Raw genomic sequence first — 144,179 nt, 5'->3', positions numbered from 1 at the left:
ACAAAACCCTAAAACAAATGTTAAAGAAGGTGGTGGATAGAGATGGAAAGAATTGGGATTGTCTAATACCCTATCTGATGTTTGCCATTAGGGAGGTACCCCAATCCTCTACGGGTTTCTCACCCTTGAGTTGCTCTATGGGAGACACCCAAGAGGGCTGCTGGATATCGCCAAGGAAACTTGGGAAAATGAGAGTTCTCCTCACAGGAGTGTGATTGAGCATGTCGCCCTGATGCAAGATAGAATTGCACAGGTAATGCCAATTGTAAAGGAACATTTAACCCAAGCGCAGTTAGCACAGCAGAGAGTGTACAACCGTGGGGCCAAGACACGTACTTTTTCCCCGGGGGATAGGGTCTTGATGCTAGTCCCTACGGTTGAAAGCAAATTTCTGGCCAAATGGCAAGGTCCATATGAAGTAATTGAAAAAATTAGTGAGGTGAACTACAGGGTTAGACAGCCAGGAAGGCGAAAGCCGGAGCAGATCTATCACGTCAATCTGCTGAAAGCCTGGAGGGATAGGGAATCCCTAGTCGCAGAGACTTTGTCACAAGTACAGCCTGATTGCTTAGTTCCTGAGGTTGGAATAGCAGACACCTTATCGAAACCCCAACAACAGGAGTTTAAAGAGTTTGTACTTCGTAACAAAGAGATTTTCTCTGAGCTTCCGGGACAAACATCTGGCGTAGAGCATGACATTATCACCCCGCCAGGAGAAAGGGTAAAACTAAAACCTTATAGAATACCAGAGGCCCGACGGGAGGCAATACGTGGGGAGGTTCAAAGGATGCTGGAATTGGGTGTGATAGAGGAGTCCCAGAGTGACTGGTCCAGTCCTATTGTACTAGTGCCCAAACCTGATGGGAGCTGGTGGTTTTGTAACGATTTTAGACAATTAAATAAAGTTACAAAATTTGACACCTACCCCATGCCACGTATAGATGAGTTGGTTGACCGGCTGGGAACAGCCCGATATATGACAACTCTTGATCTCACCAAAGGGTATTGGCAAATTCCCCTGGCCGAGTCGGCCAAGGAGAAAACTGCGTTTGTAACCCCAGATGGGGCATTCCAATATAAGAGAATGCCGTTTGGGTTACAGAATGCACCGGCAACATTCCAGCGGAAAATGGATAAGATTCTGAGGCCCCATCATAAATATGCTGCAGCTTACCTGGATGATGTGATTATCCATAGCACAGACTGGGTCTCACATTTGCCAAAAGTACAAGCAGTCCTAGACTCTATCCGGGAAGCTGGGTTTACGGCCAATCCAAAGAAGTGTACCATTGGACAGGAGGAGGCCAAATATCTTGGGTACACTATTGGGAGGGGGGTGATAAAACCCCAAGTCAATAAAGTCGAGGCCATACAGAGTTGGCCACGTCCCAACAGCAAGAAACAGGTACGAGCCTTTCTGGGAATCGCTAGCTATTATCGACGATTCATTCCCCATTTTGCTTCTCAGGCTGTGCCCCTCACCAACCTGACAAAAGGGAAAGAGTCGGTTATGGTTAAATGGTCCCCAGAGGCTGAGGAAGCATTTCAGTCCTTAAAAACAGCCTTATGTAGCCAGCCAGTGGTGTACTCACCAGACTTCTCTAAGGACTTTGTTGTACAAACTGATGCATCAGACGTTGGGTTAGGAGCAGTGTTATCCCAGGTCTGGAACGGGGAAGAGCACCCAGTCATTTACCTCAGCAGGAAGTTAAAGTCCCATGAGGTAAATTACTCCACGATTGAGAAGGAATGTTTAGCAGTGAAGTGGGCTCTAGATTCCCTTCGGTACTATCTGCTAGGCAGGCACTTTGACCTGGTGACTGATCACGCTCCTTTAAAGTGGATGGCTCAAAACAAGGAGACCAATAGAAGGGTAAATAGGTGGTTCCTGGCCCTACAGGAATTTAACTTTACAGTTAAGCATCGCCCTGGTGTTAAAATGGGGAATGTGGATGCTTTGTCTCGGATACATGCGTGTCTGGCTGCTTATGTTACAACCCCAAGGTTGAAACAAGAGGGGGGGGTATGTGGCAGCACGCAGGTAAAATCACCTGGTTGTATTCAGGATGGGAAATATGTGTGTCCTAGATTCAGGCTTTATGCAGACTTTTACAATTAGAGGGGAAGAGTTAATGAGCCCAGCTGTAGTAAGTGGGCTCATTAAGACCTCTACAAAAAACCCCAGCATGCATAGGGAGATGCTCCATCCTGGAACCAGTTTTGTGTGTATAGACTGGGGAGTCTGAGATCTGTTCTGTGCGGTGAGTTAACGCCTGTGTGGCAAACCCCTACAATAGAGACAGGGACTGGGGCAGCACAAGGCTGCACCCAGTTGTTAGACAGGGAGTCTACGTGTGTAGTTAGAGGTCAAGCTGACCAGGATTTATTTTCTTGTTTTATTTTGTTTGGCTGTTATATGTATCACTGCATGTAGCCTAAATAAACCGGATCTTTTGTTTTTTGCACCTACACCGCTGTCTGCTGTGCCTGACTTTGTGTTGTGAACCCATCCAGGGGGTCACACACACCCGCTACCGAGCAAACCCCCTCACAATATATATACACACATACATACATATACATATATACACACACATATTTTTAAAATTACACACACATACACAAATATATACATGTATATTCCTGGACAAGAAAAACAGTCGGTGCATAATGTGTACCGACGAAGATTGAAAACATTGGACATGTCTAATATATGAAAACCAGGGCAAAACTTCCCACAGAGATGATCAATTGATAAGATGCGGTAGATGAATACCATTTCTAGATGGGGAACCAATCCTATGTCTGACTATATACTACTTTACACTATTTTATGTATCTTGGGGTCTTCATTGAGCTCTCCAGGGGTGAGACTACCAAGAGTGAAGATCGAGAAGGCTTCTCGCTTACATAACTTCTGGTGTCTCCTCCCTGCGTCTAGATCACCACCGATAGACTATATCCTGAACTCTCGTAAACGTTGGGTCACCCTGATGGGCTTCATGAAAGTGCAGAGGAACTGGGTATTTATCTCTTAAATTGATAATGCTGCATTTGTGTTCACCTATCCTGACTCTCATAGGGAGGGATGTCCGACCCACATAAAAGCTACCACAAGGACAGATGATGCCATACACGACATACTCTGTTCTGCAGTTCATACATTTTTTTTAGCCAGTGGCGTGTGAAAAAATAATTTTTTTGTGAGATCTTCCTTCAGTAAGGTTTGATCTAAGAGTGTTTTTAGTTCTTTCGTGTACTTTGCGGTAGGATCTTTTCTCAGTTTTGAGTATCAGTGTTACCCAGGAGTCTTCTTGCCTCAGCTATGTAATCATCTTTATTTTAAATAACCAGACCTTTTTTGGCTCTTCTAATAGTGTCCTGATTCTGCTTTAGGCTGTCCAAAGAGATACAAAAAGGGTCTAGATGTTTGATACTGTTTTTCTTATTATCATAATGGAACTTTGTTTTAACCAGTTGCCGACCGCCGCACGCCGATGTACGTCGGTAGAATGGCACGGGCAGGCATAAGGACATACATGTACGTCCCTTGCCTCCCGCGGGTCGGGGGCCCGATCGGGCCCCCGCCCGGTGCCTGCGGCGGTCGGTTTTCGTCCGGGAGCGATCCGGGACGAGGGGGCGGCCATTCATTCATGGCCACCCCCTCGCGATCGCTCCCGACGAATAGAAATCCCCGGTGACATCACTTCCTCTCCTGTAATGTAAACACAGGAGAGGAAGTGATGTATTCTCTCCTCTGTGTCGGTATTTTTCGTTCCGACACGGAGGAGAGCGGATCGGTGAGTTGCACCAACACTCTACACACACAGTAGAACATGCCAGGCACACTCACACCCCCCCTTTACCCCCCGATCACCCCCCCAATTACCCCTGCCCCCCAGTCACAGTGACACCAATGTAATTTTTTTTTTGCATTGGTGTCATTTGTGACTGTAATAACTGTTAGGGCAGTTAGGGTTAGCCCCCTTTAGTTCTAATGTACCCCCCTAACCCCCCCAATAAAGGTTTAACCCCGTGATCACCCCCCGTCGCCAGTGTCACTAAGGCTGGGTTCACATTGCAGCGGTTTATGAGAACGGATGTGATTCGCACCGCACTGCAGTGCAAATCACATCCGATCTCTGTGCGATTCGAGTTCAGCCATTCGCTGCACCCGCCGCAAATTCGCACGGGACCCTTTTTTTGGCCCGCAGCAGAATCGGATCGCATGGGTGTTCACACCATGCGATCCGAGTTTGCAGATCGCACTGCGATATGCGAACTGATCTGGGGGTGTCAGTAACATTTCACTGACACTCCCAGCAGTTCGCATAGGGCAGTGTGAACTGCCGCCAGGAGGCATGCGATGCGGGAACCCGCCGCGCATTCGTGGCGTTCCCGCATCGCTCCAGTGTGAACCCAGCCTAATAAGCGATCGTTTTTTTGATCGCTGTATTAGTGTCACAGGTGACGCTAGTTAGGCAGGTAGGTATTTAGGTTCGCTGCAGCTTTTTATAGCGCCAGGGACCCCCATATACTACCGCATAAAGCCCCCTAATTGCCCCCTAGTTAACCCTTTCACCAGTGATCACCATATAACTGTTACAGGTGACGCTGGTTGGTTAGTTATTTTTTTATAGTTTCAGGGCACCCGCCATTTATTACCTAGTCTCACTAGTGTACCCCTAAATTTAGGGGTGTCTACTTTCCAAAATGGGGTCATTTGGGGGGGGTTTGTGCCATCTTGGCATTTTATGGCCTTCAAAACTGTAACGCCCTTAGAAAGCCTGAAGGCGGTGCTTGGTTTTCGGGGCCCCGTACGCGGCTAGGCTCCCAAAAAGTCCCACATATGTGGTATCCCCGTACTCAGGAGAAGCAGCAGAATTTATTTTGGGGTGTCATTTCACATATGCCCATGGCATGCGTGAGCAATATATCATTTAGTGACAACTTTGTGAAAAAAAAAAAAAAAAAAAAAAAAAAAGTTTGTAATTTTCCCGCAACTTGTGGCAAAATATAAAATATTCCATGGACTCAACATGCCTCTCAGCAAATAGCTTGGGGTGTCTACTTTCTAAAATGGGGTCATTTGTGGGGGTTTTGTGCCATCTTGGCATTTTATGGCCTTCAAAACTGTAATAGGTAGTGAGAAGTGAACTCAAAAATTTACGCCCTTAGAAAGCCTGAAGGCGGTGCTTGGTTTTCGGGGGCCCCGTACGCGGCTAGGCTCCCAAAAAGTCCCACATATGTGGTATCCCCGTACTCAGGAGAAGCAGCAGAATTTATTTTGGGGTGTCATTTCACATACGCCCATAGCATGTGTGAGCAATATATCATTTAGTGACAACTTTGTGTAAAAAAAAAAAAAAAATTTTTTTTTTGTCATTATTCAATCGCTTGAGGCAAAAAAATAAAATATTCAATGGGCTCAACATGCCTCTTATCAATTTCCTTAGGGGGTCTACTTTCCAAAATGGGGTCATTTGGGGGGGTTTTGTACTGCCCTGCCATTTTAGCACCTCAAGAAATGAGATAGGCAGTCGTAAACTAAAAGCTGCGTAAATTCCAGAAAACGTACCTTAGTTTGTAGATGTGACAACTTTTGCGCAAACCAATAAATATACAATTATTGACTTTTTTTTTTACCAAAGACATGTGGCTGAATACATTTTGGCCTAAATGTATGACTAAAATTGAGTTTATTGGATTTTTCTAATAACAAAAAGTAGAAAATATCATTTTTTTTCAAAATTTGCGGTCTTTTTACGTTTATATCGCAAAAAATAAAAATCGCAGAGGCAATCAAATACCATCAAAAGAAAGCTCTATTTGTGGGAAGAAAAGGACGCAAATTTTGTTTGGGTACAACATTGCATGACCGCGCAATTACCAGTTAAAGCAGCGCAGTGCCAAAGTGTAAAAAGACCTCTGGTCATTTACCAGCAAAATGGTCCGGTCTGAAAGTGGTTAAATGTGTTAAAAACCATATCGTAAAAGGATGAGATAAATTTACCTTTGGCCCAATGAGGAAAGAAGGAAGATTTGGGTTTAAATGAAGTGTGGATTATTGCACTCACACGGGGGACCAGAATTCAATTGGGACAATGTCTGTTTCATCTTGTAGAGCTGCTAAATAAAGCTCTTCTTCTAGGACATTTAGAATGAAATCCTCCTCTAAGCTAGTTTCAGAAGATGGGGGTGCTGCTGTCTCTGCTCCATTGTTAGTACCAGTATCATTACCAGCTTTTTTGGAGTATATAGTACCTTTGGATAGTAAGTTTACGTATGTATTTGTTAAGATCTATGAATAACTCAAATAGATTAGGTGTGGGGCAAAATTGAGACCCTTTCTGAGGAGGTCCAGCTCTGTATCTGAAAAGACAGAACTGAATAGATTAAATTTAATATCACAGACACATCTTACTACGAGTATTCCCGTTTGTATATAGAGTAACGGCAGACCTGTCTGCTTCATTCTCTATGGGAAGTCTACATCAAAATGGCAGGCACTATCTACAGCAGCTGACCTCAATCATGCACAACAGCTGGCGAGCAGGAAGTGATATCTGGACCACACCAGTCTGACCGCTACGATTAGGTAATAACACCCTTAGTGTGGCAGACATCACACACAGTGACTGTACATTTTAGATGTGAATCAATACCTATATGGTAAGACCCAGGATCCTCATAGCACTATACTTACTTAGATGGCTGTCAAACGTCTCTATTTTTCTAGCACTCAATTGGCTCTTTCACTGGCTATAGGGACCTGCGATGTCAAACTATGGGCATGTGTGTAATATCACCTGTACTACATGGTGGGAATCTAGTACTAATTTTTAAATACTATGTGTGTATGTTTGCGTGTGTCTATACAGTGGGGAGAACAAGTATTTGATACACTGCCGATTTTGAAGGTTTTCCTACTTACAAAGCATATAGAGGTCTGTAATTTTTTTAGCATAGGTACTCTTCAACTGCGATAGACGGCATCTAAAACAAAAATCCTGAAAATCACATTGTATGATTTTTAAGTAAATTAGCATTTTATTGCATGACATAAGTAGTTGATACATTAGATAAGCAGAACTTAAAGAGGAAGTAAACCCTGATGGGTTTACTTCCTCTTTTTTTCCCTGCAAAGGTAAAGCATAATGGACTACTATGCATCGCATAGTAGCTCATTATGTGTCACTTACCTGACACAGGAGCCAGCGAAGTCGCCGCTGTCACCTGTAGTCCGCCGCATCCATCTTGGTTGTGGCGTCTCTCGCAGCTCCGACGAATGACAGCGGAGAAGCCGCGATGACGTCACTCCCGCGCATGCGCACGGGAGTCGCGTCTCGGAGCTCCGACGCTGCCATTCGCCGGAGCCGCGATGACGTCACTCCCGCGCATGCGCACGGGAGTAGACAAATTTGGCAAATCCATTCTTGGACTTGCCGCATTTAGTGCGCCTGCGCGCCGCTGTCTACGGCGCATGCGCCGTAGACAGCGGTGCCCATTTTCGGGCAAATATCTCCTAAACCATATAGGTTTAGGAGATATTACTTGGACCTACAGGTAAGCCTTAATCTAGGCTTACCTGTAGGTCAAAGTTGTTTGGAAGGGTTTACTTCCATTTTAATATTTGGTACAGAAACCTCACCTTCCTCAGGAGATGAGATCTTGCATGGAGTCCCAGATCGAGGGAGATTGACCGCCATCTTGAACTTCTTCCAATTTCTAATAGTTCCAACATTTGTTGCCTTCTCAGCAAGCTGCTTGCCTATTGGCCTGTAGCCCATCCCAGCCTTGTGCAGGTCTACAATTTTATCCCTGAGGGAGAGAGGGAGAGAGGGAGAGGGAGAGAGGGAGAGGGAGAGAGGGAGAGGGAGAGGGAGAGAGGGAGAGGGAGAGGGAGAGGGAGAGAGAGAGATATGGGTGGGGCCCCATGGCCTCTCTGGGACGTGTCCTATGGATGTGCATATGTATTTAAGAAGCTGGAGGTAGCACTGCCAAACGCTGGAGGAAGAAGGTATCCCTTCAAAACACATCAGCCAGCAGTGGTCCTCATGATAACTCCATCACCTGGAGACTGTTAGACCGATTATCACCAGTTAAAGGATTTTCTGGATTGGTGTGTGCAGTTGCCAAAGCATGGGGGCGCTATTAAGAATTAACGGGACCCTCATACGTCTGCTAAAGTGCAGAGTGTTTCTCAGCGTGAGGAAAATCATGCAATTTTGCATGCATTTCCAGCACACAGCTGTAAAGCTAGCCTAATGACCAATACCTTCTTGGCTGCATTTCTGTATTTTTTTTTTTATTACACCAGATACCTTGTCCCTGGTTTGTTACTGCTCCAATCCCCCTACTGGTCAGCTATAATAGAATCAATATCTGCCCCATTGTGTTACACATATCTTTTATATAGTTGATCTTTACACAATTGTTGTGTGTTTTTGTGCTATTCCCTAGTTTTAAAACATTCTATTTGCTGGTGACCTGGTTTTTGAGTACTATATATTTGATATACACTATATTGTTAAAAGTATTGGGACACCTGCCTTTACACACATGGACTTTAACCACTACAGCCCCGGACCAATAAACACCTTAAGGACCAGAGGTCTTTTTCCAATTTCGCACTGCGCTGCTTTAACTGGTAATTGCGCGGTCATGCAATATTGCACCCAAACTAAATTTGCGTCCTTTTCTTCCCACAAATAGAGCTTTCTTTTGATGGTATTTGATTGCCTCTGCGATTTTTATTTTTTGCGATATAAATGGAAAAAGAGCGAAAATTTTGAACAAAAAAGATCTTTTCTCCTTTTTGTTATAAGAAAAATCGAATAAACGAAATTTTAGTCATACATCGAGGGCAAAATTTATTCAGCCACATGTCTTTAGTAAAAAAAATGTCAATAAGCGTATATTTTTTGGTTTGCGCAAAAGTTACAGCGTCTACAAACTAGAGTACATTTTCTGGAATTTACACAGCTTTTAATTTATGACTGCCTATCTAATTTCTTGAGGTGCTAAAATGGCAGGGCAGTGAAACCCCCCCCCCCCCCAAATGACCCCATTTTGGAAAGTAGACACTCCAAGGAAATTGCTGATGGGTATGTTGAGCCCATTGAATATTTATTTTTTTCGTCCTAAGGGATTGAATAATGAAAAAAAAAAAAAAAAAAAAAATTTGCTCACACATGCCATGGTTATATGTGGAATTGCACCCCAAAATATATTCCGCTACTTCTCCCGAGTATGGGGATACCACATATGTGGGACTTTTTGGGAGTCTAGTCGTGCACGGCACCCCGAAAACCAATCACCACCTTCAGGATTTTTAAGGGTGCAAATTTTTGATTTCACTCCTCACTACCTATCACAGTTTCGAAGGCCATAAAATGCCAAAATAGCACAAAACCCCCCCAAATAACCCCATTTTGGAAAGTAGACACCCCAAGCTATTTGCTGAGGGCCATGTTGAGACCATTGAATATTTTTTTTTTTGTCCCAAGGGATTAAATAATGACAAAAAATTTAAAAAAAAATATTTTTTTTTACAAAAAGTTGTCACTAAATGATGAATTGCTCACACATGCCATGGTTATATGTGGAATTGCACCCCAAAATATATTCCGCTACTTCTCCCGAGTATGGGGATACCACATGTGTGGGACTTTTTGGGAGTCTAGTCGCGCACGGCACCCCGAAAACCAATCACCACCTTCAGGATTTCTAAAGGGTGCAAATTTTTGATTTCACTCCTCACTACCTATCACAGTTTCGAACCCCCCAAAATGACCCCATTTTGGAAAGTAGACACCCCAAGCTATTTACTGAGAGGCATGTTGAGTCCATGGAATATTTTATATTTTGCCACAAGTTGCGGGAATATTACAAACTTTTTTTTTTTTTTGCACAAAGTTGTCACTAAATGATATATTGCTCACACATGCTATGGGCATAAGTCAAATTACACCCCAAAATAAATTCTGCTGCTTCTCCCGAGTACGGGGATACCACGTGTGGGGGACTTTTTGGGAGCCTAGCCACGTACGGGACCCCAAAAACCAAGCACTGCCTTCCGGATTTCAATATAAAATGCTACCAAAAAAACTGTTAGCGATCGCAGGGATCAGGCCTGACTCTGCGATCGCTGCAGTTATGTGTTTAGTGTTTTGTAAGTGACAGTGATCGATCGATACTGCACTTTGGTGGGCTGGGCAGAGGGGCAAAACGCAGGTGCTAGCAGGTATCTGGGCTGATCCCCCTAACAATGCGTTTTTTTGGAACCCTGAACTGATGGGGACGCTAGTATAGATCTGATCAGATATTGATCTGTTCAGATTCTATACCACTACAGGAGGATTTCTGTTTTGTGTGTGGGTGTTAGCAGTACTGGCACTAACCTAGCGCTGCCTGGGGCGACGCAGACCCTGACCCTAAAATCTAATTGATATCACCCGCCGGGTGATCAGGGGGTTAAACCTTTATTGGGTAATAAATGGTGGGTGCCCTGATGCTATAAAAAGCAAACTAACCAGAGTCACCCGTAACACTTATACGGTGATCACTGGTGAAAGGGTTAACTAGGGGCAATCAGGGGGTTCAAATTTTTATTAGGTAGTATATGGGGGTCCCTGGCGCTATATAAAAACCTGACGGGGAACCTAAATAACTAACTGGCTAACCAGCGTCACCAGTGACACTTATACTGTGATCGCTGGTGAAAGGGTTAACTAGGGGCAATCAGGGGGTTAAAACCATTATTGGGTAGTATATGGGGGTACCTAACGCTATAAAAACCTGGCGGTGAACCTAAAAAAATAACTAGCTACCTAACGACACTAGTGACACTAATGCAGCGATCAGAAAAACTATCACTTAGTGACACTGGCAAAAGGGGGTGAAAGGGTTAACTAGGGGCAATCAGGGGGTTAAAACCATTATTGGGTAGTATATCGGGGTACCAAGCGCTATAAAAACCTGGCGGTGAACCTAAAAAAATAACTAGCTACCTAGCGGCACTAGTGACACTAATGCAGCGATCAGAAAAACGATCGCTTAGTGACACTGGCAAAAGAGGGTGAAAGGGTTAACTAGGGGCAATCAGGGGGTTAAAACCATTATTGGGTAGTATATCAGGGTACCTAGCACTATAAAAACCTGGCGGTGAACCTAAAAAAATAACTAGCTACCTAGCGACAGTAGCGACACTAATGCAGCGATCAGAAAAATGATCGCTTAGTGACACTGGCAAAAGGGGGTGAAAGGGTTAACTAGGGGCAATCAGGGGGTTAAAACCATTATTGGGTGGTATATCGGGGTACCTAGCGCTATAAAAACCTGGCGGTGAACCTAAAAAAATAACTAGCTACCTAGCGACAGTAGCGACACTAATGCAGCGATCAGAAAAATGATCGCTTAGTGACACTGGCAAAAGGGGGTGAAAGGGTTAACTCTAGGGACAATCAGGGGGTTAAATCTTTATTGGGGGGTGATAGGGGGCTACCCTGGACCTAACACTAACTGCCCTGACAGTTTTAACTGTTACAAATGACACTGAATGCAGTGATCAGAAATGATCAATGCAATCAGTGACACTGTGACTGGGGGGGGGGAATCGGGGGGCGATCGGGGGGGGGGGGTTTGTGTACCTATGTGTACCTATGTGTCAGTGTAGTGTTTTGGTGCACTTACTTTTAGTCTTCTCCTTGTAGTCCGGTCAAAAAGACCGCCCCGAGGAGAATGACATCACTTCCTCCTTCCTGTGTAAACAATACACAGTGGGAGGAAGCTTGTCATTGGCCAGGAGCGATCCAGAGGGGGTGGCCAGAAACCAACGGCCATCCCCTCATCACGGATCGCTCCTTGAGCCATTGTGATGACGTACAATGGCAATACGGCGGTCCTTAAATGGTTAATGGCATACCCTTTGCAGCTATAACCGCTTCAACACTTCTGGGAAGGCTGTGCACAAGGTTTAAGCTGGATGTACACTATACAACTTTTGTTGTTTGATTTCCTTTAGATTTACCTCCAAATATATAGTGCAAGGGCTGCCTGATTGCACACAAATTGAACATGTTTAGGTTTGAACTCGCATTATATGGTTTCAGTAAATATAAAAGGGGGAGAAAAAAAAAAAAAAAAAAGCTAAACAATAGTGTAGTGTGTGTCCAGCTTTAGAAGTAGGTCTATGGGAATCTTTTACCATTCTTCCAGAAGCAGATTTGTGCTTGCTCATACATTGAGCTTTGCAGCATTTATACCCTAGTGAGTTACTGGCAATATTTTTGTTTTTTACAGGCAGATTTGTGAGACGAGGCACTGATGTCAGACAAGAAGGCCTGGCTCGCAGTCTCCGCTTTAATTCAACGCAAAAGCATTCTATCGGGTGGAAGTCAGGACTCTGTGCAGGCCACTCAAGTTCCTCCATGTCTTTATGGACCTTGGTTTATGCACTAGTGTGTGCAGTCATGTTGGAACAGGAAGGGGCCATCCCCAAACTGTTCCCACAAAGTTGGGAGTATGAAAGCATCTAAGATGTCTTGGTATGCCGACGTCTTAAGAGTTCCCTTCACTGGAGCTAAGGGGCCAACCCCTGAAATGTAACCCCACACCATAATCCCCCTCCTCCACACAATTTGGACTAGTGCACAAAGCAAGGTCCATAAAGACATGGATGAGCGAGTTTGGAGTGGAGGAACTTGACTGGCCTGCACAGAATCCCAACCTCAACCCAATAGAACACCTTTGGGATGAATTAGAGCAGAGACTGCAAGCCAGACCTCATCCACATCAGTGCCTGACCTCACAAATGCGCTTCTGGAAGAATGGTCAAACAGTCTTATAGACACACTCCTAAACCTTGTGGACAGCCTTCCCACAAGAGTTGAGGGTACACCAACTTAATATGGAACCCTACGGACTAATAGCGCATGCACACGATCACGCATTCCAACAAAAAAAGCAATGTTTTTTTCCAACGGATATTGGCTCAAACTTGTCTTGCATACACACTGTCACACAAATCCCTGGGATCTTGCTGTTTTTTGCATCCAATATCAATTATAGATTCCCAATAGAGTATATCCATAGGGTCCATTGTATCTTCCCATTACCAGTTTAGCATTTGTATTGTGGTTGGACGGGTTCCTTTGGTCCACCAGTCCAGTCCATATGAAATGCCTTAAAATGCATGGTCCTACCAGCTTTTCCATATGTGTGTTCCCTGGGAGGCTTATGAGTGTGCAAGCACCTCCTTTTTGCATTTTCTGACAACTGGCCCTAAGATCTGGGCTGTCAGCCTTATTCAATCCTCAGGGACTCGCTTGGAGTTATGGACCTGTAGATCACTGTAAAAAAAAAAAAAAAAAAAAAAAAAAAAAAACCCTCATGCAAGTGGAAATCGCTTACTCTTTCTACTGAAGTTTTCTTTACTACTACTAGTACTGCTGCTGATTTCTTGAGGTCCTGAAGTGCCAGGACATTGCAAAATGTGGCCATTTTGTGGGCGTTTCCAATGTAGAACCGCCACTGTATTGAACGGAAGGCATGGTGGGACAAAATCTTTTTCCATAATTTTTTGGAATTATTATTTTTCCCCTCCTTTTTCCGCACAGCTACCAATTACGAGGATATCTCTTGGACATAGCATGGGCCCCCAAAACACACCCCATAACTCTCTGCTATTCCCCACAAAAAGATTGCAGAGAGCACACAGGAGACTTTTTGCAGCCTAGCTGCACAGAACTTCAAAATCTAAGGAATACTTTCTAGAGGCATAAATTAGGCATTTTATTTCCAGACTACCTATCACATAGCTGGAGGCCCTGGTGTGCTAGAACAATAGAAACACCCATACATTCACTACATTTTGGAGGAGCGTGAAAGTTGGCAATTTTTTTTTTTCCCTACCACAAGCATTTGGAAAATGCAGAAAGAATATAAAAAAAATTATTTTGCAGCACAAAGTTGTAAACGAATGGAAGCTTTCTACAAAGAAGCATGGGCAGTATAATTACACCCCAAAACACATTCTGGTCTTTTTTTTTACTCTAAAATAATAGATTACAAAGTGCAAACCTGGTCCTATAGCCAACTTCTTCTTTTCAACGCAGTTTAAGCGGAGTAGGCTTGACAAACCGCAAGGTACAGGCCAGTATATGTATTGTGAAGATGCATTCAAAAATCAAGAAGTGATCCATAAACGTTTCTCCAAGAATATTGGATTAAAATCATTGTAAACCCTTATATGTATCCAGTGAAGTGAAGTGATTAACCTCAGGACACAAATCCCCCCAACCCAAGTTGCAACTGTTTATCTGCAGCCCTCTCTTCCCTACAGTAGTTCAAAGTGCAGAATTTATACAGCTTGTCTTAGATTTTAGACAGCAGGGAGCCGAGGTTACACTCTACAAGTCCCAGTGAGAAGATCTCAGCAAGCTGATTGGAGGGAAAGGACATGCACCTTTCACACAGCAAAAGAGCCAATGCTGTCAATCATGGGCCGTGGAGCGCCCTAGCTTATCACCTTTTTATCTCAGTGTCAGGAAAATTTGTCAAAAGTGACTCATGCTGATAGCAGAGAAACAAGGCAGCATAGAGAAATGGCACATAGGGATTGAGACATGTATAGACGAATACACTTAATTTTTCCAAGTCAGAGGTCTACTGCTATTTAGTTAATTGTAATAACAGTCAATAATAAATCAAATGAATATTAATTCTCGTTGGTTTTAGAACTGCACAGAAAGGAGTGCTAGAGAGGGTGAATGGATGACACCTTAAAACGGATAGTAAAGCCTTCCTGCAAACTAAATTTGAATTTCCATAGCTATAAATTATATTCTGTGAAAGAAATGCTTATATAGCAGCAATACCCAGCTTAAGGATACTTTACCTATGAGCACTTTTACACACCTATGCGAATTGGATAAAGCCTACAACCCATCCAATTTGCAGAACATTTGAAAATATGTTCTTTTCAATGGTTCTGGTTCACATATATGTGCATTACATCTGCATTGCACAAAAAAACGTGCAAGTTTTCTAAGCAGTGGCAGTGCAAATTGCAGCCGATTTGCAATGGGTTCCGTTCTGAACACAAATTCTCTACCCCTCCCCCACTCCCTGGTCAGCTGATCCACAGCTTAAACACTGAGGAACCATTGAACAGATGCTTATCTTCACAGGGAAACCAGAGCCACAATTCACACCGCACGTATGAACCCAGCCTAAAGGGACTGGAAAGTTTGGAAATATAATATTTTTTTTATTTTTTGAAATACGAGTCTGCAGTCGTGATCAATTGGTAGCCACAGAGTAGGCGATCTAGGCTAGTGGTCATCAACCCTAACCTCAGGGCCCACTAATAGGCCAGGTTTGCAAGATAACTGAAATACATCGCAGGTGATATAATTTGCTGCTCAGTGATTGCAGTATTCTAGTCTGCATCTCCCCAAGGTAATACATAAAACCTGGCCTGTTAATGGGCCCTGAGGACAGGGTTGATGACCACTGATCTAGGCTACGTTGGCTGAGAGCTCACAAACAGTAATCAAAGATGTATCACTTTACTCAAAACAGGTTTTGACTTTTAGTAAAAATATTTTGGCGTATGTTTCAGGACAAAGGAAGATTATGTAGAAAAACTGGGTTATGCTGATGCCACCTTTAGGATTTTGGACAGTTTTTGGGCCAAACACTGAATAGACAGTCCACTATAACCCCTCCAACTTCCAGCATTCCTCGGTTTTGCCATCAGGCAATAGAGTACATCATAAGAAAAGAAGGGTGGGAACTTAGTCTTATAATAAACTTAGAAAATGATTTTATGCTAGGTCAATGATCCTATTTTATTTATGGAACACAGGAAGTGTATTCACATTAACTACAAAGATCCATAAAATCCAACAAGGTCACCAGAGGTGGCTCATCAGTCACCTGAAGAACCTTGTGACCAAAGCTAAATCATTTGCTTGGTAGAACTTAAACATGTAAACAAAGTTTAAAGAAAATCCGGGGCGGGCCTTCTGAAGCTAGGAAACAGAGGACTGATCCTGGAAGCACTAAAATGATCGAGTGGTGTGTGCATTTACTGGGAAAAGGGGGACCTTGCCCTTAGGGTCATATACTTGAATGATGGGGAGTCAAATCCAACTAGAAATAGTGGTATGATAAACAGGCTGCCCCATTCAGGGAGGCTCAGGGACAATAGATCACTTTGGAAATGATGCTGAAGCGGAGCATTTGGAGTAAATTTACAAAATCCTTGTGAGCATGAATAAACCGAAGAATATCCCTGATGAGTTCAAACAAGGGTGAGATCCACCGGAGGAATGAGAAGAACACCCTGCACAAAGGCTCTCACTAAAGGAGTGAGACAAGGTCTATAAAAAAAAAAAGCAAAAGCCAAGGATTTGACTTATGATGGTACTCAATGCTAAAACAAAATATGCTGTCCCAGTGGACTGCTAGACTTTGTGAGAAGTTTATTTCCTAGCTTTCATGAGAGTAGATATGACTGAATCCTATAGACCCCTGTAACTTAAGACATGGGATTCAGCAGCCAAGGCCTTGAAGCCTGTGGCCAAGAAGCAGGATGGTGCAAGCTGGCCCCTGAGACAGAAAATCTGCCAGCAGCCTGACAAGGTCTGAGTACCATATTCTCCTGGGCCAGTTAGGGGCAACAAAAGTCACAAGAGGCACTTCACCTTAAACCTGCATAAGTAGGCCATAAAGGAGGTTAGAGGAGGAGAGGCATTAAACTTGAGGTTAAACTAATGCCACAGTTTCCCCAGAACATGCATTGTTAAGGCTAAAGAATCTGGAGATAAACCTACTCAGCTGGTGGTTAAACCAGGAGGCCAAGAGATTCACATCCAGCATTCCACACCTGCAGCACAGGTCTTGAAACGTCAAAGTCAACACATAGATGACTGAGGAAGTCGACCTGCCAATTTCCCACACCTGGGATGTGCACAGGGGTCAGTGCTAGAACCTGTGACAAAAATCCTAATAAAAAAAGTCTCCTGGAGAAGGGACCACTCCTTGATCCAGAAGCTGTGGAAGCTGGACTGCTAAAATTCTATGCCTGAAACATGTACTTTGGTCACGGGAAGAACATAGCACTCTGCCAAGGTCATAAGCCTACTTCCTTAACCACTTCCCGACCGGCGCACGACGATGTACGTTAGATCCGGTTCGAACTGAGGCAGCACGACTGCCTCAGGCGACCCAGACGTGACCGCTGCGGCGACTTACAAAACGACTTCTGTATAGAAGTCAATGTAAGTCGCCCCCAAAGTCGTACAGGAACCTTTTTCTAAGTCGGAGCAACTTAGAACGGTTCCATTGTACAGAACGGGAAGCTACTTGTCAAGCGGCTAAGTCACCTGACAAGTCGTCCTAGTGTGAACCGACCCTTAGCAGAATGGCACAGACAGGCATATGGGCGTACAGGTAGGTCCCTTTAAGAGTGCCATCGCAGGCGGCGCACTCAAGCGCTGGCCGGGGGTCCCACAGACTTGATCGCCGCAGGGTAGAGTTGCCACCTCATCCCTTTAAACCCGAACACATAAATTACACATGTTCTGAGGCTAATTAAATGCAGGCAAGGCACTAAGTGAGTTTAATTACCACCTTAATCAGCCACAGAACCTGTGTAATTAATATGTTTTTCGGGTTTAAAGGGATGAGGTGGCAACTCTACCGCAGGGATACCTGCGATCATCTCACAGGGAGGCTGAACGGGGAGATGCGGAAGTAAACAGCATCTCCCCATTCTGCCTAGCAACAAGTGACACTGATCTCTGCTCCCTATGATTGGAGCAGAGATCAGTGTTCACTAACACAGCCCAGCCCCCCGCCCTCCAGTTAGTAACACACCCCTAGGACACACTTAACCCCTTCACTGCCAGTGTCATTTACACAGGAATCAGTGCATTTGTATAGCACTGATTGCTGCATAAATGTGAATGGTGTCAAAAATGTCCAAATGTGTCCGCCGTAATGCCGATCGCCGCCATTACTAGTAACAAAAAAAAAAAAAAAAAAAAAAAAAAAAAAAAAAAAAAAAAGCACCTTAAAACTATCCCCTATATCGTAAAAACACTATAAATTTTGCGCAAACCAATCAATCAATCGCTTATTGTGATTTTTTTTTTTTTACCAAAAATATGCAGAAGAATACGTATTGGCCTAAAATATTTTTGGGGGATATTTATTATAGCAAAATGTAAAAAAAAAGCTTTTTTTTCAAAATTGTCACTTTTGTTTATGGCGCAAAAAAAACACCGCAGGGGTGATCAAATACCACAAAAAGAACGCTCTATTTGTTGGGGGGGAGGGGGTCAATTTTATTTGGGAGCCACGTCGCACAACCGCGCAATTGTCAGTTAAAGCGACAGTGCCGAATCGCAAAAATTGGTCTGGTCTTAAGCCAACAAAATGGTCCGGTCTGAAAGTTATTAAGCTGCAGGATTCCTGGTGCCACACGGATGCTTGATGTAAGTCACTGCTGTGGTATCATCTGAATGACCTGGTTGAAGGGGCAACCAACTTGCCCTGAGTTCAAGAACATTGATCAGGAGCCTTGCTTTCCCCAATGACCAAGTCCCTTGTACCGAGAGGGTACCTAGGACCTCTTCATAGACCAATAGACTGGTATCTGGTGGGAGCACTTTCCAAACTGGGAATAGGGATTTTCCTGATTCAAGCACAGGATTTGTGTCCACACCACACCTGGGCAAACCTGGTTCTGCTTCTCAGGCTGTCAGAATGTTGAGTTGCAACAGTCTGGGGTATAACTGGGCAGAGAAAACGATCTTTGAGTATACCATCAAGCTTAATACTCATGCAAAAACAAAGGGTTGGAAGGCTACTGGACTGTAGCGTGTGGACATGGTAATGGAGACAAAAAAAAAAAAAAAAAACAAACAATCTTGAACAGGGTCATGCCTATGATCAGGCCCATATACATCAAGCAATGAAACTGCACTCTTGGTAAATCTCCAGAAATTAGGATCCACTTGAATCTTTGAAGAGTCTAGCATGGCCCCCACTGAACATTGACCAAGCCTAAGCCAACTGTTGAAAGGAAAAAAGAGGAATAGATATGGCGCTGTACCTATAATTATTGCGGACCTCTAGGTGAGGGTTCTATTGTATATAATTCACAGTGTGCTGGCAATTGGATGGGGATAGCAAGATACAAACATCAAATGTGCAACCACATACGCTATGCTATTTACTAATGAACACCTGTGAGTGGAGGCGCTTATTGCATATAATTCTCAGCGTGCTGGTTAATTAAACACAAAAATAGTAAAAAATAGAGACCATAATATATGGAATGCTTATCCCTATACCATAAACAGCTATGACAATATGTTGTTATTGATAAAGTGCAAGTGCAAATAAATCCACATGTGCCATAAAAAGTAAAGGTGTACGATAAAATAAGATAAATTAAAAAATAAAAAAGACTAGATGTGATATCGGTGAATTACCCGTGGGTGTGATATTAATGATTGATCAATATTAGTGCTCTAAAAATATATTTAAGGTGAATATCACGATAGTAGCACAATGTAATAGCTAACACAGTATAATAAATAGCGCAATATACTGCATATACTATACTGTGTTAGCTATTACATTGTGCTACTATCGTGATATTCACCTTAAATATATTTTTAGAGCACTAATATTGATCAATCATTAATATCACACCCACGGGTAATTCACCGATATCACATCTAGTCTTTTTTATTTTTTTATTTATCTTATTTTACCGTACACCTTTACTTTTTATGGCACATGTGGATTTATTTGCACTTGCACTTTATCAATAACAACATATTGTCATAGCTGTTTATGGTATAGGGATAAGCATTCCATATATTATGGTCTCTATTTTTTACTATTTTTGTGTTTAATTAACCAGCACGCTGAGAATTATATGCAATAAGCGCCTCCACTCACAGGTGTTCATTAGTAAATAGCATAGCGTATGTGGTTGCACATTTGATGTTTGTATCTTGCTATCCCCATCCAATTGCCAGCACACTGTGAATTATATACAATAGAGCCCTCACCTAGAGGTCCGCAATAATAATAGGTACAGCGCCATATCTATTCCTCTTTTTTCCTTTCAGCATCTTTCCACCCATTTGGGTGGAAATAAATAGAGGCTGCTCTTACCTAACTTTTTATTTGTTAGTATTCAAGTTTAAGGCTCCATAGCGCAACCTACACCCCACCCAATCTAAGCCAACTGTTCCCTCAAAACTTGGTCATCCAAATATCCCTGTTAAGGTTCCCATAAGAGCAAGGCAATGATGTACAGGAGATAGCACACTTGTGAAAAGCCTGGGTACGCCAGACAGCCCAAAAGGAAGGGTAACAAAGTGGTAATGATGCATGCCCACAGCAAAAAGTATGCAGCATTGATGCACCCGGAAGATAGGAACATGTAAACAGACGTCTGAGGCCTGAAGTTTTCTCAGACAGAGGAAGCTACTAGTTCGGTTTGCTTCTCTCGCAGAAGAGAGAAAATGTCAGTTTTAGAATAGCAAAAAACTGAGGCATGCTTTGAGTTGTTCAGGGCTGTCCTTTCATCTTTCTATTCTGCCCAATCTCTGAAAAGCAAAAGCACAGCCCAATGTTCCTGAATACTCTTCCGGTGTCCTGTAATGTAGAATTAAAATGTTTTATTTTCACAGATATGTGCCTACTGGCTCATGGTAAAATGGTTTAATTATACAGTTGTGCTCATAAGTTTACATACCCTGGCAGAATTTATGAATTCTTGGCCATTTTTCAGAGAATAAACTTTCAACTCAAGCCATTTATTATCAATCGTGTTTATTCTTTTTAAAATCATAATGAAAATCCGTCAAAACCCCTCCATTCTTGGTATTCAAACTCCATCTGCCCATCACAAACTTTGCCTGTATGCCGACGACCTCCTAGTGTATATCCAGAATCCACACACCTCATTGCCATCCCTGATTAGGGAATTCCAACGTTTTGGCACCCATAGTAACTTTAAGATTAATATAACTAAGACGGAAGCCCTTAACATATCCCTCACCCCCTACACCCTGTCCCTTCTGAAATCTAATTTCTCATTCAGATGGCAAACCAAGGGGATCTCTTACTTGGGGATCATTATACCCTCAAACCTAGCTAACTTGTTCTCCCTAAACTACATTCCCCTACTCTCCCGATTATGGAAAGACCTTGAGGAGTGGGGTGGGTCTTCCCTGCCGTGGTTCGGAAGGATCAATACCCTAAAGATGGACACCTTACCCAAATTCCTGTATTTATTCCAAACGGTTCCCATCCACGTCCCCAAATCATTTTTTGCCTCCTTGCGCTCACTAGCCATCAGATTCATGTGGAACGGGGGACGTCCCAGAGTTAAATTTAAATTGCTTACGCTTCTGAAGACAATGGGAGGAACTGGTCTCCCTGATTTTGAGACCTACCATACAGCTGCTCATATGGCTCGCATCCTAGAATGGTTCCCCCGCCCCTTCTGCAAGGCTTCGGTGACCGTTGAACAATACCTCTCTCCTGTAGACCTCCGGGCTCTTTAATGGGGTTACAAATACGACTACACTCGCTTGACATCCTTATCCCCACTCTGGCCTCCTTGAGGCTATGGTATAGGAAAGGACTTAACATCACCCTCTCCTCTGACCCAGGACCCCTGAAGTCCCTTTTTGACCATCCCGCTCTCCCACAAGGTATAGGGGCAGCCTCTCTGGGGTCCTTTAAACGCACGGAGTGGCCACAAGCTTACACATTTGTACACTCATCGCAGGGGACTCCGGTCCCTCCGGCAGGTCCTGGAGACTGGCTCACAGCCTTACATTTGTCCACATTTACCAAACACCTACACTCCTCAAATACATCGCAAGCATACCAGCTTTGAGGAACTATGTTGACTTCCAGAAACTCCCAAACACCTCCTTTCCTCCTTATATAACCTACTACAGACTTTAGCACGAGATCCACTCCCGCACTACACTAGGATGTGGACTGCGGACCTGGGTGAAGACATCTCTGTGCCGGAATGGCAAAACTCTTTCTATGTCACGCATAGGTCAACCATCTCTTGCTACTCTCAAGAAAAGAACTACAAGCTCCTGTCAAGATGGTACAGGGACCCTGCAACTTTGCAAAAAATCTTGCCGTCTGCTCCAGCCACTTGCTGGCTTTGTGAAACTTTAGAACATATATGCATGTCTGGTGGGACTGTGAGAGGATCCGCCCCTTCTGGACGCAGGTTTTCAAATGTTATAATCTTATAGCCGATAGACCGGTTTCTATCTCTGAAAATTGTACTACTCTCCATACTGCCCGGGTCTATCAAGTCGCAGAGACAAAGATTGCTTCGTTTCTTCATGTCCTCTGCTAGGCAACTGATACCCGCTCATTGGAAGACAAAGAATACTCCCCCATTGTCACGGTGGGTATCAATTATGAATGACACCATGAGAATGGAGGAGATGCTGGCATTGGACAATGACACATACACCAAATTTATAACCCTATGGTCGATCTGGCTCCGCTTCTCCTCCTGCGACACTTTGTTGAACAAACTCTCGGGCACATAGTGACACTCTGGGCTCCCTTATACCCTACCCCCTTGTGCATAACCCTCACCCCCTCTTCCCCTCCCGATACTCTCCTTCCTCTATACAGTTCTGTTCACCCTCCCTACCACCTTGTTCCTTCTTTGTTTTGTTCCCTTTCCTCTCCTCTCTCTTTTTCTGTCTTCTTTATGTTATTTATTACAACTTACCTCATGTAGTATCCCATGAGCGTCTCTCATTTGGTATGACCTCGTGGATCAGAGAACAGGTTCTCCTCCCAAATCTGCCAGCTTACTGACAGGGACCAGCTGTGGACGATAGTCATTGGCTGGCCTCCCGTAAATGTATTTCTGTTACTGTTCTTTGCATACATTTATCTCATGATGTTTTACTGTTTTTCTTGAAAGAAAAAAAAGCACCAATAAAAATACTTTCAACACTAATATCATAATGAAAACTACCTACCCAAATGACCCTGATCAAAAGTTTACCCTGGTTATTTTGACACAAAGGGGATTTAATGGCTATTAAAAAGGTAACCATCCTCACTTGTTATCCGTTTGCTTGTAATGAGTGTGCGTGTATAAAAGGTCATTGAGTTTCTGGACTCCTGAACTTGCATCTTTCATTCAGTGCAGCACTAATATTTCTGGATTCGGAGTCATGGGGAAAGCAAAAGAATTAAAGGATCTGCGGGAAAAGGTAGTTGAAATGTATAAAACAGGAAAAGGATATAAAAAAAGATATCCAAGGAATAGAGAATGACAGTGAGCAGTGTGCAAACTCTAATCAAGAACTGGGAAAAATAGGATTTTTGTACTCACCGTAAAATACTTTTCTCTAATTCACCGACCGACACAGCTCCTCTCTGTAAATAAATGGTTTGTTAGCCTGCCACTAGGAGAACTAGACAGAATTGTCAGTACCGCCCAGGGGGGTGGACCCTGTGCTAACAACCCTCCCCCTGCTGCCCAACCAGCCTCAGTACGTCAACAAGCAGTATAACGTAAAGGGAAAGAGGGGTGGGTGCGGTGTCGGTCGGTGAATTGCAGAGAAAAGGATTTAACGGCGAGTAAAAAAAAATCCAGTTTTCTCTTATATTCACCGACCGACACAGCTCCTCCCTAACTAAATAAGACGTCCCCAAGCAGTGCCAAATGAGGGGTGGGAAAACCGCATTAAAACTTTATCCACCATGGCAAGTGGGAACTAGTGAAACTAAACCCACAAAAAAATAAAAATAAAAAACAGCAGTGTACGGGGAAAAAAAACAAAAAAAAAAAACACAAACAAAACACTGCCACATAACCGGGTAATCTCAACAGGAGATATCCCCAACGCTGCAACCTTTTTGCGGAAGTAATGCAACCGTGCATTAACAGACAGAACTGCGTTATCGAAAAAACAGGAAAAAAATGCAATCGCAACTACAAAGCGGCCTGCAAAACTCTGTGGCCAAAACAGGCATCAGCCGATGCACTGACGTCTACCCTGTAAAACTTGGTAAACGTATGGACAGATGACCAGGTCGCCGCCTTACACACCTGAGCGACCGACGCTTGGTGTCAGAAGGCCTAAGATGTTACGATTTCCCTTGTAGAGTGGGTCGTGGCTGGAAAGGGGGGCACCTGCCTCTTCAAGGCATAGGCTTGTACTACAATCTGTCTGATCCACCTGGAAATGGTGGCGGACGAAACCGCCATACCCTTCTTTGGACCAGCCCCCGAAACAAACAGCGAGTCTGACTTCCGAAAGGGAGCCGTGGCAGACAAATACACCTTCAGAGCCCTAACCACGTCGAGAGCGTGAAGGACCACCTCTTTGGGGTGCTTCGGCTTAGGACACAACGATGGTAATACAATGTCCTCATTGATATGAAAAGCCAAGCCCACCTTCGGTAGAAAGGACGGTTGCAGACACACCACCTTATCCCTGTGGATGACCAGATAAGGCAACTTGCAGGACAAGGCTGCCAATTCCAAAACCCTCCTGGCCAAAGTGATGGCCACTAGAAAGACCACTTTCTGTGAAAGGGTCAACAGGGGAATCTCCCTGATATTCCCAAACGGCGGCTTCTGAACCGCCGGCAACACCAGGTTCAAATCCCACGGAGGTAACGGTGGATGCACCGGAGGGACTACATGTCGTACCCCCTGAACAAAGGTACTCACTAATGAAAGACGCCAGGGGTCGCTGAGGAAAAAAAAAAATAAAAAAAAATAAAAGACAACCAGGGCTCAAATTTGCCCCTTAATGGTGCTCAACGTCAATTTCTGGTCTACACCTTGCTGAAGAAACAGCAGGATCCTGCATATAGAAAAGGAGCATGGACTTTCTCCTCGCACATGGAGATGTAGGCCTCCCAGGTACGATGGTATATCTTCCGTGAAGATTTCCACACACTCAACATAGTTGGAATCACCGAATCCAACAGACCCCGGTTCCTTAGCACCTGGCTCTCAAAAGCCATGCCGCTAAAGCCAGCGATGGTAAAGCAGGGTGAAATATTGGACCTCGAGACAGGAGGTCCTCTCGCAGTGGCAGTCGCCAGGGAGCGTCTGCCACCAGACGCACCAGGGCCGCTGAGGCCACCAAGATTACGGGAATCCTCTTGACTTCCACTCTGCGAAGCAGACGTGGCAACAGTTTTGTTTTTTGTCTGACTCGTCTGCCCACGGATCTCTTGTCCTGGACACAAATCTCGGCACCTTCCGATTGAGACGGGAGGCCAATAGATCCAGATCTGGTGTGCCCCATTTTAGGCACAGCAGCCCGAATATCTCCAGATGCAATGCCCATTCTCCTGGGTCCAGCATGTCGACTCAGATAGTCCGCCTGCCAATCTTCCATCCCCGGGATGTAAATGGCCGACAGGGCCAGAACATGTCACTCTGCCCACCAAAGCATGTGAGCGACCTCCTGAGCAGTGGCTGAGCTTCTTGTTCCCCCTTGGTGATTTATGTACGCCACAGCCGTGGCGTTGTCCGACTATCCTGATCAGACGTCCTTGAAGACTCACCGACCATGTGTGGAGGCACAGCCTGATCGCTCTCAATTCGAGAAAATTGATCGGCAACTTGGATTCTCCCGTCAACCAGAGGCCCTGAGCCGACTGAACACCCATCACTCCACCCCAGCCGGATAGGCTGGCGTCCGTCGTGATTACCGTCCATTGGAGAGGTAGGAACGACTTTCCTGACCGAATCACCTGGGATCTCAGCCACCATAGCAGGGAGTCTGACTGACTGGCTCACCTGGATCGAGCGATCCAAGGACAAATGGAGATTTGTCCCATTTTGACAAAATCTTTCTGCAAGACCCTGGTGTGGAACTGGGCATATGGCACGGCCTCGAAGGCGGTCACCATGAGTCCCAGAACTCGCATGCAAAAGCAAAGTGACGATCGCTAGCTATTCTAGAGTAGTTTGATTGTGGCTCTGAGGGTCTGCACTTTGTCTGAAGGGAGAAAGACTCTCGCTTCCCTGGAGTCCAGCAGCAAGCCTAGGTACTCCAGACACTGGGTCAGTACAACCACAGAATTCTTTAGGTTCAACAGCCACCCAAATTCTTGCAGAGTCTGCATGGTGATCGCAACATCCTCCCTCAACTCTGAGGCGAAAGATGCTCTCAGGAGAAGATCGTCTAGGTATGCCACGATCCCGCGTTGTCGCATCAACGCCAAAACTGGAGCCAAAACCTTGGTAAAGACTCGGGGGCTGATGCCAGGCCGAATGGTAGAGCCACAAACTGATAGTGGGCTTCCCCAACTGCAAAACACAGAAACTTTTGATGCCGCAAACATATGGGTATGTGCAGGTATGCATCCTGGATGTCCAAGGACGCCAGGGAGTCCCCTTGATGGAGTGCAGCGAATACTGAACGAACGGATTCCATTCTTAACCTCTGCATTTTTACAAAGTGATTGAGGGATTTCAGGCCCAAGATCGGACGTACCCCTTCCTTCTTGGGAACCACAAACAGATTTGAGTAGAATCCCTGGAAGCGCTCCGATTCCGGAACAGGTACAATCACCCCTCAACTCAGCAAGTCCCCTACTGCCCCCAATAGGGCCTCCCGGCGAACCAGGGACACTGGTAAGCTGGAGGGGAAGAATCTGTTTGGCGGCCAAGAGAGAAATTCTATCTTGTAGCCCATCGAAATCAGATCGCAGACCCATTGGTCGGATCCGCAGGTGACCCAGTTGCAATAGCCTGGATTTTGGGGGAAAACACCAGTTTCTGAAGCCATGCTGACCCTACCCTGTGCCACCTGAAGGGGACTTAGGACAGTGAAGGTCCCACCCTCCTGCTGCCGCTGGCTGGGGGGGGGGGCTCCTAGCACCAGAATCACCACCCTGGGGCATTCTGTGATGGTTACTAGCCGTGCCTGTAGCCCCCAGGAGGTTACCCAAGTGCAGAGTGAAGAAGCTGTGTCGGCAGCAGCTGTAGAAAAGAGCGGTGAAACGATCTGCAGAGCTTGCACCAGCGTTTAGGGAATGGCCATCCAGCGTCCTGTATACACAGGGAACACAGGAAACAGCATGTGATAGCACAAGGCATGCTGTCACAAGAGAGCTGTGGTGAAAAGAGCGCTCGGGCCTCAAAAAAATGGCCGCCAATGATCTTAATAGGAAAATCTCACAGAGAATGGCCACTGAAGCTCATGAGTGGAACCTGCTCTGACCTCATCCAAAATGGCCGCCAGACAGCACCATGCGGTGACAAGAGAAAGCCACAGAATAGTGCTGCCTCCAACCAGCAAAAAACCCACAGGCACCTTTTTGGGACTCCCCCACACCGGGATCATCGCTAGCCGCACAGACCCCCTACAGGTGAGAGACCCAGTGATCCCTGTACACACCGCCAGCAGCACATGCAGCCGGGGGGAAGGAGGGAAGATAGGGACGTGGGAGGGAAGAGAAGGTGGTGAGGTGGCCCCAGAATCGACCTCCCAGGGAATTGCCCAGCTGCTCAACTCCCCGAAGCAGGGAGAGCCATACTTACCAGCCCTGAAGGGCTGGGAGACATTCCATCACAGACCCACTCCTGCACAGGGTGGCTGCTGGCCTCGGTATACTGTGATCCAGACATCAATAGCCCGGCAGTTGAAAGAAGATCACAGGATCATTCATCTTGCGCAAAAGTATAAATCCTTCATCAAAAAAAAAATAAAATGGACTGAAGAGCCCACAGGGTTCCTAGGTCATTCTCCTTCACTAGGCAAAATAAAACTGAGGCTACTTCTGCAAAAAGGTTGCAGCGTTGGGGATATCTCCTGTTGCGATTACCCGGTTATGTGGCAGTGTTTTTTTCTTCCGGTACACTGCTGTTTTTTTTTTTTGTGGGTTTAGTTTCACTAGTTCCCACTTGCCATGGTGGATGAAGTTTTAATGCCGTTTACCCACCCCCTCATTTGGCACTGCTTGGGGACATCCCATTTAGTTACAGAGGAGCCATGTCGGTCGGTGAATATAACAGAAAACTGGATTTTTGTTCTCGCCGTTAATCCTTTTCTCTGTAATTCACCAACTGACACAGCACCCACCCCTCTTTTTCTCTACGTTATACTGCTTGTTGATGTACTTAGGCTTCTGGGGCAGCGGGGAGGGCTGTTAGCACAGGTTCCGCCCCCCTGGGCGGTACTGACAATTATGTGTCTTGTGTTACAATTTTGCCTAGTTCTCCTAGTGGCAGGCTAACAAACCATTTAGTTACAGAGAGGAGCTGTGACGGTCTGTGAATATAAGAGAAAATAGGATTTTTTGTACTCCGTAAAATCATTTTCTCTGTAATTCACCGACCGACACAGCTCCTCTTAGCCATTGGGTTGTTACACCCACCTTTATTAGAACAGCATTAATGTTATGTAACACACAGAACTTTCTAGTTCCACCCAGGAACTTAGGTAACAACCCTCCAGCCTGCCGTGCAGTCATCAGTACGTCAACAAGCAGTATAACGTAAAGAGAAAAAGGAGGGGCGGGTGCTGTGTCGGTCAGTGTATTACAGCGAAAAGGATTCTCTCATATTCCTCTTAGCCAATGGGACGTCCCCAAGAAGTGCCAAACGAGGGGTGGGAAAACAGCATAAAAACTTCATCCACCATGGCAAGTGGGAACTAGTGAAACTTTACCCATTAAAAAAAAAAAGTGCGTGGAAGAATCCACCACAATATCAGGGTACCCTCAACAGGAGTGACTACCCACAAACGCACCAAAAACTGCGGAATGCAATGCAACAGTGCATTAACTTAACTGTACTGCGTTTCTGCGAAAAATATTGCATACTCAATAGCAACCATACAGCCGCCTGCAAAACTTTGCAGCCAAAACAGGCATCAGCTGATGCATTGACTTCTACCTTGTAGAACTTGGTAAATTGTGGACGACCAGGTCACTGCTTTACACACTGGAGCGACAGACGCTTGGTGTTGGAAGGCCCAAGACGTTCCGATTGCCCTTGTGGAGTGGGCCGTGACCGGAAAGGGGGGCACCTGCCCCTTCAAGGCATAGGCTTGTACCACAATCTGTCTGATCCACCTGGAAATGGTGGCCAACTAGACCGCCATGCCTTTCTTAGGACCAGCTACCGAAACAAACAGCGAGTCTGACTGATGACTGCATGGCAGGCTGGAGGGTTGTTACCCAAGGGACCGCCGCCTGGGCAGAACTGGAAAGTTCTGTGTGTTACATAACATGTAATGCCTAGTATTCTCCTAAAGGTGGGCATAACAACCCAATGGCTAAGAGGAGCTGTCGGTCGGTGAATATAAGAGAAATGAGGGGTTCTGTTATAACTAAACCATGGCCAGGTAGACCAACTAAAATTGTAGCTAACAATCAGGAAAATTGTTCAGGATGCAAAGAAAAACCCATAAACTTAAGGTGAAATACAGGACTCTGAAAACATGTGGTGTGGCTGTTTCAAGATGCACAATAAGGAGGCAGTTAAAAAAAAGATGGGCTGCCTGGTCGAGTCGCCAAAAGAAAGCCATTACTACGCAAATGCTGCAAAGTATCCCGCTTACAATATGCCAAACCACACAAGCCTCAAACCTGGCAGTCATTTGGAGTGATGAGACTGAAATTGAGCTTTATGTCCACAACCACAAACGCTTCATTTGGCGAGCAGTCAATAAGGCCCATGATGAAAATTACACCATTACTAACATGAATGTGGATCACTGACGTTTTGGGGATGTGTGAGCTACAAAAAGGCAAAAGAAATTTGGTCAAAATTGATGGAAAGATGAATGCAGTAGATCAAAAAATACTGGAGGAATATTTGCATTCATTAGCCAGGAAGCTGTGCATGGGTCAAGCTGACCTGTCATTAGCTACAGCAGAATAAAGTGAGGGTTCTGGAATGGCCATCTCAGTCTCCTGACCTCAATATCATTGAGCCACTCTGGGGAGATCTCAAAAAACGTGCAGTTCATGCAAGACAGTCCAAGAATTTTCAAGAACTGGAGTTTTTTTTTTTTTTGCCAAGAGGAATGGGAAGGTTTACCATCTAAGATAAAGAGCCTCATCCACACATACCACAAAAGCCTTCAAGCTGTCGATGTTATAGGGGGCAACACAGGGTAAGAACTGGTGTATGTAAACTTTTGATCAGGGTAGTTTGTGTTTTCATTTAAAAAGAATCAAACACAGTTGATTGATAATAAAAGGTTTCAGCCAAACACTAACCGTGAGTGAAAGAAAAGTTTGTCATTCATATTCTCTGAAAAATGGCCAAGAAATCAAATTCTGCCAGGGTAAACTTATGAGCACAACTGTATGCCCACATTAAAAGGAAACCTGTACTAAGAAATAAAGAGGCTGCTATTCCTAATGTGCTCCAGAGAAGAAATAACCTAGCTTTAAATATTTTGATCTGGAGCAAACATACAGATGAGAAAAGTCAGACTGAATAAGGCCTCTTTCACATGACCGATCCATTAAAGTCCGCCTGTCAGTTTTTTTTTTTTTTTTTTTTTAGGAGGACCTGAATGGATGCTCCATAGAGGTCTATGGAGCGCCAGATGTCAGCGGTGACATGTCTGCCGACATCCGGCCCGCTCCGAAAAAGCGTGATGGAGGAAGAACCTACTTTTCCATCTGTCTGCGGATCGGACGACAACGACTCTGCGGTCCGTCGTCATCCGATCTTCCATAGGGGAGAGTGGCGCTCTGACAGGTCTGTCCCTGCACAGTGTGCAGAGATGGACCTGTCATCTTCCTGCTCAATGCGGATTGACGGAGCGATCCCTGCAAGAGCAAGCGTATGTCCACGGGGCAGATCATCAAGGATCCGTCCTTTGTGAAAGAGCCCTTAAGCACTCCCAATCTGAATACTTGTTTCATGTGTAACTTAGAAACGACTGCAGATGCTGGATAACCATAACAGCTTAAGTAATGCTTTCAAAAACGAAAGGTCTGCAAAGACAGCCTTGCCTAAAAGTGTCCATTAAATAAGCCAATTCAAATGCAGATAGCATTAACTCACAGAAAAAAAAATAATCCAAAAAAGAAAGCACAAAATTCTCTGCAGCAATGGTGTTTCAGTACATTTTAATTTAACAAATATTTGGTTGAAAAGCATATCAAAACTTTGGAACAGGCAGACCTTAATGCAATAATAGGTGATGAACCGGTGAATATTTAACCATTTTTTTTTTAATTTTAATGAACAATGAAATTCTGACAAGTCCTTTTGTAGAAGATGTTAGTGTACATTTGCTGCATTCCAAGAGAAACAAGGGCCTTGCACGGTATACAACACGCCCCAGAAACCAAGATAAAAAAAGGTAAAGATGGGTAAATACAACAGAAAACAAAACATACACTGAAGAAAGAGCTTAACTAATTTCAACAGACTCATTGAGCTGATAATTAATATCACACTCACAGAACAGTCATGTTGGATTAAAGAACCTGGCAAACAGTTCTCAAAGATCATGTGTGTATAATTTTGAAAATATGAGGTCTGTGCTTTACATCTTCTTATATTTGCAGCAAGAAGCAAATTTACTAAGGAAAAATTACGTATACAATCTTTAGAAACTGGTATGTACACATAGGTGCTGCATGACAAAAGACATTCAACACCTGTGTGTAAAAATGTCCATGCGTGCCATGTGTGCTCATCCATGCAAGCAACACCAGGCTTTTCAAATACAACCCAGCACAGTCTCTAAAAATGTCTAAAATGGTATCAGGCTGGCCATATGCAGTAAAAATTTGTCCTGCACCCTCGGGTTGCAGGAAAGAAATTTGCACGATCCCCCTATCAACACAGGTAGCGCTGACAGGGGAAGCAGCAATTGTCTTCTCACGGTAGGGGGCAGGGAAAGCCATCCTCACTGAAAGAAGATTAGTAGCGGCTATAGCCGCCACTAGTGATAAATCGCAAGAGAATCCAGTAGGCTGGTTGTACCAAAGTTGAGCATTCGAGTAACTTGGGACACATTCAGTCTGTCCATTAACGGTTCAAATCGTGGCCGGTTCTTGCTGAACTGGCCAAGATTCAAACTGTGTCCAACCGGCCTTACAGTGCAAAAGGCAATGATTACAAAAAGCATCCAAAGAGATTAGTATCCAGCTGTTTAATGTAATCAGACTGTTTGCCGTTAGCTATACAGTGCTGCTTGCCAAATAAACTACCGTTTTTCACTGGCCGCAAAGATTCCAAATTGGGTAATGTAGTCAAGATGATCACAAGTTTAAAGTACGATAAGTTAGCCAAGTTTCACGACAAAAAAGGCACCAATATTACACAAAACATATTGAAACTGAACTCCAAAAAACACCTTGATACATAAAACACATAAGCACTTTTATTTTTTTATTTTTTAACGTTCAAAAGGATCTGTAATTCTGTTTAGCCCATCTTGCAATTCACAAGCCTTTGTCACATTGTACTGCCTGGCAGAAGACATCGCTATTTCCTATTTTAACTTTGTAGCTTTTGGCATCACCTTTCTACTCCTACAGGACAATGAATCAGCAATAGCAAGCCAGATAATAGAAAGCCTCAAAACAGACAATAAAATGCATCTGCCTAACTATGAAATGTGAAAGTAGTGCGTTTATCAAAAGGTAGGCTGAACAGAGTAACAAATCCCTTGGGATTTAAACATTTCACATAGGTATTTCAATTTTTTGCAAGGAGTTCCGCTTAATCTGCAAGACGGACAGTTTTTCCACGCATGTCTGTCTTCTAGCAAAGGTGAGCCGTTTCAATGAATGTTTCCTACAGCAACATTATATGAATGAAGCCATAAACTACCAATATAGATTTAAAATCAAGCAATGATCATGGGTGTGTTCCCAACTAGGTGACTCTTGCAGCCTAAATGACAGCCAGATTTAAAAATCAAGTCATTCTTTTAAATAGAAATGCATAGCTAGTTATATATAGTGACAAAAAACAAACAAATAGCAGCACCCTCCCCCCCCCCCCAAAAAAAGCCATTCTGTAGGATACAGCCATTTTCAGTAGAAAGTCTGGTATGGAGGCATCATGTGTTTCCTGTCTAAATGAGACAAAAATAAGAAGGCAGTGTGGAGAAATTTGACACATCAAGGGCAAAAAAATTGTAAAACCTAAATTAAATGGCATGTGCCGATATTTAAAAAAGGAGAGAAGAAAAGCCATCTTAAGTTTGGTTATCTTCTTGTTTCAAAACATCATTAAGTTCTTTAAACACATTTACTATTTCAACCGGTACTGTGTTTTTGCTCTGTTTTAACAGGCATAGACACTTATGTGATAAAATCCCACATCTCCTTCAGGTACCTTGCATGTAAAAATGCCATTTATATATCAACTAGCAAAGACATTAGGTGTATGCTAAGACATAAAATAAGGACGTCCATTGTCTTCCAATCTCCTTGTAAGTATCTCGCAACCGGTCTCTGTGACTAAAAGGGTATGCTCGAACTGTGCTGACCGTTTTCCATCTCTCGTCACTGCAGTCCAACCATCAGGCCAGGTCTCATCTTGCCATCCACCTATCAAATGCATGAAAACAGGCATTTCAGAAAGGCTGTATAAAATGCTTTTAGTATTAGGCTCCATTCACACCTAAGGCTTCATGTACACTGCTGCTGGTAAATGCAGTCAGGCACTTTTTTTCAGCTGCCCCTGAACTCTCCTCTGTTATCTTATTACACGCACACAGGGTTGTTTATAGTCGTTTCTAGGCAGTTTGGAAGCATTTTTTTGGAAAGCAAAAAAAAAAATAAAAAAATAAAATAAAAAAGCATTCAAAAAGCGACCGATGTTCAGAGGCATTTGTAGCGCCAAATGCCTGAAACAGCTTGGAAATGCTGCTAAACTCAGTAACTCGCGAGTAGCAGCATTTCATTTTGATTTTTTTGCAAAGATCATGTACCAAAATTATGGCAGAGCCAGGCACGTTTGACGTTGCGATTTTTTGCTACAATTTTAGCGTGATTTATGCTAAAAAATAAAAATCGCGCAGTGTTTGGGGTGCCATTAAATGTATGGATAATGCTTGCTTCGCTACTGTATCTATAGAAGAATCTTTTATTGTAACACAGGCTGGAGTTCAAAGGTGTCTTTACATCATGGATTAATGCGATTCGTAGTTTACAATAAAAAGATAAGGTGCTGTTTTTCTCGGCCCACGTCGCGTCGTGACCTCGTGGCGCGAAAGATGTACGCCTCCTTTAGATCCTCCCCTCACGGCGACGCAGTGTGCGAACCTGTGATTGGTGGAGGTAGGATAAGCGTCCCAAGGGTCAGGACGTAATTACGTCACATGACCGGGACGTAGTCAATACACATCCCACACAGCATGGGCTGCTATGGCAACCCATATACATCTTGTTTTAGCTGCACATCGCCAGCAGGTTATGATCACTATGATCCATCTAATTACATATAAAGGCAGATCACTATCAGCCACTGCTACCATGACATATATAGATCCATCTTGATACAACACAACTGTGAGTAAATAATTCTAAGTGGCAGATTCACAGCACATATGGTGATAATGTTGCATGTTTGGTGGCCATGTTCTATGTGTTAGATATAATGCTGCATTTGTACCGGTTATGTATTGGTTTCCTCTGGCTACAGAGGTATAAGTGAAATACAGACGGGACAAATGCACGTGATATGCTTATTGATATTTGTGCTTTTGTGTAATTTAATTCGAGTAGCCAGGCCGTTGTATGAGAGGTTATTATTTCATATGGATAATGGATTGGTTATATGTATTTGTATACTATGACTGAATAAGCTCTTTTATAGTCTGCTATGATCGTTTAGTCCATTTGTAAGGGGTTGTCTCAGATCAGAGTCTCCGCCCCTTTTTTAGGCGGAGCTGTCTTAGAAACTCCATAAATTTGTCAGCAATGTGGTGGGTTCCATCATGCCCCTGTTGAAGACATTTATGTCGAAACGCGTCGGGCTAGCTGTTGGCACCCCACATTGCTTTTATTTTTATTCTTTTATTTAGCCTTTATGTGATCACTAAGTCTTAATTTTTACTGAATTATTTGACTTCCAAATAAATTTGCCGGTTAAGACCGTCTGACCCGCACCATGTGGAGCTTTCTTTTTCTTTTCCCTTTTTTGGTTTAAAACCCACACCATAGTCTACTCCATATTTGGGGGTACCTGTGCCGATCGAGTCACGTCTGAGTTGGACAAGAAACTACCCTGGTGTTCCATTCGTGAGCTACATCGTATGGTCTACAGCTGTTTGGAGTTTCCTCATCAACTTGACGGACCTTCACTGATCCACCCTTTGGTCCTAGGTCAGGACCGCAAGCTCTTCTGACTCAACCGTCGTAAGACCGTGCGAGTCCAACACAGTTGGTAAGAGTATTCATCTATTTTACTAATGTCTGCAGACAAGCTGATATATTCGAGTGTACCTGACTAGCAAGATCCCCATCTCACTTGAAGCGGTTTAATTATTTCTGCACCAGTCACATCACGGAGTTTTTTCTCCATTTCAATTGGACTTCTCCCATATGATCATGGACTTTCCTATGTGACCACTTTCTATAAATTTTTTGTTTATGTGTGTGTTTATCGCATTCACTATTGTAGAAGCGCTACACTATCTTTACCCCTAAATTGTTGAACTTTGTTTGTTTTAAGTGTTGGCAGCTGTTTTTTTGTTCAGTTAAGTCACAGCGCAGTGTTTTCCCCCCTTTTTTCTAATAATGCAAAACTGCATTGGTGAAACCTCCATATATTCAGTGCACTTAATAAGTAAACTTTTCACTATAAGGAATGAATGACTCTTGTTCCTGTCCCTCTACATAACCAGAGAACGTGTTGTATACGGCCCCTCCAATAGTGGTAAATAAGGTCAGTACAGTTCTGGTTTGAGGCATTCTGCACACAAAGCATATATCAGAGAAGAGGAAAAACGTTATACAATCTTGACAGGATTTCTGGCTTACCTTCACAGATCATTGGTTCAATTGTAAATACATGACCTGGTTTTATCACACCAACTGCTTTGTTTTCTACATTAAGAAAAAAAAAAAAAAAAAAAAAAAAAAAAATCATAAATTTGCTTCCAAACTCTAAGCCACAACACAGAATAGCAAGTTATTACAAAGAAAGGTAAAATATCTATGACTGAATGAGACCAATTTCCTCCCAGACGAGAGGCTTTAACCACTTCACCTCCAGGCCTTTTATGGCACTTTGTTTACATGTAACAATCAGTATTTTTTGCTAGAAAATGTCTTAGAACCATCTACTTTTTTTTTTTAAAGCAGAGGCCCAAGAGAATTGTTAGGTTTTATTTTTTGTCAAACAGTATTCGTGCAGAGGTTGTTCAAACGCAACTTTTTGGAGGAAAAAAAAAAAATACACAATTTGAATGAAAACCAACAATACATAATCCAATATTTGGGTAAAAGAAAAAAAAGGAGGTTAGGCCAAAGAAAATAGATACCGAACATGTCACGCTTTAAAATTGCGCACACCCGTGCTACAGCGACAAACTATGTTAATTTTACTATCCATAGACGATGATTTAAAAGCCTTTATAGGTTACCATTTTAGATACAGGAAGTCTGGTCCTAGAATTACTGCTCATGATCCGACATTCGCGGTGATGCCTCACACATGTGGGACCGACGCGTGTTAGACTTTGTGTCGGGGGACAGGGGCACTTCAACCACTTAAGGACCAAGTCTCTTTCTGAGATATATTGTTTACAAGTTAACAGGCTTTTTTGCTAGAAAATTACTTAGAACCCCCAAACATTACACTTTTTTCTTTTCTAATACCCTAGTGAATAAAATGGCGGTTGTTGCAATACTCTGTCACATTGCATTTGCGTAGTGGTTTTACAATCGCACTTTTTTTAATTTAAAAAATAAAACAGTAAAGTTAGCCCAATTTGTTTTTATAAATTGTGAAAGATAATGTTAAGCCGCGTAAATTGATAGCCAACATGCCACACTTTAAAGTTGCGCTTGCTCGTGGAATAGCGACAAACTTTTACCCTTAAAAACCTCCTTAGGCAACATTTAAAAAAAAAAAAAACTCTACAGGTTGCATGTTTTAAGTTACAGAGAAGGTCTAGGGCTAGAATTATTGCTCTTGTTCTACCAATCACAGCAATACCTCATGTGTGGTTTGAACACCGGTTTCATACGCGGGCGGTAGTCACGTATGCGTTCGCTTCTGCACGCGAGGTAAAATCGGGACAGGGCGCGTCTGCCTTCTGCCCTGCAATGATATGGGGATGGGTGGGGGCCATTTTCCTGTCGTCTCCACATCAGGCCACAGGGAGGACCCGATCGCCTCTGTCGCTGGCTACGGTAAGTGTGATCTTATGGCGTATCCGCCGCAGAGACCACTTATCTTAAACCAGACTGTAGAGGATACTGGGGTTACAGCAGCTAGCTGCTGCCATAACGATATTCCTCTTCAAACAGCTGACGTATAACGACGACGGGCAGTCCGGGCCTGTTAAAAAAAAAAAAAAAAAAAAAGTATTTTTATACTGCATTTTATTTTTTAACCCCTTACCGCCGAGCGTACGCAGATGTGCATACTCGGCTTGCGGGGGTTATACCGGGATGATGCCGCACCTGCAGGCATCATCCCGGTACCGTTTTTTTCAGCGGGTGATTGGCTTTCCAGCCATAACAACCGAAGTGGCTAAAAGCCGCTCGGCTGTTATGCCGGAGGAGCGGGGGGGGGGGGGGGGACGTCCCCTCCTCCCGCTCGATCGGGAGCACCGATTCAAGATCCGGTGCCTCCGGCTGCTGGGGAGGAACTGAAACGAAGCCATAATCGGCTTCGTTCCAGTATCCTAATCGTAAACACAGAATCAACGTCATGACGTCACTTCCCGTTTACTCGGCTGCCAATGGCGACGGTTTTAAAAATATATACAGTATTCAGAATCGCCGTTTTCGGCGATCTGAATACATTGAAGTGTAAAGGAGGGATGGGGGGTCTTTTAGACCCCCCATCCCTCCATAAAGAGTACCTGTCACCAGGGATGTTTACATTCCTTGTGACAGCAATAAAAGTGATCAAATTTTTTAATTTTTTTTTAAACAATTTATTCATTTTCAAATAAATAAAAATTTTTTTTAAAGCGCCCGCCGTCCCCGCAAGCTCGCAAAGCAGAGAAAACGCATACGGAAATCGCGCCCACATATGTAAACGGTGTTCAAATCACATGTGAGGTATCACCGCGATCGTCAGAGCAATAATTCTAGTACTAGACCTCCTCTGCAACGCTAACCTGGTAACCTTAAAAAAAAAAAAATTAAAGCGTTGCCTATTGAGATTTTTTAGGTACTGTACTTTGTCGTCAATCCACGAGTGCGTGCAATTATAAAGCGTGACATGTTTGGTATCTATTTACTCGGCGTAACATTATCTTTTACATTATGCAAAAAAATTGGGCTAATTTTACTGTTTCGTTTTTTTTTCTTTATTCATGAAAGTGTCCCTTTTCCCAAAAAGTTGCGTTTAAAAACACTGCTGCGCAAATACCGTGTGACATAAAATATTGCAACAATCGCCGTTTTATTCTCTAGAGTCTCTGCTATATACATATACATATATATATATATATATAATGTTTGGGGGTTCCAAGTAATTTTCTAGCAAAAAATATGGATTTTAACTTGTAAACACCAAATTCCAAAAATAGGCTTATGAAAGGGTTAAACACTTATTGCTGTCAGATACTCTTTATAGAGAGACCCCAGATCAGTCCTCTTCCCTTAAAAGCATTTGATCACACCAAGATCAGGAAATAGAAGGCAGACGCTAGGATTGCTTTTACAAGAAAGCGGACCATCGGCAAAAAAAAATAAATAACAGTACTGGGATGATGCCTACAGCTGCAGCCATTATTCTGGTATAACCACTTAAAGTCCAGCGACGTAAGATTGGCAAGTGGTTTAAACAGTCGGTGCTAGTCTGATAAAACAGAACATTTGTCACTTTTTAAGTATTACAACTTTGCTAGGAGGCTGCATCCACACACCCTTAGGATTCCACAAGATTTATTGTAGCTCATACAATCTACTTCTGAACATTTAAAGTGAAAATATTTTCTCTGGTAAATGTTCCATTTATAATCTAAAATGTGCACTCCCTGAAAAGTCACTGTAGCCACCAACTATATAAATACTCTAGTATTCAACAGAAAAAAAAAAAAAAAAGTTGGGACGATGAGTAGACTACATAAAAACAGAATACTAGGATTAACAAATCTGAAACCCATATTTTAATCAAATAGAAAACACATCAAATGTTTAAACTGAGAAAAAAAGTACCATCTTAAGGGAGGGGGAAAAAAAAGCAATTTTAAAAACTGATGGTGAAAACAGGTCATCAAAAAAGGTGGGACAGGGCAACAAAAAGCTGGCAAAATAACTGGCACCAACAAGAGCTGGAAGAACATTTTTCAAATTATTAAGTTAATAGGCACCAGGTCAGTAACCCGATGGGGAATAAAAAGGTCATCTTAGAAAGTCTGCTTTGGAAGTAAAGAGAAGTACATGTTAATCAACCATCTGAAAAACTGAGTCTAAAAATTGTTGAAGAATTCCAGAATAATGTTCCTTAATGCAAAAATTGGGCTAAAATGGTAATAAACCCAAAAGCAAACATTTATTATGATTGCAGAATACTAAACCTTAGCTGAGATAGCTATATGGGTGGCATAGTGGTGTAGTGGGTAGCACTCTCGCCTAGCAGTAAAAAGGGTCGCTGGTTTGAACCCCACCCACGACACTGCCTGCCTGGAGTTTGCATGTTCTCCCTGTCTGCGTGGATTTCCTCCGGGTACTCCGGTTTCCTCCTACATGCCAAACATATGCTGGTAGGTTAATTGGCTTCTGTCTAAATTGGCCCTACTTTATGAATGCGAGTTAGGAACCTTGGATTGTAAGCTCCTTGAGGGTAGGGACTGATGTGAATTTACAATGTATATGTAAAGTGATGCATAAATTGACGGCGCTATATAAGTACCTTAAATAAATATTAGTCTTTATGCTCTCTTATTTTCCCTTGGTGATATGGTCAGTAAACCAGTTGCTTTTCAACAGAACAAGTTCTCCTGCAAAACGTATCAGTTACGAATGCTGAGACAAACCATTTATGTAAAACCTTTCATAAAAAAAATAAAAAAAAACACACACACACACACACACACACACACACACACCACCTGTTGTAACGGATTAAGTATGAGTGGTTTTCAATTTGTTAAATGTATCTATATCTGCTACTACAGCCAACACCTCCCTCCAGACAGAGCTGCTGCCTACTATGCCTCCTGTTCTCCTCCATCCAGAGTGGGGTACTTGTCCAATACAGAAGTTGTGTCACTGGGCAGATCACCAGGTGGAAACAGAGAAACAAGGTAATGCAGCCACCACATCAAATAGTTGGTAAGCTGCAATATATTACATTTTTGGCTGTGGGTTTAATATACTGTAACCTCCCTGGCGGTATGATTATTTCAGATTTTAGGTGCTGAAAGCGGTACCATTATTTTGCTTGGAAATTTGGCATTTTATATTGTAGGCCTGTAATTCTTTGAAATAATTCACTTAAATCTGTCCAAAACAAGAGTCTAATAGACATCCCGGGTATGATAAAATTTGAAATATGAAATCAAATATATATTATAACAAATAATATAATAAAAATTAATCAATAATGTAATCAAATAAAAAAAACACTGAAATTTGTTGAGTTGCAGAATTGTCGCTGTCATTACTTTTAGTGTTTGATGACGAATTTCCCCACAAATTACCATCGCTCAATTCTGCAAGTGATTCTAATTTATTACCGCCGTTTTCTAGCTGGTCTAAAACCATTTTTGATGTAAACTGACATTTTTTGGTTGCTATGGACAATCTCCAGTTTCCAGGCATAAAGAACAGTATTTATAATATAAAACTGCATGCAAGACACTGGAGAAACCACTAGGGACAAAGGGGATGTGTAATTATTTGATACAGTACTGAAATATGTAATATTACAGTATACTGTATCTATACCGTGTTTTTTACTTTTTGAATTTGGGGCCGAACTGCGTCCACGTGCGTCGCAATGCTCGCAGGGAACAGAGCTCGGCACTGTCACAGATCGAGCAAGACGAGCGGCTCGCTGATCACAGCAGGGAGACATCGCTGGATTCAGGGGACAAGGCAAGTAAACCTTTACATGGATCTTGCGATGGGATCCTGAGTCTGGCTCGGGAATACCGCTTATGGTAATGAAATCTCACCCCGAGCCAGACTCGGAAATGCCGCCAGGGAGGCTACAATACAGAATATTGAATATTAAATCTGTGTGCAAGGAACAAGGTCAAAATGCAATACTGGATTCCTGTGATCTTTGGGTCTTCATACGGCACTGCATAATAAAAAAAATAAATAAATAAATAAACCCCTACACGATTCTGAGAAGACCTCACACTACATGGGTTTAGGAATACTTCCAAAAATCAGTCTGAACACAGTTCACCATACCATACAAAAATTAAAAAAGGTAAAGCTATATCATGCAAAGAAGAAGCCATATCTGGACATGACCCAGAAATGCCATTGGCTTCTGTGGGCCAAAGCTCATTTAAAATTGTCTGTTGCAAAGTGGAAAACAGTTTGGTAGTCAGTTAAATCAAAATTATTTTTGGTAATGGAGCACCGCATCCTGCGGACTAAAGAGAAGAGGGATCTTCTGGCTTGTTATCCTTTCAAAACCCTGCATCTGGATAGTATGGGGGTGCAATTGTGCATAGAATAGACAGCTTGCACATCTGGAAAGGCAACATCAATGCTGAAAGATAGATCCATGGTTTAGAGCAGCATATGCTTCTAACCAGACATTTTTCAGGAAGACCTTGCATATTTCCGCAGGACAATGCTAAACCGCATACTGCAACTCTGACAACAGCATGGCTTATAGTAGTCTGGGTGCTTAATTGGCCTGCCTGCCGTCGACACCTTTCACCAAATGAAAAAAATTTGGCACATTTTGGAACAAAATATATGATCATGACCACCCAGGACTGTTGAGCAGTTAGAATCCTATATCAGACAAGAATGAGACAACATTCCTCTTTCAAAACTTCAGACATTTATAGGAGTGCCATAAAAAAAAAAAAAAAAAAAAAAGGAGGGAGGGTGATGCTACACTGTGGTAAACATAGCTGCCTCAACTTTTTTTTTTTAGATGTGTTGCCGATATCAATTTCAAAATTACCTTATTTCCTAAAATTGTAAATTTTCTCAGTTTAAACATTCAATATGTTTTATTTTATTCACAATAGCTTATAGAAAACCCAAGTTTGAGATTTGCAAATTATTGCAATCTGTTTTATGTAGATTTTACACATCACCCCAACTTTTCTGAACTGGGGTTCGTAAAATCATTGTAAATACATTTTCTATTTTATAAGTGATCACATAATCCATTTTCAGCTGCTTAAGGGCTTGGAGAAGTGCTATTTTGGAAATTACCATATGTGGTGTAAAATAAGATTTCATACATATGGGCCACACAGTCTTCTGCAGGAGTCAAGGAAAGGGCAGGAGATTGCAAACCTGAATGACACCGCTTTATTCCAAGTCATGTTTTAGGTATGGTAGAAACTTACTAGCATAATGTGGCACATTGGGTGCTGTATGAAATAGCTTGTGAATGCCATGTCCACAGTAGCTTCGAACAACCGAAAATCCATTGGCTTGAGCATGTTTCTGTATTATATTGCCCAATTCTCTGTACCGAACACCAGGTTTCACTGTGAAGAACAAATATAGGATTATTCGCTGGCTTGTGACCTCCCACATCTCATCTCTCAGTGGAATTTTAGTTTGTAAGGTTATGGCTATACATAAAAAGGCTCTACTGCAGGATACAAACCCCTTGCACTGGTGCTCTATTCCTTTACTGCATATACACAGACTGATTTTACGGTTGTGGGTTTAGTAACACTTATATGTCATGCTAACCATTTTTTCCTACCGCATGCATCGCAATATAACATCTCTGTAGTTTCTCTAATGGGAATATTAGGTAATTCTTCTAGAAGCACATTTATGGGGTCAGGCACTGATGTGGACTAGAAAGGCCTGGCTTGCAGTCTCCACTCTAATTCATTCCAAAGGAGTCCTGGCCTCAACCAAATGTTTGATGTCAGAACTCTGTGCAGGCCAGTCAAGTTCCTCCACCCAAAACTCGCTCATCTGTGTCTTTACAGACCTTGTTTGTGCATCGGTATATAGTCATGTTGGAACAAGAAGAGGCCAGCCCTAAACTCTTCCCACAGCTGACGTCTTAAGAGTTCCCTTCACTGGAATAAAGGGGCCCAAAGCCCTAAACCCTGCAAAAAATAAAAAATAAAACCCACACCATAATGCCCCCTCCACCAAATGCTGTGGACCAGTACGGAAAGTAAGGTCCATAAAGTCATGAGCAAGTTTGGGGTGGAGGAATTGATGGGCCTGACCTCAACCCGATAGAACATCTTTGGGATGAATTAGAGCAGAGACCGGGAGCCAGGCTTCAACATCAGTGCCTGAACTCACAAATACGCTTCTGAAAGAACGGTCAAGCATTACCATAAACACTCCTAAACTTGTGGACCGCCTTCCCAGAGGAGCTGAAGCGGTTAGAGCTCCACAGGGTGGGCCAACTCAACATTCAAACAAAATAAAAGTACAGCACTAAATGTACAATATTAGAACTAAAATTGAATATTGTGTAATAAACAATGAAGAGAAAGTGAATAATAAAGACAATGCTTATGAAAAAAACACATGAAGCAACAGTGCAAATATATTGTGTACAAAAAAGTGATCGTGATATCAACAGGAAAAAAAAGTCAAACGTGTGAATGAATCCAAGTCCATAAATGAATTGTCATGGCATCATTGCGACTTCAAGCGGAGATATATAGAGAGGTTGCAAGTAGATAGTCCACCACCAATTATGTGAAGGCTTACCGGAAGGCTTGGACACAGACAGGCATACGCCTAATGAGTCAATCAAGCTTATGGTGTGACACACCAAGGATTGCAGGCATCCATATAAAAGACCTCTGGCTGGAAGTCAGATATTCCTATGGTCTTTCCAGTGGCTCTCCGAGTTAGTGACCCCCAAAATGGTTAGACGAGGTGTTAAAAGAAAAAAGGAGGGCCACACAGTGTAATTCCATTAAGAAAAATTTGTATTTTATTAAAGCGGGAGTCCGCCGTTTTTTTTTTAAAAGCCAGCAGCTACAAATACTGCAGCTGCTGACTTTTAAAATAATGACACTTACCCGCCCAGCGCGCCCGCGATGTCAGCACCCGAAGCCGATCTCTCGATCGTCTCTCGGTTGCTGCCGCCGCCATCTTGGGTATGGGAATCAGGAAGTGGAGCCTTGGGGTTTCATTTCCCGGTTCACTACTGCGCATGCGCGAGTCGCACTGCGCAATAAGGATGGTCCCCACTGTCTCTGGGATCCGTGTGTTTTCCAGCAGACAGCGGGGGACATTCGGAAAGGGGCGTAGATATCTGCAGAAGCTACGCCCCTTTACGCAGATATCTATGCCGGAAGTGGGTGCAGATACCTGTACTGTACAGGTACCTGCACCCCCCTCCCCCCTGAAAGGTGCCAATTGTGTCGCTGGAGGGGGGGGGGGTTCCAATGAGCGGAAGCTCCACTTTAGGGTGGAGCTCTGCTTTAAGTAAAAAGTAACACTCACATTTGTGAAGATAAAAAGCACTTTGATAAAATGTGAGGCAATGGCATCAGCAGAGCCTGTTCCGACGTGTTTCATCTAATGAGATATCTGGGGTGAATGTGTCGGGATGGGCTCTGCTGATGCCATTGCGTCACATTTTATCAAATCGCTTTTTTTTTCCCCTTCACAAATGTGAGTGTTCCTTTTACTTCATAAAATACTCCTTTCTTTTGCTCTTTTAATCACACCATACGGGAGAGCATATTCATCTTGCGCCTCGTCTAACCATTTTGGGGGTCACTAACCCAGAAGGCCATTGGAAAGACCATAGGAATATCTGACTTCCAGCCAGGGGTAGTTTATATGGTGCCCGCAATTCTGTGTGTGTCTCACACCATAAGCTTGATTGGCCTTCACATAATTGGTGGTGGACTATCTTCTTTTTAAGTCACAATGATGCCATGACAATTCATTTGTGGACTTGGATTCATTCACGTTTGACTTTTTCCAGTGGCTATCACGTTCACTTTTTTGTACACATATTTGAAACTGTTGCTTTATGTACTGTGTGTTATGTCCCTTTCAGTGTTTTTCATAAGCATTGTCTTTATTATTCAAGTTATTCATTGTTTATTACACACTATTCAATTTAGTTGACTCTAATATTGTACATTAGTGCTACACTTATTTCACGTTGTTCACAATTGTCTTATTGTTGCAAAACACTGATGGCATTGGTTACAGAAGGATTTTAAAATTTCTGAATGCTCCAGTGAGCACTGTTGGGACCATAATCCGGAAGTGGAAAGAATAATTTCACCATAAACTGGCCACAACCAGGTTGTGATTGCTGACAGAGCGAATTAAGAATTATCAGAAGAGTTGCCCAAGAGCCAAGGACCACTTATAGAGGGCTTCAGAAAGACTTGGAATTTGCAGACACAATTGTTTCAAACAAAAAAAAAAATCTGTAATGCAAGCAACCGCCATGGCCAGTATGCACGCCCACCACGCAAGTCACCATCACTGAAGTAAAAGCATGATGAAGCTTTTTAAAGTTAGCTGCACAACAACATTTAGACAAGCCTATGAAAATACTGGGAGAATATAGTCTGGTCAGATGAGACCTAAATTTAACTCCTTGGATGTCATAATACACACCATGTTTGGAGGTCAAATGGCATTGCACAGCACCCCAAAAACACCATAACAATGAAGTTAGAGGTGGGAACATCATGGTGTGGGGTTGTTTTTCAGCACACTGTACTGGTAAACTTCATGTCATTGAAGGAAGGATGAACGGAAAAATGTACAAAGACATTCTTGATAAACAGCTGCTGCCATCTACCAGGATGAAGATTAAATGAGGGCGGACATTTCAGCAAGACAATGATCCCAAACACAAAGCCAAGGAAACTCCCCAACAATCATCTGACTTGAAGCCAATTAACTTTTTTTTTTTTTTTTTTTTTTTTTAAGAATTTATAGAAGAGGCCCACTGAACCGTCAAGATTTGAAGACTGTGTGAGAAAGAATGGGCCACACCTGAGCAATGCATGCGACTAGTTTCTCCATACAGAAGACATCTTGAAGCTGTCATTAGCAGCAAAATGATTTTGTACCAAGTATTAAATACATTTCTTGCCCAGAAATTTTATTGAAGGAAAGAATAGGTTTTTGACAGGATGCATCAAAAGTAAACAATCCCCCAGGATAAGGGGAAGCATTAGCAGTGTAATGACACATTGCAGAGATAGGGACGCAGCCCTTTGTAACAGAATATGCATAGCAAGCAAAAAAAAAAAACAGAAAACAAGGCATGAAATAACATTGTAAGGCTTACGTGGTGCGAGTTGGTTTGGGGACACTTGGTAAAATGTTGGTAGGTGAAATCCAGGAACCAATATGATTCCTATGTACCAAGATTGATTACCGGGGACTCCAGTCAGAGCTGTTGCATAGTTAGCAAAGTAGTGTCTAAGTCAGGGGTCTCAAACTGGCAGCCCTCCAGCTGTTGCGAAACTAAAAGTCCCATGAGGCATTGCAAGGCTGACAGTTACAGGCATGACGGGACTTGTAGTTTTGCAACAGCTGGAGGGCCACCAGTTTGAGACCTCTGGTCTAAGTCCTTGAAACTGAGAATGATTGAGTTGTAGGATAAGCATTTGAGAGCATTTATAGGTCTGACCTTAGGAGGATTGTAGAGTCAATGGCTGGGTCTGGGGCTATGGTGTTGCCAATAAGTGTGGAAATGATACGGAAAATGTTGGCCCAGTAAGACTGGACTTGCGGGCAACTCCATACATGAAAATGCATGCTGTTGTCTGGGCAACCTCGGAAACAAGCAGGAAAGTAGGCAGGAAGATATTTGGCTATCCCGGAAGAGACCAGGTACCAGCGCATTAATACTTTGTAATTTGCTTCATAGGCCACAACATTCTGCACAGCCGAGTTTGTGGCAGCCCCCAGAGTTGGATCACTCCATTGCGTCCAGTTGTAGGCCCAGGTGAGATTCCCATTTGTTTAGGTAGTGTAGAGGTCTACCAGTTTTAAGTATTAAGAAGAGATCAAGCCCTGTTCATGGGGATTTTTCTTGAAAATACGTTTAAAGTTTATCATGTCTGGTAGGGAGGAGTCATGAAGGGGGGGGGGGAATGTTTAAGTTAGAGAAAAGAAAAATTTCGGAATTAGGAATTCCGTACATTATACAAAGAATGAGGAATGTCTTAAAGGTGTCAGGGGTTGTGACTTTATGGGCTCGGATTAGGTTGGCCGCAGACCATCGATTAAAGGAGGGGGACATCCATGTTGGATAGAAAGCAGGATTGCGTAGATAGGATAAAAAAGGGTTATGAGGGGATTGGAATCTGAATTTCGTTTTTAAGATTGCCCCACAACCGTAAGCAGTGGCAAGTGACAGGTTATCCACAGAGAGGGGGGTTCACACTACCGATTCCAGTGCTACTCAGAGAGGAGTTTTGTGGGAAGTGTGATATTTTGCTAATTGGGCCACCTGAAAGTAATTGGCAAAGTGGGGGAGACGAAGTCCGCCTTGCAATTTAGGTTAAATATAAGATTGATTTTGCTACCCAAGGTCTAGGCTTGCCCCAGGCACAAACCCACTTTCAGCAATGGTGATTTGTCCAGGAACGGATAGAGAACTAGGTTAGAGTCGCCGCAAATCTCTACGGTACCATGTTTATGTGCGTCTAAACTTTTAAAAGGTGTGAGAGAAAGAAGTGGGGTTACAATTGGGGTATATGACACAGACCTCAATGTCAAGGAGACCCACTAGATTCACTTCCTGGTTCCCTACTGCTGTAGACGGCGGCGCGGGGGGGGGGGGGGGGGGGGGGGCGACGGCAGGCGGGGCGTATGTCACCACGATCACCGCAGTGATCTATGCCCAGAAACGGGTGCTGTTATACCTATTATACAGGTATCTGCACCCCCCTCCCCCCTGAAAGGTGCCAAATGCGATACCCTGGGGGGAGGGGGGGGGGGGGGGAGTGGTGGGTGGGGTTGTTCCGAAAAAGCAGAAGTTCCATTTTTGTGTGGACCTCCGCTTTAATGCAAAGAATGCATGAAGGTGAAAAACCAAGGGTTCACAACCCCTTTAAAAAGGTTAAAATGGCAAAAGTCCTTTCAAAATCACACCAGAAAAAGCTAACGGTGTCACAAAAGAAAGTCATTCGAAATTTTTTGTATGTCAATAGATTGCACTGAACCTCCAGCCAGTAATGCTTCCTTATTTTTAAGCAACGCAACAGAAAAACATTACTACAGTTTGTAGTTAATCATACGTTCTTCTAAGGACAAGCCACATGTGAAGAATATAGTCTCTCAAACTTATCAACAGAGCACTCACCCTCATCAATAGCCTGCATTAGGCACTCATAGGTTGTCTGGACAAGCTTTCTGGCTCCCTCCTCAACTTCTCCAATAAAAAATGTCTCATTGAGATCACCGTGATAACCATTGCAATAAACCGTAATGTCCACTGGAAAACACCACAAAGGTAAGTTAAAATGACATGCCTGCACTTGCATATACTCAAAAATATCCATGGCAATCTTCCTTCTCTATTTTGTGTAGTTAGTATTGCTTAGAAATACCGTTTACAATGTCTCCATCCTGCAAAGGCCTCCTGTCTGGAATACCATGGCAGATCACTTCATTTACTGATGTGCAGGATGACTTCGGAAAGTTATAATAATTCAGTGGAGAAGGGTAACAATTTCTTGAAATGCATGCCTATAGTGAATATGCAAGAAGCACATTAAGATGATATTGTCCCAATTAAGTATTATGTGCATACTGAAATATACAGTACATACATGTAAATTATGCAACAATGACTATACAATCTGCCACCCCCTTAATGCCTTTCTCTACTCCCAGCTTTCCAATGGCAAAATTAGTCTCGCTAGACCAAGACATGTTGTGCTAACAGATGCACTATGAAACATTTGAGTTTTCTGTATGCACAAACAGATAAAAATTTTCAATCCTATGTGCATGTGTGGCAGATTAAAGCAAACCTTAAGGGCAACTCTGCTTTTGCATAAAAAATAAATAAATAGGAGACAGAGATAGAGATATAGATATCTATATCTCACACAATTGCTATGCAATCCATGTTGTATCAAAAACTAAAAAATTACCTTTCCTTTTCACATTTCAGCCAATGTACTTTTCAGTAAAATTGCAAACTTAAGATGTCCTGTACACAGTTACTATTCATGCAAAGTCTACTAGGCTGGGTTCACATATATGTGAATTGGATGCATTTTTTAAACCGCATTCTATTCGCATAACATGCAGGTGTGACTGGCTTTTAACAGAGCCGATTCACACATGCCCAGGGAAGGCTGTGATGTTGTTTTGAAAAGGGTTCTGTGCATTTTTGGTTACGGTTCAGGTGCGAATTCAGGGAAAAATGTGCACCTTTACCGGTGAACAGAAGTGCACAGGACAGACTGCAAACCGCAGCCGCACAAAAGTAACCCCAGCTTTAAAAAACATGACTAAACAGTTGGTGAGAATTTTCAGACTCTGCCATAAAGCATTTTAGTCCAATTTAATTTTAGTTTTGTAAATGGAATTCAATGATGAAGTAACCAGGCAGTGCCTTCTAAACAAGCCAAATAAGAACAGAGTATAATAGACTAAGTCTTAAAAGAGAATAGGAAACCTGTGCATTTAAAAAAAAAAAAAAAAAAAAAAAAAAAAAGAAAGAGGGAAGGACAGATCAGGTTTTTTTTTTAGGCTCCAACTACACAACTTTTTTCCCAGCACCTGAAGTTCAGTATTTAAAACCATCTCGCCCCCCCAGACCAAGGTGGCTCACCCATTTTTCATTATTTGTGGAACACTTACTATATTACTGTAAATTGAAAGTCCACAGATGCGATATAGAAGCCATGACATAAACCCATTGGTGACAGGCATAAACAAATATGCAGCATCTCGGCAGGTGGGCCTTGGCACTGAGCAGCCGCATATTTGCGTGAATTGGTTGCATACTGCTGTGCCGAGAGCATGCACCCCTGGCAGTTAACGCGGCTAATGGAAAGCTCACAATCGGTGCTTGTGATCGGTAGCTTTCTGATGATGAGATCACAGTGACAGCCAATCAAGGCTGTCACAAGATTATAAACCTCAGCATTCTAAACCCCTTAAAGGGCCGAGAGGCTCTAAAGGGTTAAAAAGCCATTTCCAAGCATGCTGCTGTTTAATTCCAAGTGAAATTAGCTCTTACCAAATGGACAGCATGGTCTATCTCCTCAGTAGTGACTCCAGCTCTAACCATCATGGCTGCGACTCCAAGTACTTCTCTCGCCAGCTAAGTTAAAAACAAAATCATTTTTTATAATAGAACGCTGTTATTTTAGTGTTCTACACAACTAAATGCTGGAATCTTAAATAGAATTAGGATTTGTCCATCATTGGGCTGAGAAAGATAGAGAAGGAAAAAATAAATAAATTTTATGTTGAATCAGTAGTTGAGACTCAAGACCACTAACATTATGCCAAGACACACCCACACCTACCTTACACACTATACGCATGCCTTCTATATCTTCTGCACAAAGAACTTTGATTTGCGAGGTTCCTTTTAAGGCTTGCTCAGACTCTGACACTCCTAGGGAAAAAAGCAAATATATAAATGACCATAAGTCTAACCAAAACCGATACAACAGTGCTGGATAGATCTCAACTAGCAGATTTAACTGCCAACAAGTCTCCTGTGTCTAAAAAAAAATGCACCATTAACTATACATCTCTATTTATAGGTCTTTGACATGAGTGTGTTTCTATATGTACCTCTGTAGTGGATGGTAGAGCATAGGTTACAGTATCAGCGCATCTCACTGTACACATCATACAAAATTTGCAGCTAGTCAGCCAGTAGCCAAATATACACTATATTAACAAAAGTATTGTGACTCCTGTCCTTACATGTAGGTGAACTTTAATGGCATCCCAGTCTTAGTCCGTAGGGTTACGATGACCCCTCAGGTTTGTTCCCCCCCCCCCAATTTGTGGTTCATTGAGATGGTCATTCACTTCCCGTCCCATAGCCTTTATTAGGATTCAGATGTCAAACCAAAAGCTGGGATTTTTTTTACTTTCACGTTCAATGATATGGTAAAACAAGTCAACCTGAGAGGGTGAATCTCCCTAAAGGGGGCACAAATGGCAATAAAAACTGAAAGGTGTTGTAGTCCCTCTCCACTCCATCCAAAAAAAAATTAATAAAATTGCCTTTAGCTATTAACTGTAGCCCTATTACTTTTGTACAGTTCCCAGGGGAAAGTACAAACCGAAAGAACTCCGCATACTGCTAAGGATAAATCTTATTGCGCAAAGGACAAGCGGTCATACACTTATATTTGGATCCCCTTTAGCATCTACACAAAATAGACGTTAAGTATATATTAAAAGACATATAAAAATTACCTAAAGGATGATCTGCATAATCTGGTCTCTGTATATAACTTGGGACAGGTCGCATGGGCGTCTGTAAATCAAACAGTGAAAAACAGAAGTGATAGTGCAGACTTATGCACAAGAATTCTGCATTCCTTATAAAATATTTACAATAGTTCAGTTCCATTAGTGCAATAAAAACGATCGTTTTTTTGTTGAACTTGGTTTCCCTAAACTTAAACCTGGTACACACTTTTTTTTCCCGTTCAACCCAATGGGTTGAACAAGAACAAAAAAGGGCAGCTCCGATCGGAACTGCTGTACTCACGATCCAATATTAGTACAGTGATCTCCCCCACTGAGCTGTTTTGTTCTAACAGGGGGATAGCCCACCGCCAGAACATTCCCATCGGCCACTTGCGCTGATCCGGAGCCTGTCGGCTGCTGGTTTTCCAGCTTTCTTATCCGACAGAAGCCAGCCAAAAATGCTGTTTGTCAGACCAGCTGGCATATGCAATGTAATGTAATGAAACTGGCCGACGTTGACCGGCATTCGGCCTGTGTGTATAGGGCTTTACTGTTTAAAACCAAATCAAATTCTAAACAATAAATGTGACAGTGAACCAAAAAAAAAAAAAAAAAAAAAAAAAAACAATCCACCATGCGTGTAAGATGAGCCAAATAAACTGTGTTCATGCTCACCTCTCAATTTGTCCCCTGTTTCACCAGTGGGTCAAATAAAGCAGCTCCCCTCTGGGGATATCACAAGGGACGGACGTAAAGCGGATACCTGAAGTCCTCAATTCCACACACTTCCTCTAAGTGGTTGACAAGCTCTCCAAGTGTGCAACGATCAGCATATGTCTAAAAACAGAATGGTGAGATCTAGTGCTCTCTGTTTAAAATCAATTTATTCCTCTTTTATGGGAGTCTAACCTTCTCACAAGCAAGGCACTATAAGCTGTGCTAGCTGTACAAGCATAGATACAAATCAAACTCGATAGCCATGGTGTGATGTCAGCACGTGGGCTCCACCACCTATACGCATATCGTCAAGGTGTAGACTTCTTCAGCAAGACGTCACTCCACTGTTTAAATAGAGTTTAAAGCCCCATGCACACCATTAGATTTTCTGCAGATTTTTGTTTTCAGATTTACCAAAACCATGTAATATGAGGTCATAAACCTAAGAGTTTCAATTTGTATTCCATCAGACAGGCACGTGCACTACATGGTTTTGGTAAATCTGAAGACAAAAATCTGCATAAAATCTAAGTGTGTATGGGGCCTTAGGCTGATATAACAGCAGCAGACGCAGCCAAGTAAAATCGATTAGCGGCTGATTAGCTGCTGCTGTGTTATATCAGCTTTAGACTATTTAAACAGCGGAGGGACGTCTTTAGCTTCACATTTACTTAAGAAGTTTACGCCTTGCAGATACAACTTTAGGGTATGGGGCCCACGTGCCGACGTCACACCGCAGCTATCCAGTTCGATTTGTATCTATGCTTGTACAGCTAGCACAGCTTATACTGCCTTACTTGCGAGTATGTTTGACTCATGTTTTATGGGAATAAATAGATTTTAAAAAAGGAGAGCACTAGATCTCACCATTCTGATCGTTGCACACTTGGAGAGCTTGTCAACCACTTAGAGGAAGTGTATGGAATTGAGGACTTCCCGTGTCAGCTTTACATCAGTCACTTGTAATATCCCCAGAAGGGAACTGCTTTATTTGACCCACTGGTGTAGCAGGGGTCAAATAGTGAGGTGAGCAGCCTAATACACAGGAGGAGAGCACGAGCAGTTTATTTGGATCTTCTTATACGAATGGTGGCTTGTTTTCTGTCACCTGCTGAACTCCCATGATACACAGATTATTTGTATACACAACAGGTGTAGATGTGAGTGGGACTGAGCATTTTTGTGGCTGAGCCAGAAGTGCACCACTAAATAGCAGCATACACTGTAGGACATGGTCTTTTTAGCTACATGTATTAATACATAAAATAGGGCATATTAAAGAGGAAGTAAACCCTAATGGGTTTACTTCCTCTTTTTTTCCCTGCAAAGGTAAAGCATAATGGACTACTATGCATCGCATAGTAGCCCATTATGTGTCACTTACCTGACACAGGAGCCAGCGAAGTCGCCGCTGTCCCCTGTAGTCTGCCGCATCCATCTTGCTGGTGGCGTCTCGCAGCTCCGCCGAATGACAGCGGCGAAGCCGCGATGACGTCACTCCCGCGCATGCGCACGGGAGTCGACAAATGTGGCAACTACATTCTTGGAACTGACGCGTTTAGTGCGCCTGCGCGCCTCTGTCTACGGCGCATGCGCCGTAGACAGCGGTGACCATTTTCGGGCAAATATCTCCTAAACCATATAGGTTTAGGAGATATTGCTTGGACCTACAGGTAAGCCTTAATCTAGGCTTACCTGTAGGTCAAAGTGGTTTGTAAGGGTTTACAACCACTTTAAATGTTGTACATCACATGCATATTTTGCAAAATAGGTGCCAAGTGCATATAGTATAAACTGAGTAATGAGTGAAGTATAATAGGAGGGGCTTTTAGAGCGAAACAGTACTCTTTTGCATAGCCTTTCAATTGCAGGTGTGGGCGACCAGGACAGACCAGGTGTCTCCTGGTCTGTCACCCAAATGAAGAAAGGTGAGCGGGTAGTTCATAATGGGGATTCCAAGACGCCTAGGTCCACCCACCACAGCAAATTACATTGCTGCTCACTGTTAAACTACAGGAGGGTAAGTTACAAGACCAGAGGCCGTTGGAAGGAAAGTGTGCATAGTGGCCACCATTCTTGTGATAGGTACACACAAGCCGAAAATCATCTGAAAACTGTCAGTTCGGCAGTTACTATCCTCAACCGGCTTTTGTTGAGCGAGCATGCTGGAAACCAGCAGCTGATCAGTGCGCACAGCCAGTGGCTGCGAGTGCTGCCTACTTTGTCCTGGCGAGGAGGCGGTGCCCAGGGAGATCGCCGTACTAGCATTGCATAGTTAGTTGGTACAGCAAGCTTCATTTTCTTTTTTCGTTCAGCCCGCTGGGTTGAATGAAAAAAAAAAAAACTGCCCATGTGTACCAGGCTTTAGAAAACACATGAAGAAAACAGAATCTTTTCGGAGCAACTCCAGTATTGATCTGTAAACGAAAAGACCACTGCGAAAATATAAGGAAATCATCTAGCCAGAAGATAAAACACCCAAAAAGTCATTTGCTTACTTTGCAACGGTATTCACACACCTATGTAACACATTAGAGACCAAGAAATTTAAATTTACCAGTGGATAGTATGGCCTAAGTTTTCCAGTATATCTATAGCCTGGCCAAGGATCTGTGTTGGCTTCACCTTCCATTGTCCATGGTGAAACCTCACGCTTGCCTTTGTCATCTTCTATATAACAAAATTACAAAATAGACATTAGTACTGTACAATTAAATGCTCATTTTATTTTAGAACTAGTATTTACTTCATCTGCCAGTGGTCATAATATATTCTGGCTGATCAGTGTAAACATGGATGATCTCGTTTCAATGGCATCTAAAAGTGGACAGGCTATATGATGCAGCATGTAAAAATGTTACTGAAGTTGACATGTTGAAAGCAGAAAAAAAAAAAAATGGGAAGGGTCAAGGATTTGAGTGACAGATTGGCTAGATGACTGGGTCAAAGCAACTCCAAAACTGCTCTTGTGGGATGTCTGCAGTGGTTAGGGCCTACCAAAAGTGGTCCAATGAAGGAAAACCGGTAAACCAGCAACAGTGTGGGCGGACAAGGCTCACCGATGTACATAGGGAGCAAAAGTAGCTCAAACTGCTGGAAAAGCTAATGCTGGTTCTTAATTAAAAAGGTGTCAGCGTGCACACAGTGCATCGCTGTTTGTTTTGTACAGCGCTGCTAGCTGCAGAAAGTGTCAGTGGCACAAAAAACTTGATTTAGCTGCGGACAAAACTCTGCGATGCTTGCCCTGGGCACACTCTTTCCCCCTTATGCAGTGTCTAAATGCAGCCTTACCCATGCCCAGATCTGTGCGGTGATCTCCGTGTGTCATGGAGCTGTGCATTGAATTTCCCGGGCGGCTGCAGTAACAATGTCCCGCCTCCTGTAATCACGTCACGCTTATTCAATGTCCCGCCATTGGATCAGTGTACCGTCTGTCACAGGAGGCGGGACATTGTTACTGCAGCCGCCCGGGAAATTCAATGCACAGCTCCGTGACACACGGAGATCACCGCACTGTCGGGGGCGGGAGGAAAGGAGGAGGGAGGACGGAGGACAGAGGACTGGGGACAAGCCAGGAAAACACCCGTGCAATGGGCGGCACCAGGGGGGCGGAGCCCTGCACAGGCCCCGCCCCCATTTTCGGCAAGATTTTCCTTTCGGCATCTTGCCGAAAACACCATTTTCGGCCGATATGTTTCGGCGGCCGAAATTTCGGTGCATCCCTACTGATAAGTCATGTTTTCATCATGTGGATGGCCAGATGCATGTGCGTCACTGACCAGGGAAAGAGATGGCACCAGGATGCACAATGTGAAGAAGGCAAGCCGGCGAAGGCAGTGATCTACTACTGACGGTGTGGTACCACATACCACAGCATACCTTCAGAGGTCTAGTGGAGTCTGCACCTAAATGGGTCAGGGCTGTTCTGAGGGGGGGGGGGGGAATCATGTTATTGGGGGAGGTCATAATATTTAGCTGATTGTTGTATGTTAATCTGCTGTAACATAACTCTTCATACCTAGTACAAAGAAAATAAAATGTTCAGATCTAGGACAAAGTTTGAGCAGAATATAAATAAAAGCTAATAATTCTCTTTCTGGGTTAAGAAGTGCTAAAGTGAAACACTGCCTTTTGGCGAGTAAGCTAGTAAATTGCGGTAGTCTTCAGATTGATGCCATGTATCTGGGGAGCACTTGAGAGCCTAGGCCAAGGCTATACACCGGGACTCAAGTTTCACTCCAAGTCTATATTAAGCACTGCTAGCTCCTTCTGCTCCTCAGTCCCATCATTATTAATCAACACTCAAAAGCCATATCAGTGGACAGTGGAGGTGCTGGCATTTGACAGCTGAATGACAGATGGTAGGCTTAGTGTCACAAGGGGCTGGGCTTAAGTTCAATTTGGAGTGCAGTCAATGTCCTGTACAGCCTGGGCCTAACACCCAAATGGATCAAAGACATGGGTATCGGTTGGAATAGTAGTAGAGGTGCTTGCACTTCAGCATCGTTTTTACATTAGATTTATTTAAGATGAGGTCCATTTGATCATTTGTACCGATTTTATGTTGCCTGCATTTTTTTGTATGAATCACAAAATATGTCAACATAGTATTTTGTTACTATTTCAGAGAAAATTTTCACTGTGGCTAGAGTCCATGCATTCTTTTGCACTGAATATGACAGAGTGGGTGGGGGCCTGCCCTGTATTATCTGCTGTACTTGTCAAGCTATTTCTCTTAGCATGCATTTTATTTCAGCTGACACAGCACCGATCTTGTGTCACCAGAGACCCTTGCAAACTTTTTTTTTTTTTTTTAAGCATTGAACTTTGACAGTGACCAAGCAAGAGGAAACAAAATCAACTAAAATTAAAATTGTTCATAGGTAGAATTTTAATTCTGCTCAAAACTATGACAATTTTTTGTCTTGTACATAATCTACCATGCTCGTATTCAATCAGATGAATATAAACAATGTTGTATTAAGCCAAACTACTTACTTGCTTTTTTGTGCAGCAATTTGTGTGTTGCCCAGCTTCCTCTGAAACACTCCTGCAAAAGAAAAACAAAAAAAATTAAAGCAAAAAACTAAAAAAAATAAATAATAATAATAATAATAATAATAATAATAATTCATACAGATTTTATCAGAATAAAAGATGTTAACCACTCCAATCCTGGGAACTTTTTCCCCCTTCCTGGCCAGGCCAATTTTCAGCCCAAAAAAGGCAGAACAGTACAAAAATCCCCCAAATTACCCTTTTTGGAAATAGACCGTCCAAGGCATACTGTCACCAGTGCAGTGCCATCATATGACTGATGTGGCGGTGATCAGAGAGATAAAGAGCTAGATCTCTCTCCCTTCAATTCTTTAATCTTCCTCTGTGTAAAAAATTTTTTAAAAAAGGGAGCGGGAAAGATGGCAAAGGATTACGATATATAGACACCCCTCAATGAAACCTTATTAGATCATATCTTAGATTCTATTCTAGTTCCATTTACCGATGAGTCCCTAAACATCCTCCAGGGGGCCCATATCTGACATTATTTTTCATATGTGTCCAATTCATGTGAGAGGAGGGTCTCCATCTTCTCAATTAGGTCCATTTCCCCTATCCATTCATTCACAGAGTTTGTATTGATCGCCAAGGTCGCAGGATAGCCAGTCTCGCCGATATTAACCAATGTCTGAGCAAACCCTTTTTGATATTTTTGCATGAGCCTGGTAAAATGGATAGCAGAGTAATTTGAGGTGTTGGGGATTAACGTCCCTGTAACTATGGTATACAGTTGTATGATCCCGTCTCAGAATTGGCAGATTTGGGGACATTTCCACCATATGTGTATCAACAAGCCCTTGGCAGAATGACATCGCCAACATTTGTCCGAGTCACCTGAATATATTCGTTGCATGGTTGTTGGGCATCAGTATTAATGAGAGACAAGCTTATAGCTTGTCTCTTGGGCTTTAGTTGCCAATATGCAATTTGTGAGGGTAAAATACTTTTCTCACTCTTCTGCTCCAATTTGATGATTAAAGAGGAAGTAAAAACTCCCACTCTGATGCTTTTTTTCATTTAGTCCATTATAATAAATTATCAAACTATAGCCACTGTAATCCAGCCCAAATTGCATATTACTTACTGTTTAAAGAAACTTTAAAAAAAAAAAAACTTGTTTCCAGGGGTTAGGCAGCGCCATCTTAAAGGGGCTGTAAAGGTTCATTTTTTATTTTCTAAATAGGTTCCTTTAAGCTACTGCATTGTTGGTTCACTTACCTTTTCCTTAGATTTCCCTTCTAAATGTTTTTTTTCTTTGTTTGAATTTCTCACTTCCTGTTCCTCCCCAGTAAGCTGTTCTGGCTGACTAAACACCGCTCGGATGATGGTGTGAAGTTTACTGAGGAGAAACAGGAAGAGAGAAATTCAGACAAAGAAAAAAACATTTAGAAGGGAAATCGAAGGAAAGGGTAAGTGAACCAACAATGCACTAGCTTAAAGGAACCTATTTAGAAAATAAAAAACAAATCGTTAAAACCCCTTTAAGTACTGTTTTCTGAGTCCACAGTGGAGTGCATTTCCACCCTTACACTGAGCACTTCCTGTACTGTTAACCAAGCCTCCTTCTCAATCCAACGTTTCTATGGCAACCCTGCTTCCCTGTTCATAGCTGACTTGTTTTATTTCATAGTATTTACTTGTGCCGATTACCTAGTGTTTGCCTGAAAGAGTCCTATCAGCTTCAGCTGATAAGACTGCAGTACTGCAGTCCCATTCCCTGCTTTACACTGTATATGAGGTCACATGGTGTGTAGAAGGAAGCTCTGAGTGATTAGCAGCCTGCTGGGAGTTCAGTGCTGTACCGTAGGAAATCCTGATAACAGATAAGACAGGGTGTGCCGTAAATCAGGGGAGATCTGGGCATGCTTAGTGACATTCTAAAGAACAAAAAGGATTACACTTTAGACCAAATGCTCAATAAATGAGACGCAATTAAAAAAAAAAAAAAGGTAGAGAAAAGGACGTGTCTCGAATACCATGGGGCTGGGGAATAGGTCAAACCAAGGAAGTGCCTGAAGGTCAAACTGACTTAGCCTCTGTTCTATTGATACCCATTGTTTAGTATACGAATGATGGAACCAGTTCATTAATCTAGTCCAAATCTTTCCAATTTAAGCTAGATCTCTTGTTGCCCCAGATAAACTTAAAAGCAGATTGTAAAGTAGAGAAAAAGGATCTAGGAACAGGGATAGTTTGAAAAAGATAGAGAAAACGCGGTATTATGTCCATTTTCACTATGTTACTCTTCCCGAACCATGAATATAGATTTGAGTCTTTTTTTAGATCTTGTAAAGTTGCATTAGAGGAAGATAATTTGTCGAGTATAACTGGGTCGGATCCAAAAAAATATTAATTCCTACTTTTTTTAATGCAGAGGAGCAAAATCGAAAGAAAAAAAAATTCTTCAGCATTGTCACTTGGTGTGGTGGGAGTGACACATTGAGTAATTTCAAGGTAAATGTCTCAAAATCAGAAATTCTTAGAGCTCCAAAGTACTGGAATTCAAGCAGAATAGAAGGCATAAAGATATGTGGATTGGCAACAAAGTAACAGGCCATCAAACAAAGCAAGTTTTATTTCCTGTTGATCTAGCCTTCTGCCTGAGATAGAGGGATCCTGTCTGATTGCAATCGCTAAATGTTCCAAGGCATGCTGGTATTTTAGTTGTTTGTTTGAGCATGGCCCATAAGTAGGAATGTTTGTGTTGTCCCGTGAACAAATACGGCCTTGGTCATTATGTACCAGGCTAGGGAGAAAAAAAAAAAAGATTGGCAACGTAACAGTTTAGCATACATTTTTATGTCTACTCCAAGTAAAGATATTGGACGATAATTAGAGCATAATGTTAAATATTTATCTTTTTTAGGAATTAGTAATGTCGGCTTCTAATGTTTGGGTCAGAAATGTGTTAGTAGAAGAGATGGAATTAATCACCTGCAGCATAAATGGAGACAAATGTTCTTTATATGTTTTATAGAATTTTGGCGTAAATCCATCTGGACCACGGCTCTTACCTCATGGAATGTCTGTAATAGCTCCCAGTAATTCTTCCATTGAGAAAGAATAGTCCAATGATTCCCTATGGTCACCTACCAGTGTTGGAATAGCAGTTTCCTGCACAGTCTTCTTCTATGCTACAAGTATTTGATCCCATGTCTTCCACAAAAGATGGTTGAGCCAGGTTGTAAGGAGCTGAAAAGTATTCCCTAAAAAGTTTGGAGACTTTGCGGGTCAGAGGCAATTTCCCCCGACTACTTCCTTATACTAGCTATAAAAGGAGGACGTGGATGCAATATACATGCCAATTGTCTCCCACATTTAGTTCCATCTGTAACCACCTAAGGCACATATCTGTTGATGAACAATGAGAGATTCTTCCATAAGCTGCAATAAGGATGCCCCTCCTAGATGTTACGTTAGCCAATACTTCTGTAAACTGAGGCTTTGTGTAAAGTTTCTAATAAATTAAGCTTTGACAGAATATTTTGAATGGCCACCAATCTTTCTTTTTTAAGACGAGAACCATGTTGGATAAACAACCCTCTTAAAACCGCTTTACGAGCTTCCCATTTTAGTGGTAGTGCAGTCTCATCCTGATCATAGTCAGAAACAAAATTGCCTTTTGGCAGAGTGGATCAGAAATAAGCCTATCATTCAAACGCCAGGACCAACTTGTGCCTCGAGTCTGGGGGGGGGGGGGGGGGGTATACTGAAAAATACAGGTGAATGGTCAGACCAAATAAATGACCCTATTTCCATCAAAGGGTTGTCTCAAAAACCTTCGGACCTGATACAAAATAATCTAGCCTATTGTAAGATTTATGAACGGATGAAAAATATGAATAATTACGATCTTTGGGATATAAAATATGCCATAAATCAAGTAGACTGTGGTCAAACAGTTGTTTTTTTAAGGGCACTCAGCCGAGAGTGAGGAACATTGGAATGCTGGGCAGAGGTGTCTAGCTGAGGTTCTAGGGCTAAATTGAGATCTCCTCCTACAAGAATGACACCTTCAGCAAAATCCGCTAAAAGATGGAGAACAAGAAATTGTCATGGTTTGATCTTGATTTCGGAAAAATAAAAATTCGCAATTGTAAAAAATGTATCCCACAACCGGAATTTAGGTAGAAAATATCTACCATTAATATCAGTTGTTCCAAATGCTGGACTGGTAAATTCTTATCAAAGGCGATGGAAACCCCCCCCTAGCCTTCGAACCAGACACAGTGCTATTAAACCAATGGGAATAATGTTTACCAGAACATACAGGAATGCCTTCAGTACGAAAATAGGTATCCTGGAGGAGTATATCTGCCTTAGCTTTATGCAAACTGGATAAAATCTGTCCTCTTTTTGACTCATTGAGGAGACCAATACGGTAAGTGACAACAACTGAACAGAACACATATCGCAGAGCAGACCATCATTTCAATCATGAATCAGATAGCATAGGAGTAAACACCCATATAACTGATTCCTGTGAGGGTCTAGATGAATTTCCACAACCTTAATCCAAATTTGGTATAAACCATATCTCACAATCAGTGTGGCATGTCTCAGTGCACATTAGCGTCACAAGCATTCCAAAACCACAACACAATTCGGACACATACGACTAATGCAACCATTGCCCACCACATATGACAACATATAAAGTCAAACCCTGCGACACGATGAACTAGGGGTGCAACTGATCAAAAAAAAAACCACGGATCGGATCGTTCCTCGGATCAGAGTCCTGGATCGGATCATTTTTCAAAACAGCAAATAATTGAATTTGCAAAAACCTGTGATTGAAAATTCCACCGCCATATAGTACCCACTGTAATATCCACAATCGCTCCCACTGTAATATGGGCAGAGTATGGGCAGAGTAGGCTGTCAAAGAGCAGCGCTGTGGGCACTACAGATGCAGCCCACAGCGCTCCATCCATCCGATCTCTCCTCTCCACTGTACAGAGCGGGGAGAGAGGAACCGGCGTCATGACATGACGCCGGTTTACAAGTGATTGCTCCGTCATTTGACGGAGCGATCACATTGTAAACGGCCTGGGTGTAGAAAGATTGGCTACGCTTCGGCGCTAGGCCTAGACGGCGGAGCGCTCCGCGGATCGCAGTATGTGCCGATCCGAGCGGGTGACCCATTCGACAATCTTAAAGACAGGTAGGGATCAACAAATAAACCTATTTTTTATATATAGTATATTGCACATGATGGCTGGCCTGATAACATAATCCTAGCTTTTTTTTTTTTTTAATCAAATGGGATCAAAAACCCCCCCCTCCCAAAAAAAAAATAATAAAAAAAAAATAAAAAAAAAAAACACACACACACAAACGCTGGTGAGCCGCATTTGACATTGGAGCATTAATACAACTGAAAAACTTTGTTGATAACAGCCTATGTGTGCGTGGACACATAAGATAACACGATGGGGAGTTTGACTGTAGAAAAAAAAAAAAAAAAACACATCTGCCACCAAAAACAGCAGCTGTAAAAACATCCAGTGTGCATGAGGCCTTATAAAGTAACCATTTTTACTGAAGTAAAATTGAGTATTGTTGCGATTAGCTGTAACTGGCCCCAGCTAGCGGCTGAATGAAGGGTTAACAGTGCAACTGACCATTGGTTTCAATGGGCAGAGGTGCTTTAAGAGCGGCGTATACACCGCTCCTAAAAGAGAAGCTGCTTGCAGGACTTTTGATGTCCTGCCAGAGCAGCGCCCCAGTGTGAAAGCCTAGTCACACTGGGATTGCAGACTAGGCAGTTTTCAGTGCTAAAGCGCCTAAAAAAACAACTCCAGCATGAAAAAAGGTATATATAAAAACACACACCTTCCCTTTCAACATTCTACCTCTGTTAAATATATAATATTTATAGTGTATAATGATAGAATGCTAGCTATATATAATTATATACACAATGTGCGTCAATCTGTCACCACAATATACAATACGAAGACTTCTTTGCAAAGGAAATCTAACAACTGCAGCTAACTGCTAATCAGTGCTAATAAAAATAAAAAATAAAAAGTGCATAAGTAAATTTTTTTTGAAAATAAAAATTACAAATAAAAAAAAAAAAAATCTCCCAAATTACAAAAAATTTAAAAACTGTAAAATCTTTTCAAATGTGTGTGTGCCAAACAAAATCCAAGTTTCAGTTTTCAAAAAAAAACAAAAAAAAACACAACACGCGATTCAACTATTTATGTGTTCAAATATCCAATGCGCTCCTTTACTCTGCGGCTCCATGAGGACATTACACAACTAAACGAGTAGAGTGGGGCTAGAACGCTGACACCATCAAGCTCTTGTAAAAATAAGGCTCATAGCTTTGAACTACAGCCAGGAGCAGAAAGATATATTGTACTGTAAAGTGGATCTTCCCAATTATATGGACACTGCGTTATTGCTGGTTTATAATCTGACCAGCCACAGCCTCTGGGGAGTAATTTTAGGACTTTGATATAGGAGCACATCAGATATTTGAACACATGAATTGTTGGATCACTTTTCTCACTGACCACTTAAGCCCCGGACAATTAGGCTGGCCAAAGACCAGAGCGTTTTTTGCAATTCGGCACTGCGTCACTTTAACTGACAACTGCCTGGTCGTGCGATGTGGCTCCCAAACAAAATTGGCATTCTTTTTCCCCCACAAATAAAGCCTCCTTTTGGCATTTGATCACCACTGCCATTTTTATATTTTGCTCTATAAAACAAAAACATTTTTTAAACCGGTTCCCGACCAGCGCACGCCAATGTACCTCGGCAGAATGGCACGGGCATGCATATTGGCATACAGGTACATCCACTCTTCAATGCCGCCCTGCGAGCGCGCTGCCGGCAGTCCGGACTCTATCGCCGCAGGCATACCCGCGATCGTCTCATGGGACGGCTGAATGGAGAAATGCCGTTGTAAACAGCATTTCTCCATTCTGCCTAGCAACTAGTGATGCTGATCTCTGCTCCATGTGATTGGAGTAGAGATCAGTGTTGACTAAATGAAAGCCCAACCCCCCACAGTAACACACCCCTAGGAACACTTAACCCCTACACTGCCAACCACTGGTTAACCCCTTCACTGCCAGTGTCATTTACACAGGAATCACTGCATTTATATAGCAGTGATTGCTGCATAACTGACAACAGTCCCAAAAATGTGTAAAAAATGTTCGATGTGTCCGCCATAATGTCGCAGTCACAATAAATAAAATAAAAATAAAAAATTAATAAAAATGCCATAAAACTATCCCTATTTTGTAAACGCTTTAACTTTTGCGCAAACCAATCGCTTATTGCGATTTTTTTTTTACCAAAATATGTAGAAGAATACGTATCGGCCTAAACTGAGGGAAAAATTTTTTTAGATATTTTGGGGGATATTTATTATAACAAAAAGTAAAAAAAATAATGCGTTTTTTTCAAAATTGTCGCTATTTTTGTTTATGGCGCAAAAAATAAAAACTGCATGGGTGATCAAATACCACCAAAAGAAAGCTCTATTTGTGGGAAAAAAGGACGTCAATTGTTTGGGAGCCACGTCGCACGACCGCGCAATTGTCAGTTAAAGAGATGCAGTGCCGAATCGCAAAAAGTGGTCTGGTCTTTGACCAGCAAAATGGTCCGTACTGCAAGTGATTAAATCGTTTTTTTTTTTTTTTTAAATTGTCGCAATATGTATATAATATATATTTTACATTTATACATATTTTTTTCCCCCTCAGTTTAGGCCAATACATATTTATTTTTTAACCAAAAAATAACAAAACAAAAACCCTGCAATAAGCATCTATTGATTGGTTTGCGCTAAAGTTATAGAGTCTACAAAATAGGGGATAGTTTTATGGCTTTTTTTTTTTTCTCGTAATAGCGGCAATCAGCGATTTTTATCTGGACTGCGACATTATGGTGGACACATCGGACACTTTTGGGACCACATTTACACAGCGATCAGTGCAATTAAAAATACATTGATACCACATTCTTCAGATGTGGAAAAATCCAAAAAGTCCCTCTTTGAAAAGTTGGTTCTGCAACTTAGAGTATTTAAAGTTCAGTGGAGAAATAGGTGAAGTGGGGTTTGTAACAAGATGGAAAGACTGGGAAAAATATAAGCAATCAGTGAGATATGCCGAAAGGATGGCGGTTGCGTAAAAAAAAAAAAAAAAAAAAAAAAAAAAAAAAAAGATTACTGCAGGGCTCGACAAATCCCAGGTGCCAGGTCCCCGTTGCGACTAGAAATTGTGCCCTGGCGCCTGGGTTTTTGTCACTGACGGGTGCCTCTGTTGCTCTGTGTCTGGTGCCTCCAGAGACAGAGCACTGTCTGGTAGTCGGGATGGAGCAGGAAGAGCGGCTCAGCAGCCTCTGACATCCTCCTCCCCCCTTCTCCACACTGTTGGCAGAGCAGTGCCGCAGTGTGAAACGGTGTGTACAGAGGCGCAGTCAAAATTGAGGCTGAATGTCGGGGTGGGTGGGACCCAGCTTTCCAACACCAGCTGATGGGATCTGGGCGGGCCGATACATGTATGTGGGCCCTCCCCTTTCTTAAGCAGCCCAATCATTGGCTGGATAGCTGCCGAGTCCCACCCACCTCTGACATCATGCTGAATTTGTCAGCTCCTCTCTCTCTCCATACAGTTTCATACAGTGCAGCACTGCAGGGAGCAGTTTCACAGTTACACTATCAGCTGTGAAACCTGCCAGTGCTACCTGCCAGTGCCAGTTAGTGCCACCTGCCAGTGCAATCCAGTGCCACTGCCAGTTAGTGCCACCTGCCAATGCCATCTGTCAGTGCCACGTGCCAATGCCACCCAGTGCCACCTGCCAGTTAGTGCCACCTGCCAATGCCAGTTAGTGCCACCCACCAGTTAGTGCCACCTACCAGTGCGTGCCACTTGCCAGTTAGGGCCGCTTGCCAGTTGCCAAGCAGTGCCACCTGCCAATGCCAGTTAGTGCTGCCTGCCAATGCTGCCCATCAGTGCCACCTGCCAGTTCCCATTAGTGGCACCTCAGTGCTGCCTATTGGCGCCCATCAGTGCCACCTGTCAGTGCCCATCAGTTCCAAACTCAATGCCGTCCCATCAGTGCAGCCTATCAAAGCACATCAGTGAAGGAGAAAAAAAAAAAACACTTATTTGCAAAATTTTATAACAAAACAACTTGATTTAAAAAAAAAAAAAAAATTAATATCGTCTCTCTTGGCATCAGGCATGAGCAATTCTTATTGCCCGATGCCCAAGACATGCAGTTCTGGGCGCTGGGCAGAGGATTTAAATAAATGGCTCCTAACTTTTTCAGCTGGCTCCTAGATTCTAAGCAAATTTGTCAAGCCCTGGATTACTGTGTAAATGTGACTGGCAGTAAAGGGGTTAACCACTAGGTGAATGAAGTCACGCCCACATGATGAAGCCACGTGGGCGTGACGTCACGAGTAGGGAGGGGAAAGCCTCTTGATTCTGATGCACACAGCGCAAGCTCGCTGCTCGTTTGGAGATGAGCAGTTTTATTGGAATTTTATGCGAGTACCCTGTGAGGCATTACTTAAAAGGGATTGTAAAGTGATTTTTTTTTTTTTATTATTTAAAATAACATAACATAACATGTTATACTTACCTCCACTGTGCAGCTAGTTTTGCACAGAGTGGCCCCGAACCTGCTCTTCTGGGGTCCCTCGGCAGCTGTCTGTTTCCTCCCGCAGATGCTTCTCACGTTCATGCGAGCTCCCTCGCATGGTGAGAAGCATCTGTGGGCGCGCGCCCGTGATACAGCCGGCGGCTATAGCCGCTCGCTGTATCACACGGCCCCGCCCCCGGCGCTCCGCGTCAATGGATGTGATTGACAGCTGCGCGAGCCAATGGCTGCGCTGCTTTCCATCCATCCACTCCAGCCAATCAGCGGCCAGGCTGAACTGTGGAAAGGACGTCGGGGGATGAGCGTGGGACTTTCAAGGGGTGAGTTAAGTAAAACGGGGGGGCTGGGGGCGCAGGCACTGTCAGATGTTTTTTCACCCTAATGCATAGAATGCATTTAGATGAAAAAACATTTACCTTTACAACCCCTTTAATAAATCTTATGATTGTTTTGAATTACTACACTATGGTACTCCTCCTCCTCGATTTATCCTTGCTCCCACAGACAAAGACATTAACCACTTGCCGCCCGCCCTACTACAAATTGACGGTGGCAAAGTGGTTTCATAATCCTGATCAGACGTCATATGACGTGATCAGGATTATGAGCCGCTGCGCGCCCCCGGGGGCGCGCATCGCGGCGATCGTTGTTGCGGGGTGTCAGTCTGACACCCGGCAACTACGATCTCGGTAAAGAGTCTCCGACGGAGACTCTTTACCACGTGATCAGCCGTGTCCAATCACGGCTGATCACAGTGTAAATAGGAAGAGCCGGTGATCGGCTTTTCCTCACTCGCGTCCGTCAGACGCGAGTAGAGGAGAGCCGATCGGCTGCTCCTCTGACAGGGGGGGGGGGGGGCTGTGCTGATCGATTATCAGCACAGCCCCCCCCCCCCCCCCCCCCCCCCGAGGATGCCCACACTGGACCACCAGACCACCAGGGATACCAGTCAGTGCCCACAATGGATGCCAATCAGTGCCCACAATGGATGCCAGTGCCCACAATGGATGCCAGTGCCCACAATGGATGCCAGTGCCCACAATGGATGCCAGTGCCCACAATGGATGCCAGTGCCCACAATGGGCATCACTGATTGGCATGCATTATTGTTTGGCACTGGTTGGCATCCATTAGTACAGTATATTATACAATGCCGCCTATCAGTTCCCATCCGTGCCGCCTATCAGTTCCCATCCGTGCCGCCTATCAGTGTCCATCCATGCCCACCTGTGCCGACTACCCATACCCACCTGTGCAGACTACCCATACCCACCTGTGCAGACTACCCATACCCACCTGTGCAGACTACCCATACCCACCTGTGCAGACTACCCATACCCACCTGTGCAGACTACCCATACCCACCTGTGCAGACTACCCATACCCACCTGTGCAGACTACCCATACCCACCTGTGCAGACTACCCATACCCACCTGTGCAGACTACCCATACCCACCTGTGCAGACTACCCATACCCACCTGTGCAGACTACCCATACCCACCTGTGCAGACTACCCATACCCACCTGTGCAGACTACCCATACCCACCCATGTCAGCTACCAGTGCCCATCCGTGCCGCCCATCCGCGCCACATCAGTGTCCATCCATGCCACCTCATCAGTGCCACTTCATTGGTGCCACCTCATCGGTGCCCATCAGTGCCGCCTTATTGCCCATCAGTGTATCCCCATCCGTGCCCATCAGTGAAGGAGTAAATTTACTTATTTACAAAGTTTTGAAACTGAAACAAAAAAAAAAAAAAAAAAAATTTCGGTATTTTTTTATTTGTTTAGCAAAAAATAAAAACCGCAGAGGTGATCAAATACCACCAAAAGAAAGCTCTATTTGTGGGAAAAAAATGATAAAAATGGACATAGAGTCCACGGGACACGCGATCATGCTAATGGAGCTTCCGTCAGGCGCACACAAGCCGCCTCTTAAAGGGTAACATAAAAAGGTACGTTATTCTGCCTGTGCATGCCCTTCTGACGCAGTAAATCTGCGTGAGGTGGTCGGGAAGCAGTTAAAAACTGAAATTTGGATTTGGTGTTTGGTTGAAGCCATCTATTATCAATCAGCTGTGTTTACTCTTTAAATCATAATGGCAACAGAAACTACCCAAATTACCCTGATCAAAAGTTTACATAACCTGGTGATTGACACAAAGGGGTTTGAATGGCTATTAAAAAAGGTAACAATCCTCAACTGTGATCTGTTTGCTTATTAGTGTGTCTATAAGATCAATGAGGTTCTGGACTCCTGACAGACCCTGGATTCAGAGTCATGGGGAAAGCAAAATAACTGTCAAAGAATTTGCAGGAAAAGGGTAGTTGAACTTTACAAAACAGGAAAGGGATATAAAAAGATATCCAAGGAATTGAGAATGCCAATCAGTAGCGTTCAAACTCTAATCAAGAAGTGGAAAATGAGATGTTCTGTTGAAACCAAACCATGGTCAGATAGACCAACTGATATTTCAGGAAAATTGTCTGAGATGCAAAGAAAAACCAACAAATGACTTCAGGTGCAAGGACTCTCTGAAAACACGTGGTTTGGGCGTTTCAAAATGCACAATAAGGAGGCATTTGAAGAAAGATGGGCTGCATGGTCGAGACGCCAATAAAAGCAATTACTATGTAAATGCCACAAAGTATCCGGCTTATAATACGCCAAACAGCACAGACACAAGTCTCAAACCTTCTGGCACAAAGTCATTTGGAGTGACGAGACTAAAATTTTGCTTTTTTGCCACAACCATTACAACACTACATTTGGAGTGGAGTCAACAAGGCCTATGATGAAAGGTACGAAGGCGGATCACTGATGTTTTGGGGATGTGTGAGCTACAAAGACACAGGAAATATGGTCCAAAAATTGTTGGCAAGATTAATGCAATATGTTATCAAAGAAATTGGAGGAAAATTTGCATTCAACAACCAGGAAGCTGCGCATGGGATGTTTTTGGACATTCCAACATGACAATGATCCAAAACACAAGGCCAAGCCGACCTGTCATTGGCTACAGCAGAATAAAGTGAAGGTCTCAGTCTCCTGACCTCAATATCAGAGCCACCGGAGAGATCTCAAACGTGTAGTTCATGCAAGACAGCCCAAGAATTTCGAGGAACTGGAGGCTTTTTACTAAGAGGAATGGGCAGCTTTACCATCTAAGATAAAGAGCCTCATCCAAATATACCACAAAAGACTTCAAGCTGTCATTGACGTTAAGGGCCAGTTCACACTATTGCAATGGCAGACATTGCATGTAATTCGCAGCACCACTGCGGCTCACATTACATGCGATGTCTGTGCGGTACGATGTTAGCCTTACAGATATAGTATGGCTGATAACGCACCGCATTCAGTCCAAACACGCACAGGACCCTTTTTTCTGTTCGGACCAGAAGCGGATTGCATGTGTGTTCACACATATGCGATCTGATTCTTGTCCGAACTGTCAGTTTGCAGTGCGATATTAGAGCTGAAATGGGGGTGTCGTTAACATATGACACTCCCCAGCAGTTTGCATATGGTAGTATGAACTGCCGTGCATGTCGCGTGCGATGCAGGAACCCGCAGTTGATTCGCAGGGTTCTCACATCGCAATAGTGTGAACCGGCCCCTAAAGGGGCAATACACCGTATTAAGAACTGGGGTATGTAAACTTTTGATCAGGGTCATTTGGGTACTTTGTTGCCATTATGATGTCAAAAGAGTAAACACAGTTGATTCATTAATGGCTTCAGCCAAGCACTAACCATGAGTTAAAAGTTTTTGTTATTCATATTCTGAAAAATGGCCAAATCATAAATTCTGCCAGGGTATGTAAACTCACGAGCACAACTGTATATAGACAGTATAAAATCACACTTGCACTTCGGCGGTAAAGCGGCGCTATTTTTAGAGCAGTTTTAACATTGCTTTAGCAGCCCCCTCCCCCCCCCCCCACTAGAGGCCAAAAAGGGGTTAAATCTGCCCGCAAAACGCATGCGCTGTCCCATTGATTTCAAGGGGGAGCATCGGTGGAGGAGCCGCGAGTTCAAAGCTCCAAAGAAGCTGCTGGCAGGATTTTTTTTTTCTGACACTCTGCCAGCGCACCGCTCCAGTGTGAATGGAGCCACTGTGTGTGTGTGTGTGTGTGTGTGTGTGTGTGTGTGTGTGTGAGTGTGAGAGTGAGAGAGAGAGAGAGAGAGAGATTTGGAGTCCATTCATTGCCGATGTTAATGGTTCATGCAATGGTAGATTTTCTATAGATTTGTGCTATTTTTGTTTATTTAAATTTCTCTACACAGAATCGCATTTTAATTGTGCACGTTTACACTTGTGTGCCCAGTTTAAGCATATTCAGGCGTTTTTGATCTCACACTTCAATGGGAACACCTATGAATGCATAATATGGACACACGTTGTCGAATGCTTTTGAGCTTGTTTTCAAGCCTGAAGAATTCCTCTTCTATAGAACTCTTACCCCTACCCAACCCAGAAAAAACCTCCTGCAGCTTATCACACATGCAAAAACAGCTGGGGGTAAAAAAAAAAAAAACCTTCAGAAATCACTAGGAATACACTCTGCTCAGATGGGAACACAGACTTCGGGTGCTATCACACAGATGCAGTGCAGTTTTCCCATGTATGCAGGACTTTTGGTGCAGCCTTCAATGTATGCAGGAGTGTTAAAGCTTCCTAGATTTCTGGGACATAGTAGCTCTTTTGCAGGTAGCAGTGTTCTTTTTTTGTTTTTTGTTTCAAAAGGGTGAAGCATGTAGATAAACACTGTAAGCCACTCCTGAATATACTAGGTGCTTGGCTGTCAAGTTGTTCCAACGGCTTTAGTGCTTTGTCCGATCTGCATGTTCTTTGCTTAGGCAAGCAGCTCAATTTCAGGTCAGTACAAATTTTCTTGCTAGCTGCTATATAAAAAAAAAAAAAAGAATAATAAGAACCACACACTTTACTGCACAGTGCTATCCTGATCACAATCATCAAACCCCTAATAGGGTAAGACATGAATAAAAAGATTCTGGGATGTGAGGATTCTATGTAAAACAGCAATGTGTTGGGCTGAACATAATCCTTAGCAGGTGGGGGGGGGGGGGAAAGGACACAAACTACTGCTATGGTGGACAAAGTCTTAGCAATGTATTCAATCTTACAAGAACACACATAAAATAAGAGGATGCCAAGAATGTGTACAGCATCTTTTTTCTTTTAATAGTCGCTGTGTTATTTTTAGCTGCCTGGCGAACTCCATCACCTGGTGTTGAAAGTGTGCTCCTTGCATGGCATTTCTTTTTCTGGTTTGCATGCAACTATCAAAATCTCACCAACAAAATTAACCCCAATATCAAATTACTGTCCCCATACTTCTGGAAAACCAAAAGGCAAATTATTTCTAACAACAATTTTATACTGCTGGCTTAAAAAAAAAAAAAAAAAAAAAGTGAAGCACAAGATCTGAAATAGTACTGTAGTCAGGCAATAAACCGTTGCCAAAAATGTGTACATAATCTTAAGCAGTAAAACAAAAAAAAAAAAAAAAAACTAATTAAAAGTCAACAGCTACAAATACTGCAGCTGCTGACTTTAATATTCAGACACTTACCTGGAGTCCAGTGATGCGTGGGAACAAAGCCCCACTCGTCTCCCCCTCCTCTCTAGCGGCACCGGTGTAGTGTCATATTTTGCTCCCCATCATAGAATGCTCCGGAAGCGACGTTGCAGACAGAAATTTAGCACTGCGCATGCGTGATGCATTCCAAACACTTGCGCCATGCGTTCCAAATGATTTGCGACAATGCAGACCAGTGAAACCGTCAGATAATGGCACAGAAGTGAGGGGAGGTAATCCCCTCCCTGAGCCACCGTTATCTGCTCTCTCTCCGCCGCTCTCCGCTCTGTCTAAAGTTAATGTCACGATTACCTCCCCTCACTCCCGTGACATTATCCAATGGTTTCACTGAACTACATTGTCGGAAATCCTCTGGAAAGCATGGTGCAAGAATTTGGAACGCATTGCCCATGCACAGTGCAAAATTTATAGCCACAACATCACTTCCGGGGCATTCTACGATGGGGAGCAAAATATGACACTACACCGGCATGGTCACTGTAAGTGCCTGGAAAATGTGGCATATCAGGGGGTCACCTTCCCTTAAAGCAAAGGTTCAATTCTTGGGTGGAACTCAGTTTTAAAAAGGTAGCAATGAAGACTGAAGAATACCTGTCTATTACAATGCATGGACTGGTGTAAAGGTCAGGGTAGGACAAAGTTTGGCAACAAGCACACAGAATATTCTAGGTTTATGGATACATTAGATGTGATAAAAATGGTGTGCTGGCCATATAGACAGGCAGGGCTTCCCAAGTACTAGCACCTACATATTATAGACTTGAAGTTCCCCAACAGTTCCTAGCAAATAACGCAAATAAAGCAAATAAAGCACAAGGAGCGCAAGAAAATTCACACCATTTATACCAACATCAAGCCAAAAGCTATGCAACTTCTTGACTAAAGCACTAAAAACAGCAATTCATAGATATGGACACACTCTGTACACTGCACATTAAACTACTGTACAAGAGAACTGACCAAAAACGCACTTCCACTGACATCAGTACATAGGCAAACAAGAACATGATCTACAACAGCTTTTGTGGTAATAGATGGTTAATATGCTAGGGCTGAAACAATTAATCGATTACTATTTTCAGAATCGATTAATCGGCCAGTAACATAATGGGGTAAAAATAAAAAAAAAATAAAATGAGCCCTTTATAGTACAAGAAGAGCAAATAATCGCTACTGTAAATATTACTTTCACTGTTCTACAGTAAAAAAATTAACCCCTTACAGTAGTGATTATCTGCTTTTTTTCTACTATAAAAGGGCTCATTTTAGTTTTTTTTAACCCCATTATGTTAATAAACATCTTAGACCTGGTTCACATTTATGTGCTTATTGGTGCTTACATTTCCTATGGGACACGTTCACATCTGAAAGGGTCAGGGACTTATACGCAAAATGGTGCTTTATTGGTTCAATATACTTCAATGGAGAAGATGCAGAAAAACCATGTAATGCGTTTTTTGCAGCAATTTGTGTTTTTTAATCGGAAAAAAAAAAAACGGACAGCAAAAGGTACTGCAGAAACAGATCAAAAACAAACTGCACAGTCTAAAAATTTCAGACTAAAAAGCTTTGTACATTCTCTGAATGAAAGAATTGTGTTAGAAATTTTCACTTTTTTTACATTCGGTTTTTAAAATGAATGTAATTTCTGAACGAAAACCACATACATTGTCTGAAAATTTCTTTTGACTAAGAAGTTTTCCATTTCCAAATATTCCTTTCACTGTGGTTGAAAATGAACATCAAATTGACCCACTTTTTTTAAGGTTATTAAACCGAAACAATAAAATCGGCAAACTAATAGACTATGAAAATAATCGTTGGTTGCACTTGCAGCCCTAGAATGTGCAAAACTCGTAGGGAGGAAAAAAAAAAAAAAAAAAAGCCTCATTACTCTTTTTTTTATTTTATTTATTTTTTTGTTCAAAAACTTGTAAACCCTTACAACACACTTTCACCTACAAGTAAGCCTGGATTAAGGCTTACCTGTAGGCGCTGTAAAGATCTCCTAAACCTACATGGTTTAGGAGACATTTACAATTCCCCGTACAAGGATTTCTTCGGCGCATGCACACTTTAGAAGGGTCACGGCGTGCCGTTTTCATTAAACCGACATGCCGTGACTGGCAGCTCCCATCAGGGTTTTCTTCCTCTTTAATTTCATTAGAAACTTTTTCTTTAAGGCGTATTGTGCGATTTGAAATGTAAACGCTAAGCATTTAATGCTAATCCTAGCTTCAATAAAGCCAATCATAGACAAAAGGTTAGGTGCGGACAAAAAGCTACCCACCCACTTTACATGACTCAGGAAATTAACCTGTGTATAATGCAGAGAAGAGGATACACAAAGAAACAAACAGATAAAACAGCTGTTTGTTCTAAAAGTCATTAGGTAAGCGGGTGCATTGTATTTTGTCAGAGAAAACGTAACCTTTTTGTTTTTAATGCAACTTACACTGTTGCAGGTCATTAGCGCGCGCGCGCGCACACACACACACACACACACACACACACACACACACACACACACACACACACACACACACACACACACACACACACAGCGCCTTTTCATTTGAACCGGGTGCCTTAGGAAAAAGTAAAAAAAAAAAAGGGAGGGTACTATTTTTTGTATTGTGTGTCATCGTGCACTGCACATCTGTTGGCAATGTTCAGGTAGAATTGCACTGTATCTTTTATCAGCCACTTGCAATCCTCTATACATTATGTTGCTACCAACGCATCATACATTTCTAGGGTGTGGGAATACTATAGTGTCAGCAAGCTGCAAGTTAGTCACATAGGGATGAGGTAGCACAGGAGCCTGGCCTTTCATTTATTGCAATCCCCTATACATTAACAATCAGAATCTGAGAGGAAGGGGTAGGATCGGGAGCCGATTAGGCATATTGCATGCAAATGTGCTGACAAGGACATTAATAGAAAGGGAAAGCAAAGTGAAGAAAGGGGTGACCTTTAGGCTCCTTTCACACTGAGGCGCTTTGCAGGCGCTAAAGTGCTAAAAATAGCGCCTGTAAAGCGCCCTGAAACAGCTGCTGTGTCTTCAGTGTGAAAGCTCCAAGGGCTTTCACCCTGGAGAGGTGCGCTTGCAGGGCGGTCAAAAAAGTTCTGCAAGCCACATCTTTGGAGCACTGTAAGAGCGCTCCTAAAGCGCCCCTACCCATTGAAAACCGCCTGCAAAGTGCCGCTGTCGCCCTTTGCGGGCGGTTTTAACCCTTTTTTGGCCGCTAGCGGGGGTTAAAACTGCCCCACTAGCGGCCGCGTAGCACCACTTTACCGCCAGCGCACGCAACGCCCCAGTGTGAATGTAACCTTAGTCTTCTGCTGTTCCTTCACTGTTCACTGAGCAGGTTGGGGATGGAGATATGTCACCACCGTATTTCTTGTACAGAGAAACAAATCCTTTGGCCGGTAAAACAGCTCCCCTATATGTATTACATGTCTGTATTTAACCATCTGCCTGGGAGTTAAGTGTTAAAACTTCCAGTCAGAACAGATACCCGCCACCCACATTCAAGTTACTTGGAGGCCTGGAAAACAACCAAGGATACTCATAACTGAATACCAAAAGTGAGGGGCAAGAAGTGTGCCATCTGCCATACCATCTGGTTGAAATCTCCAGAATTTAGAGCACTTCCAATGCCAGCTTCCACTGAATATAGTAATCATTTTAAACCATTACCGAGTCCTCAGGTTTGCTAGAGTGTTCCCCGTAATGAGTATGCTAGACTGCCAGCTTCATCTTGCTACCAGGGATTCTTGTATTGGTGTGCAATGTTTTTCACAGGCACCTAATGTCAGTAGAATGGTTAGCCCACCATGCATGCTTCCTACTGCTGAAGTCACCAGTGACATCCCCTGCATTAATAACTTCCTGCTGGGGATTCCTCCCAAACACTACCCTGCAGACATATAAAAAAAAAAAAAAAAAGTCCAATGGTCACACAAAACAAAAAACACCACATTTCCCTCCCCTTTCCAATATTTTTGTTCCCTGCATTACAATAGTAGTGTAAAAAAAGCAAAGATGATTTAGTGTGTAGCTTTGCTGTACTTGAAAATACACCAATCACTGCAAGCGCAAAAAAATAAAATAAAAAGTGGTTTTGCACGTACTCTGTTCAAACTGAAAGCCTGCGGAAAGCTGCCATTTCTGCCCTCCACGGCAGCTGTTTCTATGCTCTGGTTACTTCATTAAAGCCTTCACTAAAATTAAAAAAACATAGAAGTGGCACAAGTGACATTACTTACAGTTAGTATGTTACGTCCCTTGTCTGGATTCTTTTGATTTCCGTAGAATCCTGTGTCTTGACTGAGCCCCCCCATAATCTTCTGGTGCAGTAGGGGTTAATAGAACTAGCAGGTCCCTCTGGCTATAATCCCTTACCCTGCTTCCTGCAGCTCAGTTCGTCAAAAAGCAGTGCAAACATGAATTGGAGGGGAGGGTGCTGTGTCCGTCAATGAGAAAAAGGATTTTACGGCGAGTACAAAAATCCCATTTTCTTTTTATTGACGGACACAGCTCCTTTAACTCTTGACCTTGGGGACGTCCCCAAGCAGTGTCAAAATACGAGGGGTGGAAACAGTAAAACATAACTGCACCCACAACAAAGGGAAAATCTCAGAGGAGTCGCCATCTTTAATGGCCGCTATCAAAACCAGAGGCCAACTTGTGCATCAAAAGATGCGTTTACAACAAACTAGTAACTTAAAGAAAGTGTAATTACAACCTTACACAGCCGCCTGCAAAACCTTGCGGCCAAAAGGTAGCCGCCAAGGAACATCCACCACCAGTCGTACTAGGACGGCATACCTAGGATGCAGAGGCCAATCAGAATTACTGGAATCCCCTCAGCCTCCACTCTGCGCAGCAAATGTTGTAGAAGCTTGAGTGTGGGGGGGGGGGGGGGCATAAATCAGCTGATAATGCCCCCATGGAGCCACCAATGTGTCTGACACATCCACCCAGGGGTCTCTTGTCCTTGACACAAACCTCTGCACCTTCCGATTGAGCCAAGAGGTCCACATCTGGTGTGCCCCATCTTAGACAAAGGAGCCTGAATACCTCCGGATGCAACAACCATTCCCCTGGGTCCAGCATCTAAAGACTTAGGTAGTCCCCCTGCCAGTTTTCTACACCTGGGATATATAGGGCCGACACTGCCAACTGGAGGATGTGAGCGACCTCCCGTGCTGCAGCCGAGCTCCTTGGTTAACGTACGCCACCGCCACAGCATTGTCTGACTGGATCCTGATCGGACGCCCTTGTAGCCTCATTGACCATGTGGAGAGGCAAAGTCTGATCGCCCGAAGCTTGAGCACAATGATCACCAGTTGGGATTCTTCCCGCGACCAAAGGCCCTGGGCTGTCTGTACTCCCAGCACTCCCCCCAACCGGTCAGGCTGGCGTCCGTTGTAATCGCTGTCCAATTGAGAGGAAGGAGGGATCTCCCGGACCGAAGGGCCGGAGACCTCAGCCACCAGAGAAGGGAATCCCTGTCTAACTGGCTCACCCGAATCTGACAACCCAAGGATGATGGAGATTTGTTCCATTTTGACAAAATCTCCTTCTGCAAGACTCAAGTATGAAATTGAGCGTACAGCACCACCTCGAAAGTGGCTACCATGAGGCTCAGAGCTCGCATGCAGAAGCGCAGCGATGGCCACCTGTGGTTCATCAACAACTTCACTGCAGCTTGAAGAGTCTGCGGCTTGTCTGAAGGGAGAAAAACTCTTGTTTCTGAGGAGTCCAACAGCAAGCCCAGGTACTCCAAGCGTTGAGTCGGCACCAACACCGACTTCTTTAGGTTCAGCACCCAACCAAACTCCCTGAGAGTCTGCATGGTGATCGCTACATCCTCCCTTAATTCTGAGGCAGAAGCTGCTCTCAGAAGGAGGTTGTCTAGGTATCCCACGATTGCGATCCCACGTTGCCTTAACAGGCCAGAATTGGAGCTAACTTTGGTAAAGACTCGGGGTGCTGACGCCAGGCCAAAAGGGAGAGCCACAAACTGGTAGTGCTCTTCCCCGACTGCAAATCGCAGAAACCTCTGATGCCTGAGGCATATGGGTACATGTAAATATGCATCCTGGATATCCGGGAACTTCAGGAAGTCCCCCTGATGGAGTGCAGCGACCACAGAGGGAACGGATTCCATCCTGAACCTTTGCACTTTCACAAAGCTGTTGAGGGCCTTCAAGTCCAGGATTGAACATACCCCTTCCTTTTTGGGGACTACAAACAGATTGGAGTAGAATCCCTGAAACCTTTCCAGCGTCGGTACAGGTACTCTCACCCCTCGCAGTAGCAAGTCACCTACTGCCCCAAACATGGCTTTCCAACGGGCTGGAAGTAGAGGTAGGTTGGAAGGAAAAAAATCTATTTGGTGGACAAGAAACTCTTGTATCCCGATGAAACCAGTTAGCAAACTCACTGGTCGGACAGTAGAGAGCGGTCCTACTCCAAGACTGAAGCAATTTGTCTTGGCGAGCTTGTAGAAGTTTTTCACCAGGAATTGAACACTTTCCAATATTTGAAATTATATTGCCCTCGTGATCTTCTTCCTACTGGACAGAGTAGCCACCAACCTGTCCGAGAACTTTTCTCTTCAAGAGCTGCTCCTCAGAAACCAAGCCGTGAGTCTCAACTTTGCTAGGTCTTGATGTACGAGAGGGCCATGCAGGAGGAGATCCTGTCTTAGAGGAAGATGCCAGTATGGTTTGAGCTGCATCTGTAGTAGGGCCGAGAACCACGGGCTTTTCGGCCAAAATGGAGTGATCAGAATTATCTTTACCTCTTCTCTCCTGATCTTGCTTATAACCCGCGGTATCAACTGAAACGGGGGAATGTCGTAACATAGGTGTAAATTCCATCTGTGTGCCAAGGCATCCACTCCCAGCCTGTTCAAGGAGAAGAGAGGGACCTGGGCATTCCCCTGAGTGGCAAAGAGATCTACATTTGGCTGTCCCCATCTTTCCAAAATCAACCTGAAGACCTCCAGATTCAACTGCCAATCTGCCTCTAAGACCTGGTTTCTGCTGAGGAAATCTGCTTTTTAGTTTAGAGATCCCTTTAGGAGGATCGCTGACAAGGATAGAGTATGTTGCTCTGCCCACACCAAAATACCCTTTGCCAAATCTTGAAGAGCCCTGCTTCCGGTTCCCCCTTGTCTGTTTATGTAGGCTACCGCCGTGGCATTGTCCGACAGGACCTGGACGTGTTGCCCCTGGATAACAACCGAAAAGGCCAACATCGCTCTTTCCACTGTCTTCACCTCCCTCCAATTTGAAGACTTCCCAGCCTCCTCTGGAGACTGTGAAACCTGAATAAACTGAACTTTCATGTGAACCCCCCAACCCCAGAAGCTGGTGTCAGTCATCAGCCAAACCTGGACTGTGAAGGACCACAACAGGCCTCCTGAAAGAACTAACTGTTCCTCCACCACCATAGACTTCTCTTTACAGTAGTGGGGATCCTCACCAGGGAATCCAACGAACTCTGTTGGTTGTCCCAAACCTTCAGTAAGGAGGTTTGCAGGGCTCTGAAATGGAGCCTCGCCCACTGGACCGCCAGGATGGAAGAAGTTAAAAGTTCCCAACACCGACATAATTTTCCTGATGGACAGGGACTGATTGGACTGTAGTTGAGATACTAATTGTATCAGCTTCTCCTTTTTCCCCTCCGGCAGGAAGCTCTTTTGATCCAGAGAGCGGATACGGAACCCCAGGAAGATCACTTCCGGAGCAGGGACCACATTTGATTTTTGCAGATTTATAATCTAACCTAACTTTAGGTGGATGCAGGCTCTGTCCAGGTGTTTTTGTAAGCGCTCCCTGGTCTGGACAAAAAAATAAAAATAACAGATTGTCCAAGTAGGTGATCACCGAGATTCCCTCTAAAACGTAGGGGCTCTAAAGCTTCGGCCATAATCTTGGTGAACAACCTCAGAGATGAAGACAGGGCGAACGGGAGGGCCCTGAATTGGAGGTGAACTACCTTGTTCCCTTCCTTTAGTGCCAACCTCATATCTCTGTGACCTGATAGCAATCGGGACATGGAGATATGGCATCCATAGATTTGCAGGATGCATATAGCATCCCTGACTTGGGAGGTTCCATACGGAGAAGATAGAATCCATCCGAAACCTCTTGTACTACACCGAATTGTTCAGCCCTTTGAGGTTGAAAATGAGATGGAACCTCCCTGAAGGCTTTTGGACCAGGAACACGTGAATAAAAACCCTGACCCAGCTCCTCTGTCGGGACTGGCACAAAGACCCTCTGATATATCAGATCCTGAATGAGGGACTTCATGGTGAAGCCCTTGACCGGATCCCTTGGGATGGTTGTGAACAAGAGCCTTTGCGGAGGGACCTCCGTGAACTTTATCTTGTAACCGTGGGAAATCGTTCTCAAAATAAATTTTGAGTAATGGCCCCCCACTGAGGGAGGAACTCTTGGAGCCTCCCTCCTACCCTGATGGGCGAGTCATTGTGGCTTGGTGGCAGACACAGGAGGATTGAGGAGCACCCCCACCCCTTCCCTTGGGTTTTTGTGCTGCCCCTTTGGGGCCCAAAAAAAAAAAATACATCTACGCATCTGCACTGGCTTCTTGACCAGAAATGACGACTTCTTTTCCGCCATCCGGTCAAGAATAGATTCCAACTCTGAGCCGAATAACAGATCCCCTGCAAAGGGAATACTACAAAGTCTATTTTTTGACGTCGCATCCCCTGGCCAAGTTTTCAGCCACAAGGCTCTTCTTACAAAATTAGTCAGGGCGGCTGACCTGGCTGTCATGCAGACCGACTCAGCTGAAGCATCTGCAATGTATGCAATGGCTGCTGAAAGCATAGAAAAGGAGTCTAAAATCTCCTGCTTTGGAGAATCAGCCGTAATATGAGCTTTTAATTGGTTGACCCAATGATCTAGATTTCTTGCCACACAGGTAGTTGCCATGGTCAGCTTTAAATGAATCATTATTGACTGCCAGGCCCTTTTTAGGAGGTCCATCTTTTTATCCATAGGTTTTTTTCCAAGTGCCCATGTCCTCGAAAGCCTGTCAACTTTGAGTCTTGAGAGAAGGCCAAATCTAACTTTGGGACCTTGTTCCAAACAAAATCCGGACTGCCTTCAAAAGGGAACCTTCTCTTGTGTGCTCTAGAGGAAAAATGGCTTCTTGTCGGGCTCTAACCATTCACTTTTGATCATGTCAGAAACTAGAGAATGAACCGGGAAGGTGCGACTCCTGGAATCCCTTAACTCAGCATACATGAGATCATGTAGAGAGCTCTCTCTTCTCTTCCTCAATTCCTAAGGTCGCATAAAACACCTTGAGGAGACCTCCCACCTCTTCCAAGGATATTTTATACTTGGAGGCTGCCTCAAAATCCTCTTCCGAATCAGGATTCATCCAAGGCCAAAGAGATAGAATCCTGTGAGGTGTCTTGTGACATCCTCCCTCCCGTTAACAATTGAGAACACCCCTGGGGTTCCACAGATGACTGTGGGGTTATAGGCTCTGACGTTCCAGGTTCCTCCACCAAATTAGACCTGAATGCCTGAAAGGTAGCCTTGAGCTCATCCTTAATGGTTGCTACTAAAACACCACAAATGGATGGGGATTCTTCCCTGACCAGGCTTGAGATACAAGACGCACAAAGCGTTTTGATCCAGGTTTCACGTAGTTTTTCTTTGCACACCGGGCATCTCCTCTTAACTGGTTGGGCAGCACTTTTTGCCTAAACAAACAGAAAAGAGACAAGGAAAAAAACCACGCTATTTAAATTCTGCAAAAAATTAACGCAAATAACACCCAGGTGCAACAAGGGAAGTCCAGACAATTTCCAGTGCCCAGCAAGCCAACACCCCATCCCCGCAGACAACTAAAAAAAGGTGAAAATCACTTCCCTCCCCCAAAGGAGCAAAATTGAGATTGAGAGACACTGTTCCTACCTTCACCTTGCTGGCACCTTGGCTTGCCCCCTTGTCTGCATCGCTCAGCAGACTCGTGGTATCATTCACCGCCAGTCCCGGGATTCAAAAAATCACTGCTGCGCTGACCCGGAAATAAGGCGCCAGTCGACCCTCCTCTCTCTCCTCCTGCGTTCCAGCGACAGGAAATGGCACTCCACGCCGCTGGAAGTCCCGCCCATTTCCCGGAGGACATGGCTGAAGGCTCTCCCGGCCACCAGAAAGATGTCGGCCGCCTCTCACGTGATGCAGCTCGTGGGAAAAAAAATCAAACCCTGCGGCCACCAAGCTCCGAGAAAAAAAAAAAACACAGGGGCAAGGACCGCCGGCGTACTGGCTTTCCCCGAGCACTGAGGGGGTTGAGAGAGCTCATGGCACCGTCCCCACAGGGAGGCAGATCGGAGGACCAGCTCCAAATAAAGAAAAATTAAGGTGAGAACCTACCACTCTCAGGCCAGCCCAAGAGATCATGGCCAGCCCAAGAGATCCCACCGCAGGTGTTCCTCCTAGTTGGAGGAAACAAAACTGGAGGAGGCTGCGTGCAGGCTTTCCTTAAAAAGCTCTGATGGAGGCGTTTCCTTTCGGGGGATGGAGCCATGATGTCTCGGGTGGCTGTCCTGAAAGCAGTTTAGGAAAAAGCAGTTTCCAAGCAGAAAAAGAGGGCTCATTTAATAATGTCATCCAGGAAAGCTCCAAAAAGCCTCTCACCTTGGAAGGGCAAAACCGCCAGAGCATTTTTAGATGCCTGGTCCGCAGACCAGCATTTCAGCCAAATCAGGCGCTGTAGCACCACTGCTGATACTGATGCTCCAGAGAGCAGGGGGACCGTATTTTTTTTTTTTTTTTATGAATTTTAAGCTATTTTTATTTTTTTGGTGGCAACACCACTTTAAGTAGTTTACAGATGCAGACTGACTGCTTCAGCAGTCATAGTATCTTGCTCTGTGTGAGGCACCGTGACAACATGAGCCAGCAGGTTTATTTCTAAAATCACGATCACCACGTCATGGTATTCCCATGTTCAGGAACCAAGCTCAATGGCTTCCAATTGCTAGGGGAGATCCAATGGGTTCCAAGAACTATAATGTGCTCATTCCCACTTCTCACCTGGAACGATAATTAAACTCATGGCAAGGGGCTTCATACCAGAGTATCAATAGCTAGACTGCACATGTCAAGTTTCTCCTTTGTGTAACACTTCTAGAGAATTAAATCTAAAATGTCCAAGCACTACCAAATGGATTACTACTGCAGGACAGCAGACAACTACTGGAACTGCAGTTCAGAATTTAAAAGATGGAGAGGTTTACACCCCATACTGTGACTAATCGGAAGCATTTTGCTTTCAAAGCAGGCAACTGATCCTATACAGTATAGTTTATTAATTTCATCCAAACTCATTATCTAATTTTAGCCTAAAAGTGGTGGTAAACCTTAAAGGGGAACTTCACTTTCAATAAACTGACTATTTTGTATCCTTATGCTGCTAGAATTAGCAAAATGGATAGGAAAGTATATATTTACTTGATTTCAACTTTTGTTTACTTTTCAAAAAATTTGTGTTGCCACACCACTGCTCCTGTGACTGACAGACAGGGGCGGACTGACCATTGGGCCACTCGGGCACTGCCCGAGGGCCCCATGCCACCAGGGGGCCCCATCAGGGCTGCCCCACCTCTCCAGTACCTTCTCAGCCAATAGAAACATGTCTGTGTATACTGTGATTGTATACTGTGTGTGGGTGTGTTTGTGTATACTGTGTGGCCCCATAATCTCTGATTGCCTGGGGGCCCCATAATCTCCTATTGCCCAGGGGCCCCATGAGTTGTCAGTCCGCCCCTGCTGACAGACTACATAGTTCTCATGCATGAGCATGAGAGAAGCATGCATGCGTCTAGCATTTCATCACAGACCGCTCCCCTACCTCCTCACCCAGGATTGGCTGCACTGCGCTTGAGTATTATTTTGCGCATGACATGTGCACACAATGGAGAATGTCGTGCGAACACTATTCAATCTCCGTGCAGGCAGCTAAGCCATACTAGTACGATTGCCAGGGGACTCCTGTGATGTCGTGACATCACCTCCTGAGCTCCAGCATAGAGACTCACCCATTGATCTTCTATTCTGCAAATGCTAGATGAATGGCTGTCATTCTGACTACTTCAAAACCGTTACTGACCCAGAACATGTAGGCAGATCAAGACTTCTGACTTTACTCCAACTTACATCAGTGTGGGAGCAGTCCTTGCAGGACTTTGTCCCCGGCCCTGCAAGCATACCGCCCCAGTGTTGAGAGGCAATTTTCAGGCTCTATTCTGAGTGCAAAAATGCCTGAAAACTGCCTCAGTGTGAAAGGTGTCTAAAGCAAACCTATAGCCACATAAAAGAAAAAATAAATTATTTGTTCCATCCTGAAGAAGGGCGCAAGATTTTTGTATATAATTTTTTTTATTATTTATTAATTTTTTTAAGTGCAGCAATCCCTCAACTGATTTCTATATGTGGTCGAATGGGATGGCATGCACTAGAAAACTGCTGTGTGCTGTTCACTCCACCTTGAAGAGATCTCTAACAAAACATTCTTGTCCTGCTGTCAGCATTCACTTGCTTGAACCTCAAAGCTTGCTGAAAAATCTTTAGCATGGTAAGCACTTTTGACCATGTTAAAAGCAGAGTAGCACCCAAAAATTGAATTTCTGCTTATTCGTCTCAGAAGTTCGGCCCCCCTCCACCAACGGGCCAATTAGAAAGTGCAGCATGATTTGTGCAATAGGGAAACAATAGTGAAGCCGAAAGGCTTCACTGCCGGGTTCACTTACCAGGAATTCGAAGCACTGGGCTGGGGTGCTCACATAGCGGGCTCCGTGGAAGTGTCCATATATTAACCTTTTTGCCGCCAGGTACTGTGCTCCATTTTGTAAACCAAGGTGGTCAGACCATTTTTGCAAATTTTTCTTATGATTTTTGCAAATTTTCACTTATAGCTTTCAGAATTTGCGACAGACCCCCCCCCCCCCCCCCAACCATATATTTTCTGAAAGAACATAAGTAGAATAAAAAGAAGGTGCTACCGATTGAGACCCCGCGGTATTTGTGCAAAATGTATCAAACCAATATATTTGCAAAAATACACTAAAACCATTATTAGCAGAAAACAGCAAATTTTACAAAATTCCTACTAAATATAAAAGCTTAACCTGTACTGAGAGAATAATATTTGTAACTTTTAAAGTGTGCCTTTTTTGCGAAATGATGAAAACTGATCAGACGCAAAAGTGTAAATATCCAAATTTCTAAAAAATAAATAATCTGAAGGTTTTCATTTGTCTTTATTAGCTTTCAGAATTTGTGAAAGACGCCGAAAACCATATGACCTCTAGAAAAAAAAGGTGCTACTAATTTTAGACCCTGCGGTATTTGCATAAATGTTTATGGAACCAATATATTAGCAAAAAATACACTAACACCATTATTAGATAAAAAATACAGCAAATTTTACAGAATTTGTGCTAAAGCCCCAACATAAAAGCTTAACCACTTAAGGACCAGGCCTCTTTTTCGGATTTGGTGTTTCCATGTTTAAAACTGTTTTTTTTGCTAGAAAATTACTTAGAACCCCCAAACATTTTATATTGTTTTTTTTCTAACACCCTAGAGAATAAAATGGCGGTCATTGAAATACTTTTTTTCACACCATATTTGCGCAGCGGTCTTAGAAGCGCACTTTTTTTGGAAAAAATTCACTTTTTTGAATAAAAAAAATAAGACAACAGTAAAATTAGCCCAATTTTTTTTTATACTGTGAAAGATAATGGTATGCCGAGTAAATTGATACCCAACATGTCACGCTTCAAAATTGCGCCCGCTCGTGGAATGGCGTCAAACTTTTAGCCTCAAAAATCTCCATAAGCGACATTAAAAAAATTCTACGGGTTGCATTTTTTGCGGTACAGAGGAGGTCTAGGGCTAGAATTATTGCTCTCGCTCTACCGATCGCGGCGATACCTCACATGTGTGGTTTGACCACCGTTTTCATATGCGGGCGCTACTCACGTATGCGCTCGCTTCTGTGCGCAAGCTCGTCGTAACGGGGTGTTTTAAAAAAAAATTTTTTTTTTTTCTTATTTATTTTAATTTATTTTATTTATTTTTACACTTTAAAAAAAAAAAAAAAAAAAAATGGATCACTTTTATTCCTATTACAAGGAATGTAAACATCCCTTGTAATAGAAAAAAGCATGACAGGTCCTCTTAAATATGAGATCTGGGGTCAAAAGGTCCTCAGATCTCATATTTGGGCTAAAATGCAACAAAAAAAAGAAAAAAAAAAAGAAAATCTGACATTTAAAAAAAATATATACCTTTAAGAGGTATGGGCAGAAGTGACGTTTTGACGTCGCTTCCGCCCTCCTATGGTATAGAGACGAGTGGGGGCCATCTTAGCCTCACTTGTCTCTATGCCCAGCAGACGGAAGGACCCGATCGCCTCCGCCGCTACCGACGGCTCCGGTAAGCGGCGGAAGGGCGGCGGGAGGGGGGGTGGCACCTCTCCCGCCGCCGATAGCGGTGATCTCGCGGCGAATCCGCCACGGAGACCACCGTTATCGTACAGCCGACCGCCGCCTGAAGAGATGGATATCTCGGTTGTGGCAGCAGCTGCTGCCGTTACCAAGATATCCCTCTTCAAAAAATGGACGTACATCGTCGTGCGGCGGTCGGCAAGTGGTTAACCTGTATGGAGGGGAAAAAAAAAAAAAAAAGAAAGAAAATCAAAGTTATCCAAAAATTTCTCCAAAAATCTGGGAGGTTTTTCACTTACAGCTTTCAGAATTTGAAAAGACCCCCTCAAACTAGACATTTCCTAAAAGCATATGCCCAGTATAAATAAAATAAATTTAAAAAAGTGCAACCGATTGTGGGCCTTGCGATAATTGCGCAAAAGTTCATCATATCTCTATTTTCACTAAAATCATTAATATTGCACATTAACACACCGTAACTTACAAAATTCCTGCTAAATTAGTACTAAAGCTTCATTCACATGTAGCATACTAAAGTGTATGCCTATTTGAGGGCCATGTTTACCCGCACGGGGATGCACAGGTGTTCTGTTCATCCCCGTACAGCAAGTTTCATTTATGTCAATTGGGATACAAGGGCTGCACAGGCATAGCTGCTGTTCCCAATCAGATATCCGTGTGGGTACATAACCTTGAACATAGACAGTTTGAGCTCAGGGACATGCATGTGGACCTACATGGATGTAAAATTGGGAGCAGCGGCTCGGTTCATGTAGTTTCTACATCACAAATGATATCAATGGGACGGCCTGCACAGAGATGCATGGAAGACATGTGCATCCCTGTAAAAGGTATGCTGTGTATGCCCTGTGTGAACAAGGCCTGGCCCCTCATACAAGCACACAGATCGGGTCTGCCTGTCCGTTTTTCAGACCACCCATTGTTCTCTATGGAGAGACTTAAGTAAACGGACATGTGTTCACCATCGTCTTTCGGTTTCTCCTCCTGGCCAATCAGGCCAAATCGGGTTGGCCAGGAGGAGAAGCTGAAGTATCCCATGAAGGAGCGAGGGTCTTACTAGGTTTGACCCCTTTTACATTGGAGGCCTTTTTCAGGTGCTTTAGTGCTAAAAATAGCATCGGTAAAGGCGCCTGAAAAAAAAGCCTCATCTGCAATGGTAGGATGGTAGCGCTTTGAGGCTCTTTGGGAAATTGAAATCAATGCTCTTTGGGGGCACTTTAACCCTTTTTTCGGCCGATAGCGGGGGGTTAAAAGCACCCGAAAAGCACTGCAAAAACAGTAAAGTGTCACTAAAACTAGCGGCAATTTACTGCCAACGCCCAGGCGCTGCTAGTGTAAAAAGGACCATTTTACTTTTTAAATATATATATTTTTTTTATTTATTTTTTTAGGAGGGGGGGGGGGGGGGTTCTTTGGTGAGATAAAGGTCTAATCAGAGCCCCATATCTTTTTGACACAGAGAAAGGGACTGAAGATGGTCCCTTTTCTCTGTATCACTTTACTTGAATAAAAGAATCTGTATAGAGAAATTCCACTCATTCAGAAGATGACATGTAGCGCCCGGCTCCTAATGAGCAGACGCTAATTTTGTAAATTTAAGCTGTCTGAAGCTGCAGTTTGGCTCAGACTAATTATTTCAAAGTTCTGGTTTCTGTACCAGTTCAGCTGGGTTGTGGTAGTTTCCACTTGGCTGTGGGTGTTGCTGTCACCACCGTTAAATGTTGGAAATGCAACAGGCTGAATGCATTGAATACTCCTTTTACTCGGAAATAGCCCAGTGGGAGTGGTTCACCCGCTGTGCATTCTGGGTAGGGGTACTTAAAGGTACTGATGCCATTTTGAGGGGGTTTTTTCTGGGGTTCGTTATCCTGACCTCATGTCCCTTCTGGCCTGGGGTGTGTGCTGCCTGTTCCTGTGTCTCGGGGCCGGCTGGCCCGAGGCTTTGAAACTGAATGGATAGGCCCAACAGTCTTGGGACCTACAGATCCAGGATTGTTCCGTGTGGTGTCTTGCCTGTGGGGAGAAGCCAAGAGACTTGGATCCAGGGGAGGACTTTTTCAGGAGAGGACCGAACAACAAGGCTGGTATCTCTGGAAGAGCCTGGAGAATCAGTTGGAGGACGTATCCCAGGTCACCTACCACACAGTATCGCCAGATCGGGTGAAGGAAACTGGTACTGTGTGAAAAACTCTTTAATTTCTCAACAAGTTGCTGGTTGTGCTTTTCTGTGGCAGAGGAATGCACAACGATTTCATTTAAATTGACAGGTCTGTGGCAGTGACTTTGTTGGAGCATCTCACCAGCTGCTAGGTCAGCGAGAGAGGCTTATCTGGCGATTGCTAGATCCAGCCTGTGGAAGTGGTTTGTCCTCTGGATCAAGGAAATACCTCTAACCCACAATTACAAGGTACCTGAACTCCCCTTAACCCTTTATTGCAAAACTTTATGTTTATCTCAAATCTTTGAAAAAACAACTAAGTGTCAGAGCTAACATTCTTTAATTCACTCTACAATGGGACCCCTAATTGGACACAGTGAGCAGATGAGGCAACGGTAACCCCAATAAAAATTCAGCAGCTCCTTCAGGAGGTTAGTCCTACAGATAAATTGAAACCGCCAGTGCTACAATGTATCAGCCGTCAGTGGGCACATAGTGATCGCTGCATGTGCCCTCTCTACTACAGAGAGGAGCTTAGTAAACACTTTTACTAAAGCCCCAACTTCACCCCCACTGTTTCGCGCGCGCCCCCCCCCCCCCCAATCTCCTGCCTGACAGATCACAGATCTGTGCAGGGAGAAGCTGCAGGTGAAAAGTGAGGGAGAGATGGAGCGACCATAGATCGGGGGGTGCGGGGGCAAGGAATGACACATCTGGACCCACCTAGCTGGTGGGAGTGGAAGATGAGGGATGGTTGTAATCCGCTGATCAGAGTTATAGAATTGTTCAGCAGAGTCTACTGCTGAACAATTCCGATATAAGTTTATGGTCATTGAAGTGACCATAAGCTTTTGGCAGAGGGAGAAATGAGGTCCGTACGCCATACTGACCTGGCCACCTGCGAGCACGTCTGTACAGCCCTGGCAGTGAAAGGGTTAAAAGTCAGCATTTGTAGCTTCTGACTTATTTTGTGGGGGGAGGGTGCAGACCTCCTTCATACCGTGGTTCTGTCAGATCATACATCACTAGTGTCATATAGTGATGGTTGGGGCGAACCACAAAATGAAGTGGGGGGACCAAGCATCCATTAAACTGCTTGCTGGTGATTTGCAGAGAACTACAAGCTGAAAATAAGGATATCTGAATGATGACTGCAGCTGTAGGCATCATTCAGATATGTCCACTCAAAATCCAGGACCTCATAGGACGGCCTTGGACTGGAAGTGGTAAAGGTCTACTATCTTGTTATTTTCTTGCCAATATAATTCTGACATTGGCTGCAGGTATGTTTTGGGTGCAATTTGATGTAGGATAAGTCACTAAGGCAGTAAAGGGGTTATTGCTTGGCTTGTGCCTTGATGGTGAGGCTAACTGTACTCAACATCTTGGATATTTCTCAGTTTATGGTAAACAGATTTTCACAGGTATTCAGTGGACATTAACTGCTTACAATTCTATAAAAACCTGAAAACTGATGGGGGTTTTAAATCTTCAAAACTTTTTGCTTCTGATAGCAAGGAGGGTTGCAGCATAAAGCTTGATTTACTACTGAACAGATTAAGGAAATGTAAATGACAGTTTCCAGGAAGGCGGTCATGTAATTATAAGTACAAACAAGCACAACTTGTTTTAGTTTTGATGTGTGGTGCCTGGGTCTGTCATTGATTTGTACATGGCTAGTAGTACAAACACCTTTCTGGCAAACACTATAACCACCTGCACCATTAGACAGCCCTAGATATGTAAATGAGGTCCTATTCCCATCTGGTGATTCCTCCAGGTAGTGCCGGTTCACACTACCGCGACTTGTCAGGCGACTTAGCCGCCTGACAAGTCGCGCTCCGTTCTGTACTACGGAACCGTTCTAATAGGAGCGACTCAAGTCGCTCCGACTTAGAAAAAGGTTCCTGTAGTATTTTCGGGGCGACTTCAGGCGACTTGCATTGACTTCTATACAGAAGTCATTTTGCAAGTCGCCGCTGAAATCGTGTGCAGGTCGCGTCTGTGAGACGCGCTGCAAGTCACGTCGCCCCTGTGTGAACGGGGGCTAACACTTTGGATTAATGTACACAGAATGTTTTTACAACCTCTCCTGAACGATTTAACTTGACAGATAATCCACGTTTAAAATGTCCATTCCTGTCCCAGCATGACGACACTCATTCATCACACTGTACAAAGACAAAAAAAAAAAAAAAAACACACACACAACAAGATAGGACCAAGGAACCCCACCCTTCTATGTGCACAACAGAGGGAATGGTTCTGTAGTCCTCAGATATAACGAGATGTAGTCCTTGTACAAATAGGTAACAAAAAAAAAAAAGTGTATATGTATGTATATATATATATATATATATATATATATATATATATATATATATATATATATATATATATATATATATATATATATATATATATATATATATATCGTATATACTCGAGTATAGGCCGACCCGAATATAAGCCGAGGCCCCCAATTTACCCCCAAAAAAACTGGCAAACTTATTGACTCGTGTATAAGCCGAGGGTGAGACATGCCTGTCCATCCCTGTGTGTCCGTCCATCCCTGTGTGTCCGTCCATCCCTGTGTGTCCGTCCATCCCTGTGTGTCCGTCCATCCCTGTGTGTCCGTCCATCCCTGTGTGTCCGTCCATCCCTGTGTGTCCGTCCATCCCTGTGTGTCCGTCCATCCCTGTGTGTGTGTGTCCATCCATCCATCCCTGTGTGTGTCCATCCATCCATCCATCCCTGTGTGTGTCCATCCATCCATCCCTGTGTGTGTGTGTGTCCATCCATCCATCCCTGTGTGTGTGTGTGTCCATCCATCCATCCATCCCTGTGTGTGTGTCTCCATCCATCCGCGTGTGTGTGTGTCTCCATCCGTGTGTGTGTGTGTGTGTGTCTCCATCCGTGTGTGTGTGTGTGTGTGTCTCCATCCGTGTGTGTGTGTGTGTCTCTCCATCCGTGTGTGTGTGTGTGTCTCTCCATCCGTGTGTGTGTGTGTGTCTCCATCCGTGTGTGTGTGTGTGTCTCCATCCGTGTGTGTGTGTGTGTCTCCATCCGTGTGTGTGTGTGTGTCTCCATCCGTGTGTGTGTGTGTGTGTGTGTGTGTGTGTGTGTGTGTGTGTGTGTGTGTGTGTGTGTGTGTGTGTGTGTGTGTGTCCAGCCTACCTGTGTCCCGAGCCTCCGTCCCGTGCCTTGCCTCCTTGCCTCCGTCCCGTGCCGTGCCTTGCCTCCTTGCCTCCGTCCCGTGCCGTGCCGTGCCTTGCCTCCGTCCCGTGCCTTGCCAGGATCGCCGCTCTTCGTCGGCGCCTCGGCGGCCATTCTAAAATTCAAAAGCCGCGCCTCCGCCTTCGCCTGTGATAGGCGGAACACTGAATTTCCCAGCAGCCTGTGTTCCGCCTATCACGGACATCGTCTCATCCTCGTACTACGGACGAGGATGAGACGATGTCCGTGATAGGCGGAACACAGGCTGCTGGGAAATTCAGTGTTCCGCCTATCACAGGCGAAGGCGGAGGCGGAGGCGCGGCGTTTGAAGGGTAGAATGTCCGCTGTCTGTCTGCTCGACACGCTGATCGAGCAGGCAGACAGCGATGACTCGAGTATAAGCCGAGGGGGGCACTTTCAGCCTCAAAAAAGAGGCTGAAAATCTCGGCTTATACTCGAGTATATACGGTATACATATACACATACATATACATACACACACATATATACACACACACACATACATACACAAAAATGTTTTGTACATTTAAAGATAGGACAAATGTCATTGGAAAGTTCTTCAAAATTCTGTTTGCTTTTAACATTCAGTTTTGGATTGAAGGCAAATGTCACAAACAAAAACATACACTGTTACAAATTCGTCATTCGAAAAAATGTTTTCCATTGCTTTGACCCTATTAATGAAATCTAATTTATTTATTTTTTTTGAGGAAGGTTTGATTTTTCTAAGAAAATTCTACTAGTGTAAAGGCAGCTTAAAGTAGAACTTCACCTGAAAGGGGAAGATCACCTTGTTTGCGTCTCTTCCATAAAAATAAAAAATAAAAATAAAAAAAACACACCTTCCAATAATTAAAGTGAAGGGGGGGGGGGGGAGCAGGTACTAGGGGGTGCAACGGATCGGCACACACCACGATCCGCTCTGTAATCTCGGCCTTAGGAAAGGCCGCGGCTTTGACCTAGTTCGAGCGGCAGGCATCTTGGTGCACCCGTCTGCGTTTATAATGTGATCGCTCTGTCAAATGATGGAGCGATCACCTGTAAACAAACCGGCATCATGACGATGTCGGTTCCTCTCTCCCCTCTCTGTACAGATCTGTACAGTGGAGGGGAGAAATCGGATGGCAGCAGCACTGTGAAAAGTGCAGTCACAGCCATCCCTGCCAATACCCAGCCATACTCGGCGATACCCATCCATGCTCAGCCAATATTACATTGGGGGAGGCGACGTGGATATTACAGTGGGGGAGATTGTGGATATTACAGTGGGGACTATATGGTGGTGGCATTTTCACAGGTTTTTGCAAATTCAATTATTATTTGCCGATCCGAAAAATGATCCGATCCGTGACTCTGATCCGAGGAACGATCCATACGTTTTTTGATCCGTTGCACCCCTAGCAGGTACCCTCTCCCACTTTGGGTCGGATGCGCGGCTGCGATCTGAGCTGAAGTTCGCACCCCCCCCCCCCCAGCTTTCTGGGTCACATCACAGGTTCCAGAAGTCTGCAGGACCATTCAGCACCATTCATTGAAAAATCAGCTTGGGTGAGGACATCAATGGATCACAGGACAGGCAAGTGTCTATTAAAAGTCAGCAGCTACAGTATCTGTAGCTGCCGACTTAATTTTCTGGGGGAGATTGGAGCTCCTCTAAGTGATAGCAGCACAGGCAGAGGAAGTTATCAGCTCACATTTCTACTAAGATCAATAGGTTTTTTTTGTTTTTAAACAAAAATCTGATTTAAAGTGGTTGTAAACCCTGTACAGCCACTTTAAAACTACAGGCAAGCCTATAATTAGGCTTACCTGTAGCAGTACTGGATATCTCCTAAACCTGCACGGTTTAGGAGAAAACCCTGTATTTGCATGTGCCGATGTCATGCGGCACATGCCCACATAAGCCAACTGAAGCAATGGCACGTACGTTCCGTTGCTTCAGTTGCACTGTGCCATTCCCTGCAGCTCCCGCGCATGCATGGGAGTGACGTCAACACTGCTCCGGCCAATCACAGCGCTGGAGCCACGATACCCGGAAGCAACCTCTAGGATTGATGTTGCCGGCTGGGGGGGGGGGGGGGGGGGGCTTCGTTTTCAGGCAAGTAATTATGCCTTTATCTTGCAGAGTTCCAGCCCCTCCAGGAGGGTTTACAACCACTTTAACAAAATGCTTTTAATTTTATATTTAACAGACCAAAGGGTACAGTTTTGTCTTTAGCTATACATCACTCAGAGGGCATGGTAAAGTGGATCTGGATCTTAAAATTCTTACATCACAGAGGGCGGGCTTCTACTTCTATGCTATTTTCTGGGCTGGCCTAAAAAATGACATCTGCATCAGATCTCACAATGCACCCAGGATCTGCTGCGCTCTACGCAACATCTGCTCAAAAAGTATTCTAATTAAAGCAGGATAAAACCCAATGATTTACTGGTTTCCAAAACAGTTGCATTTGAGACATGCCTCTGTTGGTGACAAACACCCTAGAAACTGACCATTATCTCCCAACTGAACTCTCATGCCCTGAGATTGCCGATGTCATAGTTGATCACATGTTGAGCAGCAAGATAACTGCAGATCTAGAGGCCAAGATGGCACTTCAACTGTAAGGCCTCATATACACTGCTGTTGGTAAAGGGACCTTTAGACCCCATTCACACATGAGTGTAGCGTTGTCAGGCAGAAAATCGCGCAATTTTACCGTGATTTTTACAGCATTTTGCCACGATTTTGTGCAGGTCAAAAGGTCACCAATGTAAAAAGCAGAAAAACACCCAAATCTGCCTAAAAAATAGTTCCAGAACATATTTGAGCTTCTGGCTTCCCCTCCAGCATTTTGTAGCTGCAGGCTTCAAGCTATAAAACGGCCAGGTGTAAATGTGGGCATTTTTTTTTCAGCTGCCCATGAACTTTCCTCTAGGTTATCAGTACATGTACACAGGGTCGTTTATAGATGTTTCTAGGCAGTTGAAGCATTTTTTGTAAATCAAATAAAAATGCGTTCAAGACTGATGTTCAGAGGCATTTGAAACGCCAAACGGCTGTAACAGCTTGTAAACGCAGTAACACGTGTTTAATTTACAGGCGTTTATAATTTAACTATTCGAAGAGGAAAAATGCTTCTAAATTGCAAACGTGGCATGTAAACGTGGCAAAACAGAAGTTTTTAAACGTTGTTTACTATCAGTCAAGTTAAATCATTCAGGGGAGGTTGTAAAACGTCTGTATAGGTCAAGCTATGTCAATTTTTGCCAGATCTTGGTCTTAAACTCTGAAATCTCCCTGGAAGATGCTGGCTATGTCACCAGTCCATGGGGGAAAAGCAGAAGAGGCATGTATATAAAAAGTGATTTTATTTTGAAAAAGCTAAACATAAATTCCAGGTATGGATATTTTATACACAGTTACATTGATCCAGCTTGGACCAATGTAACTACGTATATACTATACCTGTCCGATCACCTGGAAGCTGGAAATCACTGAAATCGACACATCGACTCCAGAGATAACCATTAACTTCAGGGTCCTGTGCCAAGTGGCTGCCCTGCTGCTTACTGAACATAGAAGGTAGCACACTCTGAACAGATTCCATTTGGAGAACACTTTGCAGCTCTATAAATTCAAAACTTTCTCAGATTGGTAGAGGTGGAAATCATGACATAACGACCCCGCCTCTCCCCCTTGTCCAATTAGAACTTTTTACAAATCACAGAGAAGATGCAAAGGGATCTCTGAATGGCACCTGTGCCAAGTGGGCAACCTCCTGTGTTCACAATGTAGAAGTGCAGCCACCTGGCAAAGGAACTGGAAGGTAGTGGAGATCTCAGAGATAGGGATGTCTATTTCAGTGATTTTCAGCTTGTGGAGGATCAGCCAAGTATGGTATATACATATTAACATTGATCCAAGCTGGACCAATGTAGCTGAATTTAAGACATTCATACTTTGAATCCTACTTTTTCTGCTTATAGCTATAGAAAAAAAAGATGCAAACTTCAAAAGGGGTGAAAGGTCAATTTTATAGCAGATATTTACCAGAAAACAAAAATTCCATTCGTAATGTTCCTCGAACTATCCTGTAACAAAATTGCATTTTTTTTCCCCAGGAAGCTAGAGCCGTTTTAGGATGGTACTCACCGCCCCTTTCTTGCCTAGATGAAAATGTGGTCTTGGCCTGCAGCCTTTTAGGAAAACATCCTAGGAGGCTATAGGACTAGTCTCCCTATAATCAGCAGTCTTGTGCATGCACAGTATGGGGGCCTGCTGTGAGTCATCAGGAAAGTGACAGTTGGCTCCTGCAGTCAAGATGAGTAGCCATGTCAAGCATAGGCTGCATGGGAAAACTAAGCTGGAAACAATGGACTGGTAGGTTTGTTTGTTTTTTAATGCAGAACAAAACCCTCCTATCCTTACAGTCAAGGAAGCCGCCATCTCACCCTCTGTTTAATCTGTAGTTGCCATGGTGCTGCACATGAGACCAGTTATGACACCATCTTATGGCTTGACAATTCAGTTGAGAGTACAAGCAACTGACAGTCATCATTCACAGCATACCTATAATGTAGTCATAATGAAAAATAGTCACAGTCTACAGCCACCAACCCCCAAACCAACCGCATCCTGCATTCCTTTCTGAATCTTCCGCCATTAATTTGAAATTTGGCATAACCCCATGTGCACACTTCTTGTTCACACGTGCATACTACAACATAGGCCCATGCGAGGGCCATGTTTGCTCGCACAGGGATGTACAGGCATTCCATGCATTCCCATTCAGTCAGTCCTATTCATGTCAATTGGGATGCAGCGACTTCACAGACCCATATGTGGAAACTGTACTCAAGGCCGTGCACCCATACAGCTTTCAAATTGGGAGCAATGGCTGCGTCCACGCGCCACGCACCCCCATGCAGGCAAAATGTATTCTGTAGTACACATGTGTGAACAAGGCCTAACTGAAGGCAGAGTCTGCAGGAGCCAGACCATTGCACCCGTGATCCATTAATTGCATCTTCAATGCTGTGCAGATTGAAAAACCAAAATATAAATGCACTCCATTTATTCATCAATATGGGTGCTTTTTTGTGCATTACAAAATTTTTTTTTTTTAAATGTTCCCATGACTGGCGAAGTTCCTCCAAGAACATACACAAAGCTAATTAAAAGAAGTATAGCCAAAGCTATTTTGTGGGTCCCAGGAGGGAACTTACTTTTGCACTCCTGTGACCCAGAATCAGCTGACAGAGGGCTAAAGCCTGCTGTCATGACAGACTCTGGAAGGATCCCACCCAGATGTCATTGTCATGCAGTGAGAGCTGGAGCCAGCTGGGCCCCCCCCCCCCTCTCTCCAGTCTTGTGCTCCAGTGAGTGGTGAAGGGGCAGAGTGGAGAGTGGTAAACGACAGTCCCTGCTCTCTGCTCCGAAAAGACTGAGAACTGAGTGATCAGTGGTCATGCGATTGCTCGGTTCTTGGGTTGGTGTGGGAAAGCTGCAGCATCAGACTAATGCTGCAGAATGGAGGAGAGTATGTTTGTTTTTTCAACCCCAAACTTCAGGGCTGGTTCACAACAGATGCAGTCCAGTTTGTTTGTTTGTTTTTGAAGGATAAAGTTCACCTTTTTAAAAAGATAATAAACGCACACATGGTGTTTTCAGGTAAAAAGTAGTAATAAAGTTTTATGCAGGACTCCTGCAGACTGTGTGTAAGCCGCAAAAGCTGCCTGTACTTGTAGTTTCCCAGTCACAAAACTTAATCTCTGAATGAATGACATCCAAGTTTTCTTTTTATTTAAAAAGTGAGAGCCGGGGGGGGGGTGGTGGTATAGGGTTGGAGACCCCTAACTCGCTTTCACTAGCGGCTGGGAGTTGCTGCAGGAGTGGGAACAAGTTACATGTTCCTCCCTAAAAACAGCTGGAACATATAAAAGGTGAACTTAACCTTAAAAGTGGTTATAACCCCTATTTTTTAAAAGAGCACATCACACCAGTGTGAACCTGACCTCAATCTGCATCAAACACACATGAACAGTGTTTTCCATGGATTCCAACGACCTTGGTTCTCACCAGCACAGTCAAAAGGTAGAAAACACTGCATTTTTTCTGTATGGAATGAGGCAAAACACATCAAAAATGCACTGGAACACACATGTCCTGAATTTAAATGGAGAAAAGGGATATTGGGGAGGGGGAGAACACATTTACATGAGCACTGTGCTTATTTTTGTGTGCATCTAAACGCAACACTATAATAACAAGCCTATACACACACCTGTAAAAATATGCACTGTGTTTAGCTGCACGGAAAAAAGAAAAAAAAAAAAAAAAAAAGTGGAGGCCTTTTTGCTCAAGGCCACACAGATTTTATGGGAAAGCACACAAACATGTAGCCATTCATGTGAATGAAAACTACATGTCTAAACGCTGTACGTATCTAAATGTGATTACTTGAGGTGGGCATCTTCTGCCAGCAAGAACCTGTGTTTGTGTGAATGGACTCCTAATGAGGTGACAAACATGATTATTCTTGTTTAGACTTAAAATCAGAGCTGTCTGGAATGGTAATAAAGAAGAATGGGGCTTTATGACTTGGTTTCTCTGATGGCTGTTATGGTAATCAAATAGAATGGTTCTTGATGACTAGGTTTCTCTGATGGCTGGAATGGTAAAGTAGAATGGGGCTTGATGACTAGGTCTAGGTTTCTCTGATGTCTGGAATGGTAATAAAGTAGAATGGGGCTTGATGACTAGTTCTAGGTTTCTCTGATGGTTGGAATGGTAAAGTAGAATGGGGCTTGATGACTAGGTCTAGGTTTCTCTGATGTCTGGAATGGTAATAAAGAAGAATGGGGCTTGATGACTAGGTCTCTCTGATGTCTGGAATGGTAATAAAGAAGAATGGGGCTTGATGACTAGGTCTCTCTGATGTCTGGAACGATAATAAAATAGAATGGTTCTCGATGACTAAGCCTCTCTGATGTCTGGAATGGTAATAAAATAGAATGGTTCTTGACGACTAGGTTTCTCCGATGGCTGGAATGGTAATAAAGTAGAATGGGGCTTGATCACTAGGGTTCTCTGATGGTTGGAATGGTAAAGTAGAATGGTTCTTGATGACTAGGTCTAGGTCTCTCAGATGTCTGGAATGGTAAAGTAGACTGGGGCTTGATGACTAGATCTAGGTTTCTCTGATGTCTGGAATGGTAATACAGTACAATGGGGCTTGATGACTAGGTTTAAGTCTCTCTGATGTCTGGAATGGTAATAAAGTAGACTGGGGCTTGATGACTAGGTCTAGGTTTCTCTAATGTCTGGAATGGTAATAAAATAGAATGGTTCTTGATGACTAGGTCTAAGTCTCTCTGATGTCTGGAATGGTAATAAAATAGAATGGTTCTTGATGACTAGGTTTCTCTGATGGCTGGAATGGTAATAAAGTAGAATAGGGCTTGATCACTAGGTTTCTTTGATGGTTGGAATGGTAAACTAGAATGGTTCTTGATGACTAGGTCTAGGTCTCTCTGATGTCTGGAATGGTAATACAGTAGAATGGGGCTTGATGACTAGTTCTAAGTCTCTCTGATGTCTGGAATGGTAATAAAGTAGAATGGTTCTTGATGACTAGGTCTAGGCCTCTCTGATGTCTGGAATGGTAATAAAATAGAATGGTTCTTGATGACTAGGTTTCTCTGATGGCTGGAATGGTAATAAAGTAGAATAGGGCTTGATCACTAGGTTTCTTTGATGGTTGGAATGGTAAACTAGAATGGTTCTTGATGACTAGGTCTAGGTCTCTCTGATGTCTGGAAAGGTAATAAAGTAGAATGGTTCTCGATGACTATGTGTATGTTTGACATCCCTTCCCCAGCACTGATGGCCGGGTACAGTACACTGACTGCATGCACACGGGAAGTAGATGACATTCACACGAGTTGTCAGCAGGAAGTAAAAGGAGGATGAGCTCCATAGAATGTCATCTATGATCACTGAGCCTCACATGTGCTCCTTCCTCTATAAGGTCAGCCTGTGATGAGCACATGGGGAGCTGTCTGTTATCCGCACATACAGGAGCTGTCTGCCCACATCTAATACACACCAAGCAATACACAGCCCCCCTCCGCCTGCCATAAGACAAGTACCTGCGAGCAGAAATACGAGCCGTGGATGCCCAGCTTGATGCAGGTCGGACACTGCAGCTTGGCCTCGCTGGTGCAGTCCGCCGTCTCGCACACTCTGCTCTCCACCGCCGCCATGCTTCACCCGGTAGCGCCCACAGGACAGCTGGGAGGAGACGACGAGAAGGCGTGGTGGAGATGCTGGGCGGAGCTGTGACCGGCCTGATAAATGGAGAGTGACGTTCTATGACAACAAGGAACGAGTCACACCGCCGTACAACGTGCTGGAGCTCGAAGAGCAGCCAGTCTCCGCCCATAGGTGCCGGCTTCGGGGGGGGGGGGAGGAGCTGCGGCCCATATAGAGGGCAAGTAAAGGGAATGTGTACGATCAGAGTGGGCGGGGCTGTATGGTATGCTATGTCTGTACTGGAGAATTCCTGAACGAGGGTTCAATTGCCATCGCTGACTCGGTGTACAGTGTGAGTAAAACACAGAGCAATGTACACCATCACAGGCCTCATGTACACAGGACGTTACAAAACACGAGCTGCATAGCCAGTACCAACGCCAGGAAAAAGCGGCTGTAAAAACGTACTTTTAGAAGCGTTTTTTCATTGGCGTTAATGCGCTTTGGCCACGTTAGCGTTTAGCAGCATTTCTCTGCCCTCTTCTATTTTCCTCTCCTAAATCCAATTACTACAGCTTAACCAATTAAGGACCAGCAGGTTGGCGCCCCTGGGCAAATCAATATAGCTGTACGTTGGGTGCATGGCCGCCTGGGGGGCACGTGTGCCTGCTGCTGACGCACCCGTGGCAATCAGATGTCCTCACCCCTCGTGGAGCTCTTTTCCGTTCCAGAGAGAGGATATCCAAACATTAGTTGCACCAACAGTACACATAGGTACACCCCCCCCCCCCTTAACCCCTTCACTCCCTTTCACTGTCACCAAGTGCAGTTTTCCAATTTTTTACTGATCACTGTACTGGTGTCACTTAGGGCAGTTAGTAGGCCCAGGTAGCTTTAAGGTACCCCCCCTCTAAACCCCCCCCATAAAGTTTTAACCCCTTGATCACCCCCTGTCAGCCCTTGCATCTCTGAGCTGGCCGCTTAGTGTCGGCTAATTGCCAGCGCCTATCTCTCCACAGCTACTCACTTGTTGATGATATCCTGTTTGTCAGACCTGCCTACTTAAGCCGCCCAGCCCAGAAGATCTCTGCCTTCGCCTAAGTCAACACCACAGAGACTATCTCCTGCGTTCCTGTTTAAAGACTTGATTGGCTGATATCCCTTCTCTTCTGACTCCAGATCCTGCTTATTGTTCCACTACACTGATCCCTGACTCTCTGGCTTGGCTTACTATCCGTTCTAGTTACCGAATGTTTTGATACATTTGTTCTATTTATTTTTATTCTTCAACAAGTGTGATCTAACTGTACTTCTGTCTCGGTCTGATTTCATGGTTTCTGACAGTAGGCGAAGGCCATGAATCCAGAAGATACAGTCAATCCACTTGTTGGTAATATTTTTTACAGATTGGATGTGCAGGATCACCGCATGGATCACTTTGCCATATCGTTACAAATGCTCCTGAGTCGCACGGCTCACCTGGAACCTCCCACCGTGGCTGCTCCGGTACAACCTGTGTTGCAGGCAGTCCCTGCTGCTGCTCCAGTCTGCAGACACCCACCTCGAGTATTACCTCTATTAGAGGTATGTCTGGTTTTGCTCCGCTTCCCAAGCAATTTGGGGGCAATCCAGTCCAATGCAGAGGGTTTCTCAACCAGGTTGAGATATACTTTGAGATGCTGCCCCAGGCGTTTCCCACAGACAGAAGCAAAGTAGGTTTTGTGATAGCTTTGCTTTCTGAGAGAGCCTTGGCCTGGACAAACCATCTATGGGAGACACAAAAACCTGTTGTCTTGGGTTACCCTGATTTTGTGGCCTCCTTTAAAAGAGTATTTGACATTCCCACACGCTCCGCTCCTGCTGCCAAGTGCCTCATGTCCATCAAACAGAGTACGAGAACTGTTGCAAATTATGCCATTCAATTCCGTATTCTGGCAGCAGAGGTTGCTTGGAACAATAAGGCCCTCATGGCTGCATTTTCTCGTGGTCTCTCAGATACCATCAAGGATGAGCTAGCAGCCTGAGATATACCCACTGAGCTGGAAAAGTTGATCACATTTGCCATCCTCATTGACTCCAGACCCAGAGAAAGACTCTCTTTTAAGGAGCGCTTGCAGAAGCCTCCTGTACGTTTGTCTCTGAGCTTTGCAGTCCAACCCGTGCCTCCCTCACCTCCCATGCCTCCTGATACCGAGTCAGTCAGTGAAGATGAACCCATGCACTTGGGTTTCACACGTCTCTCTGCGGATGGGAGAACCTTTTGGAGGAGGGAGCGATTGTGCCTTTATTGTGGCCAGGCTGATAGAATAGGTAATAACACACGTTCAATATATGTTCAAGATATTGGTGGCCCCTTACTTTTACCTAGCAATGTTTTTTCACCAGTGTTATTACCTATTCTATCAGCCTTGCCTTATGATATTAGTATTTTGTATGTTAACTAGTGATGGACGAACTTCCGACAGGGCTGACCGCGAACGCGGCCGATAGTTTGCGAAACGTAACGTTCACGGCGGGCCCAATTGACTTCAATGGGAGGCGAACTTTGCAAACCTACAGGTCAAATTTGCAGCCACAAAATAATTACTAGCTGTGCAAACATAGTCCCACCACATGGCCAATGACATAACACATGTATGAGGTGAATCTGGGATCGACAACTACAAGCATTCTTTTTTTATATGTGAAATTGTTGTGACAATTCAGGACTGTGGAGCGCATGAAGGCAATGGAGGAGAGGGAAGGTCAGGGTAGGCAAAGAAGAGGGTGCAGGAGATGATCACCAGCAGCATGACATACAGCAATGACACCTGCACCGTGATAGAGTGATCTGACACCAGCACCGTGATAGAGAGCACTGACATCAGCAGCGTGACATAAAGCACTGACACCAGCACCGTGATATACAGCACTGACAGCAGCACTGTGATAGAGAGCACTGACATCAGCAGCGTGACATACAGCAATGACACCTGCACCGTGATAGAGTGATCTGACACCAGCACCGTGATAGAGAGCACTGACATCAGCAGCGTGACTTAAAGCACTGACACCAGCACCGTGATATACAGCACTGACACCAGCACCGTGATAGAGAGCACTGACATCAGCAGCGTGACATAAAGCACTCACACCAGCACCGTGATATACAGCACTGACACCAGCACCGTGATATACAGCACTGACACCTGCACCGTAAGCAGCCCCAGGAGGAAGTCAGCATAGCACAGGGATGGTGGGAGCCCCTCATAATGAGCATAGCACAGGGATGGTGGGAGCCCCTCATAATATGCACAGCAGAGGTACAGCCCCAGGAGGAAGTCAGCACAGCACAGGGATGGTGGGAGCCCCTCATAATAAGCAGCCCCAGGAGGATGTCAGCATAGCACAGGGATGGTAGGAGCCCCTCATAATAAGCAGCCCCAGGAGGAAGTCAGCACAGGGATGGTGGGAGCCCCTCATAATAAGCAGCCCCAGGAGGATGTCAGCATAGCACAGGGATGGTGGGAGCCCCTCATAATAAGCAGCCCCCAGGAGGAAGTCAGCACAGCACAGGGATGGTGGGAGCCCCTCATAATGAGCATAGCACAGGGATGGTGGGAGCCCCTCATAATATGCACAGCAGAGGTACAGCCCCAGGAGGAAGTCAGCACAGCACAGGGATGGTGGGAGCCCCTCATAATGAGCATAGCACAGGGATGGTGGGAGCCCCTTATAATATGCACAGCAGAGGTACAACCCCAGGAGGAAGTCAGCACAGCACAGGGATGGTGGGAGCCCCTCATAATAAGCAGCCCCAGGAGGAAGTCAGCACAGCACAGGGATGGTGGGAGCCCCTCATAATGAGCATAGCACAGGGATGGTGGGAGCCCCTCATAATATGCACTCCAGAGGTACAGCCCCAGGAGGAAGTCAGCACAGCACAGGGATGGTGGGAGCCCCTCATAATAAGCAGCCCTAGGAGGAAGTCAGCACAGCACAGGGATGGTGGGAGCCCCTCATAATAAGCAGCCCCAGTAGAAATATGACACCGCTCAACCTCTCCAAACAGGAGGGTACGGGCATATAGTACGGTGTGCTTTTTTTGGACAAGGAAGTGAGCCAAATGAAGAAAGAAGGTCTGTGTGCTCAATTAAAAAAATTGTTTATAGACATATACATGGTCTACTGGTCACATGTGTTGAATTCCTCCGAGATCCATGCCTCATTCATTTTTAGAAATGTGAGGTAGTTAACACTGTCGTGAGCTAGGCAAGTACGCTTATCGGTCACGATCCCCCCTGCTGCGCTGAACGTCCTTTCGGACAGGACACTGGACGAGGGGCAAGCCAACAGTTTGATTGCAAATTGGGCAAGCTCTGGCCAGAGGTCAAGCCTGCCCACCCAGTAGTCCAGGGGTTCATCACTCCTCAGAGCGTCCACATCGGCCGTTAACCCGATGTAGTCGGACACCTGATGGTCTAGGCATTCCCCGATGCTGGATCTGGATGACACCTGTCGATGGGTCGGCTGAAAGAATGACCTCATATCCGAAGTCACCAACACATCTTCAAACCGGCCTCTTCTTGCAGGCACTGTTGGATTGGTACCCACAACTCCTTCTCTGGGAGTGGGAATTGCTCCTCTGCCAGCGCACGCAAAAGCAGAATGCAGCATTTCTTGAAGCAAGGCCTGGAAGTGCTCCATTCTGACAGCCCTCTGTGACGTCGGTAACATTTCCGCCATTTTGTGTTTGTACCGGGGGTCTAAGTACGTTGCCACCCAGTACTGGTCCTTAACCCTTATGCTTTTTATACGGAGGTCCCTATTAAAACACTGGAGCATGAAGGCCCCCATTTATACTAAACTGGAAGCAGTGTGGTGGCCTGGCTCCTGCTCATCATCCAGGATAATGTCGTCCTCTTCATTCTCCTCTCCCCATCCACGCACAACAACAGGGATCCCAGAAAGGTTTAAAGCATGCTCTTCTTGCTCCTCCTCATCCGCCCCGGCACCATCCTCCTCTGACTCCTCTTCAGACTCCTGTTGTTCACTTGTCTCAGATAGAGTAGCCCCCCCTGGGAATTCATCCAGCATTGCGACTTCCTCATCTTCCCGCTCCTGCTCCTCCACAGCTTGATCAATGACACGACGCAATGCACGCTCCATAAAGAAGGCATAAGGTACCATGTCACTGATGGCGCCATGGCTGCGACTGACCAGTTTGGTGATCTCAAATGGCCGCAGAAGTCTGCATGCGTCGCGCATGAGCAGCCACTGGCGCGGTGAAAAAAAACCCAGCTCCCCAGAACCTGTTCTGCCGCAGAGTTCATACAGGTAGACGTTAACTGCACTTTTCTGCTGGAGCAGCCTATCAAGCATATAGAAGGTTGAGTTCCATCACGTCGGGCAATCGCAAATAAGACGTCTGACCGGCAGATTGTGTCGCCGCTGAATGTCAGCAAGGCGAGCCATGGCCTTGTAAGATCTTCTGAAATGGGCCGAGATTTTCCTTGCCTGCCGCAAGATGTCCTGGACCCCAGGGTATTTGACAAGGAATCGCTGCACGACCAAGTTTAAGACGCGTGCCATGCATGGCACGTGCGTGATTTTGCCCTGTTTCAATGAGCTAAGCAGATTGGCACCGTTGTCACACACCACTTTACCAACTGTCAAATTGAGCGGTGTTAGCCACTGATCTGCCTGTGAACGCAAAGCTGAAAGGAGTGCCGGGCCAGTGTGGCTCTTGGCTTCCAGGCACAACAGACGCAGCACGGCATGGCAACGTCTCACCTGGCATGTTGAATAGGTTCTGGGGAGCTTGGGCGGCGCAGCGGAAGAGACGCTAGCAGCGGAAAAGGAGGAGTCAGCCGAGGAGGAGAAGAAGGAGGATGGAGTAGGAGGAGAAGAGCCAGGCCTGCATGCAATCCGTGGCGGTAAAACCAAATCTACACGGGTGCCACGGGTTACGTGCTTGACGGCCGTCAGAAGGTTCACCCAGTGGGCAGTAAAAGTGATATACCTTCCTTGCCCGTGTTTGCTCGACCACGTGTCTGTGGTCAGATGTATCTTGGCACTGACACTGTGTGCCAGAGATACATTCACTTGCCGCTGAACATGGCCATATAGCTCTGGGATGCCCTTCTCTGAGAAATACTTCCTTCCTTGGACCTTTCATTGTGGTGTTCCAATGGCCACAAATTTTCGAAAGGCCTTAGAGTCCACCAGTTTATATGGCAGTAGTTGGCGGGCTATGAGTTCTGACAAGCCAGCCGTCAACCGTTGGGCAAGATGGTTATCCGGCTTCAACATTTTTTTACGCTCAAACATTAGGCCCACGGAAGCCTGCCTTTTTGCAGAAAAACGTGAGCTTGGCGTGATGGAAGGTGGAGTGGAGGACAATTGTGAGGAGAGAGGAGAAGTAGAAGACGAGGCTGGACGGTGAGAGCCTGGAGTGTGGCTTTGTGTGTTCCGTTGCTCCCACTGGGCTCAGTGATGGCTGCTCATGTGCCTTCTTAAGGCGGTCGTCCCTAGGTGAATGTTGGGCTTACCGCGACTAATGCGTTGACTGCAAAGATTGCAGATGGCAACGCTATTGTCAGCAGCGGACACGTTAAAAAAAGCCCACACTGCGGAGCCATGTGCCGGTGTCCTGGGAGTGCCAGATGTGACCGTACATGGTTGATGACTCGCTCCTGATACATTTGCAGTCTGCTTTGTCCCTCCTGTGCAATGTAAGTTATTCCTGCTTCTCCTCCCTATCTGCTGGTCCATATCTCCCTCTGAACTCCCCTCCTCTTCTTCTCTTGTGGGCACCCACGTGACATCACTAGACACGTCATCATCGACGTCACCTTCCCCACCGCTATAAGTAGAGATCTCGGAGTAGGCAGCAACAGCGGGGACCAACCTCCTCTTTGAGCTGATCTGGGTACTGTCGTCAGACTGCTGAGTGGCGGTTGTTGTTACCTCCTCTTCCTGATCCAATACCAAGAGTGGCTGCGCATCAGAAATGTCTTGATATGGATCGGAAAATAATTCCTGTGACTCAAGCGGAAGGTATGTGGTGGTGGTGGTGTTGTTGGTGGTAGTGTCTTTGGGGGTGCACATAGCAGAGAGTGAAGAAGAGGCTGCAGATCGAGAGGATGAGGAGGGTGCAGAAGAGTAAGGCTGAGTGAGCCACTCAACCAAGTCTGGAGCGTCCTTTGAAGTAATTGAACGCACCTTCTGCAACTTCCCACTTTGGCTCAAGCCTGTTGCTCCTGCCCTACCCCTACCACCCCTGGGGAAGGGCCTGCCTCTTCCTCTGCCTGTCATTTTTTAAATGACCCTGTGACAAAACTCTCAGTCCCTATACTGATAAAGGACTGCTGCAGTATAGGGCAGCAGTCAGCAGTAGTGCACCTCAACCCTATGTATTGTGGACCTATACCAGTCCTTAAGGAATAGCAGACTGTACCTCACTCAACCCTATGTACTGTAGTACCCTATACCTTACCAGTCCTTATAAGGACCTTTGTGGAACAAGTAGGTTGTGAATGATTAGCAGACTGTACCTCAGTCCCTATACTGATAGAGGACTACTGCAGCAGAAGGGCAGCAGTCAGCAGTAGTGCACCTCAAACCTATGTATTGTGGACCTATACCAGTCCTTAAGAAATAGCAGACTGTACCTCACTCAACCCTATGTACTGTAGTACCCTATACCTTACCAGTCCTTATAAGGACCTTTGTGGAACAAGTAGGTTGTGAATGATTAGCAGACTGTACCTCAGTCCCTATACTGATAAAGGACTACTGCAGCAGAAGGGCAGCAGTCAGCAGTAGTGCACCTCAACCCTATGTATTGTGGACCTATACCAGTCCTTAAGGAATAGCAGACTGTACCTCACTCAATATACCTTACCAGTCCTTATAAGGACCTTTGTGGAACAAGTAGGTTGTGAATGATTAGCAGACTGTACCTCAGTCCCTATACTGACGAAGGACTACTGCAGCAGAAGGGCAGCAGTCAAGTATAATATTCTTTCTATATTTGGAAGAAAGAATATTATACGTGCACAAGCCTATTACCATACCAGTCCTGAAAAGAACCTTTGTGGACCTAATAGTAACAGCTACTGATTAAACTGACTGTCCCTCACTGCCTCACACACAGCTTCCTGCCTGTCCCTATTTAAACTTACAAAACAGAGGCTGCTGGAACAATAACTTGAATAGCACTTTTGTGGACCTAATAGTAACAGCTAGTGATTAAACTGACTGTCCCTGCAGCACACAGCGTCCTGTCCCTCCCTCTACACTGGCAAAAGACAGGCTGCTGCAAAAATCAGTAGCACAGCAGTGCCTCAAACCTATATCCTGAACTACACCTAACACCTATACCAGTCCTGAAAAGAACTTTTGTGGACCAAATAGCTAGCGATTTGGGTCACTGCAGTCTCTCCCTGCTCCACACAGCAACCTCTCCCTATAGTGACAGAAGAAAGAATGTAAAATGTCCGCCGGATCGGGTCTATTTATAAGTTAGGGGGAATGCCCAAGTGTCCATGTGCTGTAATGTCTCAATTGGCTGTCCTGTACCCCATCAGGGGAGGGCTGGCAGCCTTAGGCCTGGGGGGCAAGTCCAGTCAAGTCGCCCATTGAACCCCAGAATCAGCTGACCATCCATCTACACCACATTTCCCGTACAGAGAGGGAGGGAGACTGCTCCACATTGCCCCAGAGAGAGAGAGAGACTGCTTGACACTGCCGGTCACTCTCTCTGTGCAGGCAGTGTGAAGCGGTCACTCTCTGTGCAGGCAGTGTGAAGCGGTCACTCTCTCTGTGCAGGCAGTGTGAAGCGGTCACTCTGTGCAGGCAGTGTGAAGCGGTCACTCTGTGCAGGCAGTGTGAAGTGGTCACTCTCTGTGCAGGCAGTGTGAAGCGGTCCCATTCTGTGTGGGCAGTGTGAAGCGGTCACTCTCTGTGTGGGCAGTGTGAAGCGGTCACTCTGTGTAGGCAGTATGAAGCAGTCACTTTCTGTGTGCAGGCAGTGTGAAGCAGTCACTCTCTATGCTGGCAGTGTAAAGCGGTCACTCTCTGTGTAGGCAGTGTGAAGCAGTCACTCTCTCTGTGCAGGCAGTGTAAAGCGGTCACTCTCTGTGTAGGCAGTGTGAAGCAGTCACTCTCTCTGTGCAGGCAGTGTGAAGCAGTCACTCTCTGTGTAGGCAGTGTGAAGCAGTCGCTCTCTGTGCAGGCAGTATGAAGCAGTCACTCTCTGTGCAGGCAGTGTGAAGCGGTCACTCTCTGTGGGGGCAGTGTGAAGCGGTCACTCCCTGTGGGGGAAGTGTGAAGCAGTTACTCTCTCTGTTCAGGCAGTGTAAAGCAGTTACTCTCTCTGTGCAGGCATTGTAAAGCAGTTACTCTCTCTGTGCAGGCATTGTAAAGCAGTTACTCTCTCTGTGCAGGCAGTGTAAAGCAGTTACTCTCTCTGTGCAGGCAGTGTAAAGCAGTTACTCTCTCTGTGCAGGCAGTGTGAAGCGGTCACTCTCTGTGTAGGCAGTGTGAAGCGGTCACTCTCTGTGCAGGCAGTGTGAAGCAGTCACTCTCTGTGCAGGCAGTGTGAAGCGGTCACTCTCTGTGCGGGCAGTGTGAAGCGGTCACTCCCTTGCAAGCAGTGTGAAGCGGTCACTCTCTGTGCAGGCAGTGTGAAGCGGTCACTCTCTGTGCATGCAGTGTGAAGCGGTCACTCTCTGTGCGGGCAGTGTGAAGCGGTCACTCCCTGTGGGGGCAGTGTGAAGCGGTCACTCCCTGTGGGGGCAGTGTGAAGCGGTCACTCCCTGTGGGGGCAGTGTGAAGCAGTTACTCTCTCTGTTCAGGCAGTGTAAAGCAGTTACTCTCTCTGTGCAGGCAGTGTAAAGCAGTTACTCTCTCTGTGCAGGCAATGTGAAGCAGTCACTTTCTGTGCGGGCAGTGTGAAGCTGTCACTCTCTGTGCGGGCAGTGTGAAGCAGTCACTCTCTCTGTGCAGGCAGTGTGAAGCGGTCACTCTCTGTGCGGGCAGTGTGAAGCGGTCACTCTCTGTGCGGGCAGTGTGAAGCGGTCACTCTCTGTGCGGGCAGTGTGAAGCGGTCACTCTCTGTGCGGGCAGTGTGAAGCGGTCACTCTCTGTGTGGGCAGTGTGAAGCGGTCACTCTCTGTGCGGGCAGTGTGAAGCGGTCACTTTCTGTGCAGGCAGTGTGAAGCGGTCACTCTCTCTGTGCAGGCAGTGTGAAGCGGTCACTCTCTCTGTGCAGGCAGTGTGAAGCGGTCACTCTCTGTGGGGGCAGTGTGAAGCGGTCACTCTCTGTGTGGGCAGTGTAAAGCAGTCACTCTCTGTGTGGGCAGTGTGAAGCGATCACTCTCTGTGCGGGCAGTGTGAAGCAGTCACTCTCTGTGTGGGCAGTGTGAAGCGGTCACTCTCTGTGCGGGAAGTGTGAAGCAGTTACTCTCTCTGTGCAGGCAGTGTGAATCGGTCACTCTCTGTGCAGGCAGTGTGAAGCAGTCACTCTCTGTTCGGGCAGTGTGAAGCGGTCACTTCCTGTGCAGGCAGTGTGAAGCGGTCACTCTCTCTGTGCAGGCAGTGTGAAGCGGTCACTCTCTCTGTGCAGGCAGTGTGAAGCGGTCACTCTCTCTGTGCAGGCAGTGTGAAGCGGTCACTCTTTGTGCAGGCAGTGTGGAGCAGTCACTCTTTGTGCGGGCAGTGTGAAGCAGTCACTCTCTGTGTGGGCAGTGTGAAGCGGTCACTCTCTGTGCGGGCAGTGTGAAGCAGTCACTCTCTGTGTGGGCAGTGTGAAGCGGTCACTCTCTGTGTGGGCAGTGTGAAGCGGTCACTCTCTGTGTGGGCAGTGTGAAGCGGTCACTCTCTGTGCAGGCAGTGTGAAGCGGTCACTCTCTCTGTGCAGGCAGTGTGAAGCGGTCACTCTCTCTGTGCAGGCAGTGTGAAGCGGTCACTCTGTGCAGGCAGTGTGAAGCGGTCACTCTGTGCAGGCAGTGTGAAGCGGTCACTCTCTGTGCAGGCAGTGTGAAGCGGTCTCATTCTGTGTGGGCAGTGTGAAGTGGTCACTCTCTGTGTGGGCAGTGTGAAGCGGTCACTCTCTGTGTAGGCAGTATAAAGCAGTCACTTTCTGTGTGCAGGCAGTGTGAAGCAGTCACTCTCTATGCGGGCAGTGTAAAGCGGTCACTCTCTGTGTAGGCAGTATGAAGCAGTCACTCTCTCTGTGCAGGCAGTGTGAAGCAGTCACTCTCTGTGTAGGCAGTGTGAAACAGTCACTCTCTGTGCAGGCAGTGTGAAGCGGTCACTCTCTGTGCAGGCAGTGTGAAGCAGTCACTCTCTGTGCAGGCAGTTTAGCCAATCCCTGGGTAGGTGTGCTTAGAAGGTAACAAGAGAACCCATAAATAGTCTGAGGCCTGGGCAGCAGGGTGCAGTCTTCCTGAGTGTAGTCCTGCAGGAGGAGACCCCTGGGGAAGGAGTGGTGAAAGTCCTAGTGAAGACACTGAGGTCCCAGCTAGGCTTCACTGGAGGGCCTATTCACCGATCCATATTGTCCACTCTAACCAAGTAATATTCCCATTCCTAGATAAATTCCCTCCAGCCCCGTGCTCTGGCCAGGTTAAATTGACTTTCCAACATCTACTTTCCAAACACAATTTAGTTGACACCTGACGCGAAGTCAATCCCGTCACTCATTATGCCGCGTACACACAATGTTCCGGCCAGCAAAAGACCGATGAGAGCTTTTGGATGGAAAATGTGATCGTGTGTATGCTCCATCAGACTTTTGCTGGCTGAATTTCGGCCAGCAAAAGATAGAGAGCATGTGCTAAATTTTTCAGTCGCAAAATGCGTTCGTGTGTATGCAATTCTGACGTTCAAAAACTCACGCATGCTCAGATCAACCACAAGATGGAAGCGATCGGTCTGGTAATGGACATAGCACATTCATCATGCTGAATTTGTTTTAATAGTTGAATGCAGTGCGTTCTCTTCTTCTTTACAATGCTAGAAGAATGAAGTTGTTTTGATGCTCATATTCACACAAAATTCTTTCTTCATTATTTCTCCTGATCTAAAGAATAATCTTTTTTGTTTTTCAAGCCAGATCTCCATAATACTGTTTTGATTTTTTTTGTGTTTTTTTTTTTTAATCAAGAACTTTTTTTTTTCTAGTCATCTCTATCATTTTTTTTTTTTTTAAGTTTACACAACAACATTATTATCTTGTCTTTTTAACCTCAAGAAGGTTGGTTGGTGACCCTTGTTAAAGTGGTTGTATACCCAATTTTTTAACTATTACCTACAGGAAAGCCTATAATAAGGCTTACCTGTAGGTAAAAAAAATATCTCCTAAACCTGTACGGTTTAGGAGATATTCCCATCGGTATGCGCCGCTGACTGCAGCGGCACATGCGCACAAGGGGGTTCTCGGCCTGAAAATCCGGCAGTGGCCGGCCGGCCGGAATGAAATCTCCCGCGCGCATGCGCGGGAGTGACGATATCGCGGCTCCGGCCACTCACAGCGCCGGAGCCGCGATACCCGGAAGAAACGCAGAGGGAGCATGTCAGCTCCCTCGGCGTGGATCGGGCCAGAAGTCGGGGCCTCGTTCTAAGGTAAGTATTTCATAATGAGCTAGTATGCGGTGCATACTAGCTCATTATGCCTTTTGCTTTGCAGGTTTAAAAAAATAAAATAAAAAAATGTGCGGGTTTACTACCGCTTTAATTTGACATTGTATTTTTGAAATGACCTGTCTACTCACAAAAACAAACTGTCCTATTTGAAAAAAAACACATAGGCAAGTATTTTCTAAAAAAATATCTCCATTTATTCTGGCCGATAACAAAATAAGGCGGAGAAACTGCTGGAATTTGCATAACCTTTCTGCCCCAGGGCACACATCAACTATTTGGAAAATAAAATTGGTAGCTTGAGAAGTCCATATAATGGGGAGCACAATCTGATCTAGGACTCCCAGAGATCATGAACAGCAGCAGATGACATATATGTCCCTAGGCTGTAGTACTACAACAGCCTGCATCTTCTTTCAGACCATACTGAACCCAGGTCATTACTTTCTTGCCTTCCTTGCAGCCTTCCTTGGAGGAGGAGGAGGAGGAGTAGGATGGGCGAGCATACATAAGTGCATGTTATCACTTGTTTGGCCACTCATCCCCTTGTGAATGGCCTCAAAAACAAATTTCTCACACCTGAGGCATTGGCCCTCCTCCAATTGCTGCAATTGAGCAGCTACGTACCAGCCATAGGCCTCTTCCGCGTTGGGCGGGGGGGCTTTTCAGGGCCACATTAGCGTCCTTAATGTGGCCCAGTGCTGCCTCCTACACGTTACTCCCCTTCCTGGCCCCTTTTGTTGGAAGGCGGAGGGGAGGCACCTGGGATTGGGTGAGGCTACAGGGCCCTGCCACCTCCTGGCTGCCACTTACCCCCGCCTCCTCCTGGCTGCCACTTACCCCCACCTCCTCCTGGCTGACACATTCAAGAGCCTCGTCCTGGCTGAGGTCTTCCTGTGTATGAAAAAAGGACATACTTTAAAATTTTGGTTCATCAATCACAGCCAAATTTAAGCTCATGACTGTTGCAAATTGAATGTTAATAAATAAAAAAGTCTATCATTCTGACCCCAGCATTTTTCATTCTTGTCACACTCCTTTTTGGCCCCTACTGTCAATTGATATGTCAAACATTTGTTATTCATTTGTTAGCAAGAACAACATCTAGTTAATAACAATCATTTTCAGACAATAAATATGTTAAAAAATACTATACCTGGATCCAGCTGGGCTCCTCAACTTCTTCCAGGATGGAAGGCCCAGGTTGGTCCTCAGAAGCCTCAGCTGGGGTTGAGAGAAGGGTGGATGGAAGTGTAGAAAGCGATTCCCTGGCTTCCATCTGGTCTTCCAGAAACCGCATCCTGCTGTAGTACCACAGACTGGGTACATGGACATCCTCTGCTGCAGCTCCAGATCTCATAGAAGCCTGGACTTCCTATATGTCCTTCTCAAGCTACCAATTTTCCTCTCCACAAAGTCAATGTCTGCGTTGGGGACCTGGGTCTTCACATATTCTAGCAGTTTCTCCAGCGATGCCTACCTAGCTGGTTTATTTCGATATAAGGGGTTTTTAACCTCCCACAAATTTTGCATATCCCTGTATTTGTCTATGAAGTGGCCCATGAATTCAGGGTCTTTGAATTGTTTCATATTTACTACAAGACAAAACACAAGACAAAAACACTAAATATCAGGCTAAACTCTCCTGATCTTATACCAATATAGGCCTCAATATAGAATCAGTATAGGCCACTAATGTACCAAAGTTAAGATGTTACCTTCGTTACAACGTTCGTCGCCCTTAGCACACCGAACGTAAGTACGACATGCGCGTCTTAACTTTATATACACTGTGCGTGCGTAAAACTCCGTCTGTATCGCTCCGCCCCTGACATTCTTTCTCGAAGATTCCCCGCCCCGTCTCTTTCGTCACAGTGGGAGAGGAACATGGCGGAGACACAGCAGGTGACTACTACTAGTAGTAACAAGGAGGAAAGTCCGGAGGCCTAAACATCCCGATCCAGGAGCAGGTTTAAGGCCTCCAATATATCCTATGAGGAGATTGTGGAGATGGTCCACATATTGAAGAGGGTCGACTATAATGGAACAAATGGGCCGTACCCAAACCTCAATCTGCGAAAGGCCAAAATCATGATGAAAGTGGTGAAGAGTCTGTGGCAGAAATATGGGATACGTTGATCAAAGGAGCAATTAAGGAAACACTGGTCAGACCTAAAATTAAGGGAGCAGGATCAGTAAAGAAGGATAAAGAAAGTGCTTCAAAAAAGTAAGTACTTGTCATGTGTTCCTATTATGATTATTAACTTGCATGCTGCTCCATGTGCTTTTCTTTACTGTTGTACAGTTTTAACCACTTTAGGACCGCCGCATGTAATTATACGTCGGCAGAATGGCACGGATGGGCACAATCACGTATCACCCGTACGTGCCTGCCCTCCATCGGGTGAGGGGTCCGATCGGACCCCCTCTCGCTGACTGCGGCAGTCCATTTTCGCTTCAAGAGCGATCCGGGATGAGGGGATGGCCGTTGGTTTCTGGCCATCCCCTCTCGATCGCTCCTGGCGAATGAGAAGCTTCCCCTGCCTGTGTAGTGTAAACACAGGCAGGAAGAAGTGATGTCACTCTCCTCGGGGCGGTCTTTTTGACCGCACTGCGAGGAGAGAAGACATAGTAAGTGTGCACCAACCCCACACTGACATAGTGTAGGTACACGTAGGCACACTGTCACCCCCCGACCCCCCCCCCCCACAGTCACAGTGTCACTGATTGCAGTGATCATTTATTTACTGATCACTGCATTTAGTGTCAGTTGTAACTGTAAAAATAATCAGTCTGCCTGTTCTGCTCTCCCTCCCACTATGCTTCTAGAAGTCTCTAGAAGGCAGGGGAAAGCAGCATAACAGCATTCTGTGAAACACTAGGCAGCCTAAAGCAATCAACACCTGCTCCACTGTTTACAGAGGAGCCAAGCTACATTTTCCTAGCAGCCTGCTTTAAATTAGGAGGGTGCTATAATTTCTTTCACAGAACTAAAACAAATAGAGAAGCAATTATGGGACTTATAGGCATTAAAATTGCCTTCTTTTAAACATTTTTATAAAAGTACTTTCAGCAAAAAAAACTAAATGAACAAGAAAACAGGGTAGTGGATAAAAATCTATGATTTTTTTTAAAAAAATCCAAAAAATCAGATTTTTTGGAATTGAAGCAGAACTCCGGGGAAAAAAAACTTTTTTATGGTCTTGTTGCTGATCCCTTACCATCACCGAAAAATGCCATCCATCTTCTTCTGAGCTCTGTATTTCCTCTGTAGCAGCCTGCTGATTTTCAGATAAAACTGTTACTGCCTGGTGATATCCTGTTTGTAAGACCAATGGCTGCTATTCCTCCTGTACTCAAAGCCACCGGTCTTGCCACAGTTCTACACAGCGAGCAGGGACTTGTACTTCCGTCCCCGCATGCTGTAGTGGGCGGAGGGGTCTCACACACCCTGGTATGTATCGCCCACGGAGCGGGTGTTCTCCTCCTCTGCTCCTGCCAGCAACGCCCCAGCCACCCTGCATGGCACCCCCCCCCCCCCCGCCGCCACCTGTCATCTGTCACTGCAGAGTGGGGATCATAAGAGACACAAGCCGAATGATGTATATGAGGTATAATGTCCCGCCTCCTGGACGGCAGAGGCGGGACATTACAGCGAGTGGTGTTCATATACAAGATCTGTAACAGCCCGAGATCTCAGCTCTGTCACCCGGGCTTGTGTCTCCTACAATCCCTGCTGCACATATGGCCGCTGATGAGACCGCACATATGGCCACTGGTGAGACCGCACATTTGGGCACTAGGGAGACTGCACATTTTGGCACTGATGAGACTGCACATTTGGGCACTGATGAGACCGTACTTATGGGCTCTGATGACACTGTACATTTGGACTCTGATGAGATTGCACATTTGGGCTCTGATGAGATCACACATTTGAGCTCTGTTGATTGCGTAAAGCAAGTAAGGGGCAATATGTTTATCTGCTGCTGTGGCTGGAGTCTCTCCGCACAAACATGCTTTGCATTTATAAGACTGCAAACTATCTACCCTGCTGTGTGTTACTGAGCAGTGGGGCTGGCTGGCTGTAGAATGAGGGGCATGATTTATGCGGAAGTAGGCTTGTTCACATTTAACATGTACAGGCCTAGTGTACCCTCCCACATTCACAAAGCATGATGGTAAATGTAGTTTGATTACAGAGTGTAGAGAGAGAGCGAGAAGAGGATATTGTCAGAAACCATGAATCAGACCAAGACAGAAGTACAATTATATCCCACTTGTTTATTAAATAAAAATAAAAAGGTAAATAGAGTAATCGTAGTCAAAGCATAGCCAGAGTCCAGTAACTGGATCGAGTAGTCAGCCAGGCCAGAGTTCAATAACCAGATCGCGTAATCAGCCAGGCCAGAAATCAGGGATCCAAGTAGAGGAACAGCAAGCAGGATAATGAGCCAGAAGGGATGTTGGCAAGCCAGTCTTTAAACAGGTACGCCGGAGATGGTTTCTTGTGATGTGACCAAGGCGAAGGCAGAGATGAATTGAGCTGGACAGCTTTAAATGGGCAGGTCAGACGAGCAGGATCAGGAACAGCTGGGTAACTGTGGAGAGAGATGAGAGCTGGCAATTAGCCGACAGATGAGCAGCCAGCCCAGAGAAGGAAGGGCTAAGCCAGCCCTGACAGATATGAAGTAATCCCTATGCTAACAGCTTCTCCTTGGCAGAATACATGCAGTATTTTTTGAACTATAGAGCTGACTTTCTGAAAATTCAATTCGAATTTTCTCTTCAATAATAAGGAATTTCACAAATGTAATAACTGTTGAGTGTTTTGTGTAGGGGGTGTACTAATGGGGGATTTTTTTTGCAGATCCTGGAGTTGTTCTTTAAATCTGATTTTTTTTTTTATTTAAATCTGATTTTTATCAAATGTATTAAATACTTTTTGAGTAAAAATCTATCTGCAAGCTGAGATAAAATGCATTGACAATGTTATTGTTTTAATTAAATAAAATCATTTGTGTAGTTCCCCAACTATGTATAATTAACCTAAAATCGGTTTGGATATCGCTGTTTTACTAACCAGACAGCTTATTAATCTAAATAGGAAACCTCCATTTTGCTTGCAAATATTAAAGATTCTAACTACCAGCAAGAATGCGTCTTTACATTTAAAGAGCACCTGTCATTTCAGATCCCTCATGGCAGCGCCTGTTAGCGAGCATCCATTCACCTGCTGCCTCCACATCCCTCACCTTGTTGTGTCACTGCCATATCACCTGCCATCCCATTAAAGTGAATGAGACTGTCGGTGAGTCAACAGCAGGACAGAGATGAAAGTTGCTCTTTAAAAATTATGATTTAAATCGAGTCGATTTAAATCAAGCCTTTTTACTGGTGATTTAAATTATGATTTAAATTGTGATTAAAATCAACTTGATTTAAATCAAATCCACCCTGCAAGAAAACCAGATGTGAATTTAAAAATCTTCAAATGCAGGAGAATCAAGGTCTAGAAACATTGTAAACAATACTGATAATGTGAGAATCCAGATGACTGGGAACTAAAGAGAAGATAATCAAGTACAAATGTTGTTAATATGGAAATTAGGTTATGTAAACTAGCAGGTAGTTAGTGGCCTTAGGTATTGGAAGGGGTCGAAGAATAGGAAGCATATGACGGAGAAAATTATGCAGGTAAACTTTGTGTTGGGAAGAAGGGTCTAGCTAAGTGGGTGAGAACCCTGAATGACAGAAGAGCCCTGTGCCCATCAAACTTTTTTTTCATTCTTTATTTAAGAGTATGCAACATAACACAGTAGTATGACATGACATGACAGTATAGTCCTGACAAAGAATGTCAGCAGTGACCAGATGGAATTGGAAATAACATTAGTTGTCATTAATCAATTTGGTGATAAATCGTGTCTAACAAGTCAGGGTCAGTTTCAATACTAAGACATAACCACATGTAGATAAATAGTTGTATAGGAACATGGCTCCCATGTACATACTAAGAGGATCAGATCACCTATAGGCATGCATCAGTTGTAAACTAATGGCAAGAGATGACCCTCTTCAAAAAGGGGGCACCCCGCTCAGCTAAAAAAAACAAAAAACACAGCGTACCTTGTGGTTGTTTTAATTTTTTTTAAAGAAGAAAGGTGGACATATTAAGTGCCTAAGATAGAGGAAGAAAAAAAAGATAAGGAGAAAAGGAAGAAAAAGGAGGCAGGGAAGAAGAAAATAAATAAAAGGGGGGGGGGGGGTAAGGGAACTTCTGTGGGCTTGACAGCAAAAGGAACCAATCTTCCAGAACTGAATACCTTCAGATAGTTGAGAAAATGGTAAATATTCGTCCAAAAAAGGAAAAATGGACGCTGATACAGCAGGGGTCCGGTACCAGTGCTTGAAGGTTTTGTAAGAGGTCTCCTGATATTTGCTACAGAGGGAAGATTTGTGAAAAAATAATATTTGGTTCTTTTGATCTTCTGAAAAGTGACGTTTAGGTCTCTTTCCCATTTGAGAAAATATAGTGGGTCTTGGCGAGACGTGACTGTGAGTAAAATACAGTATGAAACGGCGAGAGATTTCTGAATAGGCCCTTCTCCCAAACAAAGATCTTCAAATGAAGTAAGTTGTCTTTGAAACCCGGAATGATTTGGAAGGGATTGAAGGAAGTAGAGCTGCGCCAATAAATAAAAGTAACTGTCACAATTATAAGTAAACAGCACTACATTCACCATAGAGTCTTTCACTTATTATGTTAATTAAAGTCCATAATAGAAAAGATTCTTTAGGTTAAAAATAAATCTCTCAGCTTCAAATGGACGCACCACAGTGATTCTACACAAATATCAAAAATGTGCCCAGCCACCAACAAAAGGTTGCACTTACTAGATTTCAAGCCCATTGAATACGTCACATCTGACGAAAGGCATCTGGGAGGGCACGCTGTGACATCACCACGCTGAGCGAGAGGAGGACGGGCTCCTGAGTTTGCCGGCCGGCTTGTATTCATACGATCAAACATATTTTTTTATGTAAGTACATTTCGTTTATATTTCTTTTCTGAGCATATTCATTGTTTGGGAATGGGAGTTTGGAATACCATAATGATCTACAGCACATGAAGTGTCGCCTCAGGGATAGCAAGACATCTGGTACAGGCGAGAGGTTGCAATTGGCTCTTACCATAACACTCCTTACGCTTTTACCATCTGGTAAGCACAATCTTTTGTTGGTGGCTGGGCACATTTTTGATAGTCGTGTGGAATCACTGTGGTGCGTCCATTTGAAGCTGAGTGATTTATTTCCGACTTAAAGAATCTTTTCTATTATGGACTTTTATTAACATATAAAGTGAAATACTCTATGGTGAATGTAGTGCTGTTTACTTATAATTGTGACAGTTACTTTTATTTATTGGCGCAGCTCTCTTTTCTCTAGGTTCAAATCACATTGGAGTTGAAAGGCTCCATCAGTCAGGCCCGGAGCGAAGTCTGGGTGACCAATGACGGGAGTCAATGGCGAAGAGGAAGCTGGAAGTTGCTGCCAGTTTGTAATATCTAGAAAGATCTATTAAGGTGGATTCACTCAAAGAATGGGGAGGCGCTACACGAGAGTGGTGAACTCCTGTCCAAGGAAGGCTGGCTAGGGGGGCAGTCACCGATTCTTGTTCCAAAGACACCCAAAGTTTGTGAGAGGCATGGCTACACCAATCGACCACTCTGGTCATATGGGCCGCCATACAGTATGGCAGAGTCTGGGAGTCCGACACCACTCCTGACCTTAGATTTTAAGACAGGAAGGTTTACCTTGCCAAACATATTGGATAAAGGCTGCTCAGATCTTTCAAAAAAACTATTGTGGCAGTTTGATCGGCAAAGCTTGCAGGAGATATAAGAGACGTGGCATGACGTTCGTTTTTATGACATTATATCTGCCCAACCAAGAGTCTGCCAAGGATTTCCAATTCTCTAAATCTGCAGAGAGGGTAGCCAATAAAAGTTGGAAATTATATTAGAAGTTGAAGATTGGAAGGGATTCTAGCGCCCAGGTACTGCATGGCTTGGGGGGCCCATCAAAAAGGGAAATTACCACTGAGGTGGGAGGTTAATGTTGCAAGCCTCTGAGTTTTGTAGATTAACTTTAAAGTCTGATAATTCTCCATACTTACGGATTTCAGATGAAAGAATTGGTAAGGATACAAGCGGATTTGATAACTAGAACAAGTCATCCGCGTAAGCAGCGACTTTGTGATGGTACATACTAGTTTCAAGACCGCTGATGTCTGGGTTATTCCGAATGTGCTTCAACAGATTCCAATGAGAGAATGAATAGGGGTGGAGAGAGGGGACAGCCCTGTCTCGTTCCATTGCCAATCTCAAAGGATTTGGAGGCTACTCCGTTTACTTTGACCGTGGCTGTGGGCATCGAGTACAGGGCAGAAATCCAAGATAGGACCAAGCTCAGCATCCCAATGTGTTGTAAGGTGGCCTGGAGGAAGGTCCCGTTCACCCTGTCAAACGCTTTTTCACCGTCAGTTGAAAGTAGAATGAATGGTGTGTTAAGATACTTGGCTCTCGCTATAACATTAATAGTTCTAATCGTGTTGTCTGGTGCCTCTCTGTTGTAGATAAAACCGACCCGATCAATGGGGATGCTACAATGGAGAACAGAAACCATTCTCTCGAACAAAATTTTTGTGAACAATTTTACGTCACAATTAAGAAGGGAGATGGGGCTATAGTTGGCACAGAGGAGTGGGTCTTTGCTTGACTTTGGGATGACCGAGATGCTTGCTCTTAGGAGGTCTGGAGGCATGGCGTGGCCCTATAAGATGGCATTAAAAGCCTTGGAAAAATGGGATGGCAATTGTACACAGAAGACTTTGTAGTATGGGGTTGTAAAACCATCCGCCCCCGGCGCTTTTCCTGCTGGCGATCCAGCTATTGCGTCTGACAATTCCTCTACAGAGATAGGTGCCAATAGCAGCTCAACCTCCTCATCAGTGAGCGAGGGCAGTTTTGCAGCCTGGAGGTATGCATCAATCACTGCAGACTTCTCCAGGGTACATGGGCAATGAATTTAAGTTATAAAGAGAAGGGTAAAAATCACAGAATGTCTCAGCCATCTCCAGGGATGAATGAATTTTGGTACCCGAAGGAGTGGAGTGGATATAGCTGCGATGTAGGATGAAGAGCGTTCGCCAGAGACCTATTACACTTATCTTCAAATTCGTAGAATGTTCTACGTGCCTTCAAAAGCCTATTTTTGGCCCAGAATAACAAGAGACTCTGTTTTGTTTCTGAAGCTGATTGAGCTCTGCTTCTGCAAGATGATCAGGGTGAGATTTATGGTGTTTTTCAAAGTCATGCAATTTGGATAATAAACTGGTTAATGTTTGCACCTTGTCTTGTTTAACTCTGTGAGCCTGTTTAATGAGAACTCCTCGTATATACTACTTGTGTGCTGACCAAAGTAGAAGAGGGCTAGATACTAAGTCTATTTTGGTCTTGAAAAAGAGTTGCAGTTCTCTCAGTACATCTGTTTTAATGCAGGGTCCTGGAGAAGGGTTTCATTAAGTTGCCAGGTGGTGGACCTAGGCATCTGGTGTTGTAAAGGTAATTTCAATGAGATCGGGGTGCGATCTGACAGTGCAATCTTTCCAATGTGGACACTGAAAACGAGTGGAATCATGGCATGGGAGACAAGGAAAAAGTCTATCCTTGAATACGATTCATGGGGTGGAGAGAAAAAGATGTAATCCTTTTCTTGCGGGTGGAGAATACGCCAAATATCAACAAATTTATAGGAATGTAGAAGTTCTTAAAGTTTATTGATTTTTTTTTTTTTTAAATAGGACCGAAGAAACCATTGATGAACCCTTATGTGGGTTGAGAGTAAGATTGAAATCTCCACCTAATATGATAGTACCCTCAGAAAAGGAGTCCAAAGAGAAAAGACACAACTCAAGCACTGTGAGTTGGTTTATGTTTGGTAGAAATGTGAATGTCTCGATTGAATTTTGCCTTTCAAAAAAATATATCTGCCTTTTTGATCAGTGTGGAAGTTCAAGAATTGCCGAGGAAGGGTGTTAGACAGGAGGATACTGGTCCCCTTTGATTTGGATGAGGGAGACACACTATGATAGTTTGTTGGGAAGTGCTTATTGTGCATTTTTGGGGATTCTATCTGCTCGAAAATGGGTTTCCTGAAGAAACACAATTTGGGGCATTGTCTCCACAGATCCGAGAGGCAACTGGTCCATTTTTCAGTGGTATTAAGGCCCCTAACATTCCAGGACAGCAGTTTCAATGTCATCTTGAAGAAACTGGTCCTAGCTGACAGCTCTTATGGATGTGTAGGAATGCAGGGAGGAGGCGAGGGGTAGAAAAAAAAAAAGGGGGGGGGGGGTAGGTGAAGATAAGAAGGTGGAAAGAAGGGCCGAGAAGCAGTGGAAAGAGATAGATCAGATAGGAAGAAAAATAATAGCAGGGGCAAGCTAGCAGAGATGTAAGAGAGAAAGAAGAGCAAGGAAATGGAAAACAAGAACAAGTACTAAGACTCCACGTGGAGATCAACTTCAGTCTTGGGCAGCTAAGGCCTAGTGGGGGAAGAGGTAAGGCACTTCAGGGGATGAGCTCCTGACAACGGACAACTCCCGTAAAGCCCCATATCATATGCCAACCTAAAACAGATCAGCCCTGGTGTGTGATCCTCTTGGTATGACCAAGGAGAGAAGAATAGCAGGGGGAAAGAAACAAATAAATAAATAAATAAAATCATTTGTGTAGTTCTCCAACTATGTATAATTAACCTATTAACCTAAAATTGGTTCGGATATTGCTGTTTTACTAACCAGACAGCTTATTGTTCTAAATAGGAAACCTCCATTTTGCTTGCAAATATTAAAGATTCTAACTACCAGCAAGAATGCGTCTTTACATTTAAAGAGCACCTGTCATTTCAGATCCCTCATGGCAGCGCATGTTAGCGGGCATCCATTCACCTGCTGCCTCCACATCCCTCACCTTGTTGTGTCACTGCCATATCACCTGCCATCCCATTAAAGTGAATAGGGCTGTCGGTGAGTCAACAGCAGGACAGAGATGACAGTTCCTCTTTAGAAATTATGATTTAAATCGAGTCGATTTAAATCAAGCCTTTTTACTGGTGATTTAAATCATGATTTAAATTTTGATTAAAATCAACTTGATTTAAATCAAATCCACCCTGCAAATAAGCCAGATGTGAATTTACAAATCTTCAAATGCAGGAGAATCACGGTCTAGAAGCGTTGTAAACAATACTGATAATGTGGGAATCCAGATGCCCGGGAACTAAAGAGAAGATAATCAAGCACAGATGTTGTTAATATGGAAATTACCGTATATACTCGAGTATAAGCCGAGATTTTCAGCCTCTTTTTTGAGGCTGAAAGTGCCCCCCTCGGCTTATACTCGAGTCATCGCTGTCTGCCCGCTCGATCAGCGTGTCGAGCAGACAGACAGCGGCCATTCTGATTCAAAAGCCGCGCCTCCGGCTCCGCCTTCGCCTGTGATAGGCGGAACACTGAATTTCCCAGCAGCCTGTGTTCCGCCTATCACGGGCATCTTCTCATCCTCGTACTACGGACGAGGATGATACGACGTCCGTGATAGGCGGAACACAGGCTGCTGGGAAATTCAGTGTTCCGCCTATCACAGGCGAAGGAGGAGGCGCGGCTTTTGAATTTTACAATGGCCGCCGACGAAGAGGGCACGGGACGGAGGCAAGGCAAGGCACGGCACGGGACAGGACGGGACGGGACGGGACGGGACGGGACGAAGGCAAGGCACGACACGACACGGGACGGAGGCTCGGGACAAAGGCTCGGGACACAGGTAGGCTGGACACACACACACACACACACACACACACACACACACACACACACACACACACACACACACACACACGGATGGAGACACACACACACGGATGGATGGATGGATGGAGACACACACACACACAGGGATGGATGGATACACACACACACAGGGATGGATGGATGGATGGATGGAGACACACACACACAGGGATGGATGGATGGATGGATGGATGGAGACACACACACACAGGGATGGATGGATGGATGGATGGAGACACACACACACAGGGATGGATGGATGGATGGACACACACACACACAGGGATGGATGGACGGACACACAGGGATGGACGGACACACAGGGATGGACGGACACACAGGGATGGACGGACACACACACAGGGATGGACAGGCATGTCTCACCCTCGGCTTATACACGAGTCAATAAGTTTGCCAGTTTTTTTGGGGGTAAATTGGGGGCCTTGGCTTATATTCGGGTCGGCCTATACTCGAGTATATACGGTAGGTTATGTAAATTAGCAGGGAGTTAGTGGTCTTAGGTATTGGAAGGGGTCGAAGAATAGGAAGCATATGACGGAGAAAATTATGCAGGTAAACTTTGTGTTGGGAAGAAGGGTCTAGCTAAGTGGGTGAGAACCCTGAATGACAGAAGAGCCCTGTGCCCATCAACCTTTTTTTTCATTCTTTATTTAAGGGTATGCAACATAACACAGTAGTATGACATGACAGTACAGTCCTGACAAAGAATGTCAGCAGTGACCAGATGGAATTGGAAATAACATTACCGGTAGTTGTCATTAATCAATTTGGTGATAAATCGTGTCTAACAAGTCAGGGTCAGTATCAATACTAAGACATAACCATGTGTAGATAAATAGTTGTAGGAACATGGCTCCCATGTACATACTAAGAGGATCAGATCACCTATAGGCATGTATCAGTTGTAAACTTATGGCAAGAGATGACCCTCTTCAAAAAGGGGGCACCCCGCTCCGCTAAAAAAAAAAAAAAAAAAACACAGCGTACCTTGTGGTTGGTGCATACCGAAAGGCATTTTCGGGTGTTTTTCTTTTTAAAAGAAGAAAGGTGGACACATTAAGTGCCTAAGATAGAGGAAGAAAAAAAGATAAGGAGAAAAGGAAGAAAAAGGAGGCAGGGAAAAAGAAAATAAATAAAAGGGGGGGGGGGGGGGGGGTAAGGGAACTTCTGTGGGGTTGACAGCAAAAGGAACCAATCTTCCAGAACTGAATACCTTCAGATAGTTAAGAAAATGGTAAATATTCACCCAAAAAAGGAAAAAGGGACGCCAATACAGCAGCTGGTACAGGCGAGAGGTTGCGATTGGCTCTTACCATAACGTTTCTTACGCTTTTACCATCTGGTAAGCGCAATCTTTTGTTGGTGGCTGTCTGTTGGCTGTTGGTGATGTCCCCGCCCATTATGATGTCACAGTCCCAGAGAATGCTGGGACTGTGACATCATAATGGGCGGGGACATCACCGGTGACCCCACCGATTGTCCCTATATAAGTCGCCGCGCAACATGTCCTTGTCATTACGGCCAGAGACAGTGACGAGTCAACATCTCAAGAAGAGAAGAACAGAAGGCGGTGAAGACAGCGGCGACAGAAAACCGGGCCACCGCCAGTAAAAGAGCTGGAAGAAGGAGCGGAGGCCCGGCAAGAAGAACCGAAGAGGGGGACAAGACCCGCGAAGTCAGAAGAAGACCCCCGGGCGGCGGCGAGGAAGAAGAAAGTCGGGCTCCTCCGCTAGTAAAAGCGCTAGCAGTGCGGCGAGAAGACCCCCCAAGACGGAAGAAGACCCCCGGAGCTGTGCAATAAATTATTTTTAACCCTTGTGTGTTGTGTTTTATTTACATTTTTTTCAAAAGTGAATGGGTAGGGGTACATTGTACCCCATACTCATTCACAAAGGGTGGGGGGCTGGTATCCGGGGGCCCCCTTATTAAAGGGGCTCCCGGATTCCGATAAGCCCCCCGCCCGCAAGGTTGTCAGGAAGAGGCCCTTGTCCTCATCAACATGGGGTCAAGGTGCTTTGGGGTGGGGGGCCGCGCGGCCCCCCTTCCCCAAAGTACCCTAATGTTGAGGGCACGCGGTCTGGTATGGCTCGGGGGGGGCGCTTTGCTCGTCCCCAGCCCCTTTCCTGACCGGCTGGGTTGCATGCTCGGATAAGGGTCTGATATAGACCTAGGGGCATAGGGCTTCCCCTTTAAGTCCATACCAGGTGACAGGGCAGCGACGTGTCAATCTCGCCGCCAAAGGCGGCGACATTGACCTTCTTTGCTAGTCCCAGCTACCTGGAGCCGCACACTCCATGCGAGAAAAGTCAGTTCATTTCAAAAGTATGGCAGACTAGCACACACACGGCCGGCGGACAAATTTTGAGTCAAAACTACTTTCTAAGTCTGCCGGACTTTTGGGTAAAAAAAAGTGTCAACTCCGCCGGACAATCCGCCCGTGTGTGGGCTCTGGCGGACTCGACTCCGCCGGACTTTGCCGCCAGATAGTTTGATCGTGTGTACGTGGCATTAGTCTAACCCAGTAAGAAATTCCGGATTTCTGAACAAATTTGCCAGATGTCGCCCAGTAGAAATAAGAGCCAGATGATTTCTGAAGGTATCCCACAGAGCAAAAGTGATTGAGAAAGAGAAGGGGCAAGTATAGAAGTTCTTTTTTTAGGGGGACACCATAAGAGATAGTTGAGAGAGTTGTGGTACCACCTGTTGTTCAATGTTAAGCCAATCTGGCTTTTCTAATTTGGAAAATATCGCAGACAATTGAGGCAGTCTAGCTGCAATAAAATATTTATGGAGATCAAATTTGAATGATTGCTTTAGTAGGTCCACATCTGAGGGAGGAAGCGAGACATTAAGGGCCTGTGATTTCTAATAGTTGACCTTAAGGCCAGAGATCTTAGAGAAATTGTGAAGGATTTGGCAGATATTGGGAAGAGAGATTAATGGAGATGTCACGAAAAGGAGTAAATCATCTGAGAAGAGTCTGCATTTGTGATTTTGATTTCCGCAAAATACCCTTTTAATATTTGGGTTTTGACGGATAGCTATTGGTAAGGTTTCTATGGCTATAGCAAAGATGAGAGGGGAAAGCGGACATCCTTGTCTAGTGCCTCGGGCTATAACTATTGGTTTGGAGTAATAACCTTGAAGACGAATCAGTGCCTTAGGCATAGAATAGAGGGAGTGCAGAAGACCCTTAAAGCGTTCTCCAAAACCCCAACGATCTATAAGGGTGAATATGTATGGCCAAGAGACTGTGTCAAAGGCCTTCTGCAGGTTCAATGACAGGAAAAGTCCCTGCTGTCTCTTTCTGCCTTCCCAATTAGATTGTAGTATTGAAACTAAATTAATAGCCCCTCTTATTCGTATTTTTGTCATTATTTTGACGTCATTATTAATAAGGGAAATGGGGAGATAATTATTTACTTCCTCTGGATTTTTAGGGATGATTGTAATAGATGCTGAAGATGTGTTTCTAGGGGTTCCCCATGAGTTTTCACTTTAAAAAATTTGGTCAAATAAGGTACCAAGATTTCTGCAAAGGCCTTATAGTACGATATAGCTATGCCATCAGGGCCTGGAGCAGACCCATTTTTGAGTCCCTTAATGACCTCCCTCACCTCCTCCTCTGAAAAGGGAGCTTCAAGGAGATTTTCTATATCTATACCAATCCTCTATAGCTAGGGCCCGACACGATTCGGCGATTACTTTGACGGAGGCTGAGGCATCTGCCAGGGAGCTGGAGGCTCGCTACGCCTCCACCCAGAACCCTATTACTTATCTAGACATGCAAACGGCTTACAGAGAGTTGATGCTTCTTAGGGTGTCAGGGGCAAAAAAGCAACAACTGGCTCAGACGCACCGCATTTTTGAGCAGGGGGGGGAAGACCGGCCGCCTGCTGGCCTGGTTGGCTAGAGAGCAACAGCCTATCACCTCTATTGCCCGTATTCGGGGCTTGGATGGCACGGTGCTGGTGGACCCCTAGCTCATAAATGCCCGGTTCGCTTCCTACTATAGCAATCTCTATAGCTCTCGGGTGGACTACTCCAGCGCTGACCTTGACCGGTTCCTGGACCATATCCAGTTCCCTACTCTTTCTCCTGAGGCCCGAGACTCTCTGGAGGCCCCCATAGTGGAGGAGGAGGTTCGGCGGGCGCTGGGGAAACTCCAGGCGGGGAAAACTCCGGGCCTTGATGGGATTCCTCCGAAATTTTATAGGCAGTATGGGGGCGAATTGGTCCCCAGGCTGCACTATATGATAGTCCAATCTCTTCGGGGGGAGGCCCTACCGGCGTCAATGGCTGAGGCAATCATAGTGGTTATACCCAAGCCGGGTAAGGACCCGGAGCTGTGTTCCTCATACCGACCCATATCCTTACTTAATGCCGACGCCAAGGTGCTTACTAAAATCTTGGCGCAGAGATTAAATGAAGTTATCCTCACCCTGGTTCACGAGGACCAGACTGGTTTTATGCCGGGCAAGGGTACAGATATAAATCTCTGGAGGTTATACACGGTTCTGGGATCTGATGCCTACCTGGCCCCGGCGGATGCAGTGGCCTCCCTGGATGCTGAAAAGGCATTCGACTCTGTCGAGTGGGAGTATCTTTGGGGGGTCCTGCTCCGCTTTGGCCCCAGATTTGTTTCCTGGGTGAAGGCTATCTACGGTGACCCTAGGGCGGCACGAGTACACACTGGATCAGTCGTTTCCCCCCCTTTTCTCCTCCGCAGGGGTACTTGACAGGACTGCCCGCTCTCTCCGGCGCTCTTTGCGCTAGCTATAGAGCCAATGGCCCTGTTGATCAGATCTTCTTCGGTAATCTGTGGCATCCCCTTGGGCCCTGTGGAGGAGAAAATTTCCTCCACCTCCGGGAGGTGTCCACGTCATTGGAGGAGTCCTTCTCCCTTATCGACACCTTTGGCAGGTACTCAGGTGTCAGAGTAAACTGGGACAAGTCTGTCCTGTTTGCCCTGCACCCCTCGGATGCTGGACTCCCGGTTTACGCCCCACTTCAAGTGGTCACACAGTTTAAGTATTTGGGGGTGATAATCCACAGATACCTGACCCGATTCATTCCTCTTAATCTTGACCCGGTTTTGTCCTCACTGACGCGACAGTGCTCAGGTTGGAGGACTTTGCCTCTTTCGCCAGTGGGCAGAGTCAACTTGATCAAGATGATGGTCCTGCCCAAATTCACCTACTTATTTCGACCAACCCCAGTGCATATTCCCCAGGCTTTCTTTCGGAAGCTAAACAGTCTGATTATATCTTTTATCTGGAACGGCGACACCCTGAGAATAGCACAGAGCACGCTTCAGCTTCCACTCTCTTTAGGGGGTTTAGCTTTACCGTGCTTTGTTAAATATTACTGGGCCGCAGTCCTGGTAATGGTGCGGCGGTGGTTGTCGGCAGAGCCGGCAAACCCTGTGGCTACCCTTGAGGCGGCACTCCTGGGCTCTTACTCCGAACTTCGGAATTTGGTCCACAGAGGCCCTAGGTCCAACCCCAGGGTTACTCCCTCGATGCGGACCACACTGAGGGTCTGGAGCGCAGTTAGGGCCAGGATAGGAAAACCGCACAGCTGGTCCCCTGATACTCCATTGTTGGGGAGCCCGCGGCTGCCCACTTTCGAACCATTCTGGACCTGCTGTTATGGGCCCGGAGTGGTATCAAAACTTTGGCGGATGTCTCCTCCTCACAGGGGTTGCTTCCATTTGATGAACTGAAACGTAGACACGAGCTGCCTAACTCCGTGCTTTTTAGGTACATCCAGCTCCGGCATGCCTATCGAGCGCAGTTTACATGTGCTATCGCTTTGGAGGCGACCCCTGTGGAGAACATTCTGGCCCTATCGAATGAAAAGAAAACGTTGTCGACCCTATATGCTGTTTTAAACAGTATTGATACCTCTGTTGTCTCCCGTCTATTTTCCAGATGGCAGCGAGATATTCCAGAATTAGAGGAGGGGGATTGGGAGGAGGGTGTCCAACAATATCTACATCTCATGATATCCTCTGGAGACAGATACACCCAGCTTAGGTTTCTTCTCCAAGCTTACTACTCCCCGGAACGTTTGCCCAGAATCTACCCTAACAGGACTGATATGTGCCCTAAATGTGGCTTGGCCTCTGGTACTTTCTTCCATGTTACATGGTCCTGTGTGTACTTGCAGACCTTCTGGAGGGGGGTGGCATCGGAGATCAGTTCTATAGGACAGTTTGAAGTCCCCTGTGATCTGCTACCCCTTTTATTGGGAATTGTAGATATGCTCCCAGCATCCCAGGCTAAAAAACAATTTCTAATCTACTCAGCCTTTTATGCTAGGAAAGCTATCCTAATTAAATGGCAGGACCCTAGTCCCCCAACGGTTTCTCTATGGAGAGCCCTGGTTGATGCGGCCTTGCCGCTCTATAAACTGACATACCAGGGAAGAAACTGTCCCAAAAAATTTGATAAGATATGGGGCCCCTGGACCAAAGAGAGACCACTTCCTTAGTCACTAAGCTTAAGACGGTATAAGAATCTCTAAGTAGGAAGGTGGTGGTGGTAAGGAGGGCTGGGGAATCTGTTTGCCTTTTTCAGTAAACTGGGGATGACCTGTGTTTGGTATAGACGATGGTATCCCCCCTGTGATGATGTGTACTGCACTGACCTTACTTCCTGAATGCAATTCTGGCTTGATAGGGATACTACCTGATTGTATGTTGTAATCTGATATGTTATCTATGCTGCTTAGCCCAGATTGTTTTTTTTTTTAAATTTAATAAAATCTTATGTTAAAAAAAATAATTAAAAAAATCCAATTGAGAATCTGTAGTAAGACTTGAAAATTGCTGTTCACAGACGCTCTTCATCCAATCTGACAGAGCTTTGTCTATTTTCAAAGAAGAATGGGCAAAAATGTCACTCTCTAGATGTGCAAAGCTGGTAGAGACATCCCCAAAAAGACTTACAGCTGTAATTGCATTGAAAGCTATTGACTGAGGGGGGTCTGAATACAAATGCATGCCACACTTTTCAGATATTTGTAAAACATTTTGAAAACCATTTATCATTTTCCTTCCACTTCACAATTATGTGCCACTTTGTGTTGGTCTATCTGTCACATAAAATCCCAATAAAATAGATTTAAGTTTTTTGGTTATAATATGACAAAATATAGAAAATACTTTTTCAAGGCACTGTAGGTACTGTGTTGTATCCTGTCCACAGTCGGGGAGGTTCAGATTTTATTTAAGTCACACATTTGCTTTAAATTAGGGCAGGCACAAACTATCATTTTTTTTCGGGGGTCTTGCTTAGATCAGCTAGTATGCATGTTACTAGCCATAGCTGATACAGAAACTAGCAGCACTGTCAAAAGGAAAGAACCATAGATATAAAGCTCTGTCAATAGAAACGAAAAAAGAGTAGGACTATTCTTTAACCACTTTCAGACCGGACCATTTTGCTGGTAAATGACCAGAGGTCTTTTTACACTTTGGCACTGCGCTGCTTTAACTGGTAATTGCGCGGTCATGCAATGTTGTACCCAAACAAAATTTGCGTCCTTTTCTTCCCACAAATAGAGCTTTCTTTTGATGGTATTTGATTGCCTCTGCGATTTTTATTTTTTGCGATATAAACGTAAAAAGACCGCAAATTTTGAAAAAAAATGATATTTTCTACTTTTTGTTATTAGAAAAATCCAATAAACTCAATTTTAGTCATACATTTAGGCCAAAATGTATTCAGCCACATGTCTTTGGTAAAAAAAAAGTCAATAATTGTATATTTATTGGTTTGCGCAAAAGTTGTCACATCTACAAACTAAGGTACGTTTTCTGCAATTTACGCAGCTTTTAGTTTACGACTGCCTATCTCATTTCTTGAGGTGCTAAAATGGCAGGGCAGTACAAAACCCCCCCAAATGACCCCATTTTGGAAAGTAGACCCCCTAAGGAAATTGATAAGAGGCATGTTGAGCCCATTGAATATTTTATTTTTTTGCCTCAAGCGATTGAATAATGACAAAAAAAAAAATTTTTTTTTTTTTTTACACAAAGTTGTCACTAAATGATATATTGCTCACACATGCTATGGGCGTATGTGAAATAACACCCCAAAATAAATTCTGCTGCTTCTCCTGAGTACGGGGATACCACATATGTGGGACTTTTTGGGAGCCTAGCCGCGTACGGGGCCCCGAAAACCAAGCACCGCCTTCAGGCTTTCTAAGGGCGTACATTTTTGAGTTCACTTCTCACTACCTATTACAGTTTTGAAGGCCATAAAATGCCAAGATGGCACAAAACCCCCACAAATGACCCCATTTTAGAAAGTAGACACCCCAAGCTATTTGCTGAGAGGCATGTTGAGTTCATGGAATATTTTATATTTTGCCACAAGTTGCGGGAAAATTACAAACTTTTTTTTTTTTTTTTTTTTTTTCACAAAGTTGTCACTAAATGATATATTGCTCACACATGCCATGGGCATATGTGAAATGACACCCCAAAATAAATTCTGCTGCTTCTCCTGAGTACGGGGATACCACATATGTGGGACTTTTTGGGAGCCTAGCCGCGTACGGGGCCCCGAAAACCAAGCACCGCCTTCAGGCTTTCTAAGGGCGTAAATTTTTGAGTTCACTTCTCACTACCTATTACAGTTTTGAAGGCCATAAAATGCCAAGATGGCACAAAACCCCCACAAATGACCCCATTTTAGAAAGTAGACACCCCAAGCTATTTGCTGAGAGGCATGTTGAGTCCATGGAATATTTTATATTTTGCCACAAGTTGCGGGAAAATTACAAACTTTTTTTTTTTTTTTTTTTTTTTCACAAAGTTGTCACTAAATGATATATTGCTCACGCATGCCATGGGCATATGTGAAATGACACCCCAAAATAAATTCTGCTGCTTCTCCTGAGTACGGGGATACCACATATGTGGGACTTTTTGGGAGCCTAGCCGCGTACGGGGCCCCGAAAACCAAGCACCGCCTTCAGGCTTTCTAAGGGCGTTACAGTTTTGAAGGCCATAAAATGCCAAGATGGCACAAACCCCCCCCAAATGACCCCATTTTGGAAAGTAGACACCCCTAAATTTAGGGGTACACTAGTGAGACTAGGTAATAAATGGCGGGTGCCCTGAAACTATAAAAAAATAACTAACCAACCAGCGTCACCTGTAACAGTTATATGGTGATCACTGGTGAAAGGGTTAACTAGGGGGCAATCAGGGGGCTTTATGCGGTAGTATATGGGGGTCCCTGGCGCTATAAAAAGCTGCGGCGAACCTAAATACCTACCTGCCTAACTAGCGTCACCTGTGACACTAATACAGCGATCAGAAAAACGATCGCTTATTAGGCTGGGTTCACACTGGAGCGATGCGGGAACGCCACGAATGCGCGGCGGGTTCCCGCATCGCATGCCTCCCGGCGGCAGTTCACACTGCCCTATGCGAACTGCTGGGAGTGTCAGTGAAATGTTACTGACACCCCCAGATCAGTTCGCATATCGCAGTGCGATCTGCAAACTCGGATCGCATGGTGTGAACACCCATGCGATCCGATTCTGCTGCGGGCCAAAAAAAGGGTCCCGTGCGAATTTGCGGCGGGTGCGGCGGGTGTGGCGGGTGCGGCGGGTGCGGCGAATGGCTGAACTCGAATCGCACAGAGATCGGATGTGATTTGCACTGCAGTGCGGTGCGAATCACATCCGTTCTCATAAACCGCTGCAATGTGAACCCAGCCTTAGTGACACTGGCGACGGGGGGTGATCACGGGGTTAAACCTTTATTGGGGGGGTTAGGGGGGTACCTTAGAACTAAAGGGGGCTAACCCTAACTGCCCTAACAGTTATTAGTCACAAATGACACCCGCCGGGTGATCAGGGGGTTAAACCTTTATTAGGTAATAAATGGTGGGTGCCCTGAAACTATAAAAAATAACTAACCAACCAGCGTCACCTGTAACAGTTATATGGTGATCACTGGTGAAAGGGTTAACTAGGGGGCAATCAGGGGGCTTTATGCGGTAGTATATGGGGGTCCCTGGCGCTATAAAAAGCTGCGGCGAACCTAAATACCTACCTGCCTAACTAGCGTCACCTGTGACACTAATACGGCGATCAGAAAAATGATCGCTTATTAGGCTGGGTTCACACTGGAGCGATGCGGAAACGCCGCAAATCCGCGGCGGGTTCCCGCATCGCATGCCTCCCGGCGGCAGTTCACACTGCCCTATGCGAACTGCTGGGAGTGTCAGTGAAATGTTACTGACACCCCCAGATCAGTTCGCATATCGCAGTGCGATCTGCAAACTCGGATCGCATGGTGTGAACACCCATGCGATCCGATTCTGCTGCGGGCCAAAAAAAGGGTCCCGTGCGAATTTGCGGTGGGTGCGGCGGGTGTGGCGGGTGCGGCGGGTGCGGCGAATGGCTGAACTCGAATCGCACAGAGATCGGATGTGATTTGCACTGCAGTGCGGTGCGAATCACATTCGTTCTCATAAACCGCTGCAATGTGAACCCAGCCTTAGTGACACTGGCGACGGGGGGTGATCACGGGGTTAAACCTTTATTGGGGGGGTTAGGGGGGTACATTAGAACTAAAGGGGGCTAACTCTAACTGCCCTAACAGTTATTACAGTCACAAATGACACCAATGCAAAAAAAAAAAAAAAAAAAAAAAAAAATGACATTGGTGTCACTGTGACTGGGGGGCAGGGGTAATTGGGGGGGTGATCGGGGGGTAAAGGGGGGGTGTGAGTGTGCCTGGCATGTTCTACTGTGTGTGTAGAGTGTTGGTGCAACTCACCGATCCGCTCTCCTCCGTGTCGGAACGGAAAATACCGACACGGAGGAGAGAATACATCACTTCCTCTCCTGTGTTTACATTACAGGAGAGGAAGTGATGTCACGGGGGATTCCTATTCGTCGGGAGCGATCGCGAGGGGGTGGCCATGAACGAATGGCCGTCCCCTCGTCCGGGATCGCTCCCGAACGAATACCGACCGCCGCAGGCACCGGGCGGGGGCCCGATCGGGCCCCCGACCCGCGGGAGGCAAGGGACGTACATGTACGCCAATATGCCTGCCCGTGCCATGCTATCGACGTACATCGTCGTGCGGCGGTCGGCAACTGGTTAAGGAGTAAATTCCTATCATACTGTAAAAGCAAAGCATTTTAATTCCTGTTTTATTTCATACATTTACCTATGAAATGTTATGTCAGTGCATTTAACTACACATTATATGCCTACAAATTACATAGGCATAAAAGACTAACCATCTCTTTATATATAGAACTGCAATTGCCACTCCCTATACTGCTAGATATACATATAATTAAAGATGAATCAGTATGAAACTTTAGAAGAAATTAAATTAATAAAGGATACTATCAACATTCCATAATTTTAAATTGGAAATAAGGAAGAAACTTTAAAGCAATGATTCATGCTAAAATGATATAGTGATTAAGAGTAATGTCCTTCTTCGGGTTAGATACCCATGATAATCCTGACATACATATAAGGTTTTAAACAGATTCTATCCAGAGTCTATTGGGCTGTTTGAATGATTAGCATACCTCCCAACTTTTTGAGATGGGAATGAGGGACACCTATCAGCAAAATTATTCAGCCATAGGACACACACCCTGCCATGCCCCTTTAAAGGGGAATTGTACAAAAAAACAAAACAAGATTGGTTAAACCCACAAGGGCTTTTTTATCACTACAATTCCTCTATATTGGCTTTTGGGATTTACAAATGCTGCAATTTAGAAATCAGGTGAAAGGTTTAGCGCTGGAAAACTTTGATGTATATAAAATGCACTTTTTATCTAACTATATAGACCAGACCAAAATGAGGGACACATGAGGAGGAATGAGGGACAGAGGGACGTTGCTCCAAATCAGGGACAGTCCATCAAAATCAGGGACAGTTGGGAGCTATGAATTAGTAATCATATACTCAGCAGAGTGACACTTCCTTATGCTATCCCTTGTGAACTTTGAGTCTGTTGAGTGTTGTCTCTTTGCACACAATCTTTGGATCCCCCCTATTATTAGTTTGGAGCAATCCCACTTCATTTTCACAAGTGAGCCCTGGACACTGGAAGGCCATATATGAGATTTGCTTGACCTCCATGTTTTTAACCATCAACATGCTGCATATGTCCATTTTTATACCTTGATATGTGAGTATAACAATGCTTTGATGTACCTCCATTTCCTGTCTGCCGCCTGTATATTCTAACGTTTTGTTATTTATACTCTAAAGCCCCGTACACACAAGAGGACTTATGTCCGACAGACTTCCGAAGGAGTTCTGTTGGAGTTCTGCCGGAGTTCTGCCGGAGTTCTGACGGACTTTTCGGCTGAGCGGACTTGGCCACACACAATCACACTAAACTCCGACGGATTCGAACGTGATGACGTACGACTGGATTCGAATAAGGAAGTTCATAGCCAGTAGCCAATAGCTGCCCTAGCGTCGGTTTTAGTCCGTCGGAATAGCATACACACGAGCGAATTTTTCGAAGGGACCGGGTCCGGCGGAGTTCCTTCGGAAAAATTTGAAGCATGTTCCATATTCTAAAGTCCTTCAGACTTTGGCGAGTCAAAAGTCCGTTGCAGCCCACACGCGATCGAATAGTCTGACGGAATCAGTCCGTCGGACTTTGGATGTTGAAAAGTCCGCTCGTGTGTACGGGGCTTTAATCAGAAATACACCTTATGCCCCATACTCACCCCTGATGAAGGAGACCAGAATATCTCTGAAACGCGTAGGGTATTAAGTACCTTGGTCTATCGTACTTTGTATGGGTGACACGTTTATTCATTATCTATATCATACTACGGACACCGTCGCATGTGTTTTAAATTGTTCTGTGATATATACTTTTTTTTTGCTGTTATACCTTTTATACATTGTTAAAATAAAAAAAAACGTTCTTACTTTATTTGATTATTGTACGTGTAAGTCCACCAATAGGGGGTTTTTCCCTTTTTTTTTTGCTCTCTTTGCACACAAAACCATACAATATACCTAAGGGCATGCTCACTAACAAGCAGGAGAGAACAGATCAAATGTGTTTTCAGTTTTGGTAACCTTTATTTCCATCACCAATTTCTATGAACTATTTCTTATGGGTTTTGGTTAAGTTTTAAACCCCCCCCCCCCCCTGTATTTATGAGGCCGGGTTCACACTGTTGCGAATAGGATGAGGGTTTCCCCGCATCCAATGTGCATGTCAGGAGACTGTGAACGGCTCTCAATGGAGCCAGTTCACACAGCTCTGGGGCAGCTGTGGAGTGGTTTGCAGAATAGTCCTGTGCATCTTCAGATCCCTGCTGCGAGCTGCTCCGCACAACAGTGTGAACCCAGCCTGAAAGTATATCTAAATCCAAAACCAGAAATATAATATAGTGCAGCTGACTAGTCCTTGGTGTCAAGGCTGCATCTGTTTCCCTTTTTCAAGCATCTTTTATTTTTTTTCCACATGCTTATCCTGGACACTACCTGTCCCTGGGTGGCTATGTCACTCCTCCACAGCATCTATAGAAAAAGCCATGGTTGTCACCTTAGGCTCCTGTCCTGGTATGGACTACAAACACAACCTTATATCTTCATCTCCAGTACACTGGGGACAGGGAATTTAGTAATTAACAGAAGATAGCTAAGAAGAAAGATATTCTTTGATACAGCTCACAGGAATGACAAGAATATATTTTCTATCAAGAGCAACATGTATTTCTTTATTTGCTGAAAATGTTCTTAGCTTAAAAAAGAAAAATTTTGCAGTCATCACATCTAAGGACTGTAAGTTGCAATACATTGCATTTTTGTTCTTGGGTTTCGTTATCCTTTAAAGTGGATGTAAATGCTAAATGTAAAGGCTAAATGTTTTTTACCTTAACCTAAAAAAACCTTCTTTGTGCTGCTCCCCCACCCCAAGACTCACCTCAGCTCCATCTCTATCCAGTGATGTGCATAAGAGCCTGTGCTGGCCCAGGACGCCCTCTCTGAGACAACAGCGGGAGCCATTGGCTTCTACTGCTGTCAATCCTAGCCAGTGAGCCAATGAGGAGGGAGTGGGGTGGGGAGGAGCCGATATGTGGCTCTATGTGTCTTATGGATGCATAAAGCAAGGTTTGGGAGCAAGCATGCACCATTCACCCCATAGCAAGTGGTTTGCTATTGGGGGCACTGTTTAAGGGGAAGGAGCCAGGAGGCATTGTTGGGGGCCCCAAGGAGAAGAGTAGGATTGGGGCTGCTCTGTACATAACTACTACACAGAGAAGTTAAGTATGCCATGTTTGTTTAGTTTATTTTTTTTTGCTGAAACTTTAATACCACAACCCCATGGTAGAACGTTGCCATTCATTTTAATAATATAATTTTTGCTCATTTATTGTATTAATGTAGCAATTTGAAGGATTGCTATTCTGTATTTTATTCAACTTTATTTTTATAATTAATTAATTGAACGTACAAACCGGCGCACATTGAAGCGCAAATAGTGATAATAAATACTCTCATATGTAAACTGTAACTGTCGCTAGGGTAACTGCGGTTTTCTTGTTGATAATAGCGCACACCCAATACAATTGGTTAATTTCATCTCATTGGATGTGTCTTGTTAGGCAATTAGTAGGGACTCTCAGTTAATTAACCCTTTTGATGCTAATTTCATTCCTATCACTTTTAACCACTTCAGCCCCGGAGCATTTGGCTGGCCAAAGACCAGAACATGTTTTGCGATTTGGCACTGCGTTGCTTTAACTGACAAAATCGCGGTAATGCGACGTGGCTTCCAAACAAAATTGATGTCCTTTTTTCCCCACAAATAGAGCTTTCTTTTGGTGGTATTTGCTCACCTCTGCGGTTTTTATTTTTTGCCCTATAAACAAAAAAAAGAGCGACAATTGAAAAAAAAAAAAACGCATTATTTTTAACTTTTTGCTATAATAGATATCCCCCCAAAAAATCTAGATTTTTTTTTTCCCCTCAGTTTAGTCCAATACGTATTCTACATATTTTTGATTAAAAAAATCACAATAAGCCTTTATTGATTGGTTTGTGCAAAAGTTATAGCGTCTACAAAATAGGGGATAGTTTTATGGCATTTTTATTAAATTTTTTTTTTACTAGTAATGGCCGGAGTCACTGATTTTTATTGTGACTGCGACATTGTGGTGGACACATCGGACACTTTTGGTGCTATTTTGGGACCATTCACATTTATACAGCGATCAGTGCGATTAAAAATGCATTGTGTGCATGCAGCTGATAGCAGCTACAAATAAACTCCGTGCCACTTACTAAAAATACCTTGTGATACTAATTGTTAGTACTCTAATTAGAAAACGAATATTATGATAATTGTATAGCTGCTCCCCAGAAAGGATCTATAGTAAGAAACTTAATTCACTGAAATTTGATGACAATAGGGGCGCTTTTAGAAAAAGAGGAAAACCTCATATCTAAGCCCTTGTAAACACGGTTGGACATTCCGATGGACAATGTCCGATAGGACCGTGTTGTCAGATAATCCGGCAGTGTGTGGTCTCCATCGGACTGTTTCCGTCGGAGTATCCGACGGACCAAGTTTTCCAACTTGTCTATAAAATTTTCAGACAACATGCTCCAATCGGACATAGTCCGATCATGTGTAGCCTACTCCGATGGACAAGGTGCCACGCATACTCACAATAAAATTCGGACACGGAAGCGCTCGCTCAGGTAAAACTACTGCTCGTAATCGATATAGCACATTCGTCACGCTGCAATGTTAAAAATTCTTTCATGCAGCGCATTCTCTTGTTATTTACAATGCCACAAGAATGAACTTGTTTTGATGCTCATATTCACACACACTTCTCCCGAACGTATTTCTTTAGTCTTTTTACTAATTTCAGCAATACAATATTTTAAATCGTCACATCTACACATTCTTTTTCTTTGGTGTTTTTTATTTTATTTTGTGGTTGTTTTTTATAATCAACATCTCCTTTTTTGACAGTTTGCTCATCTTTGCATTTTTGTTGGTGTGTTTTGTGTGTCAACTTACCACAACACCATTATTATCTTTTTCATTTTGTTTTTCATTTTTCATCTACAGGAGGTTGTTTGGTGTTGGTGCCCCTTGTTATTCATTTCACTTTGTTTTTTTGAAATGTACCTGCCTACTCACAAATAAACTGTCCTTTTTGAAGTAAAACACATATGCAAGTATTTCTTCAACCAAAAAAAAACTTTATTTAGGTGTCAGTAACAAATAAAGAGGGAGGCAGCGCTGGAGAAACTGGGGAGATTAGCGAAGCCTTTGGCCCCCAGGGCACACATCAACTATTTAAACACAAAAATTGGTGGCCTGAGGAGTACCGTATATACTCGAGTATAAGCCGAGATTTTCAGCCTCTTTTTTGAGGCTGAAAGTGCCCCCTCGGCTTATACTCGAGTCGCCGCTGTCTGACTGCTCGATCAGCGTATCGAGCAGACAGACGGCGGACATTAATTTTCAAAAGCCGCGCCTCCTTCTCCGCCTCCGCCTGTGATAGGCGGAACACTGAATTTCCCAGCAGTCAGTGTTCCGCCTATCACGGACATCCGCTCATTCTCATACTACGGACGAGTATGAGAGGATGTCTGTGATAGGCGGAACACAGGCTGCTGGGAAATTGAGTGTTCCGCCTATCACAGGCGGAGGCGGAATTTTGAATTGTAGAATGGCCGCCGAGAAGAGCGGCGATCCATCGGCACGGGACGGAGGAGGCACGGCACGGCACGGGACGGAGGAGACACGGGACGGAGGAGGCACGGCACGGGGGAGGCACGGCACGGGACGGAGGAGGCACGGCACGGGACGGAGGAGGCTCGGGACGACGGCGGCTCGGGACGGAGGCTTGGGACACAGGTAGGCTGGACACACACACAAGGCTGCACGGACACACACACACACACACACACACACACACACACACACAGGGATGGATGGATGGATGGATGGATACACACACACACACACACACACACACACAGGGATGGATGGATACACACACACACACACAGGGATGGATGGATGGATGGATGGATGGATGGATACACACACACACACACACACACACACACACACAGGGATGGATGGATGGATGGATACACACACAGGGATGGATGGATGGATGGACACACACACAGGGATGGATGGACGGACACACACACAGGGATGGACGGACACACAGGGATGGACAGCCATGTCTCACCCTCGGCTTATACACGAGTCAATAAGTTTTCCAGTTTTTTGGGGGTAAATTGGGGGCCTCGGCTTATACTCGGGTCGGCCTATACTCGAGTATATACGGTACATGTCTGAGGGAGAGAAGTCTGGTTCTGATGTACAAGAAAGCCGGAACAGCAGCAGATGATATCTATGTTCCCAGGCTGTGGTACTACAAGAGGCTGCATCTTCAGACCAGACTGAACCCAGGTTATCACATTCTGGTCTTCCTTCCACGCTTCCTTCCAGGCTGTGGCTGTGGTGCTGGAGGTGTGGCAGAAGGAGGAGGAGGAGGGGCATGGGCCAAATCACACAAGTGTGTTGCTTGTGTGATTTGGCCCAACAGACCCTTGTTGAGGGTGTGGAGAATTCGCTCCTCACACAAGATCTTTTTCCCCTTCTCCATTTTCTGGAGTTTACATGCAGCCAAGGCGGCAAAGGCCTCTTGATAGATGGGGGTGGCTTGGAGGGCCGCTGAAGCCTCCCCGATGAGCCTCAGAGCCGACTCCTCCACATTCCCCCCTTTCTCGCCCTTTTGCATGGAAGGCGGAGGGCAGGGACCTGGGATTCCGTCAGGCTCCTCCGCCCACCCACCGCTTGGCTGCCACTTACCCCTGCCTCCTCCTGGCTGCCACTTTCCACAGCCACCTCCTGGTTGCTGCATTCCACACCCTCCTCCTGGCTGATGTTTTCCTGTGTATGAAAAAGGGACATAGTTTTAGTTTTTGGTTCATCAAGCACACACAATTTTCACATCAAGACTGTTGCAAATTGTTAACCAATAGAAAAGACTATCATTCTGAGCCCAGCATTTTTCTTTCTTGTCCCAAAGGTTTTGGCCACTACTGTCTATTGATATGTGAAACACTTTCTAAAATCAGCAATTAGAGAGCAAAAAACTATTTTACATCATTCATTTTTACTCCCAAAATATGTACAACAATGCTATACCTGACTCAAGCTGGGCTCCCCCAGTTCTTCCTGAGTGGAAGGCCCAGGTTCGGCGTCGGAAGACTCAGCAGGTGTGGAATGTAGCATAGAAGGACGCATGGAAGGAAGGGTAGAGAGTGATTCCCTGACATCAGCCTGGTCTGACAGAAACTGCATCCTGTCATAATACCACAGCCTGGGGACATAAACGTCATCTGCTGCAGCTCCAGTTTGCATGGACTTCAGTACCTACTTCCTCTCCCTCAGATATGTACTCCTGAGGCCACCAATTTTCACTTTTAAATAGTGGATGTTTGCCCCAGGGACCACCGGTTTCACAAACACAACCAGTTTCTCCATCGCTGCCTGTCTCTTTAGTTTGTTACTGTAATGTGCGTGTGTAGATTGCCACAGGCAGGGCAGCTCCCTATATTT

The 144,179-nt window shown here is 44.5% G+C and overlaps 1 protein-coding gene across 2 annotated transcripts; it reads right to left on the bottom strand.

The window, feature by feature from the left end:
* Window positions 1-31,241: 31,241 nt before the first annotated feature.
* Window positions 31,242-101,200, bottom strand: METAP1 (methionyl aminopeptidase 1). 2 transcript variants are annotated; one of them, XM_077476588.1, is made up of 12 exons: window positions 100,876-101,200; window positions 58,756-58,876; window positions 57,478-57,529; window positions 55,037-55,149; window positions 51,766-51,826; window positions 50,856-50,947; window positions 50,564-50,647; window positions 48,918-49,056; window positions 48,671-48,802; window positions 42,732-42,875; window positions 36,037-36,102; window positions 31,242-33,600 (listed from the first exon to the last, which is right to left on the bottom strand). In XM_077476588.1, the coding sequence occupies exons 1-12, from the start codon at window positions 101,166-101,168 to the stop codon at window positions 33,440-33,442; spliced, it is 1,458 nt and encodes a 485-aa protein (XP_077332714.1). In that variant the 5' UTR covers window positions 101,169-101,200; the 3' UTR covers window positions 31,242-33,439. The 2 variants fall into 2 exon arrangements, with proteins under 2 accessions (XP_077332714.1, XP_077332715.1); XM_077476589.1 differs by lacking the exon at window positions 58,756-58,876 and having other exon boundaries at window positions 100,876-101,044.
* Window positions 101,201-144,179: the final 42,979 nt, after the last annotated feature.

This window comes from Lithobates pipiens, unplaced genomic scaffold (assembly GCF_037356315.1).
Source record: "Lithobates pipiens isolate NorthernLeopardFrog02 unplaced genomic scaffold, aLitPip1_a1.2 Scaffold_13, whole genome shotgun sequence".
NCBI classification, from domain to species: Eukaryota; Metazoa; Chordata; class Amphibia; order Anura; family Ranidae; genus Lithobates; species Lithobates pipiens.
This window is presented reverse-complemented; position numbering and strand designations above follow the sequence as displayed.

Bases quoted from the DNA above. Each gene is read 5' to 3' on its own strand.
- METAP1 (XM_077476588.1), bottom strand. From the start codon at position 101,168: ATGGGCGGAGACTGGCTGCTCTTCGAGCTCCAGCACGTTGTACGGCGG. The intron at 55,150-57,477 runs GTAAGTAGTTTG...TTTGTTATATAG, and splicing joins ATTGCTGCACAAAAAAGCAA to AAGATGACAAAGGCAAGCGT. The intron at 48,803-48,917 runs GTATTTCTAAGC...GGTGTTTTCCAG, and splicing joins GGATGGAGACATTGTAAACG to TGGACATTACGGTTTATTGC.